The sequence below is a fragment of the Brachyistius frenatus genome, unplaced genomic scaffold, assembly GCF_029030835.1.
Source record: "Brachyistius frenatus isolate BFR_SWC_R1_liver_20210118 unplaced genomic scaffold, ASM2903083v1 Contig_16, whole genome shotgun sequence".
In the NCBI taxonomy this organism is placed as follows: Eukaryota; Metazoa; Chordata; class Actinopteri; family Embiotocidae; genus Brachyistius; species Brachyistius frenatus.
The window spans coordinates 2039541-2159694 of record NW_027210615.1 but is presented as its reverse complement, the minus strand read 5'-3'; the positions used below and the strand labels follow the sequence as shown (position 1 = coordinate 2159694).

The window sequence follows — 120154 nt, the reverse complement described above, 5'->3', positions numbered from 1 at the left end:
CTCATCCCCACGTGCACACAGACACGTCTACAAAAAAACACAGGCAGTTACACAGTCCCTCAGCGAAAATGAAACCCACACGGATCAATACTGAAGACAGTTCAGTCAAGCAGCAATTCAACTGCTACAGCAAACAAATAGCCTGGCTGACCAACGCACCTCCGGCAATTGTGGGCTACATCACAGAGCAGCATTAGCCACCACTGCTAATGAGCTATTACAGCAGTGACCTTCGGGACAAACTCATTACCAGGTGACAATAGACGGCAAGCAGAAGCTTGGACCACCATCATAATTATCAGCACCGCCTTTTTTTGCAGCTCGCTGGGGTTGCTGGTCGAGATGCATGGTTGTGTGTGTGTGTGTGTGTGTGTGTGTGTGTGTGTGTGTGTGTGTGTGTGTGTGTGTGTGTGTGTGTGTGTGTGTGTGTGTGTGTGTGTGTGTGTGTGTGTGTGTGTGTGTGCGTGTGCGTGCACATGTGAGTGAAAGCACCAGACAGAGAGTGTTACAAGTAGTTAGCACCCATTACAATACTGTGAAAAATTATCTCCCTGCCTGTGCAATAGCTCGGAGCATTTTGACTTGAATTCTCTCTCTCTCTCTCTCCTCTCATATTTTACAGGCTGTAATGAGGAGGCCTGTACTTTAAATAACATTTGGACAAGTTCATTTAGCCCTTATACAATCCTGAATGAATCTTCTTTTTCATTTAACCATCTTTGGTAGAAGCTCTAAATCTGGTGAAAGGGCTCATTTAGAAATCCTGTCTTGGGTTGCTCGCACGACTTTGAGGATGGACGGCCACTTCAGGGCTTTGCAGCTGTGCTGTCTGTTCAGTCAAATCCATCAAATGCCGATCTATCAATCTGCTCCCTCACTGCTCCCTCTCTTGTCGAACTACCGCAGAAAGTTTACAAACCTCTATTTCTAAGGCTGCACAAAAAAGGAGAGGAGGGGTTGGGGCACATTGAGCGAGCCAAAAAAAGAAAAAAGAACATGACTTATCATTTTGTTGGCATTTAAAATGTTAATAAAATTGAATGGGGGTGATGGAGGAGCAAGAGAGCAATGAAGGTGGGTGAAAAGGAAGGGAAGGGCTGAGTGAGGACTAGATAAAAAAAAAAAAAGGGATTGATGCGAAACATTTCCGTCACATTTTTGCTTCTCTTCTCTCCTTTGGCAGCAGAAACAGATAATGACTGGTAACCCAACGAGAACTCAAGAGTCAGAAAGTTAATACAAATATCAAAACATCCAAATACTCAAAATTAGCCAATTAATTAGTTGTTAAGCATTTTGTATTCCATGCAATATAAAGGTTTTTCAGGATTCCACCTCCATACAAATAAATGGGTATAAATAAGGTGGAGTTCACAGCAACCTTTTTACACTTTCTCTTAAAAAAAACTGTCGCCCGTTGCCTTTTATTATTCACTATATGATTTGCATATTTGTATTGCTGCAGCTTTAACAAAAAGAGAAAGTCTTTAAGCAGCTGAGCAGCAGCAAATGGGAATTAATGAGCACTCAGCATGTATGTTGAATGTAAATATTTAAATTTAAATCTAGATTTTTTTTTTTTTAAGTTCTTTCTGCTTTCTGTAAAAAACGAAAGATCAATAAACCACACAAGTTGAGTTGGTGGATGAAGTTAATTCACTTTTCTCATCATCAGCTGTTATATGAAAAAAAAATCAGCAATAGTCTTGTGAGAAGAAATAATAGAAACACATTTCTGTGTTAAAAAGAAATAACTAAAACTCAGTGTGGCAAAAAGTTCATTTAAACCCATCAGAGGTGATTCGGAAGACAACAGAAGAGGAAGGGGGATGAAGAAAGGAGGAGGGGCGGAGAGAAGGCGATGGAGGGAAAACAGTGACAGGACAAGACAAGACGTTATAAAAAGGAGGAGGACAGGATGATAAAAAGGAAGAAGGGATGAGAAGAGGATCATCGGAGGAGGAAAAAGTGATCAAGATTAACGCGGGAACAGGTAATGAAGAGCAGATGGATGGGAGGGATGAAAATCAGTGAAGTCAAAAAGGAGGCAGGGAGGAAGGGATGAACGGAGGGAGGGACTTTTTTTTTTTAAAATGGGAGAATGAGTCTGAAGAGGAAGAAGAAAGTGAGAGGAAGAGGTTGAGGAGCGAGAAGAGAGGGATGGAGGAAGAGAAGGGATGGCTGAAAAGAGCGAGGGATGAGGAGAGGGAGGCCGTGACGGGGAGCCATTAATAATTTATGATAGCCTCAGCTTTTCAAAGCAGCCCAGCGGTCCCGCTCCCTGCTTTCCCCTGACGTTTAATTTGTCTGAAAATCAGCGAGCGTGGAGTCTGATTATCGTCTCCGTCTGCCAACGCCTCTGCCTCAATCTCTCTGACACTGAGGTGAGATCACAAGCTGTTTGGTACACACGTCAGACTGGAATCCTTTAGGTTGGAACAATCCTCGTCTGGAAGATCCAAACAGATGCAAAGAATCTCTGTGTAAAGCATCTTTAATCTCATCTGCATGAAATGAAATGCCCAACACAGGCAGAGATCTGCTGTGTTATTCCTTTCAGACGCCCGTCATATTGACAGGAAAAAGTGCAGGAAAGTGTCTTTGTCTGCGGTTTCTCACTTTTACATGCAATCTGATGTATTTTGACAGAGCAACACATTATTTTCCTCTTTCTACAATCACTAGTTTTTCTGTGTGAACCTAAACTATTAAAATAAATGTAAAAACGATCTTCACTCACATTTGAAACTTTCAATGGTAAATGTTTTTTTCCTATTCCCAACCCCTAACCCCCTGTCTATGTTTTTGGTGAATGACAGGAAACAATTATAGTTAAATAGTCATTATGAAGAGAAAGTATAGAAGATTGTATTCTATTAATCTATTAGAGTTTAATTATATTATTCTATTGGAGCTTAAAGAAGTCAAGCTATACAGTAGAGAGCACGGCAATATGAAAGGGACAAAAGTAAATAGGTTTTATAAGTTTTGTGGCTAACCTTTTGCACTCTGAGAGTAAAAGGAAAAAAGACACAAAAGATCTGAAGATATCAATTACAACTGATGAAAAGGACCACAGAAGAAACAAAAGAAATAATAAAACAGAATTGACTTCTTTTTCTTTGGTTACATGTAGCAGTGTGTGGAAGAAGTAAAATCAGACACAGGTGGAAACTCCAATACTGCCACCTTGTGGTGGTAATGTGTTACAGGAATGCAGGTCATTCCAGCCTAAGGTGTAAAGGGGAAATTATGATTTATAAATTAATTCAACTCAAATGACATGGCTTGAGTCATGTAAAAAGTCTGTGTTTTTATTGGGTCTGAAAGGCCAGTCATCTACCAGGCAGGGTGTGTCAAAGGATTTTTATAATTATAATATATATTATAATTATTATTATTTATTCTAAATTGCTATCAGTTGTGAAATAAAATGTTGTTCTTGATCTAGTGAAATATACTATTGAGTTGCATTATGGGAAAGGAAAGATTAATGTGATTTCGATATTAATCAGTAGAAACAAAAGAGGGACTTTTGATTTTCATCATTATTTTTTTCCTTTTTTTATGTTTGTCAACTTTCTGACATAACGTTATTCTGATTTGTGTTGTTTAGTTATAAGGAAAGATTAAAAGAGTCACCACACAAACCGGACAAACAGGAAGTCAAAGGCAACTAAATCTTCTGTGATATGGGACACTGTAGTGGAAGAATCTTCACCTGCAAAACTTTCATTATTTCAAGATTCATGATGATCAATTTTATCAATATGACATCACTTTTTAAAGAAACATCTACATATGTTGATACCTATACTATATTTCGGATTGAGGGTTTACATTTTTAGAATCATATGAATTGTAAAGTATATAGTTGGTGTTCTTGTCTGATGAATGGTGACTGTACCACCTGCAGATGTGGCTACAACCAGTCTGGTGAGATTAAGGGGCTTAGTTGTGTTCTTGATCTTGGAAGTAGTGGCTTGAAATATTTGTTAGTGCAACGTGCAACTTGCACAACAAATATCAATAATATTGTAATATATTTTTTGAGAGCTTTCAACCTCATCTCACATACTTCATCACTGGATATTAGTTCATATTTCCATATGCAGCATGTATTTTTTTTCCGACCTGGTTTCTTTTTTGTAAAGGTCTTCAGAGACTTTTATTCTATAAATCATAACATATATTTGAAAACGTAAAATGTCTTTGTAAATGCTGCTATGGAAATGGTTCCTGAACTTGCCCTGTGTGTGGTTGATGACACTGTGAACACACACCTGAGACCTCCTCTCCACCTGACGACGGCCCAGTTCAGACACATTTTACCTTATGAAACAAAAAATATACAGTAAAGTATGCAGTAAAAAAGTGTTGCATCATATTCATTACAAACATATTTTTGGGTATAATTTGTCTTGAATGATTACAACCCATTGACGCACATATTATACATTAATATACTGTATATGTTAGTCTATTACATGTATGCAGAAGCTGAGGTACACCTTTTATTAAGTCACTGAAAAGTAAAGTATTATCACGTACTGTATGGCTGAAGACTCTGTTCATATTTACAAAATAAAGGAAATGTTCTGCATCTATCAATGAATATAAACAGCTTCCGTGAACTTCAGTTTTTCTTTAGATATAAAAATGTAATAAAAGAAAAAAAAGAATCTTACTATTTTTAAATGTTAAGTTTTAAAAATAATCATGTGTGTTTATTTGCATTAAAGAGGTTAAAGATGTTGTTTTATGTTTAATCTTACAGGTTGATGGACTATTCGGTGTCATGCAGTCGTAACAGACACCGTGTGGTAGCTCCTTGAAACAATGTTGGGGCTGTTGCTGTATGAAAAAGTGGCCATCAGCAGTTTGGTGCCGGGTGAAGTGGCCATGATGGACACTGTCTTCTCTATTTTCTCGCCTGGCTGCAAAAGAACCATCCTGGGAGACAGAAAAGAGAAACTTCATCTTTGGACATTTCCGCCTTCACAAATATATGTTATGTCCAGAGCACAGAAACAGTCCACAGACCTTGTGTTTTTGAACAATAGGAGGAAATAATAGTGGACACTAAATATGGGGGAAATTGGTGGGGGATTAACTGTCTCACAGCACAAAATGTTCATAATATATCTGTGTGTGGGGAAGTAATGGATGTTGATTAATACCACCGATTATTCAAGGAGTCCTTTCCAGGTACAGTGACATTTTTAGGATCCCAGAAGTCTCTTTCTGCTCTTTCTCAGTGCCAAAGCAGTTTTGGTGACGATGATGTATCACCTCTTAACTAGATATTTCTGCTGACTCTCTTCTCTAGCATATCCTCTCCAGGGTGAAACTTTTACTTCATTGTCTGTGCAAATAAAAAGCCACCGTGGTTCCATGGCATCAGAATAACAAAAGGTGCCATACTTTAGTAGGTAAAGTAAGGTCCATAAAAGAGACAAGAGGAAATGGGAGAGGAGGTTTAAGTCTGTATGTCTTTCACAGTGAAGTATGTTTGTGTGATACAGACAAAAATTCTAGAAAAAAAAAAAAAATTGGGTTTAATAAAGAATGGTGTTTTTGGTCCATTAGAGCGAACTTTAATAGTGATTAGCACTGAACCAAGTTGCAACCCACTGTGACGTAACACAATGGTTTGTAAGCAAGCGCTTTGAAGCTTTGCATCTGGCATTTTGGCCCTCGCCATTGTGTTTTTTTGAGCTAGAAGTGACCATATTTGAACATGCTCAGGAGAAACAAGGGGTGGATCTCACTTAGACCTGAGGACACTATGCCCACCTACCCATACAGGAAACCTGACTGACACACACTCAAACATACCTTTTTTTGATGCCCAATATATAATTTGCTATGGATTTATTTTCAGAAGGACCACCGGAACACTGTTCAGAAGGAGTGAATTTAGTGACTGACACCATAATGACTTGTGGAAAAAAATATTGACTTCACTTCTTGGACCCAGAGACTACCTCCACTTGCACTGAACAAAACAGCAAGTGTAGCGTAGCATAAAGAAAATCGATAAACTGCTGAGGTTGACCATTGAGGCTGGTCAACACAGACAAGCTTGTCTAAATCAGTAATAAAAACTTTATCACCTTTCAGACCAAAACAAATTATAACATTTACAAGGGAAAAAAAAAACATAACATTGGTTAACTTTTGCGCAACTGAATTTGAAGAATGTTTTGCAGCGTCCATTTGTTCTCTACACTGTGTGATGCAAAGACATTCCTTCTTGAGGTCAAACAGATCCTGAAGGGATGCCCAGAGGTCTACTGTAGACTAAAGGAACTAATTATGGTTTAGTAATACATTTTAGAAAATGGAGACGGTATGCAGACGCTGTTTTGAAAAAATACAGTTCAAAGAGTATTTCACATTTTTCTCTTTTCTTATAACCTTTGAGCAACGTGCTTTACCAATAAAGACATGTTAAACCTGAATTTAGATTAATGAAAAGAAGGGGATCACGGCATAAATATAACAGTAAATGAATCTCCTTAGGCCGATACTGCTTTAACCAACCCACAAAGTTAGATAACAGCATTCGAATGTTGCAACCTTTTGTTCCTGCTGTTGCAAAAAAAATACCTTGACAGCATTCCCAGACCGCATTCCTCAGACACATAAATCACAAACTATATTTTCTTCTCAACTGAAACATGAAAGAAAAACATAGGAATGTGGACCTGGAATGTGAACACAGGCAAGCTTTTGTCTTCTATTTTTTTTTACAGCACCTCTGTTGTTCCATTGAGCCGATGCAGATAAAAAAAAAACTGAAATATCACTTGAGAATGAATATTTGATGTCTTTCCTTAAAGAGACTTACCTGGCCTCCTGTTTTCCCTGTAACAAGCCAGATCCCACCACAGTCAGCAGAGCTCCAGTCAGAGTTTTGCTTAACTGGTTGGTGAAGGACACCTGGACTGTGTACTCCTTCTTCATCTGGATGTTGTACCCTCCTTCAATCTGCAGAGCAGCAATCACACAATCAAACACTGGATCACAAAATCATGTGTTCACTTAATCAAGAGCTCTGCTGCTTTAAACTAACAACTTTGTCCACACTGGGCTGAATGGTTGTCAAACAGCATGGCATGAACAAATAGAAAACAACAAAAAAAGATCTGTATTTTAAGGTACCAAGTGGTAAACCTTGTTGCTTTTACTAAATAAATCAAAGTAGGAAAAATATATTGTTTTTAAGCAGCAAAGGAAACTTAGATAAGAATTGAAGGTTGAAGCTTATAATGTTTACAGCAGATTTTACTGGAACCAACCATTGGTATTCTTAAGAGGTTATATGTGATTTTTCACCTAAAGTTTTTTGAATAAAGTGTCATCTTTTATATTTACTTTTTGCTATTCTTGACTATATTCAAATAGTGCAGTGCTGAGTAACAGGAAATGTGGTAAGAGAGCAGAGGATTATGACAGAATTATGGGGCTGGGAGATGCATAAACAATTATCATAACATAAAACGCGGTATAAGATAGCAGAGGAATGACATGCAGAGAATTCAGATTGAACCACGACTCACTGTTAACATTTATGCTCATGTGGTACGAGTCCTAAGCACTCGGCTGTCAGATTTCCCCAGAGATGTTGTAATTTATGGCATAACAGAGGAAATATTGTTTAATGGCAGCTTTTTGTGACTACAAAACATTATATTGGGTGTTTTACATGGAAGTTACTTTTTATTTTTTTAAATGTTGGTGTAGCTATATGCAGATGACTCAACTCTGGTCTGTGCTTCAGCAACATTAGTAAAACTGATAGAATCTACATGTTGAGTTGCATACCGTTAAATAAGGGGTGAGAATGAACAAATCAATACTTGAACTAAATGTATTGCCTTTGGTAGTAGACTAAGAGATCCATCCATCCATCCAATCAAAAACAATCGTAAACCCCTGTGTTTCCGTGGTTGGGGCTGTCGCAAGCATTGGAAGCCTTCGTCCCCTTAAGCGCAGACCGATTCGGGATGCTTTGACAGGATTACGAGGCTATGAGATACATAAACAATTATCATAACGTTAAATGTGGAGGCTTAATTTGAATGTGTGGATCCGAGGGAGACCGGTGGTCACTTTGTGGAAGCTAATGGAGATATAAATTGAGAAGGAAGCATATGTTTTTGGTGAGCTCATGGCCTTGACCCTGTAAGACCTTCACCCTAACACCAGTACAACATCAATGCAATATAATGTAATGCTCAGTACACAATGATACAAGTGAAAACATACTGCTAATTTGGGAAACAAATAGATTATTGATAAAGGTCAATGACCTTTTGAATGTGATTGTTACATATTTGTTTGACATTTGAAATAAAAGAGTACTTATCATGCAACACACAGTGATTACTAATTAAAACCCATTATTTTGACATTTTCCCACACTGATTTCCATAAAAAAAAAAAAAAAAAAAACATTGGCGGAAAACCAAGATAGAAAAGGTTATTCTCAGATTATATACACATAATGCTTTGAAATGGACAAAAGACTTGATAAGCAACTCTAATTGTGTTTTCAGTCTACATCATATCTGTATTATGTTGCAGTAGATTCACTTTTCTTTTAAGCTGAATAACCTGGTGATGAAATGCTCAAGTGATGATAGTCGCTAATTACTTATTGTGTACTGACATCATTAAGGCTAAAGCAGATTTGGTATTCGCTGGACTGCAGAGATCAATGTATGGTACAGCCTCTAACCATTTTTTGCTTATCATCCATCTAAAGTCAGGACTCAACAAAGGGAGCAAAGTTTGTTTTTCTGCTCAAAAGAAAATGTGTTTGTGCTCACTACATTTTCAACTTCAATGCCAAAGTATTGACAGCTGACTTACATCACGATATAATTTAGTCTCTGTGTTAAATAACTCGATTTAGGTCACCAAACTATGATGCACACATGAAGGGAGAGGAGAGCTTGATGTGTTTGATGCTCCTCTGATGTGATGTCTGTCTGTGCTCTTCATCAAAATAGCTTGATCTTGTCATATTCAACTGACAACCATGAAACAGATCAAAGTGAGGAAGATGAAGAAGAAAAAGAAAGGAAGACAACGGTTCATAATTAATTCATATGACTGGGAGGCTGGGTGCTGCTGTACCTCTATGGTTATCGGTGGTGGGCTTATGCTGAACTCTTGTGCAGCCAGGACTCTTTCTTTGGTCCTCACATCCTTTATCACCACTGCCACATTTACAATATCATCACCTGCCAAGACGGACTCATACTCCGAGTGAGGGATGGTGTGGTGGAGCGTCAACACTGCAGAGCATGGAGAGGAAGTGGAAAAATCAACAGAGAAACAAAGCAAATCACACAGAAGGTGCATAAAACAATAATATGAATGTAAGATAGCCAACAGGTTAATTAGTACTAAAAATCAAGCTGCACCAAATTACATTAACTCTATATGTGAATGATGAATTCCCGTGTATTCAGTCACCTTCAAACGGTTGTATGTGCACTTCTTTGTGTATTTTCCAGAAGCTCTCCTGTGGGTTGCTGTCGTAATCTTTCAGCTGAGCGTTGATGTGCTCCATCAGGACCCGGGGGCTGCTGCACTGGTTTATAACCGTAACAAACATGCGGATGCTCTCACCCAGTGACAGCACCCCTTCTATATTCAGGGACATCTCCAAACCGGGCGACACTCCTCCTGGTGATGGAGTGTAGGCTGTTTCAGCTGAAAGATGTGTTACAGTTTAAGCTCTTTAACACATTGATGCTTAATCAAACACTATAAGGTCAAAAGTGTGTGGAAAGCCCCCTCCAATTAGTGGGTTCAGCTACCTTAAGACCCAATTTTACCAGCGTACACAAAAAGTATTATAATCAGATTTTCTTTGTAAACTAAAAAATTGGTTGTAAATTTCACAAGGTAATACGTTATCAATAATATAACCAATTAATTGCTTAATAAGTAGGGCTAGCTATTATATCTTTATTATGTCTTACTTTCAGTCATGTTGGATGCTCCGCTGAGGAATGGTCAGGGTTTACGTTTGTTTGTCTGGGTTACGGAAAAACTACCAGCCCGATTTTCATGAAATTTGGTGCAAGGGTGTAGTATGTGCCAAGCAGGAACCCGTCAATCACATTTAGGACGGATCCACGAATTATCTTCACTCTCATTAACATTACGTTATGTTAACATTATTAAGTGCCATAATCTTGATATCCAGTAGATGGCAGTAAAGTTAAATCATGACAAAACATAGGCCATGACTCCATGTCACTACACATCCACAGGTACCAGTGAACCTCTGAGATGCACATGTATCTGCTCAAACTCAATACAGCAAGCAGTTGTTACAGAGAACTCGTGGACTGTGGTTTCATAGAGGAGAACCAGAATCCGTACAACAGCTGAGATGTGAAGCTTCATTAAGGTACAAGTTTATTTGAAATCAATGTAATAGTTTTTGGAGATATAGCTGGACATATGTCGTGGTTGCAGTTGTAGAAAAGCAACAGGATTATATCAAAATGGCCAAATTCCAGTTCATCAGTTTTATAAGGAACAAAAATCTGGAATAAATATCCAAAACTTCAATTCACATGCTTACCAGAATGAAGTTTTGATAGTTGTTTTAGTAGGGAGTAGTGGATGAAGGGTTTTAGAAACAGCAATGAATATACGGTCTAAAAAAAACACTTTCATCAAATGTTTCTTACTATCGCTGAGCATATCACTAATTATTTTCCCCTTGTGGGATTAATAAAGTATCTATCTATCTATCTATCTATCTATCTATCTATCTATCTATCTATCTATCTATCTATCTATCTATCTATCTATCTATCTATCTATCTATCTATCTATCTATCTATCTATCTATCTGTCTATCTGTCTGTCTGTCTGTCTGTCTATCTATCTATCTATCTGTCTATTTATCTATCTATCTATCTATTAAGGTTTTTAGAAGATATGTTGCCAGTGGGAACTGAAACTTTAACCTGTACAGAATTAGTCACCTAATTATAAATAAATAAACACCTCAATGTAGCTAGTATGTGAACATGAAGCCAAAATAGTGTCTTAACACGGGTCTGATAGTATGTATGAAAGCTTACCTGCTCCACCATCTGGTGTACTGGACATTAAAGCAGAGGATGAGGTCAACATATCCGCTGTAAAAGTATATGATATTTTGCAAGATAAAGAAACACAATCAGATGAAAATAGCAAAAGATCAACAGATCATCATAAAGCAGCATTTTTTTTGGCAACATAATATAAAGATGGAATACGAGTTCACTCATAGAAATGGCAAGCAAATTTATTTTTTCCATTACATACACCACATGGACATGTTAACAGGGCTCCAAAGTTGATTTTCACTAGAGGGGGTCATTAACCAACCTACTGCCTCAACAGTTCTGTGATTCTCTTTTTGTAATCTGCACATAAAGTTGCAAAACAACTTTCCAATACTTGTGTTTGTATGAGAAAAAGGAGACGTTAAAGTGCTGGTGCTTTGTTAAGATGATTTGTTACCCAAACACTGTCCACTCCTTGCTTTGCTTCTTACAGTGCCCGCTTGTTTCCTCCCTGAAATAGGAAAGAACATCATCACGCATATGGAGAACAAAGACAGAATAGCATCCGTCTTTTACTGTCTCTAAAAACTGTATTTGAATAACACTCACTTTCTTATTAAATAAAGATACACTACACTGAACCTGAAGATCTCTCACTTTTCTTGCCCTTATAAGTCTGCGTCAGATTCTCTGGTCTGTCTGAGCCGACGCTCTTGGTGTAGATCAGTTGCCCCACACACTCATTGTCCACCGTCCTCCCCACCACCAGGCCATCGCGCACAATCAGCCGGATGACGTCAGCATCAACACAGGCGTAGACGAAGGAGGAGTCATACGGGGCGCCAAGGCAGCGTCGCTGGATGGCAGCTACCGGGCACGGGCCACAGCAGAATGTCCCTGACCAGAATATTGTGTTTATTGTCACATACTAATCATTGATCATTAACAAATCAGTCCCGTGATCCATTATTTCCCACAAAGGGACATTTACTCAAGCAGACAACTCTTATGTGACATCTGGTTTTAATCATGGTACATTTAGTAAAGTTGGTGTTTCTGTCTAAATCTTTAGGTGCTTTATTAAAAAAGTACAGAAAATTACTGAATCCAAGTGAGGAACAGCATCATATCGAGGCCCACCTTTGGGCGGGGACTCACCTGCACTCTTCTCCTGAGGTGTTGGGTCCACGACCTGCCAGCCGTCAAACCCTACACCGAGGTCTGGTCTCCTCATCCAGCACTCCACCCACACGTGGAAGTTCCTGCAAGAGTACACACGAGTACAAACACTTAGACACACTTTATGGATGCATTTGCATGGATAAATGAGCAAGCAAAGATTTATAATAACACATAAACACATGTTGACACTGACTAACAGCAATGTAAGCAATGTAAGCAATAAAATGGTCATTACGTGAATGCTAAATTATACTAAATCAACATCATGAATAAACTGTCAGATCAATATTTAAGCAATCAAAACACAAACTAGTATCTTTGTTGTTTGAGAGCAAGTGACACCAACCAAATGCTGTCTTTTGACAGGCCGATCTTCTCCCCTGTGCTCGTGTAATACTCTTCAATTTTCACGCTGCCATCGGTGTCGTGGGCTGCGTTAAAAACTGTCACCACCCTGGAGGGAATCCCCAGAACTCTCATCACTGAGGGAAAAAAAACACATCAGGCTTTAATATCACTTACAAAACATATTTTCTCTCTCTTACGGAATGTGGCCATGCAGGTGGCTTTGGTTTGTTACTATTTACCACAGAAGTCATGACATCAAGGTCGACCTGCAGAGAACTGTGAGAGTTGAGTGGGAAAATAAGTAGGAAAACATACTTGTTATTTAAGTGAATATTTAACTACTTAAATGAAAGAAAATATGTAATAATCCCATCCCAGTATGAACTAAACCATCTCTTTCAGTTACACATTTGCAGCTTCCAACCCCAAGCTGAAATAACCCAGATCAGGGTTTTCCTCCTGGTGATGTAGGCTTTAAAAAGCTCCTCCAGTGCCTCAGAAGACATTATACATCACTCTGCAAAGACTGAGTTTATGACTTGTAACTAGCGTTCATCATCCCTTAACTTCCATATTGTAATTACTAAGTAATAACTACCTGGGAATTATTCTGAAATATTTGGAGTTTGTATTCAGTGACACAAAACTGCTTTGAAGCCCACAAAATATGGATCTTCACTGTAAACTGTAGACCACTGTAAGGTATTATAAAAACCCAAATTTAACAGACACAATGTTATATTGCAAATCCACCGTATTTTAATCCTCACATGACCAACTTTGAAGTCTAACAGCTTTAATGATGATATGATGATGTGTCTCTACCATCAGTCCCATATAATCCCATTCAAGAGCTCCCATTAAAGCACCCGTGTGTAGGATTTAGTCAAGCAGTGAGGGTGCAGATTTTAATCAACTGAACACCCCTCACATCACTCAGTTCCCAGCACGTAAGAGAATCAGTGGCCGCGCCACAAACAAAAAACACAACAACCTTCTAGGCTACTGTAGAGACATGGTGGTGCAACATGGCGACATCGCTCCCTACGTAGATACGAAGAGCTCATTCTAAGTTAACGAAAACACAATGATTCTTCGTTTCATGTTATTATACACTAATGAAAACATAATTATGAATATTATATTCCATCTCAGCCAGTATATCACACAAAATCCAACGCAGTGGTCCTTTAAATGTTAATGTCCCTAATGTCTTAAGCTTAACTTAACACACAGCATGGAAATTACAGTGGTTTATATTACTGCATGTATTCGTGTTTGATCCCAGTTGAAAGTAAACTGCAGTTTCGAGGACAGCTTTGTTGCTGCTTGTTATAGATTCTCAAAGTGTCCGGAGCTCTGCTGAATGCCGGAAGAATGAAAATCATTCTCACAAAGTCACTGAAAAATCCCTCATAAGTGCTAAAATAGGTAGAGCTCAGGTGACTGTGAAGACCATAGCTCAACTAGTTCATACCCGTGTCATTCTCATGCCCTGTCTGGACTCTTCTCCACTTCTTTGGGTCCTAAATACGTTTTTTTGTAAGCAAACTAATAATGAATGTTGCTGTCTTTAATAATGAGCTACGAAATGAAAGCAATAAATGATGAAATTCAATGCAAGTTTCACTACTGTCGTGTAAAACAAGTAAAAATGTATTTAGCTTAACCTCTCCGGAACCTCAAACTCAAACCTTTGATGACTTTCTGACTACAAATACTACTGGACTGTATACACCTATTAAAACTCAATGAGATCCACAGGGCAACTCTTTTGCCCTGGAGATAACTCCATAAATGTTGCAGCTGATTTGATCATAAACACACTCTTGCATCCCAGTGATTCAAAGTACCTGTGCAGAGGACGGACGCAAAGACCCAGCACTGTCCGTAGCGCACGGGGCTGCAGTTGGACGACACCCAGCGGTGAAGGATGTCAGCGCTGCCGCTCCAGTCGGTCGGCCTGACACCAGCTTTGTAGCCGCCCTGCCACTTTCCCTCTATGACACCCAGGTCGTCATTACAGTTCACCTTGGACAGGAGGAGACACATTACTGACCTCACTCTCTTTCATCAATGTTGTAACTGCAGAGAAAATTGCTTGTTGATAAATTCCAGTCATTTTATTTATAATATTAGTAACCGATTTTGGCGTAACAGGGCACGCATGTGCCCATCCAGCATGCATACAGAGTTTATTCGTGTTGTCTCTCACCATAGCACAGACCACCCTGCTGAGGTAGACGGGGTCTGCTCTTAAAACGTAGTCTCTGTGTGTGTCGTCGAGGTGCTGAGGGCTGACCTGCAGCAGCTTCAGACAAGCTTCGAGGACTCCAGGTTCATACTGCGCACACAGAAACCCAAATGTAGCTGTACTGCTTTGTTACCTGCATGAAATGCTGTGACGATCCATTCACAGTAGCTGTATGTTGTTGACCGTCACATACCTGACCAAAAGACCAGGGCCGCTTACTAACGTTCAGTTGCGTGCCCATGTAAACCAGCCCATAATCACTCTTGAGGTACTCCTTTATGTGGACATCCAGCGGCATGTAGACTGGATCATCTGGAGAGCGACGACAGAACTGTGAAATGCCATCTCGGACTAGACAGAAGCAAAGACTGTGGACGATAACAGTTACAAGGACCCGCCTTTCAGCCAAGGGTTGCAGAGCAGCACGAATGCTCCCACTGTGTAGCTCATCCTGTGCCCTCCGGTGTTTATGTGGACCAGGAGCTGATACAGAGCCACGGAGGAGTGAACAGGGGAGCAGATGTGGATGGTGACTGACTGAGGACGCATGTCCCCGGGGTAGATCGTGGCAGACCAGCCGTGGGGGTGGGACCAGTTCTCAGAGAACTGGACAGGGATCCTCTCTGACAGGCTGCCTTTACAGGGAAATAAATAGCCGCCAGTTTACTTGAGGTGAGACTATGAGACAATCTGAATTCATGAGGAATAGAAAGTGAGAGTATGTGATTGAATAAGGGTACGTTGTACTGCTTCTGAATGTAACTTTTATCATTTAAAAGCATACGACTGCGTTATTTTTTTTTCCTTTAATACCTAAACAAACCTCCAGCACCAGACTCTCAGTGCGAGGACTCCACGGCCGGCTGTGGAAAAGCAGAGTGAGTTTGAACGGTTTCCCTCGTCGGACCACCAGGTGGTTTTGGCTGAGCCCCTGGGTCTCATGGGAAATGCGGTTTTCATAAGCCTCAAAGTTGATGAACTTTAGTCGGCAGTGGCCGTTGACAGTGCCTGGAACGAAAACACATTATTAATAACATATGAATGTGGAGACAATAGGAAATAGTCTGCATGACAATGATCTATCAAAACAAAGGAAAAAGAAGAAGGGAGCTTTGGGAGATAAAGATCAAAGAGACATTTGATGTCATTGTGACAACACACTGTTGATAGTATCATGAGATTTCTGGCTACTGCTGAGAAACAAAAAAATACAAAACTATACAATATTTAAAGAAGACAAAATCTATTCTGAACTGAAAGATACCGAGTTCTTTTCACATTACGTGTTGAGAAACCACACTGACTCCGTCACATTCCTTTACTTGACCATCCTCACATTCTGTCAGGCAGATTCTTCAGTACGATATCCTGGTAATGTTTAGACGCTCTTTTGAATAGTATTTAAATGAAATGAAATAAATGAAAAAATACTTGATGTGATTCATCTGATGTGGCAGAGGCTAATAAAACATTGTGAGGTGTTTTGCCAAGTTTATGTAAAACCAAAAGAAATTACATCAGGACTACCAAACACAAATAAACTTTAACGTAACTCAAAAGCAAACGTGCACCTTCCTACGGAGATGCTTGAAGTTGAGTTTGATTTTCAGAGTGTACTTACCACCGATGTATGTTACCTCCTGCATGTGGCCCATTGTCTGACAGTAGACGCTGCAAGTGACTGAAAGAATGACAAGCATGCTCCACCTTCCTACTGATAAACATCTCACGTCCACCCTTTTCCAGTCATCATCCATCCACCATTGTGTGTGTGTGTGTGTTTTTAATCTTCTGCTCATACTTGTATATAGGAGTAAACCAAGTACGTGTGATCAATACTTTTTAACAATGATTAAACCAAAGGGCTGCAGCTTGGGGAGTAGCAGCAGGGTAGCGATGGACTTTAACCACACAGGGTATAATAAAACAAATTTGTTAAAAAATTTTTTTTTTTAAAAGCATTATTGCTATTAACCAATTGGCACAATGAGCCGGAGGCAAATATAAGTAATTGTCACAGGACATTAATAAAAAATAAAAAAAAAGACTCACTTTGACATGTCAGAGGCTTGAGCTCTGCAGCATTTTATGTTCTGTATTATTAACTGGGTTTCTCTGCTGTTTGTGCCGTTTTGAGTGTAGAGCTCCCTCTAGCAGCAAACTTTGGTGCTTTACTATTGATACACAATCCTCCTGCAAGATTAGTTCCCGATCAGACGACTGTTTTTTTTCTCATCATTTCTGTCGGCGGGCAATTCCACACTTTCCTAATGGAAACAATGATTTGACATTTTAAATCAAAATAGTGTGTATTTCCCCAACACAAATCCCAGAAGTGAGAAATAAACCCTGACGGACAAACTAATGTCAAACAGCAGTCAATCAGTCACATTTTCTCCAGTAAAATGCCTCCTTATTTTGAGATTGTATTGACAGATGAGTAACGGACACGTTTCCACACAAACGTGCGCATGTGACAGAAACACCACGTTCACTTATTTCTCTAATTCATTGTTGCAAGTGGATAAGGGAGTGACAATTGGTGACGACTTCCCTTTACTTGTGGCCACCAGCAGAACATTTTCAGGATGAAGGGCTCCCTCTAGCTGCACACTTGAGATTGCATTTGCTTGAATCGGTTGAGCACAGTTGGAATGAGAGCTCCAGATCTCTGACCACATTTTGAAGTCTGAGGCCTTCTTTTGTCTAAAAATGATCATTTCCTCAAAATACAAGTAGTTTTGGATTTGTGGTGTTTCAAGTACACCGTATAAGAATTTAACAGCACAGGTCTCTGGTGGCTCCCGTGCAAATGACACCGAATGTGATGACGAAGTGGAAGAATCACATTTTACATTTACACCGTGACCCTTCCTTGCAAGTGTGGCGCATCGCAATTCTGAATTCATGACAAATTCTTGGAAATAGCTCATTGGATTACTTTACTTTTAGTGTCGGGTTCACTTAAGTTGCACAAAGAGAAGATGTGGTGAAAATAAGTAAAATTAAAATAGTAAACTTTTATTATTTTCAAAGAAAATTGGATACAAAAAAGGACATATTGATACCCATTAGTAATTCACAAGTACAAGCCTGCATTTGTTTTTGTTTTTTTAAAAACAGAACAAAGCATTAAAAATAAAATTTTGGAGAAATAAATTTAATTTTTCTTTTATTGATTGTAAAAGTGAAAATGTTTACGATGTTGTAAAGCTCGGATCAAAAGTCATATTTAATGAATCCAGTACAGCCCTGACCTATTATCAGAGACATATCCCACCTGTCTCCGTACACCGGGCATGCTTTGATTCCTACAATCCCAGAAGATTCAAAACCTCACAAATCCCGCACAAAACGCCTGAAAAACATGCATCCTTTCACCGTGAACCAAACACTTCATATTTTACCTCAGCAAGGCACTACAGTTATCCTGCAGGAAAGCAAAACGTGGGCTTCTCGCACTCGACGGACGACATCTGTCGAGGCTGAGGGCCGAGAGGGAGACGGGTTAGGGGTCGCATGGGCATTTCAGTGGCCGAGTTCAAAACTTTTCAGATCCTCGTGACGTTTTTTTTTTTTTTTTGCTGCATTTTAAGGTTTCTGCAAAGCTGAAGGTGAAAGGAACCAAGAAAACAAAACGTGACAGTAGTTACAAGGTTTTTACACATTCAGATGAGTCGGAGGCACCCAGAGGCAACAAAATAACACACGTACGACCTCAGATTAGCAATGGTGAGTGCAACATGTAGATATCTTGAATCTAATCTTTAGTCTGTGACTAATTAAGGTACACAATTTAATTTACACGTCAGTCGAAGTCAGTTGAATTTTGTTTCTTTTCTGTTCCGGCACCATTAACCAATGCAAAGGTTGCACATGGAAAACAACAGGTTAAACATATATTTTCTATGAGAGGAAAAAAAAAAACCATGGCAAAATATAAATGTGCTACAAAAACAAGAAGCTCATTTACAAACAAAAACACGTTTGCATGATTTCCATGAATTTACAAATTAAAAGTCCCTTCCTGTCAGAAAATAACTGGAAATTTTTGTACATCTTTTTTTTTTTTTTTTTCATTTAAAACCCTTTTCTTTAAATAAATATGAAATTCAACAGAACAGTTTTTCAACACACACACACACACACACACACACACACACACACACACACACACACACACACACACACACACACACACACACACACACACACACACACACACACACTAAAACCCAATACTTAAGGAATGCAAAAACAAGTTAGCTTACATAAATTAGGACGATGAAAACAAAGTGTGACGTTTTTCAAACTACAACAACAGACGACATGTAGCAGGACAGTTTGTCATCTCATACTCAGAGTATGTGATGTAAAAATGTCTTTTATTGCTGCTTATTTTACACGAAAATCAAAAACAAAAGGCAGTTTATGAAGATGAAGCCTGGTGTGACCAACAGCAGAAAAACAATAATGAATGGATTAATCGGGGGCTGAGATACGATGCAGCACCCTTTACCTGATAAGTCATTGATTTAAGGCATGAACATTAATTTGGAGCTGATTTTGTGTGCGTATATTGAACAATAACAGGATGTCCCTGTTTCCAAGAGTTCATCACTTCCACTTCATCCTTCCTGAAGTCTCTTGTTTTACACTGATTAAATTAGTACAAGCAAAGAAGCAGCTGTGCTTTGAATCACCCATGAAGATCTGAAACCAACTGAATGCTTTTAGAAAACGGTGAAGAGTTCCCCCAACATGACATCAGCAGCTGGATGCTTTCAGGAGTTTCTGTCTGTCGGCATCTGGTGAACATTTCTCACTTGACCCATCTTCTAAAAAAAAAAAAAGTTGATTGGCATTTAAAACAAAAACACACAAATTTGTTACGAACCCACACGAAACTCCATCTAAAACCCTCTCACACATGTTTGCACCAGAAACATGGATTTAAGACTTTGCTCTGCTCCGAACACCTGAGACTATGGCTAAACGCCTAGCTAACTAATACAGAACAAACTCAGTATTAGTCTTGACCCGCTAGCAGGACTGCAGCAGTCTGTTGTCAGCAAGCCTGGTTTCCTACACACTGACAAAACACATCTTCAAGTGTCACACTGGAGTTTCTAGTTCTAAAATAATTTTTCAGCACTTGACATTTTAAAGGACTAGCGTGGATTTTCTTTTGTCTTTCTTCAATGTGAAAAGCATTCCTAATAAAAATTTGCCAATATAAAAGAGTCACGGTAAGCCTTTATAGTTCCATTTATTCAGATAAAGATAAAAGGTCCGGTTCCCCCAAAAGCATCTTAGCTCTTAGTTCATGTTCAAAAATATGAATTCAAATCCACTGACTTGTTTCAGTGGGTGATTAGAAATGACAACCCCGTGTCAGTCCTCCATGGGAGTCTGTGCAAATCGACTCGGAGCCGTGGACGTCGCCGTCTGTTCTAGAGACGTTACAGGATCCAGTTTTTCAGGATTACAGTGTTTTAAACACTAATCATTCTCTTCTCCTCTGAGGGAGAAGCCTGTTACTAGTTTAGTTTTTTGAGCTCACAACCATCTGTGTTGTTGTGGGGAAAAAAAAAAAAATGGAAAAAAAACAAACCCCGCTGAAACAATGTGAAACTGCACCGAAGATCCAAGATACTTTTGGAGAGCTCAGCCCTGAATGTGTATGCTAGAAAACATAAGTGAAATAGGCAGTCAATATTACGACTTTAAGGCTTCTTTAGGCGGTTATCGGACTTATTTTTCTTCGAAACAAATTTCTAAATATGTCGTTTGTTGAGTTTTTAAGGTTTTAATCAAAGCCGGGAGAGGAACTTTAAGAGTTGTAGCATCAGTGTTCAGGAAACCAGCCGGAAGAGTCCAAACGCCACACACACACAAAAACACCTGCACAATCCACTTGGATAAAACATCATCCATAACAATAACAACAACAACAACAACAACAACAAAATCCTCACTTGGTACAAAATATCAAAATAACATTCATATAAATAATTTAAATAGCTATGCTAAAGCTAAAGTCTGTGTCTAAAATTTTCAAATGGCCGAAGAGAAGTGCTGATGATGTGCTGAACAATTTTGGGGAAATTTGGAGATTTTGTATTTGGGGTGGAATTTTGCAACGATTACTACAGAAAACACTTCCTCAGAAACCCACCATTCAAACATTATGCGCGTGTTTCCGACAGGTTTGTCGATAGAAAGTTGGTTTCCAGCTCTCCTTCAGAAGCCCCAGGGGACGGAGGTCAAGTCTCCTCCGCTTGCCATCTAACTGTCCCCCCAAACCTGCGAGAGGTCACCAAAGTCACAGTCGAACAGTTCGCTGATGCCCTCGTGGTCCTCCAGACCAAAGTGGTAGTCGTGGCTGTGAGGGGGGGACAGGTTGATGAAACCGTCCAATGGGAGGGTGAGGCCCTCACCGTTCAGGAAGTCCAAGGAGGAGAGGGGTGAGAGGTCAAAGTCTGGGATTTCTCCGAGGCTGGAGAACGGGTCGCCTCCCAGGAGCGATTCTGTCACAGAGAGTAACGGGTGAGAAATGGTGCGGGACTGACGGGGGTCAGGGACATGTGATGGTACTGCTCACTGAACCAACAATTAATGACCCCATCGAATGAGGGCTGATCATCAAGTCTGTAAGCAACAGAGCAGCAATCGATCTATTTTTTTTTTTTTTAAGTTTTGGGGAAAAAAAGTATTGTTTGAAAAATGCCGGATGTCTTTATCAACCTCCATGTGACTAAGAGGGGAATAAGGCAGAGTTTTGCTTCTAAATGCCAAAAGACAGTGTTTCCCCACCGTTATAACAGGTGCAGCACCAAAGTGTATTTTCACACCACCTTAGTTGTTATAGCTTCTCTATTAGCTTGGTTTTACCAATGTTTGGTGATCATTATTATTATTATTGTTGTGATATTAATTGTCCAAAAATGCATAGTTTTGAGTCAAATAAGTGCCCACTATTAGCACGGCGCCTACGCCCTCCAGAAACGGAGGGAGAACCCCGAGACAGGGCCGACATCTGTTAAGACTACGGGCCCGATTTACTAAGATCTCAAATAACTGGTACTAAATTGCGTGTTCCTTCCAAAAGTGTGCGCATCATTTTGCACCCGCTTTGCGGGTAATTACAACAGTATTTGCGTCACCGATATCAGCTGCAAATCGCTGTATTTAAATGAGGTGTTTACGCGCGTTAAAGTGATTCCAGCAACGGAAAACAGAGCGACCGCAAAAGCAAAAAGGAAATCTGAACCCATCGAAATCGAGAAATATTAATATAACAAGAACAAAGCAACTGTGGAGGCTTATGCCTTTATTATTAAGCCTTGGTTATTACCTGCACCGGGTCTCCTTCTCACCACGGTAAGAGCAGCCGTCTCTCCTTATTTGCGCTCCTGATTAATACGTTCCTTTCGGTCGTACTAAAATACACAACAATCACTTTCTCCTGTTTCTACTTTCAGGTTTAGTAAATATCCTCGCGGGTGCTAAATTCTTCTATTTGAATGTTCCCTCCCAGTATTTTGCACCTTCAAGCACAACACCCCCCCCCCCCCCCCAATATTACATATGGATGCATGTTTTTGCGGGTGTGGTGGAGTTTGCATGGAATTTCACACACACACGCAAACCTTTAGTAAATCAGGCCCCGTGTCTCTTCTTCCCTCGTTGTGAAGTACGGCTCTGCGGCGCATCCGTTGTAAATGTGAACGCAGGTACGAGGGCACGGGTGTGTGTATGTGATTGTTGGAGCAGCTCCAGGCTCCCTGACAAGCTGATGACGTCTGACTGTATAAAAGGAGCAAATATGGCGCTCCGACACCAAAGTAATCCATTGTTCTTTAGTCTTAACAGAATATCTGGTAGTAGCTCAAGTTCGTCGGGGTGAGCCGACATTTCCTTTTGCAGTTTTCTCCTGGTATTATAAGACTTTGTGTTTCGTTTATTGATCTTGGTTTAGGTTATTCAAGTTATTTTTGTTTGTCGTTTTGGTCCGAGCTCACCCTGAAGACAATCTTAAATTACCTACACTTTTTTTTTGTAAATCGTTTGTAAACCAATAATGCTGTCGGCACCGTCATCACTCGTGCGTTCCTGTAGCTGCTTGGTGAAAACGGGTTATTTTGTTTATGTTGTTTCTCTGTAACGCCGGACACATTGTGGCCGTGGAGATGAAAGTTCAACAATCTGAGGAGAACAGATGTGCGAGTCGGCAGAAAAATAGCCGAGAATCAAACTCATGACAGGAAGTCTGGTGAGGCAAAAGACCACAATAAACTGTGGCATCACCCGCTTCACTCCTTATATGCAATGCTTCACATGGCCTTGGGAATAATATGTGGCGCATGCTGAGTAAGTCCAGACACATTTTCACATGTCACAGCAGGAAAATCTCAGGTGTGTTAATGATGGCTGAATTCCACTCAGCGGTCCTGCAGCTGTGCACGCTGGTTCAGCGTCAGGCTTCATGGGATACTTAAGAGAACCGAGTCATCATTAATGTTCCCGATCGCCCCTCTGTGACACGTCAAAACATGTCTGCAGTGAAAAAGGTCTCTTCTTTCAGGGACAGCATACAAACAATGCAAATGAGCGTGGAGACAGTCTCTCCTTTTCCTTTCTGTATTTTGTCCTGCGTCCGCACAGCTCGGCTGAGTTTTGATGCATCATCAAAATTATTCGGGAAAAAAAGCTGCATTCTGGTCAAACTATGAATGCGGTTTATACATCGGTGCCTTAAGAAAGCGAAGCACTTTTTTCCATTAAGAATCCATTTCAACTGACTGAATGAATGAATGCTGCAGTTCTCCACTTTTTCCAGCAACATGTACTCAAAATAAAGTGGCTGCATTAACTGTGAACACTCACCCGAGTCACCTCCCAACACCAGAGACGAGGGTTCCTGCTGCGAGGCTGCAGTCACTGTGGACGACGAGGACGTCGGCGATGACAGCCCCGCCTCCGTTTTGGGTTGCGATTGGTCGGTGGGTTCTGTGGTAGGCGGGGCTATGGGGGCCATGGAGGGATCAGCGTTGGATTTGGAGGGACTGCTTCCCGTCACGGGGCTGCAGACGCCCGAGCTGTCTTCTGGACAGAGGAAGACGTCGATCGGACCTCGCGTGCTCTTCAGCGACACCTGGTAACCCTGGGAGACGCAGAAAAATACAGACCTGGTCAATAAAAACACAACACTCAAAATAATAAGATGAAAAACAAAACAAAAAAAACCTTCTTTATATAAGGCCTTTACCTCGCTGGGCTCTGAAACGTGCATCTGGGTCTCGGGTGGAGCTCTGATCACCATGACCAGCTGGTCCGGGGAATCAAAAGACTGCCTCAAGTCCTGGCAGCGCACATAGCCCAGCGTGACGAACACAACCATTAAGGAGCACAATGCATCTTCTTTATTTTTATTTTAAATGTATTTACTCGGGGCATATTTGCCGAACATTACTGTACACAACCGTTGGGAGTTCATGTTCTTTGCTCAAGGGAACCTTGGCAATCACAGCTGTCCTCTCCACCTCTGTTATTCCACTTCATATTAGATTAGAAATACAATTTGGATTTACTGCGACATCTGTAGGTGACTGCAACGTGCGATTCGGCTCCACTCGTACTGCTAGAATCACTTTCCACTCGTCCAATCGTGGCTCATCATTGTGAGAACATACAGCCTAACATGTTTGGTGAGTCCGCACACGTCACCACTGGTTCGTAACCAGTTCAGGTCTACAGGCACCCGCTGGGACACCCGAGACGACTCGCAAGGATATTTCTTGTTCTGCGGTTCCTCTGTGAGCAGTCGGAGCTGCAGGTTGCATTTGGAGAGGAGCTCGTCCAGCTGCTCCTCAGCGTCTGTGAGGTCACACACCTCCCTCTGCAGCTCCTTATGGCGGGAAACCAGTGCTGCATCAACTCTATTTCCACTGCAGGGCAAGAAGTGGAGGTGTTGATGGAAACCAAACACACGTACCAAGCAATTTTACACTTTCACTGCTATAAGTCCCATCCAGAGTAAGAGCTGTAATTCATGTAATTTATCTTTCTATAAAACCAGACAAAACAAATCAGTGAGTAAAACTTGAAGAATGTTTAAAAGACATAAAGGCCTGAATGACCAAAAAACGTCCTGCTTCTAAATTCAGACAAAACAGAAGTTATTGTACTTGGTCCTAAACACCTCAGAAACTCTTTCTGTAATCACTTAGTTACTCTAGATGACGTTGTCTTGGCCTCCAGCACCACTAAGGAACCTTGGAGTCATCTTTGAAGAGGATTTGTCCTTTAGCCACCATATAAAGCAAATCTCCAGAACTGCCTTCTTTCATCTAAATAATATTAATAAAATCAGGAAAATCCTTCTCAGCAGAAAAGCTAATTCCGTATTTTAATACATTCATGCATCAACCCTGCAGTTGATCCAAAATGCCGCAGCAGTACTGACAGGATTTAGCAAGAGAGCTCGTATTCTTCCCGTTTTAGCTTCTCTTCGTTGGCTTCCTGTTAAATCAAGAATAGAATTTAAAATTCTCCTGTTGACTTACAAAGCTCTTCATGACCAGGCTCCATCGTATCTAAGAGATCTTATAGAACCACATCATCCTGACAGATCTTATACAACCAGACTTAGACTGAAAACTTTCCTTTTTGACAAAACGTGTAGCTAGAGCTGCTCAGGTGTCCCTGAACCATCCTGCAGCTATACTGTTCTAGTCCGAGGCTGCTGGGGGACCTTGTGATGCACCGAGCTTCTTTCCTCTCACTCTTTCACTCTCAAATATACTCTCCCAAAGCTTATTGTCTGTTGCTTCTCCATTCAGTTCCCTCGCTCGGGTAGTTTCTGTTCTTTCTTTTGCAGATGTCCCGTCACGGAGCTGCATGTCTCTACTCTGTGATTTTCGGCCCCACCAACAGTTCTTCTCTTGTACCTCTATGCTGTCCTTTTCTCTCTCTGCTCTCCTCTCACTCCAACCGGTCGAGGCAGATGTTCTCCACCTCTGAGCCTGGTTCTGTCGGAGGTTTCTTCCTGTTCAGAGGGAGTTTTTCTTCCCTCTGTTGGAGCTTTTTCTCCCTTAAAGAGGAGTTTTCCCTCCAAGCTTGTGGGAATTGTTGAATTTTTTTTTTTTTTTCTTCTGTATAATTCTGTAAAATTCTGCTGTTAGGACTTTAATGTGTTAAGTGCCAGGAAATAACCTGTGTTGTGATTTGGTGCTATATATTTTGAATTGAATTGAATAATAAGGCCCATCCAGAGTAAGAGCTGTAATTCATGTTTGCAGATTTTTCCTTTACTGCGTTATTTTGTTTGTTTTGTTTTTCTTACTCACAGCCATTGGATGTTGTTTTTGGACTTCTTGGAGATGAGCTGGATTCCCTCCAGGACGTTGGTTATGTCGTAGATGCGTCTCTTCTGGACATCCAGGACCTGCGAGGCCCAGTTCAGGTCCACCACGCCGTCGGCCGACTGGGACAGCAGGTTCAGAAAGCGCTTGGTGGTCAGGTTCAACGAAGTGTCGTACCGCGACTTCTCCGTCGTGGTTCGAGGAACTGGGCCGGAAGGCAAAAAGAATATCTATACGGTTAAAGATCCTCTTTATAGCCACTCTTGGTCCTTTTTCTTTCCTCATAAAACGACACCCTTCCCGGTCTACAGCCTGAGCTGAAGCAGGAGTTAAGAAGAGCGCTCCACCTTTCCTAAGTGAAGGATTACAGGTCCATCCTGTTTGTCCTGGAGGAAGTGGATAATTTAAACTCCAGAGTAAAACAGGAAAAGATCTATTCCTACATTTTTAATCAAATGAGACACTTGGTCATGGAAGAAACGGGTCGGCATTCAGACAAACTTGTGAATAAAACTTTACTCTTCAGCTAGCTAGGAAATGTGCCATGTTATTCTGTATATCAACTTGTAAACAAATGTCCGTCACAAATTGGATTATATTCTTTTAAATTCTGTTTTACATCGATCATTAGTAGTTCATATTCAAATTCTCCCAACCATCCTATAAAAACAGTTCACTACTCTCTATAACTAACAGATGAGAGCAGCACATGCCCTTGCGTCATGACTCCGCCCCTTTATGAGTGAAAGCAGCCTCCTAATTTGACGGGAAATTCAAATTTTCAAGTCTTTGCAAATTTTTTTATTTTTTTAAATAAGAGTACCTGGTTACTTTTTATCCATTAGGAGCCCAAAACTGTTGGCCGGTCAGGTAAACTAGTCTGTTATGTTGTTTCTATGGGGGAAAAAAATTGTGCCAGCTTAATGCTGGACGAACAACCACACGCATATGCCAGAGGTGTTATTTCCTGCAATATAGAACTGCCTTATTGAATTATCAGGTATTATGTTTCTGACATCTGTTAGACACTATAGACACTGTATTATGTCAATAAAATGTCAATCAAGGCAAACATGTCCTTTTCTTTTCAGTGTGATTTTCTTCCTGTCGTTTATAATGGTGGCAAATACTGAAACCTATTTAAAACACTCTTTCAGTACAAAACTTTGATTTTGCTTTGATAAGTTTATAAAAACCTGCGGATGATTCAGCAAAACAAAAAACATGAAATACAGATGTCAGAAACACGTTAAAACAGATTCACTGTCCATTAACGGCAAGAAATGTGTCTCGCCCGTCATCCCCTGCCGCGATCAATCGTCTTCAATCTAAGTAGGTCTTCCCGTTTTCTCTTTGGGTCACGTAGTGAAGTGTAACACCAGTATCATCCTTTCAGCGTCCTCGAGTACATGTGATGTTAACGTAGTCATCAGAGGATGTCTCCGTGTAGACATCCAAGTACCTTAAATTGGACGTCTCAGTGCAGCCTCAACACTACAAGGACACCAACTGTGCATGTGCTGGAAAACCAAAATGGATACTGAATTTGAGAAGAAGCTGTGTGGGGAGGGCCATCTCTACATTTCATCTTTAAAATTATATAAAGACAACGAGAGTTTGGGATTATGTCCTCCTGTAGACGTCAATCTACTGCGAGTGTGGAACATGTCCTCCAGAGAGTAATTTAAACATAACTACACGTCCATGATACCCGCAGCTGTCTGTGTGACCGTGTGTGTGTCTGTGTGTGTGTGTGTCCATCCGTATGTGTGTCCGTGTGTGTATGTCCATCTGTGTGTGTGTGTGTGTGTGTGTGTGTGTGTGTGTCCATCTGTATGTGTGTCCGTGTGTGTGTGTGTGTGTCCATCCGTGTGTGTGTGTGTGTGTGTGTGTGTGTGTGTGTGTGTGTGTGTGTGTGTGTCTGTCCGTGTGTGTGTGTGTGTCTGTCCGTGTGTGTGTGTGTCTGTCCGTGTGTGTCTGTGTGTGTCTGTGTCCGTGTGTGTGTCCGTCCGTGTGTGTGTGTGTGTGTGTGTGTGTGTGTGTGTGTGTGTGTGTGTGTGTGTGTGTGTGTGTGTGTGTGTGTGTGTGTGTGTGTGTGTGTGTGTGTGTGTCTGTGTCCGTGTGTGTGTGTGTGTGTCTGTGTCCATGTGTGTGTGTGTGTGTCTGTGTCCATGTGTGTGTGTGTGTGTGTGTGTGTGTGTGTGTGTGTGTGTGTGTGTGTGTGTGTGTGACGTCCGGCCCGGCTACCAAAGAGAACCATTCAAATTTCCAACATTCTATTTTGAACTTGTGAACCACAACAGCTGATCAATGTTAACGAGAGCGACAAAACGACATAAACACATTGACAACTAGTAGCAGCCATTGTTTACTCAGTGCTATGTTTTGTTATTTCAACAGACTATTATCTTGAATTACTCCTCAGTAACAGTGGAGATAATGACAGGACGGCAGGCTGTCATCTGCGCTGATAAAAGGACAGCTGACAACGACGGCGGGAGCAAAGGTCAAAGTGTGTGTGGATCGGATGGACGAGCAGATGTGGTGCTCACAGACGGCTGTGTTGCCTCTCTGGGCGGGGGGGGGGGGTGTACCTCTGGGAGGGGCAGGCGTGGATGGTGGTGCTTGGCCCGTAGACGGTCGCGTGGTGCTGACATACTGGTGGTCACTGTCCAGGTCCAACTTCCTCTTTACCTGAAGAAACACAGATCGAACATCATCACAGCAAACAGCTTATTCTATGTACTAACTCTTTATTAAGAGGAAGGGAGGAAAGTGATTTACCAAAAAAGAAAAAAAAAAAAAAAAAAAAAAGAAACCTGGGGCAAAATGTCTTAAAGCAACAGGTGGGCAGACTTGAAACAGCTCTGGTAATATCCTATTTTATGGTACAAGTCCTTATGTAACCACTTCCCTTATTGCTTCTTTCACTTTCTATCACCTTCGCCTCCCACACTTCCCCTCCTCTACTCACCGGAGGTCTTCCCAAAGCCGGTCGTCTCTTGTCCTGGATCCCCACGTCAGCGGGGCCCTGCGGCGTGGCAAACAGCAGGATTTCGCCCGTGCTGGTCGGGGCTGCAGCCGGGTGGAGTCCCTCATTGCCGGGGCTGGTGATGATCACGATCTGATGGTCCTGGCCCAAGTCGATACTCCCAGAGTTGAGCAAAGTCTCGAAGTCTGCCAAGAGATCCTCTGATGTCTGCCCCGTGATCAGAGTCTCTGACATGGCAGTGTGTCACCGGGGACCCCCTTCACTGGACTTTGGGGGGTAATGAAGGGAGAGGGGGGGGGGGGGGTCACAAACTAAGACTAGAGAACCAGTTCCTGCTCACAGTGAAATCTCCTCGAGGTGTCTTTACAGTTCATAGGCAGCCGGAACATTTCGTAAAAGCGAACCACCACTACCAATATCACTTCGGCATAAGTGAAAACTGTGGTCGGAGACGTGTCGGATCGACATCAGACCGAGGGTGAAACAGTCAGACAGGATGTTCTGCCAAACAGGAAATCTGGCAAAGGAGGCGACGTCGCTAAATGCATACTAACTGTGCGCCCTGAGAGGAGTTATCAAGCAACCCGAGTCGCGAACCGGCCGTGGGAGCAGCGAGCTAACACGGCTAATCTTTTGTTGTCATCTGTCCTGTCAATACAGTACAGCCGAGGCCCGGCCGCACACCCTGCCCTGAACACGGCCACACACACACACACACACACACACACACACACACACACACCCTGCTAACGAGCTAGCCACCCAGTCAGCAACAAACACTCCAACAAGTTCGCCAACAACAACAAACGAGAAGCCGCGAAATAATGTGACTTCTCCTTCCAGCTGACCCGGGGCTGAGTTAAGAGGCTGGTAAAACTTTAAATCAGATCACAGAAGTGAGCTTCCAAAAATAAAACACCCACAACACGAAAGGCGTCGTCATCCCTCAGAAACACTTTCCGGAGTGCATTTGCCAAAGCGGCTGTTCGTCCAGAGCAGCACGCGGAGTTATTGTTGCATGTGGAAATATAGGGCAAATTAGCATGCTAGCTGAGTTATTAGCCTCGTTTTGTTGGGGGCACGCAGGAAGCAGTCCCGACAAAAATTTGGAAACAGAAGAGGATAAATTAGGCGCATACTTTTAAACGAGCAGCCGCCGGTCCGTCAGCTGCTCACCCGGGGCGCGGTCCATCCAAAAAGGCGCCGTCCTGACCCAGTTATCGGCCTTTATTGTTGTTATTGTCCCAGCTGATGTACATCTAAAACAAGCCTCTGACGGTTTTCGCGCGAAATCTTTTTTGCCGCGAAACCGGCACGTGGTTCAATGCGACGGTTTCTATTGGTCGAGAATCTGCGCTGTCAGCAGGTGAGCAGCTGCCGGTCCCTGATTGGTGGGAGCGGTTGTCTGTATTGTTGCCGAGTGCTGATTCATCGATCTAAAGGTGCGTTCAAGTTCCTCAGAAGAAAACGAAACGTACAGGCGTCGCTGTCGTTATTTCCAATTTTACACAGAGCGTATGTATTATTGATTTATTTTATATCGCACAAGTATTTTTCAATTTAAAATACTGTCAGTGATAAAGTTTTTTTTCACAACTTTAGCGTGTCACACTCCGTCATTCCCTTTAATGTGGCGCGAGGTAAGAAGACCTCAGCCGCCACGTTTGGAGGCTTAAGACAAATACGTTATTTTTCCAAACGGTGTTTTTTTTTTTTCCTCAGTCAGCGTATTGTCAACATTATTTGAATATTTTACGAAAATCCTCTGGTTTAAAGTGGTCTCGCAGCCTTTTCCTGAAATGAAGAGAATTCACCTGAAGAGGCAGCCCCTGCTAATCGAGCACCAAATGCGCAGACGAAGAGCTACAAGATGGCGCAGGCAATATTTGAAGTGCTTGAAGGTAGGGGTAATTTTCTGTAATAGCATCGCAACTGCAACCCCGGTGAAACGCTAATGAATACGTCCAGTAATCCCTTTTTGCAGGCCTGCTCGGACATGCAGAAGAGCCGCCGCAAGTCAATGTAAAGGCGTCTATTTGTGTTACAACAATCCAAACATCCCACAGTGGTGGGTGTATGAATGTAAACAAACAATGGGATTGATTACTGTTCAGAGCTTCTGAGCAGCTCGTAGTGTAAATGCTTTTCATCGTATTACAGTCAGGCAGTAAAATGATCTGCAATTCAGAGTGATTGTACTTTTTTTTGTTGCTGCAGGCACTTTGGAGGACAGCACACTGTAATCTTCCTGTACTACACATATTAAGACTTTGTCTATTTTAATTTATCACGGTATTAATCATTATTAATACATTCTTGAGCCTGCCTAATTCTGTGTTATGAGATTACTGTAAGTAGAGCTGGACCTAAACACAAACTATTGTTTCCTTCCATCTGGTGAAGTTTTCTTTAATTCTTCTTACAAGATACAGAGTCTCTACAATCTGCGTAAACAGACACCGCTCTTCCCAAACACCCATAAGAGACCGAACATGTACTTACTCATATTTTGAGATTTCAGTGGAACATACACTCTTTGAGCATCTAGAACAAAGGGTATCTTTCCAGAATGTGAATTAATATATTGATTCTTTAACCCCGCTGTCTTTCCGCCTCACCAGGCATGGACAACCAGACGGTGTTGGCGGTCCAGTCTTTGCTGGACGGCCAAGGGGGAGTCCCCGACCCAAACAACCCAAATGTCTCGGGGACGCCCACGATCCAGCCCATGGGTATGTAACCGCGTGTACACTATGTAACCGCAGCAAGACAGGCAGCATTATTCTCTCATCTAACTCCAGGACATCATGTATGACAAGATTTTAGTTTCATCAAATTGGACCGCATCCCCGAGAGTTTTATTTTTAACCGTATGCCAAACAGATCTCGACAAATCTTGTCTTAAGATCACTAAAGTCGGTAAATGTCAGCTCAAAGGCTGCCCTTTATTTTACTTACATTTAATCATTCGAATAGGTAGAAACAGTGTTTACACAAGATTAGGACAGCACTTTCAAAAATGTGCTACCTTATTGTTGTGGAAGGGTTTGTACCGAACGCGTCGTGTATTCCTTTGGGACTTAGAAGCAATAATCAAATTGTTACGAAGTGCTTATTTCTGGGTTATTACTGCATTGCATTTCTGATTGCTTTTCCTGCTCACGATAATTAACCGGCCTTTTTTTTAATACTCGAGTTCAAACGTAAAATGCATAATCACATCTTGCCTGCCAACGTCATTTTCTTTTAAAAGACCAAGCACATCCAAAGGATGGACTATAGATTGACAGCAACTCTTATTTGTTCATTTGTAATACATTGCAATATGTGAGCAGTCAGTAATGTCTTAAAAATGGACTTTTTCTTTGTATACAAATGCTGGTTGTTCTGACAGCAGTGTCCTCGTCTCCATTATTTTCTACGGTGATCGAACCTTCCTGTCTGTGTTTCCTGCAGACGACGAAGACGTCTTCCTGTGTGGGAAGTGTAAGAAGCAGTTTAATTCTCTGCCAGCCTTCATGACGCACAAGAGGGAACAGTGCCAGTCTAGCGCCCCCTCCCTGTCCACAGTGTCCCTGGCCTCCACCAACGCCTACACACCCGTCCCGTCAATCAGCTCCGTGCCACAGACTCCTGCCAACAGACAGGTGAGAGGGCACAAGGGCTGTTTTATCTGGCTGATAATGTGTTAGATTGAGATCAATTTAATAATGAATCAGTTTGTAGGTTAGGTCATATTTTGTTGCTTCGTGTGTGAGGCATAACATTATTACAAAAGTGACAACAGATGTGGCAAGGAGATTATTAATTACATGGCAAAAAGAAAGAAGTCACACATGATTAAAAAAAGAAAAGAAACGGATATTTTAGAAATATTTAGTTGTTCTAATTTTTAAAACGATCCACAATTCAAACTGGTATGTTTGTGTATTACTGCCCATTCGTACATCAGGTGTCTACCTACATCACCGTCCCTCCCTCCCCATTGACACACACTCTGGTCCAAGGCAACGTGCTGGTCAGCGACGACGTCCTCATGTCAGCAATCTCAGCCTTTACCTCCATCGACCAGCCCATGGCCGCCATGCAGACACCTATACAGGTAAGTCAGCAGGGGGCGACATTCTCACGCCACTTTTGTGTGTCTTAACCCTTTAAAGTTTCACATCCGAGCTGCACCGTTATCAAATCTGTTTCCTTTTTAATGCAGAGTAACCTGAGCATGCACACAGCCGGTGTGTCCTACCTTCAGCACCATCACCACCACCACCATCATCATCATCATCAACAGCAGCAACAGCAGCAGCAGCAGCAGCAGCAGCAGCAGCAGCAGCAACAGCCGTCCTCCCACCCCCTCCCCTCCAGCCAGACCCCGGCCCACTCGCTGCCAGCTGGACAGCCCGCACAGCAGCCGCTCTCCTCACAGGTCCCGGCGAGCCACAGCAACTCAGTGGTGCAGGTGTACAGCACGCTGCCTCACATGGCCGGGGGTGGTGGCGGTGCAGAGATCCACACCCTGGGTCTGCAGCCGTTCCATCCTGTACAAGTGAGTAAAGCTGGCCATCGGCATTGCCCACCCTTTTATTTCCGAGAAAAGCACCGAGCTCATGTTTGTGTCCCTCAGGTGCCCAGTCAGTGTGTGGAGAGCCAGTCATTCACCACGCCACCGGTCTACAGCCCTGGGAAGCAGGGCACCAAGACAAAAACCTGCAGCATCACCAACAACATGACGGAGCTGGGGGACTTTGAAAAGGTCATCATTCCCAAACGACCGAGGGGTGGCAAAAAAAGCTCAGATGGAACGACGGGTATGTGAGGAAAACCATTTCTAGTTTTTCAAAATATTACCTATGAATTTGACGAACTTAATTTGAATCAATAACAGCGTCACAAGGAAAGGCTCTCTGAAACAATACCAAGGACCAACCGCACGTATTTGCACACACTTCTGTAAAAACAACTCAAAGCAAACTGTATTGAAGTATTGATAATATTGATATGAACTGTGATGATAGTTGTGGTATAATTATGGATTTCTCTCCTCAGCCGAGCAACTGAAGGGAAAAGGTCCGAAGCTGAAGTGTAATTTCTGCGACAAAATCTTCTCGAAAAACTTTGATCTTCAGCAGCACATTAGAAGGTGAGTTATCACCAGCGTTTCGACTGAACCCATTAAAAATAGATATCTATCCAGAAGAAAATTACTAATAATTATTATTTTCTTTTGCAGCCACACAGGAGAGAAACCGTTTCAGTGCATCGTCTGTGGCCGAGCCTTCGCCCAGAAGTCCAATGTGAAGAAACACATGCAGACACACAAGGTTGTTAATAGTTTGTGATAATACTCTGATCTCACCTCAGATTGCTGAATATAGTTTATCCAACGCTACTCATTCTGAGTACTCAATATTCTTAATGGAATATACTGCCGTGATTTATGATACCAAATGTTAATAAATCACAGATTAGTCCCATGACGGATGCAGTGTTGTGCCAACAACACAGTAACCGCAGCTGTCTTTTGTCATAGGTGTGGCCTATGAGTGTGGCCAGCACAGTGTCCAGACTACCAATTACAGTAAAGATGGTGCCAGTGTCATCCAATGAGGAAGAAGGAGTCGGGGATGATGAGCAGCAGCAGCAGGAGCAAGGAGAACATGACGAGGAGGGTCCGCAGGAGCAGAGCAGTCAAACACAAGCAGAGGAAGAGTCGTCGCAAACAGGTAATGACTGTTATGTATTGGTATTGTTATATCGATGACACCGTTATTATTCACATCTGTCAACGATTTAATGTAGTTTAGAAGGGGAGAGTGTCACCCTAGTTATTTTTTGCAGCTACAATTTACAGATGTCTCCAAAAGGCCTCGTGTGGCCTGCAGACCTTCACGAGAGAAGCCTCGAGCCCTGCTCAGTTACTGCAGCACACACAATATTGTCAACTGTGTGGCCATTATTAGTTTAAAAGAGTGAAATAAGGAATTCTAATCTAAGATTAACTTAATGTGGATCCAAATGATTTCATCTCCCTATGTAGGCTTTGTAAGGGAAGAGCTGGGCTATAATTTTGTGCAACTATGTCGCTGTTTATGTTCTGATGGAGAATCAATCTTCCACATCTGCACCATGATGCATCTTGACATTGGACATTTCCACAGCTCTATAATAAGTTTCAAAGCTTAGAAGTTAATGTGACTGGCTGTCAATGCTCTGGACCTTTTCAGGACGATAATAAATTGGAACGGGATAACAAGACGCCTACTTTGAACATACAGTTTCACAACTGTTTTAAAAGAAACACTGTTTTTGTACTGATGTAAGCTACCTATAAGATTGTCTCTCAATTTCCCTTTCATCAGTAAAATCAAAAGTTATCTAATTAAAGAGGCATATAGTTCTTTGCAGCTTCCTCACGACAGCAACTCAATTTACATAACTCTTGAAAATAGTCTTGAAAAATTGTGAATGTGAACATTTTAAAATAGCAGGTTCTTTCTCCAGTTACCACTAATAAACCAGCTGCCGTTGTATTGCTGTCGCTTATAGGTTTCTGTTACATGTGGAACAGTCTACCAACAGAGTTGTAGGATATTAAAACAATGGAAAGAAAATCTGATCTCGGTGGTAAAAGTAACAAAGCCCACTGCATCAGATTTACAGCCCTCGCGGTATAAACTCACTTCCTGTCTTCAGAAGCACCAGGAGAGTTGGAGGAGAGTGTGACTGAGGCTCAGGCTGATCTGGAGGGCAGCCAGGGGGAGGACCTGCAGAACGGGCATCCCCAGGTCCCGATGCAGGCGCAGTCCAACCAGAACCAACCGTGTCAGGCTCACACCAAACAGATCGTGGTGATCGACAGCTCCTACCAGTGCCAGTTCTGCGCCAACAAGTTCAAGACCTACTTCCAGCTCAAGTCCCACCTGACGCAGCACAAAGGAGAACAGGTGCGTGTGCGAGAAGGTGGCAATCATGTGAACCGTGCAAGGTTTTTATTTGTTTTTTTTTTCAAAATCACATGGTGGGGTGTGAAATCAGTACGGTAGTTTATACATAAATGGCATTAAACATCCAAAAAAACAGGGAATATTTATATCTGCTTCCCTGCAGGTTTATAAGTGCGTGTTAAAGTCCTGCTCCCAGACCTTCCAGAAGTTGGATCAGTTTTTGGAGCACATCCGCACGCACCAGGAGCAGCTCACCTACCGCTGCCACCTCTGCAGCAAGGTGTTCCCCTCGCTGTTCGAGCTGGGAGTCCACCAGTACTCTCACTGCTTCTGCCCACAGCAGACCACACGCAAGGAAACCACCGTGTACAGGTCAGCGCAACCACTCTGGTGTAATGACGACATGCGAACTACAGGGAAGAACACCGGGCAGTTATATCTCATTCCTCCGTGCCTCAGAGCTCAGTTGTTGCCCAGAATACATTAAAAACACATCAGTGGTCCATGCGTTACATCTGGTCACACGTTCCATGTTTTGAGTCTCATTTACACTGTCCTGCTGCTGTAAATACAAATGTGTATTAATCCGCTACTGAAAATAGTCCCTGACAAATGTACTTTTAATGCCGCTGTTTTATAATGATAACAATAATGATAATAAACAATAAACTTGAATTAATAAAGTTAATCAACTTTACTTATGCAGCACTTATCAAAACAAAGTTACAGCGTGCTTTACATCATATTTCCAGGATTTAAATATTGAATGGCTGAAATAAGTAAAACCAGGCAGAAATCATGTAGAAAATATCCCCAACAAAAAATATTGATCTGAGAATCCGAGGCTGACCATCTGAAGATCAGACTGAGAGAAAAGATCTGATTTTAGGAAATTATTTTTAATTTTTTTTAACTTAAAGTGTATATTTATTAAGATAATAATCATGAAGATGTTCATCTTCAATAAGAATGAATGGGCTTGGGGCTGAGTGCCACAAGTTGGCTGTTTTTCTGGTATGAAAAAAAAGGAATCGGTGCCTTCGTGCTTTGGTTTAATGGGCGAAGTTGGTTGATCCTCCATCACATTTGTTTTTTTTGCGATTCCTTTTAGGTGTGTGAAATGTCAAAGCAGGTATTCCACCCAGGAAGCTCTGGAGCAACATCTGCTGACCGCCTCGCACAGCTTCCCCTGCCCACACTGTCAGAAGGTACCGCCCACAGCTGACGCCGTTCACGCTTTTGTTCTTCACGTCATATTTTAAGATCTCCGTGTCTGATCTGCGGACTCTTTGTGGCGACCAGGTTTTCCCGTGCGAAAGATATTTCAGACGGCACCTCCCCACTCACGGCGTTGGAGGGAGGTTCAAGTGTCAGATCTGCAAGAAGGCCTTCAAGACGGAGCACTACCTCAAACTGCACACACGTATTCACTCAGGTCTGGCAAACTTTCAAAGCCATTAGTCACATTTTGCGCTGGCATTATTTCTGCAGATAAGTCGGAGCTCGACGTGCCGATATCACCGATGAAACGGTTTCACCGGAGCAAACACACCGAGTGTTCTAAGTGTTTATACTATGTGTGGGTTTGATGTTGATTCTATTGCAGGTGAGAAGCCATACAAATGTTCCCTCTGTGAGGCGACGTTCAACAGGAAAGACAAAGTGAAGCGACACATGCTCATCCACGAACCCTTTAAGAAATACAAGTGTCCTTTCAGGTAAAGATCTTTGCTGACGTCATTGATTTTTTTTTTTTTTTTTTTTTTTACGACGAGTTAAATCTTTTCATGCTAACTTGTCTGTTTTCTCATCAGGACACATGTAGGCTGCACCAAAGAGTTCAACAGACCAGACAAACTCAAGGCCCACATCCTGTCACATTCTGGTGTGTGAATGAAATCAGTTCCTTTTTTTTTTTTTTTAATTCGTTTCGGATGTTCTGATAAGCGAAAGCATTTAAGAAACTTCTTTTCCCACGTCATTAAATTCTCTATCAGCCAGTTTGTTTGAAGAATATGTAAAAGCTGAACCGATTTTTATGAATATAAGTGAACAGATTGAGCAGATTAAATATTGATACTTTATTACATTGATTCCTATAAACTCGTCTCTCCTCCAGGTATTAAACCCTACAAGTGTCTCTTCTGTCAGAAGGCGTTCAGCCGCCGGGCTCACATGCTCGAGCATCAGCAGTCCCACACAGACAACTACCGCTTCAGATGCTCCACCTGCAACAAGGGGTTCACCAGGCAGAGCTACTACAGAGACCACAAGTGTCCGGCGGCGGCAAACGGGGCCGAAGACGAAGGAGGGACGGGAGAGGAAGAGGATGCTTCGGGAGCGCTGACGGCTGAGGAGAAGGACGGAGAAGAGGACGGGAGGAGGTGCAGGTTCACAACAAAAGCAAAAAGATCATGGGCTGAGGAGGAAGAGGAGGAAGAGAGCTCAAAGGGCAGCCAACAGGAAGTGGAAACACACGGGGAGGAGGACGACGAGGGGGAGGAGGACGACGAGGAGGAGGAGGAGGAGGACGACGATGACGAGGACGATGATGATGATGATGAAGGAGAGGGGAGGAGGAATGACGAGGGTTGTCAAGCTGCACTGTCAATCATCACCATTGAAGGGCAGGCGCAACGAGACGAGGAAGAAGAGGAGGAGGAAGATGACGATGATGATGACAGAGCGGATCACAGCGGTGAAGCACTGGACAACATTCAGAGTAACGATCAGAACTGTTTGCAGCCGCCATGTTTGTAGTCTTTATCGTCAACGTTTCCTGGATGCTACGGACCAACTAACAAACTCGGTTCTCCATCTTTAAATGAAAAACAATCCGTCCGGGGAAAGATTTCATTATTTGTTTTAAATTAAAACATAATTTAAATGATTCACCGTGCTTCTTTTTCTGTAAGCGAAAATACTTTGTTACCTGTTTTATTATACTGCCAGTGGACCATTTCTTTGTTCTTGTGTAAAAAATTTAACTGCAGTGGTTCATGTAAAAATGTCATGAATGTCATGAAGGCAAAAGCAGTGCCAATGTTTTCCTATAATTATTTATATATAATTATATATAGGCTATTATTATTTATTTATTTATCTTGTATGTCTAAAACGCAGTCACACACATGTCCTTGACACACACACAAATTCTTTGTCAGCCAAGACACAAACAAATTTTTGATTTAATTTATTAAGGTGGCAATTTCTATATTACACATCTTTCATGTACATCAGAAATTAAACAGGGAAAAGAAAATATAGAGAGTTACCATAAACCTCTTATTAAATCCTTTCTTTTACAAAAGAAAATTTGTTATTGACACCATTTACAACTTCTTCTCGTGTACAGGAGAGTGACAGTGGTTTAGTTGGATATGGAGGATTCTGGAAAAACAGCTTAAAAAAACGCACACAAAAAAAGTAGCGATGAATTATGACATTAACATATTTGCTTAACTACTGCATCCCCGGGATTTAAATATGTGATCGACCCAGAACAGCATCCTGCGTCGGGGGGTAACACTCTGAGGAAAATCTGGAAATAGGCAATTTTTACCAATAAACTTTTCATCGGGATACATTCATTATTTGACGCTAACTTTGTCTCAGTAGTTGTTACCCCCGTTAGCCGTTAGAAACGGGTCCCGTGTCTCCACCCAGCTCAAGTCTGACGGCTTTCCCACACTGGGAAGACTCCTCCTGGTTTGGTTACTCCTCCACAGCTGGGTCAGACCAGAGCAGGAGTTCAGGGGATTTATTTTTCAATTTTTCACCTATGCTGTTGCTAAATAGGATACCTGATGGCCGAGGGTGGACATAAGGCTACCTGAAGGCTAATGACGGACACTGAAGACACCCCCCCCCCCTCCTCAATCTCCACGCGTGTGGAAACAAAAGAGCCCAACGACTCGGACTGCGCGTCCCACATGCTGCAAGAAAAGAAAAAAAAGAAAAGTGCTGTGCTTTGTCAGACTAACGCCACCTGAAGCCGCTGCTGCTCAGTAACCACACCAGTCCTTTCAGGGTGTCATCTAAGCATTCAAAAGGACACTCCAAAATGACAAATCACACCACCGGCCGTTTGTTCAGATCCTCTTGAAGTTTGTTACAGCTGATCGGATGTGTAGCACACCTGCCAAGTTAGACCATCGCTGTACACATTCAGCACTGGACACCACGTTGGCAAAGCATCAGGAGGGGTTTCTTTGTACACACACATCTGGAATCAGTACAATAATCTGCCTGAAATCAGCTGTTTTGCGGATCTGTAAATCAATACCAGAGGTAAGAATCCTCACCTCAAGTCGGATCTTGAACACATCTTCAAAAATAAAAAAATAGTGTATTTTTTTCACTGGGTGTCTCAGAATATCAGTTTCAATCTGCCCATAAAACTAAGTAAAAATACTCAGAATGTAAAATGTTCCTTTTAGTGTAAAAGGGAAGACAAGCTTTTTAAATGCTGGCTGAATCTTTTTGAGAGACATTGTTAACTGGTTTATTGTGGAGCATTAAAACGTCAAAACAAGGCAAATGCTACACGTGTATGAAGATCTACATGCAGTTCCTGCATTTTGCAAATGATTCGTTAAAAACGTCTGTTAAGATTTAAAAATGGGTTTGGTTTGACTGGATTTTGGTGTTTTTAAAAGTTCTGACAGGTTAAATCATCATTCATTTCAAGGACTTTTTATGGATCTTGTTTTGTAATCACGACCACCCTGTGAATTAAAAGGTGTAAAATGTCTCTTAAAGCTGATATTAATATGAATAACTTAAAAGATTCTCCGAGAATACTCAAATCCACGACATCCCATTCCACAACCGCAGTGTGCAAAACTCCGGCCCTATAAAACTAGGGCCAGCTGGAAGTTTCGGCCCCACATTTCCCACCACTAGAAATTATGGAGGTTACAACACTTTTCACAATCATTACTCGATTCACAGGTCAAACACTGTATAACCAGGAACACCAAACAGGCATGTCTCCCGAATCTCTTTGAAGCACCAAGATTGTCTGTTAATAGAAGCGTTAATTTGGAGCACTAATAATTCCACCAAATCAAATCTGTCCGTTTCTACTGTCATGTGTTACTGTTTAGTTTAAAAAAAAAGGAAAAAAAAAAAAAAAGATCCAGTTTAGTCAGAAGTAGAGTTGCAGATCAAAGAGGGAATCTGGTGCAACAAATAATCTGAAGAGCAACAAAATGTGTTTACTGGTGAAACTTAAAACACCCTCTCGATCGCTGCTGGAACCCGTGGCCCCGTCCGATCAGGAGATGTTGACGGTTACCCCGAGACCACCCGGTTCCCTGCCATAACATGATCACATGTGTGGGGAGGAAAAGCTACTGATGTCACAGAGGGTGAGAGTTCAGGATCCCATGCATTATTTTGGCGCACTTTCTGAGAGACAGGAGCAGCTTCTGTGTTTTGGTTTAGAACGATACGACGTTTTCTGGTCGCGACGAGGCGCTGAGAGGCCTGCGGTGAGCTCAGAGCTGCAGCAGCAGAGGCCCGAAATCCCGACGGCCGCAGTCTTTTGCATACGCTCCCGTAGACGTACCGTACAGGTGCACGCATGCATGAGCACGAACTCCCAGAAACACCTGCCTATTCTGAAGAGGCTCCCTGATTTGAACACTGGTGGGTTGTTGTTTTTTTTTGGTTGTTTTTTCGTTTTTTTTTTAAATTCCTTCAGACTCCTGCACCAATTATTTCACCTCCTCCTGGTTGCTTTCACTCCTGACCGAAGCCTTCAGTCTCCTCAATGGCGAACATCAGCTTCTCTTTCAGCTGCTCGTAGCTCTTGTAGGGCGGCAGGTCCAGTCTGTTGAAGCTGGGAAAGGAACATGAAAAAATATATTACAGTTTGACATGTAAAGTCTTATTCTTGAAAAGACAAAACTTGGATTTGACCCGTGAGGAGCAACTTTCCCTGTGCAGCCATATTGGATCTTTTCTTGTAGCTGTCTGGGATTAGGGCAAGGCTACTCAAACCGTGGCCCTCGGGCCGGATATGTCCCGTCTGAATTTTTCAATGGCCCGCTAGAAGATGCCTGTCGTGTTAGTGATATGATAAAGAAAACTAATACAAAAAACTCTGAACCACAGACAAGGATGGAAACAAATATGTGGCATCTTGACTCATAGACGAGCTTTGTGTGTGAGGACTTTGGGGGGGGTGAGAGGGGAGGCCTGGAGTGTGCTGCAGTATGTGCTGGAATAGACCACAATGGGAATTCCTGCGACACACCCGCTAAAGAAAGACTTTGTAAATTAAACCAAAAGCAAAATGTCTTTCTCGAAACTAAAGACACATAAAAATCAATTATGAAAACTGAGAGTTCCAAACCAAAAGGGCCGACGGGTATTGATTTGCTCTGCCGGCTGCAACAAGTAATACACTGATGTGCTTGTTCCGCAAAATAACACATTGCTGTGATGAAAGAACACAACGTGAGGAAGAACCGAGTCAAATTATGCCTTGTTTTCTGCTAGTTTTTTCTGGGGACTCGGAGGAATGGAGACGGGCAGCGCAGGGACTGCTGACACCTTTTTATCCACTTACACATGTGAGTTGAGCTTTTCTCACATGAATGCAATAAAACAAGCGTACATCTTCCCATAACCAATTAAGTTGCATAAGTATCTCGAGATTGGTCTCATTACCGATGAGCCAAACTATGTTAAGTCGCAAAATCAAAGCAGAGTCGTCGTCGCCACTCAAACAGGCTTAAAATGACAGAAGTCTGATGTATGATAGTTGTTTTGTGGTAAATCACCCGGCTGAGGAATGTTGTTGTTGTGAAAATGCAAAGATTAAAGATCTGTTTATGTTGATTAAAACACACCTTCTAAATTTTTGCCTGTGTCACTTTTCCCCCCATTAACACATCTGGAGCTGCTAGAAGCACCTGATGTCTGCTTGGAATTGTTTTGATCGTATCCTAAACCGGCCAAAACTGTTTTACCATGTTTACTGTAAAGTTAACAGGCAATAATATTTTGTACTGGTTGTAATATAGGTAGATTTGGTTGGAAAACGGTTGAAGTAAAGTTACACATTATCAGGTGTTCTTAGGAAGTGGGAACTTTTATTGCGAGGACCCAGGAAGTGGTGCACGGTAGAACAACTTCAAACTGGTTTTTTTCTAATCGAGTAACAGTCGTCTTGTATTTTGCTGTTTGAAACTTATACCACAAAAGAGACGCACATGATTAGTTTATTCAATGTATTAATGACATTAAGAGTTATTTGGAGCCATTCTTTGACAAAATATTCTGTACGGCCCACGAGCCTTCAGTGATCTTTCTATTCGACCTTGTTGCTATGAGTATGAACGGTCCTGGATTCCGGCTTCACGTGTCACTTGAAAAGCAGAAAACACTAAAGTTTTCTAGAATAAACTGCAACACACGGTTAATCAGTCATTTGTCTGCTCCGATTGTAGTTTGCATAAACTCACCATGTGTGACTTCTGGGAAGCCAGTTTTCTTTCCCCACCTTCTCAATACAGAACTTTTGAGGACCGTTGCTTCCTATAAAGTGAAGCACAAGTCAGCAGGATCTCAAGTTATTGTGGCTGATTGAATGCATCATCATGAATGAGACAGTTATAGAAACCTGGAACTGATAAAACACAAACTGTTTCTGAGCAAACATACTAAAGACCACAACTGGTTTCACCAAAAACCTACAGATTAGAAGAAGTAGAAATGTGCTACTAAATAAACGGTAAATGAAGATCAGGGTACAATGCTTAAACCCTTTATGCGACTGAATGAGGCTCAGAGCGTTATCCTCACACTCGTCTAGAGTCATATTTCACCGGCATGTGAAATGAAATGCCAACTCAAATGGTAATTGCTATAATCATTACCCATAAGGTCGGCGTAGCCTCCAACAGGCAGGCGGCAGGTGCCAGTGACAAACTGCAGCAGCCTCATCCTCTTCTCATTGTCCATCTCCTTTATGAACTGCAGGCAAAAGTGGCATTTAAATGTCACCAGAGAGATTATACAACTCATTAAATCAATTTGGGAGAAAGACAAACAGCATAGTAAACTGCTATAAGAGGCCCAAGATGCACTGAGCGAATTATTTCTTTTAAATATAATTATGAGAAAAAAAAAAAACATATTCAGCTGATATATAAAATGGTGCTGCATCCAACATTTAAGTATTAGTTCAAATGTTTCCTTAGTCAGTTTTTGGGCATAACAGTATATCAGTATATCTACCACCTACTCGTCTAATGCTTTACCGTTTAATCAAAATAATGTCAAAACACAATACTACTCAAAAAAGAGAAAGAATTCTTCATAAATATATAAACTGAGCGTCCAGAATATCCAACATCAACATTACAGTGAAAAAAGCTTAAATGAAAGTGCTCACTTCAGGAGCTTGACACTGACCTGCCAGAACCAGATGATCTGTTTACTGCTGCGAGCATAGTGTCTGTAGATGGTGTTTCTTTGCCAGTCTGCGAGGTCGATCTCCTGCATACCACAGAGCATCACCTGCAACAGGACATAAGTAAGTCAGACGAAGGGAGACACACTTTGGTATAACATCATGCATCATGTGCCAAGAGGTTCTGCTTCCACCGTACCTCCAGCTCTTTAGCATCAAAGTACTGCAGGTACTGCTGAGGGAGGACCTCGTTGAAGCCTTCGAAGAACGCCTGCGTCTGCTCTTCCACTCCTCTGGACAGCCGCCACTCTGCTACCAGCCTGCAGGGGGAGACAAACACACACCTCATAAACGTCCATAAACACTAAAACAACAGTTCAGTAAGTACGGTTTAACCATTGAGACATGTTGAAGCAACTTCACATCGAATCTACAACCTGAAATATGATTCACTGACTTAAAATTCACTGACTGAAAACTCAAAAAACCCACCTGATGTACTCCTCCTTGTTCTCCTCTGTGACTTGAATGTCTCCTCCTCCTGTTTTCAGCTCATGTGTGGAGATTTCTCCCAGGATCTCCTTGTCAACAGAGAAGAACATCTCCAGCTCGCACTCCTCGATGTCGTTATCCCTGAATAGCAGCAGACACCATCACAGCACAACTGTTAGAACAGACGTGTGATGGATAACGCAATCCATCACATGTTTAGCCTTTCACAATTAACTGCTAAACATTGAAAACCCCCTCCACATACAGCATCTCTGTACTCACTTGATCCAAATGAGGGAGTTGTAGAACTCCGGATCTATTGACTCCAGGTCTTTGAGGGCCAACGGTTTGTTGAGGATGCGTTTGTAAAATGGCAGAGAGAAACCCGTGTCGATGAACTTGCCGTGGAAAAGAGCCTGAAGGACAAAACAAGCTTCTTTATTGTTTTATTTATTTATTCACAAGCTAAGTAAATCTTTTCTCTGTACATAACATAGCATAACCTTAAAATAACTCTTCCTTGTCACACTGATTTAAGCAATGCATGTTTAAATGACTAACCATGGCAATGAAGCGTCCTATGAACTTGAAGTACTTGAGGTGGTCGGGGTTGATGTAGGAGGCAGGGTTGATCTGAAGACAGTAGTTATCTTTACCGGCATATTCAAACAGGCAATACATGGGGTTCAAAACCTCGTGGGACAACAGGAAGAACCACTCCCTGTGAGAGAGACACGACACAAATGAGGACAGGGTGAGAGATGATGCAAATACGGAACAAAAATGGCCGACAAGACAAGTCTCAAGGAAATTCAGCAAAAGTTGTAGATAAACTCAAACAGTATTAAAATATGACCTGCAGGGAAGAACTTTTGTCTCTCCCTTCTGCCAGTAAGAGTACTTACAAAAACCTTGTCAACGTGCTTACGTCATAGCCTCTGCTGTAATCTACTCTGTCGCCACTGTTACGGCTCTGAAACTGTGGATAAATTGTTTTGACCATCAGAGTCTCCAAAAAAAATGACTCGTTTCACTGAGAAAATGTTATTGCTGTAGGTCTGATAACATTCCGAAAGTCTAGAAGAGTTTCATGATTGAGTTATTTGATACCCATTCAGGTTTATATAGGGCTAAGCTGAAAGTCAGCCAGCTCAGCTGGTGTAAGTGTTTGGTGTGGATGCTCTATCCATACAGAGTATGTATTCTTCCAGCCAAAGTGGGAATGTCTCACCAGACACTGGATTTAAAAACGAAGTGATTAATCTGTTGGTAATATGCTTAATCAGGATTGTGTGAACTCATTTGACAAAAGCTTGAATGTAACAGAACATCATTTTTATGTTAAAGTCCTGAACTAGCGCTTGAAGCAGCAAAATATCCAATAATTATTCTTGAGGAGAGGTTAAGTGACCGAAGCAAATACAATCAACACAGAATTTATGTTCTGTAACATTCAAATAAAAAAAAATTCTTCACAAGGCATCTGAACCTCCAGAGAACAGAAAACAAAAAAAATGAACAACTCGCCTGGCGACACCTCCATAGTCGAGGCCTTCTTCTCCAGGGAAGATGATCCATAACCTCCTTCGTAGATCCTGAGCATTGAAGCTCATTATCTAAAACAGATGATATAATGATAGACTGGTGGTGTACTCACTTGCACATAAGAAATGATCAAATACTGTAATTTTACCCTGCACTTATTCTGTCTTATTGTGCATCAACAACTGTAGCTTTAAACAAAAGCTTTAAAACTATTCAGGGAATTTTACATTTCAATTCTAATTTTACATTTCATTTCTAAGAAATGTGCAATGAAGAAGAACACATCGTGTTAGGTTGGTGGAGCTGGTAAAGTTGGTAAAAGTAATAGTCTGAAGAAAAGGTTTCCTAGAGCCGAGTGAAATGTGCAACAGCAGGGCTGGCCTGGGTCACTGTACCTGCTGGAAGGAGTCCTCAAACAGGGTTTTTCTGGACACTGTGATCTTGATGTGTTGAGGCAGCGACAGTTGCTGGAGAAAAGGGAACATGTCACCAGTAGTTAGAGGTCAAATGTGCTTTAAGTTATGACGACACCAACTGCCTGATAATAATTTATTTTCCTCTGAAGACTCACTGTTGCAAGACCGCAAGCACACAATGTGACTGCACGAGTATAAATGAGTGAAGGATGGAGTACATTACTTAAGAATAATTACCAAGTAATGCTGTCAAACTGTTCACGGTTTTGACTCTTACCTGACACCAGAATCTGAAGTACTGTACTTTGGCTTTGAAGTCTCGAACGTAGGTGATCTGGGGTCCATTTTCACTGAGAAAAAATAGGGGAGAGAAACTTGTGTTTGAATACCTCAAAGGATATTAAATGTTACTTTAAGATATGTTTATCCCACGCTATTACCAATATAAAGTGGATTTATCTTGAGACAATATTTGTGGCAATTAAATGTGACTTAAGTTGAAAACCGATGTAATTACAAAAAGTATTATAGTACAAAAGACTTTGCGGGTGTGTAAATATGTTGCGGTTTCTTGGTCAGGATGTTACTGCTCCTGTCAGATCATGTGGTCACACTCTTATCGTCATTCACCAAACTGGTTTATCCACCTTTGGAAGCACACCAGAGTAATTACTGAAGTCAGGCTGACAGGTTACCATCATGAGCGTGAATGACAGAAGCATGAGAAACTAGGTGACCCATTAGCCATATCAGGAAAATGCATCACAACTTCTAAATATGGACAGTGACTCATGTAGCTAAAGATCTGCTGAAACGGAATTACCTGGATCAACAGAGCTCCCTCCTGAGGTGCTAAACTAAACGTCCAGTTCAAGATAAATTAATATATACTTTTCAAAATCTTAGAAGCAGCTTATCGAGTTAATTTGAATGATTGAATTTATGACACTACTCCACCAACAGTCTGTGGTGTTATCTGGCTGGTGACACATCCATCAGTAATTTCTGGTATGAAAAGGGCATCGTGTTCACTCAATCAATCCAGTTATTTATAAGTTTCAAAGTATTATTATTGCAGTTAAGAGCATGCTGTTAAACTGCTTCTTCATTAGCTGTTGAGCATCTGCTCTAGTTAGCTTGCTTGTGTCGTATGTGACTCTCAGAAGATTTTGAGAAAGCAGAAAACGGCACATTGGAAGACGTACAGTGATGATTTTCCAGTGCGAGGGTCGATGTAGGTGGTGGTTCTCCTGTTGTGGTCTACAAAGTAAGGAATGCCATCCACAGTGAACCTCATCTCCCAGCCCTCTGGAAGAGGCTTCTCATTCAACAATCTGGAAAATGAGATCACACCAACATTTGGTGATGGATGTTTTCAGAAGTAAATGCTATACAGTACACAAACTAACGTCATACTCAAGTATAGTGTATTTACAGGTTCATTTGATAGTGAGAGCAGTATACAAACACAAACTAACCCCTGCGTTCGTGGGTCCTCCCATTGTGTTGCCCGTGTAGGATGATGTACAAAATACACTCTTCCATTGGTGTCCGTTCTCTTCTCTGAAAAGACACAGTAAGGCCAGACAGTCATCTCGTCACTCTCCCGGTCCATTGTTACATTTGTATGTGTTCATCCACTAAAGTGACAATTCAGGGTGGTGACTTGACAAATTTGAAACTTTTCAGTGCTTTAATTCACAACTATTGAGATATTTGAGTTTAAGAGGAAGTCTATTATTTCCACCAGGCCAAATGCAGTTCACAGAAACTCAAAGAACTACATAAATCTGTCCATCATAGGGCTCATAAAGAAACCGTCAGTATAACAGGATGATATTTAATAGTACAATGAGTCCCACTACAGATGTAAATTATTAAATGTAAAAATGCTGTAAAAAGCTCAGTAGCAATCAGGCTGCAGCTAGCAAAGAGTCTCTTGAATTAGACTCAGCTCAAGCATCAGGCAAGACAAGAAAGGCAACATCTCTTTTGTGAATCTTTATTTTGGAGTACCCACAACTCTACCACTGTGAATTACCCGTGTGCTGGGACTCGTTGTTGAAAGATAACAAACCGCAAACTTCTTGTTTGGTTAAATGATGTGTCAGAAGTCTGTGTAAATAAATTGAAAAGCCTCAGTGACCTTACCCCATCCGTGTGGCAGAGGCCCAAGAGGATCAAACTCCTTATTCTGTGTGGCTGAGACCTGATCTTGTACCTACGGAGGAGATAATCATAGTTAATACGAATCACAAAGCACCTGTGGTTGTATTTGTGATACGATGTACAAACATTTAAAAGCCGGTTTGTCATTAACAGCAAACAGTTCATGGCGAACCACAGTATGTAAACACAGTAAACTACCAGCTTGATCTGGTACTCCAACAACTAAAAGAAGTTGTTTTATGTTACATGCATATATGAACAAAGGTCAGCAACAGTTAAAGACGTGGCCTCCATATTTTGGTTATTAACACCCACATCTCCACAAAGTATTACATGATAAGGAGGACTTCTCACCCCGAATATGAACCTCTGGTTGAACTGCTGCATGGCGCCCTGCAGCTGGCTGCGCTGGTGCTGCCATTGCTCATAGTTGCGCACTGTCTCCATTGTTGGGCGCTGCCATGTGGTGGTTCGTGTGATGTGATCGACGAAGTAGACCCGGCCCATCTGGTCGACACGACGCTCCCAGCTGAAGACAAAGGGGAGGACGAGAGAATGGGAGAAAGAAGAAGAGTGTTTGCGGTCAGACTGGATAAAAAACTAAAGCACCTCAAAGCCATGCACAATTCAAACCAGTTAAATATCACACTGATTATTTTATGTAAATTGCTACACATATGGAGCCAGGTGAAGTAGGGTCAGGAAGGTTTTTGGTACTGTCCCTGATATATATGATCTACAGCTGTATGCAGCTTCATCAGTGATGGCTTCTTCTATTATTTTGGTCGCGCTGTCGCAGAGCAGTGAAGCGTGAGATACTCGAGAGCACGGAGCTCCGTGAGATGAAAACATAGAGAGCGTCAACTCCCGGGAATTAGAGGCTGCTGAGGACCGAGCACGAGCGGTTGGCATCCAAATTGCGCTGAAGGGAAAGACTCAAATGACAGGTCAGCGTAAGCAGCGGGAGAAGTTGCTGATAAATCCCGAATCACCTCGTAATTGGGTTTGTTAACCGTTTTGAGACATTGTGTTAATTTGTATGCGTCTGCCTCGTTTAGAGAGGAGACGAAAGCTGTTCCAGATGTGCGGGTCCGAGCACACAGGCTGCGCACTGAAATACGACTGACTTCTTTATTTTCTTTGAAAATGTTGGTGTTCCTGTAGAAGTTAATGCCACCTACACATCTCAGATTCTCCGTTTCTGCTTGACAGGAGGAAGCCACTGCTGTTGTGTTCTATGTAGCTTTTAAATATAGTGTTTCCTTGAAGTTTTCTTGTTTCCAGTTGTCATTCCTGGTATATTGTAGTCATAATTAAGTGGAAAGCAATTGTTTCATTTTGCTGTCACAGACATTGTTCTGTACTTTCAAAATTTGCCAAATTAATGCTGTGCTGCAAGAGCGCAGTCGGGGGAAATAAAGGAGCCACATAAAATGTACATTTATTTTGGTGTCCGGTGTCCTTCTTTTAACCAGGCCACACTAATTTCGTACCAAACTTGGTACAACTGTATTTAATAACCAGCCATGTCAACAAAGTCTTGAAAATAGGTAGAAATAAAACTGTCGCATTAGAGAGAAAGCAGAAAGGGTTATGTTATGGTAGAAATGGCCCATTGGATTTACATTACCGGGTTAAATGGAGGAGTGGGGAAAAAAAAAAAATGCTAGGTACGTGCATCACAGCTCAAGAATAAAGACTTTAAAACAACTGTACCAGTGCATGGGCAATCCTACCTTTCACCAACATCTGTAACCAATTCATTCTGATGATCATGTACCACTGTATTTAATACACTTTGCAAGTACGGATAGGTCATGATTTTCACATTTTTGAGAAGTTATTTAATTATAAAAAGAAATTCAATAGTTTATGCGACTATCGTCTTGTCTTAAAAAATACATCTTTCCTTATTTTTATAGATGCCTGGTGGTAACAGAAAACTAGTGCCACAAAGTGGCAGTAATGTACCTAAACGCTTTTTGCAAGCCACCATTAACCATCAAAAGGAGGAGAAGAAGAAAATGTTGGTACAACGCTCTGGTAAAACACGTGGCACTATGAGGTAAGATGCTCCAATAGAAACAGAGGAAACATGAAAAGATGACTACAGTGAAAGAGCTTCAAAAAAATAAAATAAAAAGGAGGTGCAAAGTCAACTCTGACAGGAAAAGCTAGCATATAATAAGTCTCCCACAGCTATTTCAAACATTTCAGAGCAAAACACCGAGCAGACTGTTGAGACAAAGATCAACAATCAATGGCCAGACGAAGTGAGTTTGATGTTGGAAGCTCAGCGCAAACAACAGCCCTCATTCAAAAGGTAAGAGTAAAGACATGCCTCCCTTCAGCTCTGCCCAAGACAAGGGTTTTTACAAGATGAATGGCATTTGTTGAGCCGGAGTCAGAAATGGGAACAGCAGTGGACAGCAGCTACTGTCATTAACAATGCATGTAAACAGCATGCTGCGAAATCAGGACGTGAACCAGTATCAGGTATTTTAAAAGGAAAATACTCAATAATACTGTAATAATAATACTGTGTCTAAGAACTATCAGAAAGAAAGGAGTTTTTACCCAGGGGGCAGTGGTTCAGGCCGTTCCCACGTTGTTCTCTTTTCCACGTGATCAACAAAATACAACCTGCCGTTCTGATCCACCCGCTGCTCCCATCTAGATAAAAGGAGAACAATAAATTTGAGGACATTTGGCAATGACTTCAGCTATTTAGCTTGCGCATAGATTTTTAACAGCAATTTCAACAAGAGTCATACGACCACAGACGCAGCGAATAACCAGTGAAGGTTGCAGTGACGACAATAAAACAGCTCAAAAGGAGAGGAATTACAGCCTGAATAAAACAAAAGAGTAACAATAAGGAAAAGGCAGTGATGACCGTGAAGCGGGTTCATCACAATCACAGAATGGAAAAGAAGTGACAAACCTTTTGACGGAATCACTGTTCAGATACATTTCTGCTGTCTTCTACAAACAAGTAACATGTCAGCTTTTTTCTATTGATAATAATACCCTTTAAGTCTAAAACATCTGTCTATCCCCACTTTTATCATGATTTCCATTGTTTTCATACAACCCTGTGCTTTTAATATGCACACTTATATGTATCCTTCGATGGCTTCAGGAATCAATAGATGCTCGCTAAGCTTTGGCTCATTAGTGTGTTTTTGTTGAGCTGCAATACATGAAATCCAGAGTTTGATAACACAACCACATTCACTGCTCAAACTATTTCTATTTACCACTCTTACTTTCCAAACGATTAATCAATTTCAATTAATGTAGCTCAACTGTTTTTCTTTTGTTTCTTGGGCTCTGTTCTTCATGCAAAGCAGCAACTCTTATAAAATAGCGGGCTTGGGTACTATTGTAAAATGATTGCTCAGCTGGCATTGAGAAATTAGATAATACTTGCCAGTCTTTTATGTTCCTTACATAATAAACTGGCATTAGCGTTTATGATTGTTTAACAAAATCTCCCTTAGGTCTGCGAACACTACAACATGAGAGCTAACCCAGGAGGCATCGGTCCGGAGTTGACTGCAGGGACTCTGGGAGAGACAGCAGGGGTGATGCTGCTGCTGGTCGGCTGTCTGGTTGCGGCAGCTCCGGAGCTGGAAGCCGACGTGGAGTTCCTGTCCGAGCCTGCCGACGGACTTGAGTCCGGGGCCAATGAGGGCGCTGTTGAGGGGGCCGTTGACAGGGTCGTTGAGGGGGTCGTGGAGGGTGCCGTGGAGGGTGCCGTGGAGGGTGCCGTGGAGGGCGCCGTGGAGGGTGCTGATGTTCGCACCGGTGTATCGCAACCTGACTGACTGTCACTGCCGTCCGCTGGAGCAGAACCGTTACTGGAAGAAGCTAAAGAAAGATTCAAGCATCACAGAGCTCATCACAGACCGTCAGACCAGGGCAGCAGCAAGTACAGATACAGATATGTGACAAAGATGCACAAACGTAACTGTCTGGTTTGAGTTGGCTATGACATAACAGCTGACTTAAAAGAACAACTTTTCCCTTCAGCCTAACTATCCGTGCATTCCTCAGTGTAGCCTTGTCTGAAAACAGCTCTTATTGAAGTAAACTGGTTGTACAAAAAAATGTCATTGAGAGCGAGTCGAGTGTAAGCTCAACCCCCTACTTACCCTCAGGGTAAATGTTTGACATTGATATAATTGTACACAGTTAGTGGAGGAGAAAAGTGCTTGATCTTTGTCTCCCCCCTGTTCTTAGTTTCTAAGTGTCTTGAAGTGATCAAAGTACATGTCCTTCTGTAAATGTCTGACCTGGTGAGGAGGTGGGTCTGCGGGGTGTTGGAGGAGGAGGTCTGGAGGGCCTGGGTGGTCGCAGAGGCCTCAAGCCCCCTGATGACACTGAGGGAGACCCCGTGCTGTTCGCTGCCCTGCGGCCACCGGGGGAAGACCTGTGCTCTACGCCATCCACGGCCGGAGAGCTGTCTCTACTGCGCCTGTGAGGAAGGATGGTGGACGGAGATAAACAACAAAGGAAAAAAAGAAGAAACTACAAATTTGACAGGAGTGAAATTTGACTGAAGGTGGGATATTGTACCTGATGGCATGATCCCCATTAGGCTGTGATTCTCCATTTGATGTACCTGAAGGAAAAGCACACGACAAAACTGAATTAGAAATGTGAGTTCCCATAAGAAAGCCTGTCAAACAAACAAACGAACAAACAAACAATAGAATGTGCTATCTAATGTGTTCGTACTGTTGATACAAGTATAGGTGTTTTGCTCATTTATCCAACATCCTTCAACTTCAAACAAGTAAGACACGATACTGTCAGAATTAAAGTATATTCACTAAACAGTTTGAATATTTTGCGTATTTGTCATTCAAACATGCTTTTGATGGAAACTCTCTGCGTTGACTCACTGTGATGGTCGGCTTCGGCCGTAGCGAACATCTCGGGGTCGACAGTCATGCCGTCGAGGCAGACAGACAGGTCTCCCACCACATCTGACTGGTCTCTGTCTGCACACAGCTGTAAGGTCTGCACCACCTCAGAGACTACAGGGAAATGACAGTATGGTCAGAGTGAGACGATGGCATCTGAAATATACCGCCTGCTATTAATGAAGTCGGGACACTTTGGGCCAATCAGTGACTTGATGCACTGTCCCTTCAAATATCAAAGTCAAAGCAGCATTTAAAAGTAGATTTACATTAAGATATAACTTCAGAAGTTAGTTTTGCCACCAGTTGATTTTAAATCACATCCTGACAAAAGCACAACACCAACAGTAGTCTTTTCTTGGCTTAGGTTAAAGAGAAATTACGCTTTAAATTCCAACTAATTTTCTAAATACATAGGAGGAACATTTTCCTGCTCTGACATGGAACATCAATCAGCTCTCAACATCTGATATATTTTTTTTTACCCGAGTTCTCCGTCACTAGCGCTGCGGGACAGCGTCCCTGCATACAAAATAATCTAGTTGAAGTCTTTATGAGAAATAAACCAAAAATAAACAGCCCAAAAATCTACCAATGCAAAAGCAGATGATAAAAACAGCAGCCTCTTGTGGAAATGTTAAGTGGAGGGGCACTGATTTATTTCCTACAGAGGAAAAGTGACTAGCCACAGCTGTAAGTGTTTTGAAATACTTTATGTATTTTAAGGGCTGGCTGATGGTTTTATAGAGGCTTTGACAACCGCAAACAGTTCAATTAAAATAACTTTGATGTGTGCTTTAAAACTGCTATAAACCTGTACCACCACAGAGACACCAGACAAGTCTTAGCCAAAAGCTCTTGTGGGCAGGAAGTGATACAGTTTACATTGTTGGCAGCTCCAACAGCGGTTTAAAATAAATGAGAGAAGAACAGACAAAAGATCAACCTTCAGAAACTCAAACTTCATCAACAGGAAAATCATGGAAATAACCCCCAAGCTGTATTTCTACAACAATATGTACTGTTTAACATGGAAGATGTCATTAAAAAGACAGATTACCATTTCTCATAGTCCATACACAAAAACGTTTATATTGGACAACACAGATGTTTGGATCAGAAGAATTCAGTTTCACACAGCACTCCAGTATATTTACAATCTTTTTACCGTCTGACACACCACTATGGTTTTGGAAGCCCTGCAGGCCTTTGAGATTAACAGTCAAGCGATGTACTCGCTACCATTCATCCATCTTAAGTAGACAATCGAGTCTGAATGAGTTTTATTCGTTAAAAGAACAACGCTTCTTCCAGCAACAATTGTTAGTTGAAACTGGCACATAATCATGCATCAGGATTTAAAGGATCGTATAAATATAGATTTTCATTTCTTTTTTAATCATAAAGCAGGCCCAGGAGCTACTATAGAAATACTGTGACAGTATCAAAGGCCCAGTTAAACGGGAAATGCCAGCAGCCCAAAATCGGCAATTGTGCCGTTTATACGAGCCGTTTTAACTTCCTTGAATTTGTGACGTGACAAACTCACACTCATTTCACATGTCCGTCCTCAGCCCACTGTCCAACCTTTCTGTGGAAGAAACCACTGAGGTGTCATTCCGTCACAGAGCGAGCAAACTACAAAACCGAAAGAAACCGGTAGCGGATCTAGGCCTGTGTCACTCAGAAAAGAGTCAGCCAATCAGAATAGAGGGTCCATGATATCAATCTCGCCTTAAAGACGCAGACACAAAACAGCCTGTTGTTGGTTGAGCTCCAGAGAGAAGGTTAAGATATGGAGATGGTTTTTGGTTCTTATAACCACAAAAACATCTTATGGATTTCAACACTGCAAATAAAAAAACAAAACAGAAAAGTGTAAAATAATAGACCTTTAAAATCAAGCTGCTAAAGGCTATAAACGGAAATTCTGAACAATAGAAATACAATATGTACCCACAATGAAGACTGCAGGTATAGTTTTTGAATGAATGTCATCTGGGACCAACGTATCAAAGTAAAAATCCACCCATTCACTCACTTTTCATGTCGTTAGTCTTGAGTGTGTCACTGACGTCCAGGGTGGCGATGCCTAGCAACACATCTGACTTCAGGGTCTGGTGGCTCCACACACGGAACACCAGTTTGCTGAATGGAGTCACGATCCTGTTGAAACAAACAGCTCAGCCGATACCCGCAATGCATGTGGATGAAAGAAATGATTGCCTTGCTATTGTCTGATGATCTGATATCGAAAAGCCCTCCGGGGTGGTACTATGAGGTACTATTACAACATTTTCCACTCAGCTGCCTTTCAGGGAGCACGAGTTCCTCTTTCTCAGTTTATCTGCATTTAAAAAATAAACAAACAGAAAAACTACTTATACAACTCCCACCCAACATTTGTGTCCAATTTTACACACACAGTTGCCATTAATGAAAGCAATGAGAGTGAGTGATTACACTTGAAGGACAAACTCCTGAAAGATGCCTCCATTACCATCAATTAATGCACATAATGAACACCATTACAAGCTGTTTGATGACAACTGAAAAATCTATTTAGCTGGCGAAAACCGTTGACAATGAAGTTCAGAAGCTATTCAGGGACAGCGAGGGTCTATAACCATCACTATGACAGTTGTTTAGCGAGCACCATCAGTGGCCCCAGGAAAAGACACTGTGGATTCATGGGCTCCGGTCCGGTTACATCCCATAGTAAACACTTGTTACATAATAACTCTGCCCCGCCGGGTCGAAAAGAAACTGGAGGAGAACTCTATATTAAGAAGGTCAGTGGGCACAGAAGAAGATCCTGCACAGGCTAAAATTAAGAGGATATCTGATGTGCGAATATGTTAGACTGCAAGTGTGTGCACTAAATGTGAAGTCTGTTTCGAAACAGGATTCCTGGAAATGCACCGGACACACTCTCTCAACACTGAGTGGGATTCTACCTGCGTGTAGAAGCCAATTCCAGCAACACGGAAATCTCTGTGTTTCCTTTAAACTGCGCACACGCACACACACACACACACACACACACACACACACACACACACACACACACACACACACACACACACACACACCATTATCGAGAACTCAGAGCTGCACTACAGAAGAGAAAATCCCTCCTGAAAGCCAAGACCTGATGACTCATTCAGATAAAAGGTTGCTGCAGGAAAAACATCTGGAAACCGATCAAATGTTACACCAGCAATATCATAACAATTTTAAAAGGTCTTCTCTTTATGTATGTATGTATATATGAGGAACACCCCGATTTCTGAGCAGTTTGCCTTGGAAATAATGTTGTGCAATGCCAAATACTAGAGTCAGCAGTAATGTTTCACATAACAGGTCTTCCTCTCAGCCAAAACCCAAATTACCACACCGTTTTCATTAATCACTTAGTTTGGACTCTGGAGAATAAAACCATCAAATGAGCTGTGAAAGTGTTTAGACAATACAGTGGTGCTCACTTCAATCAGCAGCACAGCCACTGATGACTATGAGCTGAGTGCTATAAGCTATGAATATGAAGTACTTCTAAAGTCATTTCAAACTGCTAACAATGCTAAAATGCTGCTACTTTTCCTCAGCAACCTTCAATATTTTGTATACTGCATCAATAACGCCTTGTAACTAAAGAGCAATAGTTTAGATGTTTCGAGTCTGTAATTCAACAAGTGCTAAAATGTCATTAAAAACTCTTAGAGGTAAAACAGTTCTAAAGTCTACACTCATAAAATGTGTGCTGAGGTCAAAGCTGTAAATAGAAAGTTATTAGAGCTTTTGTAAATAACAGAGTTGTTTTGAGTTCCCCGAGACACCAGACAGGTGACATTTAACACACTAGGATGAGTAATAATTAAGGTGCAGTGTCTGGCAAAGCTGAGTAAATTGACTCTTAGATGTTTTCTGTGACCATTTAAACATTAGAATCCACCGTGTGTTCAGTCGCAAGACCAAACATTTGCCATTCAAGTACTGGTACGATTTTACACAAGTCTCTTTTATGAGCACCAACAGCAAAGGTCTGATTACAATAACTGTGATCAAATGTCAAGTGCGTCTGGAGATCAAGGCAAGAGTTTCACTCACACAGTGAGCGGCTGCTTCCATTTGGGACTGTGGGTGTTGTTGCATTTCTCTGTTTTCTTAGACTGCCCGTCGACTGTCACTTCCACATAGGGACTGGGACCAAACCAGTTTTTCTTGTTTTCTTTCAGTTTTGCTGACAGCACTGAAACAGGAAGAAGAGACCACATAACGGACAGTCAGATGTAGGAGATAGAAAGCAGAACTATGACAACAGTAATTTAGGGACAATGAGAGATTGTGAATAAGCAGGCCTTTTTAAATGAAAAGCTCAAGTTAAAGAGGGGAACATGACTGCAATAAAAAGAGGATTTTAAAACTTTAGTAGTGCAAAATGTGTCCGGCAAGTGAAGCATACAAGAACTACCCTCAAAGTCCATCATGTAAACTACTTCCATGATAGATAAAGACAAGATTATCACACATGGCGATGAAGACGAGGCAGCAGGCATTTAATGCAGAGCCCAAGTTTTACTAAAAACAATAACCCTGAAACGAAAGCAGCTAAACGGAATTCAATCAGCTTTTCTTTCATTATTTCCACCTGCTCTTTTCCTGTTGTGACACATGTTGTGTGGGGGGAAAAAAACAAAGAAATAGAAAAAAAGAAAGAAAAAAAAAGTGAACCTGTTTTTTGTTTTTTCAATTTAACCTCTGTCCACTTTGATAAAGACTGAAGACTTACCAATGATTTGTAGCTGTGCCTTCATAGGGTAACCATTGGAAGTCACCGACTTAGTGGCTCCACTGGCCATGACATAGGGCTGGGATGAAGGCCTGCAGCACAGACAACACATCGTTAGGGTGGTGATGAATCACTTTCCCACTGCTGCAAATGTACACCACACTGATGAGATCATTCAGTGTATTTAGCCCAGAACATGAAAGACTTGCAAAAATACACTTCTAACAATTAACAAGTAAAACAACAAAGTACACCCCTATGTCAATAATAAAAAGAACTCTGGGGTTTTAAAGCGTCCTGAAACAGACAAACAATACAATTGAAGTGACAACCTTAATTATTTTAAAAAGCATCAGCTTTCCATTAAATATTAGAATTATGCATAGGATCCCGAGAAGAGATTTGTTATGATTTGGCAACACATAAGACCAAACTGAGATGAATGGACTCAAGTACAGTTCATTCAGAAGCGTGATGTTGACTGCACAACAGTCTCTGTGAGAGGCTTGCAAGAAGCATAAAGCAAATCACGATCAACACATTATCTAATGCTGACAACATGAATGTCATATCATTATTTATATCTCAATTACCTCTAATGCACTTCCCACATGTGCACTTGTTTTGCCTGTATTTATGTCATTTTACTGCTTTCATCAGGTTGTGCCTGAAGCATGCGGTATTTTCCTGGCTATATTTACAGTGCAAGAAAAGTAAGAAAAGACAAAGACATCACGTCTCAACTAGATCAAAGTCACCTCACTGAGCCTCAGTAACAGCTCATGTCACTTACAGGAAATATCACCACTATAACCGTTCCTTCTATGAACATAGTGTAGATCGTTTTGGAGAAAAGTATCTGCCAAAATAATGTAGTTTAACTTGAGCGTCAACTTTCATAGATAAAGACCTTTCATTTATTCACTGCACTTCCTTCCCAGAATCTCTTTCACACTAAACCCAGTTCTCACCTGTTAACATCTGCATTAAAAATAGGAATAAGGGAACAGACTGACTCAAAACAAACAGTGTAAAGAGAAGCATCACATCAAGCAAAGAGAGGCACTGTGTGAGAGTTATCCGTCAGGTCGTCGTGTGAATGGGACACAAATTCCACCATTAAGGTGTAAAAAAGACAAAAGCCAGGCCTGCAGTCTGGCGGGTGCTAATTGTGTACACCACCCCGCACCGTCACTGTAGCATCTTCAACTTTAAACTGATTTCTAAATAACAACATGTGCCTGCGTTCCAAAGCTGCGTCTGAGGCCCAAATACTCCTGACTGCAAAGAGCCACATACAAAACCGAAAACATGAAATACTTCGATGAATAAATATTTCCACAGAACATGTTGGTCTATCCTGCAGCCTGAACCATCATCTCAAAAACCAAGTCATCTACTACTAATTCAGTTTGTGATTTCCTACATTATAACAACTCCCCATAAAAGGATCATGAATTAATTATGAATGGGTGCCAACCAACAATTCTGTAAAAACTGAGATTTGGAGGAATGATGGAGAGGTGTGTATGTTTTTCCTCTTCTTTGCAGGATTGGCCTTGGTCAGATTTGAAAAAAACATTGATTATTGTATTGGCAGCTTTAGATCGAAGCCTTGTGGGTCTCACCAACACGTGATGTTTAAGATTTCAGTTCCAGATTACTTAAATAATACTCACATAATCAAATCCAGTGTAGCTGTGATGTTAATTCCATTCAAAGAAGCACTGAGAATAGCAACACATGATGTGGGGCATAATGATCCCTTTGAAAAAGGAAACGCTGGTTATGTAATGTTTATTTGACTGTATGATATGATCTCTGGAACTCCAATGCCAGCTAAGCTGCACTACTAAAGAATATGTCAAAGGTAAAGAGACAGGAAAGGGCAAACACTGGCACAGGAATCAGATCCTGTGATCTTGACTTGAATCTGGTTCGTTGCGTCACTGAATAATGCATGATCCTCAGACCTCAGTCTATGTCTTCCAGTAAGCACATAGCAGAGCAGGAGAAAGTGAGGAGCTCCTGGGTAAATTTTCACTTTGGCTACTGCCAGGGTCTCGGTCAATAATTCATAGCAATTGCTGACTTTGCAGCCTCGCAAGCAGGGCAACTGTGTTTTTTAGATGAGGGTATTTGCTGAATATTAAACTCTACAAAGGTCTGCTTTGGCTTGGATTTTTTTTTTTTTTAATTTTAAACCAGCTCAATAACATCACAGGCCAGGAAATTGCTTCTTGGGGGATCTTAAATTAAATTTGAGCTCAAATGGCTCCATCTCCTATTGCTATAGAGCTCTGGTGTGCAGATGAACTATGAGCAATATCGCACAAATCTCTCTTATGACCTTAAACCTCTCAGCATCTTTTCTCAACAGCAATAAGATACACCTGTATCGCCGAGACTACCTTGAGTTAACTCGTACACCGTTTACGCCATGACTAAGAGGGCAAAACAATGCTGCATATCATCAAAACATACTTTCCTCATGACAAGCTTAGTATCACTACAAGATAAAAGGGACAAACTGGTTCTTCTATTTCTCCAAGAAAATAACACCCAAGAATCTTCCGAGGAGCAACAGAGAGTCATCCTATCTCCAATCAGAAATCTAAAATCATTAAAGTATAGGGCGAGTTGTTACAAGCGTGCACGTAATGAATTACTGACGTCTGAGGTGTTGACAAACTAGTCCTCTGATGAAAATGAAACACAAGTGACGTCATTCAGAGGCAGAGGTCACGTCAGAGATATTGTAATGGGTGATAAACCAGTGAAAATATGTTCCATAACAGCCAAGAAAACAGACAGGAAAACTATTATCTGAGGAGACGAAACTATGCACCGGGAGCAGCTGCTGGTAGGAGACACTGAAGAGGAGGAAACCTGCATCATCTCAATAATGCCGTTTGACAGGTGCTGTGTTTTCAACCAGTGTGCTTATAAAATACATCTGCAAAATCCTTCTTAAAGCGGGTTCACTGACACCAGTAATGATGAATCATAATTAAAACGTAGTGCTGCCCTCCCGGCGGTTTAACACACGACCGTCGTGTTGAGGAGCGGCTCGTTTATAAAAGTCTGTTAAAGTGTGTTGTGCTCCGTAAAGCCAAGTAAACCGAGCGTGACGCACTTTTCCCCTCAGTACGTATCTGAAGAGATACAGCCCGTCGTCCGTGCATTTATTGCACGCTAAGCTAACAAACGTTGTTCAGATTACATAATTTAATCCAACTGGGAATAGACAGGGGGGCTACCGCTAACTCAGCTAGCCGTGCAGCGTGGAGCAGCATGTCCCGGTCAGCTGGCGAGCTGCCCCGGACTCTTAAAACATCGCGCAGCTATATTTGCCGTAGCTGTGCGGTTGTTGGGAGTTGCCGAGTACGTGTTGAATGTCAGCTGGCCACCAGCTCTGACAGCCAGTCCCGGAGAGTAGCCGGCCAGCTAGCTTTGTGTCATCATCATCATGGCTGGCTGGAACTCACAAAGTCCAACGGCTACGAGAAAAACAACAACCAAAACAAATATCACCGACAACAGACGCAGTGATCGTCTTCTAACACCTACCCGGATCCGTTGGGACGCTGGGAACCTAAAGCGGGGACGCCGCGGTGTCCCTCCCAGCCTCGGCTCTGCGGGATGTTTGGGTTTCAGTCGGTGTTTCACTTCAAGGAAGAAGAAACTTCCACCATCTTCGCAAAGCTCGCGTCACGTGACCGAAACAAGGTGGGGCGCACGCTACTCCCCCTTTGCGCTGTGATTGGTCACGAGTTGGAGCAGCATGGACCAATGAGCGGTCAGGAAACACGCCGATGCGTTTAATGTCCTTTCAACCTTTTTGCGATCAATTCATAAAAGCCGTGTTTTCTTTCATGAAATCACCACAAAAACAGGATATAGCTTGCTGCACAGTTATTTTTGTTGTTGTTGTTGTATTGTGGGTATTTTGAGCTGGTTGAGACATCGACTCATGCACTCTTCTGTATGCCTCTGGCCGATAAATGCATAAAAGTGTTCTGGATAATGAAACTCAACTTTGTGATTACGGCTGGAATTAAATGACGATTCGTAGCGCTCACTGCACACAGCTGACAACTTCCAAGCGCAATAATTTATTGCTTCACGTTCCTCGAAACAATATAATTATCTGCCGTGTCCAGTAAATCCTATTGAAGTAACAAAACCGTGCATAAAAAAAAAAACAACCATCCGTGTTTTTATCCTGTATATGACTGTAAATATGGTCCTACCTGTGTAATATTATTTAGGAAAACAACGTATACGATAGTTTATATGTTCCATACTTGCGGTTGATAATACAAACAGCAGATGGCATTATTGTACTTTACAGGTGCTGTTGCAGACCACAATGTAAATCAATTGTCTTTTCGGGGAGGGTATCGACTACTTTGGTATTGACAGCAAACTAAATGATCTAATAGACCTATATTAATAAATTATTCACTTTATGTGTTGTAATTAATAAATGTTATAATAGAGGTAGGCTACGTTTTTATGAGTTTTTAAATACTAACCTAAAAACTGTAACAAAGAAAAAACATGTCGAAAATTCCGATTGAAATAATTACCTCAGACCCTTTGAAATTGCCCATAATTAGTTTTTTTTTTTTTTAATCGTTGAAACATGAAAATATCAGCGCAGTTTCTTTGTTCATGCTTTATTTTGAAAGTGCTAACAGGAAAGTAGTATTTGCTGTGGTGCCCGGCTTGACTGCTGTAGCTGAGTGGTCGGGTTTGGCCAGTGTTGACAGAAAGACAGCATGAGACACTTCTCTGCTCGGATCATGCAAGCATGGGGATATTTGGAGGAAATCACAGTTTGACAGCTCACTCTGATAAAAGGTAAGAAGCAAGTCTCAGCTCCACTTCTGTGGAACAGTACACACATGACTTATTGCAATGGTTTTATGAGGCTTCACTTGAGTTTAGTCATATGAAAAATGTGTCCATACAACTCAGGATGTAATGCTGCTTAGACAAAAAACTATAGCAATGCAATACACAAGAAAAGTGAAGTGACTTTGGACATTTTTAATGCAAGCCTGTATGTACAATACAACATAAAGAACTTTAGGATGTCTATAAATTCACTGGTGACCACCAATAGAAATATGATAAGACTGTGTTTATTGTAATAAAGCATAAAGTCACTAAAGAGAAACCATTGATGGCCTCAGACACTCTAAAAGTTAAATATTAAAGTATTATTTCTTAGTTGTTTTTTTACGATATGGGGTTTTGTATATATATCATCAAGGATTAATACAGGTTGGGCGAAGGTCACACCCTGAGCTGGCTTGTTGCCTGCTTCTACTGTTGCAATTCTAAGTAGCATATGAATAGAATAGAGTAGAATAGAATTGTGATTATCTCCACTAATGTGAAACACAGCAGATGGTCGATGAGTCCTTGGTCAACACCAGGGAGCCCACAGCGTGTTAACACATGAAAGTAAAGATATGAAAGTAAAAATGGGCAATACTGCAGTGATTTAGTTGACAGGGTTTCCTGTCACTTGTTGCACTTTCAGAGTCTGTCAAGCAATAATCAGCATCTAGTGTAGCAGATTTTTAAAGCAGGGCTCATGTTAAGAGGATTTCTCCTGACTCACAGACTTTGATAAACTATCAAAATAGTGGAAATTAAGGGGAGAGCTCCCAAGTGTCTTTTCAATTTGATATTCAGTCTGCTTTAACAGCACAAACACAGAGTGGAACAATATATAGGGTGCATGCAGGTTTACAAACACACATCTTGAATATGTTCCAAGCTGGCTGGATGTGCTGTCAAGTGATTTTGTATTTTCTCTTAGAATTTGCATTTCTCCTGGGTGATTTTCATTTTCATTCACTTCTACATGCACATTGGCAATCAGCAGAAAAACCCTGCCACAGACTGATAGGGTTTGCTCTTTCTTTGCAGGAGTAATTTCACATTGATGGCTGTGTCTGCATCAAGATAAAAATGAGATCCTTTATTTGTACTCTGTTTTCAGAGTGACTCTAATATTATTCTAAGCAGCTTTCATTTAACCAGCAGGGTCTTTTTCCCATTTATGTTGTGTTTCTATCTATAATTGCCATTTGAGTGGAGAGTCTTCAGGAATACCCATCACCTTCTCTCTGCCTACTGTTGCCAAGTTGTAATCCTCACACCCAAGACATCAACCTCTGACCAGCTCCTTTGCCTGACTTTCCAATACCTCGGTATGTTTCCTGGATTCTCCAGTCTGACCGTGCATCTGCCCGTGGGAAACTTTCACCCACCCACCCCACTCCACCCCCACCTTACAATTGTCCCAGTGTGTCTTTGCCTGGAACAGTCTGCTCTTGCTAGGCAGCTATCAGTATATTAATAGGTGTTTTGGCTGCTACTTTTGTCCCAGCCCCTGACTGGCTTTCCAGCCCTCCCTCTTTTTATACAAGCCAACAAGCTTCCCCCATCCCCCCCAACCCTCCCTCCTATCCAGTACATGAAAAAGCATGTGCTTATTTTAGACTCTGTGGTAGATTACTGACCTGTTGGGTTACATGCTGTATGTAAATAATAGGCGCAGGGGTGCAGGGTTTTGTCTTAGAGTGGCAAAGGTTTCCTGTCATGTTGCATGGTGGGAAATCATAGGAATCTATTGAGTTAATTGTTTAAATTTAAATCTTTTTTTTTTTTTTTTTTTGCTATAAAGCTATAGAAAAATAACATCTTGTCGGTCCTTTCAATACTTTTTTAAGAGTGGGAACCATCCTTATATTGTGAGGAAATGTGTGCTTTTTTGTGGGAAGTTGAGAAAGACAGATAAAGACAGAGCAAGACAGACTTTGTTTATTCTTAGGGGGAAACTAAGGAAGTAACTCAGTGATATGAGTGAGAAACGGGATGTGAAATACAATCAAAGCAGATGCTTTGGTGGCGAACACAGTGTCAGGCTGACCATATCTGACAACTGTGTCAGAGTGTACTGGCCCGGCCGCTGACTAATAGGTGGGAGAAACTGCTTGTTACCTTTGTATTGGTGCTCATCTTCTTTTCTGTCACTATCATACGGTCATGGGAGAAAAAAAAAATGTAAATAAGAGATAATAAAGCATCGCCTGGAATAGGTCCACGCTGGAGGAGCTATTTTGGGGTCCAGCTATGGAAATATAACCAAGTCCATAATCACTCATACATGGACAGCTCGGTTGCTGTAAATCCTGGTGCTGCCAGTGTGCTGGCTCTCGTCAGTGATTTACAGGATGAGACCGTGTTAAGAGACATGTTTTCCACAGAACTTAATAAGCCCAGAAATGTTGAACTTTAACACGGGGGACAGAAGATGTGACATCATTCACAGTGAATAACAGACACACAGCCTCAGATTCAATTGCAGCATGAACTTAAACAAACTACATTTTGTCTCAATCAATGTACAATGAAATTTAACCAGGAGACCACATGCAAAGCATCTGCACTCTGGAAGCGCTGTGTATCCCTTCAGTCACCCCCTGCCTGTAGGTTCAAGTACCCCGTATGACCTGTAATTGAACCTCCTTGTGGTCATTGCATAACAGGATCTTGTGTGTTGATTAGCTGTTGCCTCTCACTGTTCTACAAACTTGGTTAGCAAGCGGGGGTTTTTTAAATGCCTGCAACCTTTTAACACAGCTGCCCTCAAAGAAGCAATTTGTTTTGCTCTTTATAATATAAAATGGGTCAAGAATATTGGCAAACAAATTAAAATTACTGTATCTCCCTTCCAAGCCTCTGGTTTAGCCTCTGGTTTTGGTTTAATCTGATTTTTTTCTATGGTTGAGTCCCGTGGCTCTCATTAGATACGTTTCTGGCAGCTGCAGCAGGTAGCTGTTTTCACCAAAATCAGTCTGACCAGACTACCTACTGTACCTGTTCAGCATCAAACCACAGATTAAGTAAGCAACTAGCTGGTGAAGAAAGTTAAAAAAAAAAAAAAAAAAAAAAAAAAAACGAGCTTAGCAAGCTAAAGATCCAAATACTTTTTTCTCAGTTGGAGACCAGAGCAGATGTAAAACCAGCGGTATAGTCGTGTCTTACTGTAGCTTCATCCTATAGCTACCCTAACCTCCTCTGGGTATCCTTAACAAGGCTATGAGGCTTTAGTGTTTACTTTGAAAGTAATTAAGTTTATGTACTTAATAGTCTTAATGTGTATGCCATAACGTAACACTTGCACTTGGCTAACTTCACTATACAATTCAGACAGAAATATTTAACTGTTTTTCTAGCACTTTCTTTTTGACGTAAAACAAAAAAAATGTATCCGCGAGGTAATGTCTTCCCTACCGACAGTGACAGCCACTCACCTTCAAGCATACTCTCGCCAGACACCTGTAAACTTCCTCATTCTAGCAGGAAAAAAAATGATCTCCGCACCCCTGTTCATGAAAAGGTTTTTGTTTCTGCATATGGTTTCTGTTCTGTCTATTATCTTCACATCTAATCATGTGAAATCACAACAGTGCTTACTATTCTAATGATGGAAGCGATGAGAGACTATATTTGACCTTGCTTGGTGTTCAAGCGTATGGGTTAGCGATATCAAGGTTAATGCAGATTGATGTGAAAGATATGTTTTGTTTGTTGCTCCTTTTGTCTCCGTTGGCTGATCGTGATGTGTGACTAATAACTAACTGTTTGCATGTACTGACCGTTAATTAGGTCAACCCCAGTTCCAAGCTGACATCACTGATGAAGATCCAGAGCCATTTCAGCTGCTAGCAAAACCGAATGAAAATTTTGAAAACCTCATTGAACCAACCCAGTGTTACACCAATGCCTGGACTACATCCATCAGCCTACTATGGGATACTGCGTCAGCATCATATTTCCCCTTGTCTAGGTGTAAAGAGCGTTCAGCCACCAAAAATTTTACATGGTTAGATTTAGGAGAAACTACTTGATTAGGGTTAATAATCCATGTCGTTTTGTCACGGCCTGGCACCCTGGTCTTGTGGGTAAAAGTCCTGGGCTTGATCCATCCAACCCTACCTCTTCTAGTCTGTCTGTATTCATCAGGTTTCTTTATGTGTACATGCTGTCCATCTAAGTGCTTTGATATTTGCTGCTTTGCTGCAGATAATCAGCTGCACCATCTTCATTTTTTTGCACTCAATTCTGCAGAATAAACTTCCTTTCATTTCAATACTAACAGAGTGTTTTCTAATGAAAAGGCTTTGAGAATGTTAGCTCACTTTGAATGTCCATGTCCCTTTGTGCACATGTAACAATGGCTTATTTTTAACCTGTTGGGCTTAGAAGTGTAGAGAGGAGAGAGGAGGAAGTGGTCGCAGGATGACAGAGTCCTCCTCAACCTTCATCCTTCCTCCGCCTTCCCTCACACACAGACATGGTTTGTGTTGCTTGTCTGCTTTTTCCCAGCTGCAATACAAATAAATTATGTGTGAGCAGATATTCACTGGCACCCAAACACACACGCTTGCTGGTTCTAGGAGAGCTGCATGCTCTGTCAGTTTGACCTATAAGACAGTCAGCCAGACCAGTCAGCTCACTGCAGGGAACTTAAGAAAACAGTTGCAAATTTACTGTCAGTGCTGAATCTTAAAGTAACTCTGAACCAACACTGAGAAGATGAGAAACAAAAGAAAAGAAAGATGCAGTTCAGTTAGCCAAAATCACTTGTTGGCAGCTCTCTGAAATGTAATATGAAATTCAATAGAAATGAACTGCGAGTAAGTTTTACCCACCTTTCAGAGCATATGTAGTGTATATGTATATGAGTATTTAAATTTGATCCTGCTTTACACATCTACGCCACCAGATTTCAAAGGTAGCACTGAACTTTCTACTCCACAGCACTTTATTTGGCAGAAATAGTTACTTTTCAGAGTAACATTTTACATAAAAACTTACATAAACACTAAAAAATACAATACATTTCAAGGATGAAAATCGTGGATTTCAAATCCTTATCAACAGTGTCTCTCATTTAGATGTCTCTGAGTTGTTAGCAGTTCTACAATGTTTGTCCCTTCTCACATCTGTGTAACTGTCAGTCCCAAGCGATACCTTAACCAGCTGCAACATGTTATTTACATTTTGCTGCATCAGTATTAACAACCGATGATGTCCTATATATGAATACATATTTCAATCCAGGTTTCTGTAGAGTGACTTGTACTCTTGATACCATATATTTTGCAGATAGGTACTCATTCAATATAATTGAATACAAGACATTTAATTCAGTATTTTTTACATCGTTTTAGTCTTACTTTCAGTTAAGTAAAGCATCTTGGGTACGTACTCAACCAACGATTCATATACATTTTGTGTTTTTTAGGGCTAAATACATAGATTAATCAGCATACATAAAATTAACAGTTGTAATGTAGCATGTAAATGAAGATAAAGCCCACTGTTTGTCATTCTTGGCCAGCTGCAGAATAATTGGCTGTGTCTTTTTGCTCCCTCTGGTTCTCCATGGTGTTTCTGGTATTTTATCTTATCTATGTCAAACATTCCCATCTGCATCGCAGAACTCTCTGATTGTTCCTTTGAGTTGTGTTTGTTTTGGTTATCTTAAAAAGAGCATAATTCAATTACACAGTCACATTTTCTCTTTTGTTGTTCAAGGGTTCAAGGTAGTAGAAGAATTCCAGCCACGTTTTTTTTTTTTTTTTTTTTTTAATTTAAGAGTTTAGTCTGGGTTTTTGTTCTGTTATTATATCCGCGTGTCTGGATTTTCTCAAATTAAGTGCAATGTTTCCCAAAAACAGTAGCTTCCAGTCACTGCATGGTAAAACTGTACATTCCCCTGCATCTTATATCAGAGTACTTCGACCCTGCAAAAATGCAAATCTGAAAATGGCAACACTTATATTAATAGTTAAATTTGAATGGTAAAATCCATGTTAAATTACCCATAACTCAGGCAATAATGACCTCTAGGATCAGCACAAATCCCTGTATTATGTCACAGCTACATCTGTGAGGGCCAATAAACATAATTCTGGCAGAGTAAAACAATAATATTTGGATTTCCCATCATCCCAACTGATGACTCATGACCTCATGAGAGCAGTGAAATATCGTACATCCCATGGAAATTGTTGACTCCTTTGACACATCCGGACAAGTAAACATTTGATCCTCTTTGATGCAGTACAGTTAAAGATGATGCAAATGCACAACACCACAAGGAAATTAGCTGTCATGTATTCAACAACAACAAAAAAAATCTACAGATGTAACACTGCTCTGTGGACAACATAAGTATGCGCCTCCCATGTCAGTCATATGTGAGCAGTCACTTTCTGGTTAGTCCAGGTCAAACTGGCAGTCATTTGAAATCTACTAGCCTGGTGTTATCAGACTCAAACTCCTTTTGTGAATTTACCTTAATGCAAACAGGGTTTCCAGACTATAATCACAGCAACAAAAACTGAAGATGATTATCCTCTCACTGAAATGTGTATTCCATTTTCCATGAATGGTGAGGTTTATAGATGGACTGAAGAAGATTAAAGAATCACATACAGTAAATACATACTGAGGTTCCTTAAATAGAATATTCAATCTAAAACTCCCCTAAGATTTTTCATTTTAAAAGTTTTTTCTATCCTAATGGATACTGACCAAACAGATGACAGGAGATCATTTTAGGAGATACTATGGAGTTTGGAAAGCAGTGTCTCAGTAATCTAAAACAGGGCTTCACTGCAGCATATGCAGAGATATCAGTTTGTCTAAAACAGTTATCTCAAATCACCGGAATGCAGTGCACATGCTTTGTTGTGTCTCCGACTTTGCCACCTACTTAAGTCTTATTGAAGGTTCTGCTGATAAAAAACACAACTGCCTCTCCCACCCATACATACTGTGCAGCTGACTTCTAAATGGAAATAGCTGTCCCCTGGAAATTGTCCAAAAGGCATGCTGGGAAATGTAGGGGGTCATAATTGATTTAAAGGCAGATGCAGTTTGAAGAAAAGTAGGCGTTCGAGTAGTTCATCAGTAAATAACTTGATTCAAATTCAAACCACTTTGTTTCTCCCTTATGAAATTATTTAGAGAAGAGACTGACAGTTCACACAACCAAACAAACAAAGTAAATGTGTGAATCCAGTTTAAGAACTGTATTTAAATAGCCCTCATAATTATGCAGTTAATTTATACCTCTAGTTTAAAGTACTACTTTGTGAGACACTGTGACTATCCCTCTAGATCCAGTTCAGGAGTTCAGAACGAGGATGGAAGCTGTGGCCCAGCTGAATTTGAACACCATGTGCAGCCTGTGGGTAGGAGGCTCTATTGATCATGGAGACAGTGTGTTGTGTGCTGGGCCATCGGAGTTCTTTGCCATTTCAGTGGTTTTACTGCTGATCCAAACAATATTTTTGGAAACAAGTTGTCAACAAAGCTCTTATAAAAACTTTCAGAATAGATTGATGTGCAAAAATGATTCAGGAAATATGGGTGCTGTTGAATTGTGTCAAAAATGACTCCTTATTTGTGAGACTGGTTGGAAACCAAGGGTAGGCCCAGAACACGCTGGATTATATATCTCATCTGGTCTTGGAACCTTTTGGGATTCGCTAAAGGAGTAGTTGGCAAATGTTGCTGTTTAGCGGGACATCTGGGCTGATTTTCTTAACCTGCTGCCACCAATTACCAGACCCTGGATTAGGGGTAGAAAATGGATGGATGAATGTTTCAAAGACAGTTTGCCATTAAAGGTGGTGCAAGGGTACTGATGTTGCTCCACCCTCTCAGTTTTCTGTCTGTCAACTTCCAGTCCTGGAAGAGTGGGCTTATTCCAGCAGAAATCATTATCCTACTGCTTTTGGAAGCCCTGAGGTCAATGTAGTCCCTCCTCCCTCTAGTACTGAGCTTTCAGGATGGTCCATGTGCAAGGTGAAAAGTACAGGAGATATATCGGATTCCTTCAGAGCTCCTATGTACTAAGAAAGGGAGGAAATCTTAAGACAAATCTTAAGAAATGTTGTTGTTTCACAGCTTAATGACTAAGCCTTTCCTCAGTATGTCTGATCATGACTTTTCCTATGATCTGAAGTCATTGTCTGAATTTTTTGCTCAGAAAATGTGTGTTTAATTTCCTCATTTGGGATTTGGAATGTTTCTAAATATAAAAAGACCCCGAAGCTCAAACACAGGCCTTTAAATTATTGTTTTCAGCTGTGTTTGTTCCCCGACTTGATCCAATCAGACCACTTAGAATACACTGATATAGTATGCAAAAACATTAAGCCTCAATCGTCTTTTCATTAAATAGACAAACATTTAATCTCTTAATAATTTTGTCAGAATTTCCACTTACTTCCCATAATCCCTTGTGAAGTATTAGTTTGGCCCAATCACAGGAAGCTGTTATGTGTATATTTCGAGGTCTTTGATTCCTACACGCAAAAGACACATTACCGATCTTTAGGTCTTTGGTTGCCAAGAAACAATTACTGGCACTGCAGAATCTGACGTGTGTCTCCAAAGGCTGATTCTCACGTTGATATTTTGAATGATTAAAGCCGCCAGTAGCTGTTGACTTCCTGATGTTATTGTGCTGTTTTATCCTGAGTGTGATTCTCCAACTCGTGGCTTCATTTTGTTTCTACAGCTGTTACCACACAAGCAAACCATGCATTCCAGTTTGACAATGACTGCTCTCAGACCATTTAAACATCCCACTTGAGAAAGAAATCAGGGCTCCTTTAAAGAATACACTGAACTATTGGCAGAATTATCATTAACGTCAACAATAACAGATGCCAGTTTGTACATCGTTGGCTTTGGTGCTACTTAAGATGACACTATGTTAACTTACAGTAAGAAAGTAAGAGACCTTAATAAGTAGGGCTGCGGTGGAGATATGAAAAATAATAAAACATAAAATATATCAAAAAAACTACCGAAGGTCGGTGCAGTGTTTATCATACCAAAACTCCCAGTGGCACCACCTTAGCAACCTTGCTAATGGTGCTACCAGTAAATTTCACAGATTAAAACTGGGTTTTTGTAAAGAACCTGGCACATGTGACCACATCTCCTTGCTACTATTTTGTTAAATGAAAATATTTTTGGTCTGGTATTGATATGAGTGTAATATTTTATTGTACAGAATAATTTTTTTCCATGCGTCTTTCAGTGCAACTGGTGAACAGCAGCCTGCTCTCACAAAGATCAGCGCAGGTTAGGACACTTCAATGGGTTCATCATATACCTAGACATATACTAAAACCTGAAAAAGAATGACAGATAAAGTGTGTGTATGTGTGTGTGTGTCTCAGATACACACAAGTCAGCAATGCAAATATCATTTTCAGTGTTACGTATTTTTTATTTAGTGACATTTGAAGCTAAAATATAAGACATGTATTTCTGGTATTTTTCTGTGTCTCTGCATCTTCCTCATTTTATATAGTCAGTGTTCCTGCTGTGGATCAGCTCGATTAAAAATGAAAGGTGATGACCCTGGAGAAAATGACGGGGACAAGGGAAATGACAAATGCAACAGCCTCTCAGTTTGTTGCCATAAAACAAAGACAACCCAAACTACTTGGCTACAATTCAGAGTTAAATTGTGTGCAGTGTTTACTGGTGACAATGGCACACAGCTAGGACTGCCAAGGTATTATAATATGTGAGTGTGTGTGTCCTTCGGTTTACAATGTCCTCATCGGGAACAATACTTTGCTGGAGGCAACTGTGTACATAATAGATAGAAAGGCATTCATTGTTTGCTTCTTCAATCTTGACTGGAATTGTAATTCTAAATGTTTGTGGGGTGTTTTTGTGTCATGATTGTCATTGACCAAAACTCAAACTGCAGTCCAAGGGAGAAGATGTTAGAGTACGGTTTGAAATACAATGCAACAAAAGAAAGGGCAGATTTTACAAAACAATAATGTAGACAAAAGGCTGCCAAGGGATTCTGGTTTTGTTCTCATTCACTTGTAGGGAGCAATTTAAAGATCAGATGAGTGGCTTCATTTCAGAGGACTAGAGAATGAGATTGATTTACATGCTATTGTGTGGCATCTTGTTGCATTAAGTTCAGACGTCAGACAATACAGACCAAAGGGTGGAGTGTGTGTGTGTGTGTGTGTGTGTGTGTGTGTGTGTGTGTGTGTGTGTGTGTGTGTGTGTGTGTGTGTGTGTGTGTGTGTGTGTGTGTGTGTGTGTGTGTGTGTGTGTGTGTGCAAATGTGCATGTCAAAGAGAAGAGACAGAAAGGTAGGATCTATAATGTATGTTGACACTTGTATTCAAAGTTGTGGATCAGTGACCACTAAGAGGAACAAAACTGGTAATTTAATTACTTCTAATTAGTTTTAAAAAAAAAATCAATTTGTGCATTAAAGCCGAATTCCCTTCCAGATGGTTAGTTAAAAATACTATACAGTTAGATTTGATGGAAAAGGCTGCGCTCTAAAGGTGTTCAATGAATTCAGAGATAGCTATTACTACATGAACATAAACAGAAACCTTAGCACTAGCTAGCACTGTTAGTTTTAGTTTTCTGTGCCTTTCCAGCATCACAACTGGAGTCATGGCAGACATTTACTGAAAGGTTAGTTATACATAAATATGACATTCTCGAATACTCGGAAGTTATATACAGCATATGTTTTAATGATTACCTTTGGGTTTTGGGGGCACTCAAAAGAGCCCACTTCTGTACAACGTTTGCACATCGCTCGCTTTGGGTATGAGCCATTGCACAAAATCACGGAACATTATTAAATTATGCTGAAAATGCTTACAGAAACATGATTTATTAAAATGCTCTGTTTCTGATAAATCTGGGCCATGTCCATTTTTGCCTCTGGCTCAACTATCCTGACAATCGCTTGCTCTGCGTCTGCTCCATGTGAGCAAGTAGGACAGATAATAAAAGAAAGTCCAAACAAAGCATGAAGATTGATTTGTATTTTTTTTGTATTTTTTTTTTTTTTTTGTACTATTCAAAGCATTGGTTCCCAAAACCCTCACACTTGCACAATATTTCCCACATTTCTTTAACTTTCATTTCCTCATCTCTCTTTCTCAGCTGTCAAAATGTTTTCATTATTCTGGCCCCAAAGAAGAGTTTCTTGGCTTGAATTTCAACTCTGACAGCTTTTATACCGTTTCCAGTGTTCCATAAATTTATATTACTTTGGTAAATGGTCTGCACTTATACAGGCCTTTTTAGCGTCCCCGAAGCGTTTAAAATATGCCACCTATTCACCCACACATTCAAATTCCGTGACAAAGCTGCCACATATGGTGCTTCCCTGCCATCAGGAGCAACTTGGAGTTCAGCCTCTTGCCCAGGGACACGTAGGCCTGGGACACACTGCCTGTGCAGCATGTGCATTACCTGTCACGCACTGCACAGCAGCAGCTGGGTCGCGTGTGTGTGTCCACACCGGCTGCGTGTCTGTAGCGGTGCCGTGCCTGCAGGTCCTACCATTGATTCAATGAGCTACACACCACGCAGGCAGTGTGTCCCAGGCCTTAGGCATGTGGAAGGAAGGAGGGAGGAGGGGGCGAGATTGATCCACCAACCTTATGATTAGTACGATATGAAACATTGTTTTTCCTGTAGTTTGACTTTCAAATCACTTGAGTATTGAAAGTTATAATGTCATTTTATCATGTGTCTTTAACATTAACATAAACATGGAATCCTGTAAAATAATGTTTGGAGATAACTGGGTCACAACAGATATTGGGTGGCTCCTTTTCTGTCATAGCCTGCATAGACAGATCCTCTCTTTGTCATGTTCAAACAAAATGCACTGCAGCACAAGTAGTACAAATCTGCATTTCATTAATGCCTGCAATTGACATATGACATTGTGAATACCTGCAAAATAATCATCTAAAATGACATTGTGTTGACAACAAAACTTAACAGCACAGTCAAAGTTGTCCGTTTTACACCAAAAATAACAATAAACACACATCTGTTTCTGTGACCCTGAGTGGGTGAGGGAGAAGAATAACTGCTGGAGCATGAACTTCCTGTCTTGATAGATGAGAAAATACACATACTGTGAACAAACATACATGTGTGTGCTTATAAAAACATGCATTCACACAGGACCAATTGTGTTGAGTTTACAACAGTAACACTCTTGGAATGATATATTTAATGTAAACCCGTGACTTGGCATGCCATGTTTAACAACTGCACTGTCTTTATTCTTCTTTCCCTTTTAGAGACATGTGGAGAACCCTAACACTGTCACTGGTTGTTGCACTGACACTGGGCACAGAGGTAAGTACAGCTGTCACCCATTAAATGTTGGAACTATCTCATGTACTGTAACAAATTATGTCAAGAGGAGAGACTTTGTAGATTTGTAAGATCTCTAACATACTGAATGAATGAATGAATGAATGAATGAATGAATGAATGACTTCACCTCCCAGGTGTCCCAGTCTCAGGATGAGCAGCAGAAGCAGCAGAAGCATTTCAGTGACTTATCCACCGTACTGGGAAAGTCTAGACGCCAAATTCTGGCTGCACAGTTTGAGTGCTACCTGAAGATAATCCGTGATCCAACACAACCAGAAGAAGGTGATAAGATTGTTCCTATTTTTCAGTTTATGCACAATTCAGCTGATAAAACTCCTTCCGCAAATGTAGTCACTGATTCTACAAGAAAACATTAAATCTGTTCTCATTGTGTTTAGATAGCATTTGCTATTAGTTCAACGGACTCAAATTTTAAAACAACTGTCGTGTTTGGATTCACGATGATGATCTAAATTAAAAGGAAACTGACACTGTGTAGTATGGTGATAAGTTCATCTCATTAAAGTCATTGTGTGTAGGATTCTTAGCCACACTAGCAAGTCCTTTGAAAAGCTCAATGAAGCTGCTTTGCACTGCTGCTTAATGAAGGTGGGACCAAAGTCACAGTGGGTTGCCACTTGTTGGTTAGTGAACTGCCATTTCAAAGCCCGGCATCTTGGCCCTTACCGTCTTGTTTTTTGGGGACACTAGTGACCCCAAACATACACACTTTGGGGCCTAATTTCTAATTAATGATGAAATCATTTCCAGATGGACTACAATAACACTGATGGAGTGAATTGAGTGAATGACACCATAATGACTTGTGGAAAAAAATTCTTGGACTTTGTATTGCATGAGAGTAGTTGGCGCTTCTTCAACAGGAGCCACAGGTTTTTTTTTAAGCGAGCCCCTAGTGGCCCTTAATGGTATTGCTGTTTAAGACACTTCCGTGTTGGCTTCTCTCAGACCCATTTTATGGTGTGTGAAAGGGCTTGTGGTCTTCCGGTAAGGCTATTGAGGATAAAAGCAACCACTACAATTGCTGTTCTCACTAACCTCTCCAGTGGGTGTTTTCCACCTTTCCAGCTTCAGGGGACAGTAATGAGCCCATTGCAGTTTTGTGCACCACTATAACGTAACGGAGATACAATACCAGCCATTTTACAAAAGACAAAATACTACCTAATATCTACAGGTCAGAACATAAATGTCTACATTTTTCATTTGAAAAAAGATAAACCAAACTCCCTATTAAATAACATAGACAGTGACAACATTTTATTTATTTATGGTGATTTAGATATACAGTGCATCTGGAAAGTATTCACAGCGCTTCCCTTTTTCCACATTGTTATGTTACAGCCTTATTCCAAAATTGATTTTTTTTTTTTACCCTCAAAATTCTACACACAATACCCCATAATGATAACGTGAAAAAAGTTTTTTTTATTATTTTTTTGCAAATCTATTAACAATAAAAAAAAATTAAAAAAATCACATGCACATAAGTATTCACAGCCTCCATTATCCGTAAATGGAAGAAGTTTGGAACCACCAGGACTCTTCCTAGAGTTGGCCGCCCGGCCAAACTGAGCGATCGGGGGAGACATCCTTGATGAAAACCTTCTCCAGAGCGCTCTGGACCTCAGATTGGGGCGAAGGTTCATCTTCCAACAGGACAACGACCCGAAGCACATAGCCAAGATAACAAAGGAGTGGCTTCGGGACAACTCTGTGAATGTCCTTAGTGGCCCAGCCAGAGCCCAGACTTGAACCCGATTGAACATCTCTGGAGAGATCTGAAAATGGCTGTGCACCGATGCTCCCCATCCAACCTGATGGAGTTTGAGAGGTCCTGCAAAGAAGAACGGGAGAAACTGCCCAAAAATAGGTGTGCCAAGCTTATAGCATCATACTCAAAAAGACTTGAGGCTGTAATTTCTGCCAAAGGTGCTTCAACAAAGTATTGAGCAAAGGCTGTGAATACTTATGTACATATTATATTTTTGTTCTTTATTTTTAATGGATTTGCAAACATTTTAAACACATTTTTTTCACTTTGTCATTATGGGGTATTGTGTGTAGAATTTAGAAGAAAAAAAAAATCAATTGAATCCATTTTGGAATAAGCCTGTAACATAACAAAATGTGGAAAAAGTGAAGTGCTGTGAATACTTTCCAAATGCACTGTATACATTACTTTCTGTCCTATAATTTTTAACAGTTCCCAGTGTGTGCACATTCTAAGAAAGAGAGAGAGAGGAAGTGAGTCTGAAAGAAAGGAAGCTTGCCCTTTGTCTCTGTCCCAGTGCCTGTTACTCCCCTTCAGTGCTTCACTGCCTTTGAAATGTTATTCTGTGCTCCGTTTCCCAACATGCCACTGTGCTACCTGGTACCGCCAGGTTTCCGTCTATTGTTGATGAGCTTGGGGTGGGCCAGCTGCGTATAGACACACAGTTTATATAAAAGTATGACACACCATTTACGTTCAATAGATAATTTATACACTTCATCCTGTCAGCGGGTTGATTAAAAATTTAAAAAGTTCCCCCGCCGTTATGCTTCTATGTTGACGTGTGACGGACTCATTACACAGATGTTATACTTTATGTGTCAAGTGATACATACTACATACTGCACATAAGTGATAGAGGTATCTTGCAATATAGAGCACCAGCTTTTACTTGTGCTGCTTTAAAAGTGCAGGAAGGATTCATTTTATGATTTGATTGCTGTATTTGTTTGAATAGAAGACGAGTGGTTTGTATGAGGAAGTATCCTGTGGCCATAATGGATCGAGAGACAAACAGCACTACCCACAAAAACTCAATCTTCTACCATGAATTAAACCCTGTACTAAACATACTATTTATGGAGTCACTTAGCACCAGGGATGGAGAGCTTGTGCAATAAACAAAATATTTACTGCAAACAAGAACTGTGTTCCAATTGTCCACTCACTCACTATTCAGTGTTTGCTACATAGAACACTCACAAGGGGAAAACGACAGACAGCTGTTGATGCATTTTGGACATTATTTTGTATGTTCCCTTGCAACATAAATTTACTCTGTATAATTATCATATATGTCACATTAACGCACGCCAGAACATCAGACCACATTAGAATATGGGCACCAACATGAAGTACAAAGACATCTGACAGCTTTTCTTCTTCAGAAACAACACTTGAAAAACAGGCTGCAATGCATGATGGTCTAGGTCGATCGAAGTAGGCCACACCTTCTGTACACTACATTTGACTGTGCCTTGTGACAATTTTGTTGAGCACTTATAGTGATTGACACTTACATTTGAGATTTCAAACAGCGCTAAAAAATGTCTGATGCACTGCAGTTTATCGTGGACGATATCATGATTCAGTGGACAATTTGAACCCAGCCAAGGTGTTATGAAGCATTTTAGGATTATGTTCCACTGTTTTCTTTATTTCTAGCTCTCCACCTGTTTAAAATTGCTGGTAGCTGATCAACATCACATTGTAAGGCTGAACTTGTCGCAAGCAGGATTTAAAAGCCAAGATATTTGTTTTTTGAGCTGGAAGGCCACATAATTAAAACTCTTGTTTGTGTTCTTATTGTTTCCCTCAGGCACAAATGCATACACATCTCTAATGATTAGTGTTAAATGTCATGTCCCTGCTGCCCTCTGCAGGCTCCTACTGTAACCGTACGTGGGACGGCTGGCTGTGCTGGGGAGATTCAGTTCCAGGGACCGTCATGCAGATGTGTCCTGGATACTTCCTCGACTTTGACCCTGCTGGTGAGGCCTCAGCAGACACATACACACAAATATGCAAACCGTGTTTATGTTGTGTGTCTTATATTTTCATTTTGTTTGTGTTGATATATATTAAGCTTTTTGTGTACTCTGAGCTTTTCAACTACGTCAAACCCTTGAACAAGTTTGTGTGAATTTTGTCTTCAACAGAGAAGGTGACCAAAGTGTGTAACCCTGATGGCCAGTGGTTCCACCACCCAGAGAGCAACAGAGTGTGGTCTAACTACACCCAGTGTCAGGCCTACACTAAGGACAAACTCAAGGTAAAACAGCATGCAGTGAGACTTCTGTGTAACTCTGTGTAACCATGTATGGATCCATTTTTTTCAATCTTTGTTAGTTTGGCTCCTTTGACAAAATTATGAGAAGATTATTATTATTACAAGAATAAGATAATCAAAGAACAAGGCTCTTAGTCCTCCTTAAAGTGGACTGATTCACAGTGACCATAATACCTTATATAATGCCTGAAGGTGCAGTTGAGTGCAGCACCATTTGCTTAATGTTCTTGGGTTAGTTTTTTTTTTTAAACTGCTTCATTTAAACTCTACAGTTTGAACTGTGAAAACACAGAATGCAAATTGCATCTTTTTTCCCCATAATTTGCTAAAGTAATCTGAACCAGGAACAGGAAACAACATGAGAAGTGTTTCTGAACAATGATGATGTCTAATAGTCTAAAGTTCCTTGTTCTTGGACAGCTGAGCATAACAACATGAACCGAGAGCAAACTGTAGTCTTGACTCTCCGACTTATGTCTGCCATAACTGCCACAAACACTAGAGACTGAAAATTACAGCTAACCAGCTGAGTCCATCTTTCTTCGCTCAAGATAGTATTAAGCAAATGGAATCAGATTTCTGAAACTTCTCAAACCGTCAAAATTTCAATGGTGGTAAAGGTTACCATGCAACTTGAATTTGCCCTGATTCACTTGTAGCTGAGTGGTGTCAGTTTATGTCCGTGAATGAGGTGTAATAAATACCATAGTCACTGTTAGGCTAATTAAAGAACAATGTTCAAAATACTCCTGCTATTTTGGTTAGTCCCATTTCATATGCATAGTTTTTATATCCTGAACTTAACTGTTTACACTGCTGGGAAAAGTCCTTAAATTGTTTTTAACTCAACAGCTAAGACACAGAACTGTGTCTCACTGGAGTATTGCTTTAAATGTCAACGTACCCTTCTACTCCTTGTGCAGAAAAACATCCCTGTAAGGAATTACATTGTCTGAGCTGTGGAATGTGGTTTCATCAATGTCAGATTTTTTTGCATTAACATTTTGTAAACAATTATTTTCTTCAATGCATCTAAATTCATGGCCATTCAGGAAATACTTCTCTTCTCTTTGTAGAAGTTTTCTTTGATTCCCTCTGTGCTTGTTACACTGTACAGAGACTGTGCAAACACTACCTGCTTTCCTCGGCTGGTTTGCATATAGATTTTAGAATAAAATGATCCTTCACAAGTGGTGCATCTATTCATAACTGGCATATTCAACATTCTTTTCCTGCAGTTTGCCATCAGTCTGTACTACCTGGCTTTGGTTGGTCATGGGCTTTCCATTGTTTCCTTAATCATCTGTCTGATCATCTTCTCCTATTTCAAGTGAGTCAAGTTCAAGTTTTCTTCTGTCTGGTTTGACCAATTGCTATAAATCGACTCTTTTGTTCCTTTCCCGTTTGCTTCCTGTGGATATATTTAGTGAAAGAGAAATGTTGTAAAAACTGGCATAACCTGCTTTTATGAAAACCAATAAAAAGCAATCATACTAATCCAACAATAATATGATCATATTTAACTTGATATTTAATAATACAAATCTGGAGTAATCTTAACTTAAACTGCCCCTTTGCTCTCTCCATCTCACTCTTTCAGGAGTCTTAGCTGCCAGAGAATCTCCCTCCACAAGAACATGTTTCTCTCCTTCATCTTGAACTCCATCGTTACCATAATGTGGCTCTCGCTCACTGCGGCCAATAACCAGGCCATAAGTGCCAGCAACCCTGTGAGCCACTGAATAGTTCTTCATCTTATTACACTGATGAATTGAATTTCCCTTTACCTCACTTCCCCATGTTAAAAATATCCTAAACTTAATGATGTGCTAATACGTTGTAATCCAGGGTGGTTTTCTGTTTTTAAGTTTTATTTTATGGGATAAAATCTGCTTCTAATAATTGAATTCTGACTGAAGTTTTATGACTTCCTGTCCATCAGGTGAGTTGTAAGATCCTGGCCGTGCTCACTCTGTACACGTCTACTTCCAATTACTTCTGGATGCTGTGTGAAGGCATCTACCTGCACACACTCATCATAGTCGCTGTGTTTGTCGGGGAGCAGCAGCTCTTCTGGTACTACATCCTGGGATGGGGTGAGTCAGGAGGATCCGATGTTTCACTTCCAACTCATTTCTTGGTTTTTATGCAAGCATTTTCTGTTGATGTCCACTTCAAAACCACTTTTGGTCATACAGCTGGACCCAAAGATCCAAACAATGTCACACTATGTATGTCTCAGTGTATATTTGTACGAGGCTTTGCTACAAATGGATAAAACAGACAATTAACCGTTCTTACAGAAAAATTAACAGATGAATATGAGTTGCATTATACCTCCAATTTGTGATTGCTGCTCTGATAGTGTAGCCTCTGTCATTTGCTCACCATAATACACTTGAAATACCTCATAATGAGCACCACTATAAGTGAAAAGTTGCTGCAATATCCTCAGCAGACCCTGTTTTTAAGGTTATAGACATACATTTTCTTCCAAATGCACCTAATTATATGAGGGCATCTACCATTTTTGACTATGTTTTAACCTTGACTGCATTTGCTGCACATTATCAAACATAATTCAGCACAAAGATGTACCTGTGCTTCGATAAGTGGGCTTCTCTTGTGGAACTCTCGTCTAGGCTTTCTGCGAAGCCGCTTTCAACCAGCTCTCATGTATTAGTAATGGATTATTTTATGTCTCTCCGAGGCTCAGCATCTTTTTATAGCTGTGCAATATAGCTTTCCTGTAATGAGCGTGGCACATATGTCCGACGTGTCAACTTTACATGGATTTCACTTGATGTTGCTGCTGGTGCAGTAAGTGGAAAATGTGACTTTAGCTTTCTTGGATTTTAAAATGTATGCAGCCACTTGTTAGATAAGTTACTTAGAGGAGCAAACTGCCCAACAAAACTGCACCCAATTTGCCATTTTATTGAAATTGCAGCTGATACCTAGTTAGCATAGCTTACTATATTAGTTGTCATTTTGTTAAAACAACAATAAATAGCCACTGTAAAAATGCTGAATTATGTTTTTACACTTTTGTGTAAGATGATTGTGTTAATTTGTGAGCTTTGGAGGTGTCATAAAGACTTGTGTTTTAAAACCATCAGACAGAGCAGTTTCCAGCTTTTGCGTGGCTTAATTTAACAAGAGTTTGTTAATCTTATTATTTAACTCTCGCTAACAAAACACATAAGCTTAATAAAAAATAACTATAAAGTCAGTTTGAATAACTGAAGCATACTGATGACCTAACTATTGCCAACACATTAAGATATTATGATTTTGGGTTTTGGCTTGACATTTCTGTAATGTTTCTCACTCTCTTCTAAGGTTTTCCAATCATTCCTGCCATCACGTACGCTGTGGCTCGCGCGCTCTTCTTTAACGACAAGTAAGTTAGAGCATGTTTACTATTCTTCAATTGTCATGAAGCTAAAACTCATCTGAAGATGAGGAATGCTACAGTATACAGTCTACTACTCTAACATAGCAGGCCGGGGTTTCTAGCTTTCTCTCCTTCCTGTGACCTCCTTCTACTCTGTTCGATCACTTTCAGGCTGGGAAGAATTAAGAGACATTGATTGGCCTCATCTAGTGGTGTTGGTGTGAGCCCTTTGTTCACTGCGTAGTGCTAGCGATTAATGATTCAGGCGTTCGTTGAGTCCACTGGGTTTTGTTTGTCACAGGAACGGTGTTAGGAATGTTTCTATGTGTTTCAGGTGTTGGATCAGCTCACACACTCACCTGCTCTACATCATTCATGGACCCATTCAAGCTGCACTGCTCGTGAGTTATTAATTCAAGTGTGTTTTGTACAGTCAGGTATGCCTAAACTTAATATAGGATTACTATTAAATTATCAGCTGCAGATTTTATTTGCTTCATTCAAAATGGATCTTCAAAAAAGGGTTTTTGATATTTATTAACAACTCATTGTGCAGCAATATGATAAAGTATACAGTCCATTTATATACATTTACTTACTGCTTGTTATGTTTGCCTTTAAGTAGTGAAACTCATAAGTATTGCCAGGGAAATGACAACAAAAACAAACAAGTGCTTTTTCTAATTGACCGCCATGAATAACAGGAAAAGAGGTTCGAGGATGACCTTCACAACCTCCCGATGTAAAAGTGTGGCCACAGTGTCACCATCAGGCCACTTCACTCATTGTAATGCTTTAGAAGTTCAATACATTTTTCATTCATCCTTCTTTTCCGCTTAAATTTTTACCACCCATCTCTGTCCATCTATCCAGGTGAACTTCTTCTTTCTCCTGAACATCGTCCGGGTTCTGATCACCAAGCTGAAGGAGACGCACTGCGCCGAGTCCACTGCCTACATGAAGGCAGTGAGAGCCACCCTCATCCTCATCCCTCTGCTGGGAGTCCAGTTCATCCTTTTCCCCTGGAGGCCGGAGGGACGCATCAGTCGGGCTATATATGATTTCTTCATAAACATCTTCTCCCACTTCCAGGTACACTCAATTGGAAATGGCATGTTTGAGTTTGAACACAGTGCTTTGGCTAAACTGCCACTCAAATTCATTTAAACCATGGATGTATTACAGGGAAGATGATTGTAACCACATTAACAACTTTTTTCTCATGAATAGATTTTTACATTCTGTTCTGAAAACGGGTGGTGTTTCACAAAAAAGATGTGGAATTAAGTCACATTAAACCCCAACATCAAACCACAGTGCCCTTTCAACAATTTTCACTTAACCCTTAAAAGCATGAATGAGCCACTTTCTGCTTTTAAAACTGAGTAAACAACCTCTAAGTGCTCGATGTATCCCAACATATAGGCAGTTTAAAATTCACTGGAACAAGAGAGAAAGAAACCATTCCCAATCTGGTGCATGTTTTACAATAAAAGAGGAGGATTTTATTGATTCATTTGCATGTATTATTTACTGGATTTTCTCAATGACATCTGTTTCTGTATAAATGTTTAATCGATGGCCTGTTACTTTGCAGGGACTCCTGGTGGCAATTATTTTCTGTTTCTGCAATGCTGAGGTACGTTCAAGTTAAAAATCATTTTAAATTCAGTCTGGATTTACAAAAATTTGATTGCGAATTGAGTAAAGAAAATTAACAGTAGCCTATGTCATTTACTCCGAATATAAATAAGATGTATGCAAATATGTAAAATTACATTAAAATTCTTGCTTCGCTATCATTGTTTATATCATTTCTGCAGGCTCAAACAGCACTGCGGAGGAAGTGGGCTCAGTGGAAGTCTGCCTGGGGTAAAACCGGCTGGGGAGAAACACAGATCACCAACAACCACTTTAAATACCACAACAACTCCTCCATCACTGAAAACTCCTCCATCACCGAAACCAGCCGCGCCACCATCAACTTTAAGCCGCCTGCTGCCGCGCACTTCGAACACAATGAAAACAACGACGCCCTGTCTGTGATGCAGCAGAAAGCCAACAGACAGGAGAAGAGGAGCAACGCGTGCACCAACGGGGAGGTGGACATGCTCAACATGCTGGAGACCAGTGACATCTGACCAGATGAAGCACTGAGGTCATGGCTGGGATGCCACACGCACACAATTACACTCACAAGTAGACATAGGAAGACGGAAAACGAAGGGCTCATTCATGCTTTCTGTGTCATTTGCCCAAGTCCATGAGTGTCCGCTCCGACTCCTCCGCAGACATCTGTAGGCAGCAACAAACCCCACGTCCACCATGGTGAAGCGATAATAAGCATCACATGCAGCTATAAAACAATGGAGTAGGTCTGTTTATTTGCACATGCTTGCCATCGATGGCACCCAAACACAACGGGAAATACCAAATTCTCCAGAAACCATAAGTCTGCCCACTCTACTAGGAAATAGGAAAGCAACAAACTCCAGCTCACGACTACGGAGCACACTGACGCTGGTGTGAAAAGAAAGCATTCAAAGTCGGTCAGCGTGCAGAGACACAGAAACCATGAACTGGCCTAGAGAGGTTGCAGGTGAATTTTCAAAATAAAATTTAACACGCTTTGTATGTATGTACATAATATCTAAAGAGCACTTAAAAAACACGTCATGTTTCACACACACATTTTTATAGAAACAGCTACCGATTTTGAACTGATGAAAAAAAAAGCATTTATCTCATCCTGTAATCGTAGTGTAAAAAAATGTTTTCTGTTGTTGTTCTTAAGTCAGCTTCTGTATTTCAGTTGTTTTTTTTATTATTATTTTTTTTTTTATTATATATGTCCTATGACAATGGTGCAAATCCCAAAACTGCCATATCGCAGATACAGACACGCATGTTTGTGTAATCTGTTGCCTCTGAATGCTTCACCCATGCACCACTGTGACCAATGAATGTCATGGCCCACTGAAGTTCTTTTATTTAGGGACGAAAAGGTCATCATCACTGTAAAAAGCCAGCATTTAAACTGTGTCTTACAGAATACATTTCATAACACACTGAGATACTCATTCAGATTCATTCAGATCTAGTTTCAGATTTCCTGAGGACATGTAACAAAATTAGGATTTACGCTCCGGGCTGGTGTACAGTGGACAGAGGGTCTTAAACATACACTGTTTGTTTTCTTAGAGCATTATCAACTAATTTAGCCTACAAAGGCAAACAACATATTTTAGTCAAAATTAAGTTACGCCATAAAAATGTGAAATATAATATAGAAATGTTTAATTTCTGTTCAAACAGGATGCCTCATCACAGACAGGCAGCTAACTAGACAGCTAAAGCTAAGCTAGTTAAAGCTTATGTTTCCCGGTTCTTTTCTGTTATTGAAAAATATCAGTTTTGATTAAATGACATTTGGCAATGTAGTTTATTATTCCTCATAAGTGAATGAGACAGCAGCAAAATCCTTTGTAGCCTTTGACTGGGATTTTAAATGATGAGGTTGGACTGTAAAAAAAAAAAAATCTAAATAAAGTAAATTTTCTTTCTGAAGCAAACCACTTAAAATGGACAGGAGAGTGAACACGAAGGAACACGTTTTATTTCACTGCATTTCCTGCTGCAGTCTGTGAAGATTATCCAAATGTTATTTTCGTATTAGGTCGGTGTTGAGGGCTAAAAATGTAAAAACCTTGAACTTTTTCTAGTGTACTTCTTAGTAGCGCACAAACGCTGAAAATATTTCAATTTGGTTTGGTAAAACTAGTATATGCAGGTATGTCAAGTGAACTAAAACCGTACACATTCTCACTGAAATAAGTTAGTTTATAGTCACTAGATTTACTCACACACATCTTCAGTTTGCTAAAGTAATTTTTTTTTTTTTACATTTTTTATGGCAAATAAGACCATTGACAATCTATAACAATGATATTTCTCTGTAATTTCGCATCCTGACTATAGGAAAGCTAAACATATACAGTATGTGAAGTAGTGTGTTGTAAACTTTGGGCCTGATCTGATTCAAACTGATTTGCTGAATGGCCACAAATGTTCTAACTGCTAGCTGAGCTTTAATACGGTAATATCTGATTCTCTGAACTCACTCCATTAACAAAACAGAGATTACAGCAAAAACAAACAACAAACACAATGTCTTTTTTCACAGTTAGTCCTCACTTCTTTGTTGTGAACGGTGGGGAAAATATACTTATATAATTTTCCACCATCTTTACTTTGTATAATGACGTTTCATGGTTTTTCAGAACTAATATCTATAAAGCAATCCCAGAATTATAAATTAAAACGCAGTTAGCTGCATTTTCAAAAGTCTGGGTTTTTGGGGGTTACAAAACGGTAAAGGACACAACGCGAGGCATAAACAAAGCAAAATATAATTACATTTTCAAACAAAGACTTGTTTGTGTGGATGTACCCTTATTCTGATGACAAGCTTTAATACTCTGAAGCCTAAAATGAAAATAAGGATGAGTTAGAGCTACCCAATTCCATTTCAAAATGGTTCAATGTCACGATACAGCTTTTGTAGACAGAACAAGACTGTGCGAAGTTAGTGTATACATTGCTAGAAATAAATGTTTTTTTCTATCGGTCACTAACTCTGACATAAATCAGCGTGAGAAGGAGACAAAGGTTTGTTGTCTTTATTATTACAGTGTTCCTATTGCTTTTTATGTTCTGTGTTATTGTTGTGGCTATTCTAGTATTTCTAAAGGTTTTTATTACTCTTACAATATGCTTCTTTTTTTTTTCAAATGCAGAAACAGATTTAATTAAATAGTTCTTCCAGTGCACCTGTACCAATCTGTATGAACACTGGCAGACTACCAGCACCTTTTCGGTTTCCACTGGAATAAGTCTTATTTTTGAAAGTGAGGTAGAAGAAGATTGGTGTTTTGGTGTTCGTCCAGGACGCATCCACTCACAGTATACTTGGAATACAAATGTTCCAGTGTGGATACAGCACCGCAAATAAAACGCAGTTGTGGTATAAAACAGCTGAGTATGAGACGGCTCTGTGAAAGAACAGTATCTGTCAATTCATTCTGCACAGGGATCCCATCCTGTTACAGTTTGGCCAGCGCTGCCCAGGAGAGAAACAGCTGTTGCGGTCACACATTTGTAAAGAAATTTGAGAAACATTCCAGCAAACAATCCAAAGAAATGTTCAATTCAAGCATATTGTTGTACTTATATTTTTGACACTGCCATGTACGTGTGGAAATAAAGTTGTTTGAACATAATCCTGTGGTACTCTGTATGAAATGATTTAATCTGTGTCGCAGTGTAACTTGTCACGGTTCTGTACTGTACCTAGGTATTGTCGGAGGATGCTCAATTCAAGCACACTCGAGTAGCCCACTTAACTACAGTTTTGAGATCCTACTTCTTTACTATTTTTGCTTTATGCTACTTTCTTTGCTTCACTACGTTTTGAAGGGAAATATTTTACTTTTTGTATTACATTTATCTGACAGCTGTAGTTACTTTTTAGATGACAATTTGACACAATAGATAAAATAATAAGCGTTTAAAATACAACACATTGTTAAAGATTAATCCATGGTTTCCAACCTCTTTGTCTTTAGACGTTTTAAAGAAAGCAGTGTGTAGTCAGTGTCACATATCAGAGGTCTGAGTTGTTAACAGCTTCACCAAATAGTGATTATTCCCTCTTAACTTCTCACATGGTTTAATTTCAATAAATGCTCAAATGATCCAATATCTCAACAAAAATCAAAGATTAGAGAAAAAGTCCAAAAAACTGAAAACAGATTTGCTGCTAATACTTATGTACTTTAACTTTGTAGTTTTTTTTTTTATGTGGAACTTAATTCATTTTATTTGCTGAATTCAAAGGTCTACTTATTGCAGATATGACGTTTTCTTCCCCCACTGCTCTTTCTATTCTGTGCTGTTACGTATTCGAATAGTTCTTTACACACCTGCTGTTCGTTTGACTTGATCATTTTTTAACGTGAATCTGTGCATATTTCTGATGAAGAAAAAGAGCGAGGTCCCACCGAGATTTGAACTCGGATCGCTGGATTCAAAGTCCAGAGTGCTAACCATTACACCATGGGACCGGATGGTACCGCCACGACTGCTAATTATGTTCTGAAGTCTAATAAGAGCGTTTTCTGTCCTCATCGACGGTTGTACGTTGTATGACTTCTACCATCAAATGCTGCAAGCCTATTTACGCTCCTTAATTGAGCCACAACGACACGACTGCAAACTCGACAACAAAATGTGCTCGATGACGTCAGCTAATCTAAGTTAGTTTTGCTAAAATGTGCAGCCGATGACGTGCCGTGGGTTTTCTGCCGAGTAAAGCGAAACCCCTTTCATCTACCTCCAACACAAAGATGCAGATGATGTGAGGAGCTAAATGTTGCGGTGACGCACGTTAGAGTATTAAATACTTTTTGGTCAGGAAGCGCGTAAATATCGCCTAACTATCGAGTACGAAGAGCACGACGACAGACTTCACGGACGGTTTTTGGTAATAAACGTAAATGTTTGACTGGACCGCTTCTTCGAGCTTCAGTCCTCCTGTAACTGTTCTTTAGGTTGCATGTCAGTAATTACCAAAAGGAAAAAAAAAAAAGAGAGAATAGGGTGGAGGTAAAGTAAACTATACCGATAATTGATAGATACATATAGAGATACATAAATACAATTTCTTCTCAAATTATTTAGGTTACCCAGTCTGAGGTCATTTTGCAGTCAAGATAGATTATTTATACGGAATTCTTATTATATTATATATATATACAGTAAACAGCCTATTGTCCTATTGTTGTGGTTCGTTGTGTTGTTATTGCCGAGTTGTAGTAACACAAATCGCTACCTGAGGGCAGCAGAGGACGCATACATCCATGTCGGTCAAACTCAAATTTCTCATGTTTAAACGTCACATACAGTCTACGTTTTCAAATTTGAGTTATAAAATATAGTTGTTTTTTTTTAAAAAATAAATAAAGAGGTAAAGGTGCTGTGTGTGGTCATCATATGCACAATTTTAGTAAACTGCATTGCTGGCAGTATTAACTGGTGTGTGTGATGTGTACGTGTGTGGTCCTCTCTGTGCTGGCCCTCAGGCTGCAGTAACATCTTCCTAAAGGCAACAGAGGGAAGAGTGTAGTTGGGGTGGTGGGGCTCTTTGACGATCTCTCTGTCTCTTTTCCTGCACCTCAGGAATAAATGTCCAGGTGGTGATGCTCCCCATCAAGATGCTCTTAATCGTCCACGTGTAAAAGTTCTTGAGCACCATGAGGTAGCGCCTGAAGTCTTTCAAGTGTCTGAGTAAGTACTTAAACGCCAGGACGCATTGTCCTGCTGAAAGAGGCCATCAGGGAATACGGTTGCCATGAAGGGGTGTACGTGGTCTCTGAAGATGTTTAGGTAGGTGGTATGTGTCAGAGTAACATCCACATGAATGCCAAGTCACAAAGTTTCCCAGCAGGACTTCACTCTGCCTGTGTTGGCTTGCTTTCTTCACATATTGCATCCTGTTGTCATCTTCTTCCCCAACAAAATTCAATTCAATTCGATTCAATTCAATTTTATTTATATAGCGCCAAATCACAACATGACACTTAACACATTAAAGTCCTTTTTACAATATTATACAGAGAAACCCAACAATTCAACAATTCCCACATAAGCTAGAAGGGAAAAAACTCCTCTTTAAGAGGGAAAAACCTCCTACCGAACCAGGCTCAGAGGTGGGCGGCCATCTGCCTCGACCGGTTGGGGTGAGAGGAGAGCAGAGAGAGAAAAGGACAGCATAGAGATACAAGAGAAGAACTGTTGGTGGAGACGACAAGTGCAGAGCAGAGACATGCAGCTCCATGATGGGACATCTACAAAAGAAAGAACAGAAACTACGTGAGCGAGGGAACTGAATGGAGACAACAGACAATAAGAAGAAACTATGGGAGAGAAAAAGATGGTGAGGTATGAGTCAGTTAAAGAGTAGGAGGAAAGAAAAGAAACTCAGTGTGTAACGAGGTCCCCCAGCAGCCTCGGCCTATAACAGCATCACTAAGGGTTGGTTCAGGTCTGCCTGAGCCAGTCCTAACTATAGGCTTTATCAAAAAGGAACGTTTTGAGGAACAGAGGTTCTGATCCACGGCCGTCCTCCAATAACTCACTCACCGATGACAGAGGGAGACCTGCCACCCCCAGACGTAGTCAAAGGAAACGTAAGTCCCCTCTCTCTTCCTCCGCTCGCTCCAGACCCAGCGCTCGGGAACGAGTCTCCGACGACTCCGGCTCCCCAGCGCGCCGCGCTCAAAGCCGCCGCCACCGCTCCCGCGCTCCAGCCAGGTCCCCCGTCGAAGACGCACCGGCCAAGATCTCCGACCGGACTGTAGTCCGTCTGCTAAAAGCGTTAAAAGAGAAGGGGATACCTCAGCACAGCTCCGACAACAAAGCAAAACTGTTCCAACTCCTCACAACTTTCCAAAAGTCACATCAGGCTAAAAACACAGACGTACCTCCATCCAAAACACACCGGCGTAACGTCAACGACAGTAACGTCACCACACACCTCCAAGCCCCGCCCACCCTCCCACCCGGGTTGCCAGGTTTGCAGCGCGCCACCTCTCATCCCCCTCCACTTCCTCAGGCAAACTCCTCTTTGCACAGCGGTACCGGGATGCCGATTCTCTTCAATTTCCACAGCATTCCATCCCACCTTCTGGCTTGGATCCATCAGTCTGTACTACTGCTGTTCTTCCACACCCCTTTTTCTGCCCTCTACTCTAGCACCGGGTCGCCAGGTCTTCTTTCCTCTTTACCCCTCTCCCATCCATTCACAGTGCCCATCATCACCACTGGGCTGCCAACTTACAACCCTTTTGCCCCATTTCCTCTGGCGCCTCCAGCGACCTTCCCCAGCACAACGAGGGCCGCAGTTTACCCTTCTACTATGCAGATTCCTGGCACCGGGATGCCAGTCCCTCCTTCTTCTTTCCCTACTCTCCAACCATCCCATGCTCTCTTTTCCGGCTTTGCCGCATTTTTGCCACCCGTCCAGCTCTCCCCTGCAAATTATGTGGAGCTCCTTCCCATCCCGCCTCCGCGTGCACCATCCCCATCCAACCACATCCCCAAAGCCAACCTTCAGCCACCACTCACCCGCCAACTACTGCTCCTTCCAAATACCTAACTCCCAAATTTGCAGCGCCCAGCATTAGCATGCCCCTGCCCCAGGGATTAGATGGGAAAGGCTGTCTAACAATGCTCCAAGGGGGTAAAACCATATGCAATAATTTTAACGAGGCCAGATGAAACATGTCCCAGTGCAGGTACCTCCATACCTGCTCCTTCCGCAGTGGCGGCCATTCCCGCCCAGCATGCCCCCATAATCCAACAAAACCATGACTACCCATATCCGCATCAACCCCCATAAATGTCCAAGCATTAAAGCAAGCCCTGAAAAACCATCCAGATCCACGCTTTGTCAGTTTCCTAATTTCGGGTCTCCTCGACAGCTTCCATCCGGGGACCATCTCCATTCCCTCAGTCCCCTTCCAGTGCAAAAACCTCCAGTCTGCCCAGAGGGACCCCAACACAGTTGACTCCTTGCTAGCCACAGAGGTAAAACAGGGTTTCATGATCGGCCTATTCACACAACCACCATTCCCAAATTTCAGAATCAGCCCGGTAGGCATAGCAACCAGGAAATACCCAGGTAAAAAATGCTTAATCATCGACCTCTCGGCCCCTCATGGCAGCCAAATTCCAAGCATAAATAGCTTAATCCCAAGCGAAAATTTCTCCCTGAAATATGCCACCATAAACCACGCCATTTCCCTCACCAAACTTGCCGGCAGAGGTGTCTGGCTTTTTAAAACCGACATAACAAATGCCTTCAAAATCCTCCCCATCCACCTGGACTTCTAGTGCCTCTTCAGCATCCACTGGAAGGACGCCTACTACTTTGCCGTGAGACTCACTTTCGGCTGCAAGAGCAGCCCTAAATTATTTGACACACTATCAGAGGCCTTGTGTTGGATTCTCTCCAACAACCACAAAATTCCTCACCTGGTCCACCTCCTCGACGACTTCCTAGTTATAACTCCTCCTTTATCACCTCCAGCCCACGGTCTGTTGACCATGAAATCAGTCTTCGCTCAGCTTGGCATCCCTCTCTGAAGAGAAAACAGAAGGTCCTTCACACATCTTGGAGTTTCTCGGGATTACTCTCGACACTGCCCGGTTCCAAGCTTCTTTGCCCGCGGAGAAACTCCACTGCATCATTCTCCTCCTACAAAACTTTCTTCTTACTCCCTCTTGCACTAAACGACAACTACGCTCCCTCTCGGGACATCTGAACTTTGCCTTGCACATCATCCCCAGGGCCACTTCTTTATTTCGCACTTGCTCTCCCTCGCCTCATCCACACCCTCACTTATCGATCCAGTCTCCATGGATACCACCTCCAGAACAGACATGCAGATGTGGCTGCACCTCCTCTCCAACTGGAACGGCGTCACCTTCTTTTACGATGACCAACTTTCCAACCCAGAAAACATTCAGCTCTATACTGACGCTGCTCCTTCCGCCGGTTTTGGGGGCCACTACGGCAGACGATGGTTTTCAGCTGAATGGCCCTTCGAATTCCGCAACTTCCTCCAAGGCTCCCTCCAATCATCTTCAGCAGTCCACGAGATATATCCGGTCGTTATCACCGCTCTCCTCTGGGGGGCACGAGTGGCCAAAAAGGTCTATACTCATCCATTCTGATAATATCGCTGAAGTCGACATCTTTAACAAAGGCAGAACAAACTCTCCCATTATCATGCCCTTCATACGCCATCTCACGTGGCTGTCGGTCACTCATCCATTTATTCTCCAAGCTAAACATGTTCCTGGCCACCATAACTCCATCGCTGACTCTTTGTCTCGCTTCTCCTTCCAGATCTTCAGAACCTTAGCTCCAGATGCGGAGGAGAATCCAACCCCTGTCCCACCATTTTCAGACACGACATTCCTCATCTGAAACAAACCATCGCAGAACTCATCTCTTTTTCCCAACAAGCCATCGTCAGCAGCTTGGCCCCCAGCACTCTTTCTACTTACTGGACGGCCTGGAACTCTTTCCGCTCCTTCCACACCGCGTTTAACCTTCTGTTCCCTTCCTTCGACGTGGCCTCCGTATGCAGCTTCATCTCCCATGTCCACTCAATTCTCCACATCGGGATACCCACCATTAAGCTTTACCTTAGCGGTATCAACTTCTTTGCAAAATTACCCACTGGCTCCCCTGCAACGCTCTCCCAGTCGTCTTTACTTATTAAAGTAGTAAGCTTCAGCGCCAAACACCTACACCGACTCCTCGCCGTCTCCCGCTAACCACCAATCTTTTTTCTCGCTGCATTGCCACCCTTCGCTCTAACCACTTTTCTGCCCACCTGGCATGCACTCTGAAATCCATGTTTCTACTTGCTTTCTTCAGTTTCTTGCGATGCTCAGAATTCGCTTCTTCTTCAGCCAAGTTTAACCCTGGTCTCCACCCTTGCGTATCCGACCTTTATCCCATCTCCGAAGATTGCTTAGGCTATTCGCTCAAACGGAGCAAAACAAACCAGGTAAGCAACCCAGTTCCCATATTTTACTTTGAACTAAATTCACATCTGAGCCCCTACGAACCCCTCATACACTATCTGCAGTTCAGGAAAACGCAGCAAACTTCCTCCCATGAACCGCTGTTCATCACCGAAACAGGCCACGTCGCCAATCGATCCTGGTTCCTTTTACACTTTAGAGCAGTTCTAATCACCTCTGGGATTAATCCTGACTCCTTCTCTGGCCACCCCTTCCACATAGGGGCAGCCACCACCGCGTCAAGCAGAGGAGTCCCAGACCACCTCATCAAGGTCATGGGCCGCTGGTCTTCCCAAGCCTACCAACTTTACACCCGCCACAGCTTCGACGACCTGCGCAAAGGGCAGGCAGCCTTGCTTTCTTAGGATGGCTTCTTTTGGGGATCTGCAAGGCCCGGGAGCCACAGTGGATCCTCAACTAAGCCTTCCCCAAACCGCGAAACTCTCACCCTGGCTTAATCTCCCTCAATCAATGAAGGTTTGCCCTTGGCAGAGGCGGGGTCCTAGTGAATTGGAGATAAAGTTTTGGCTGAATTTCAGGAGCAGGACCACGCCTCAACCACTCCCCCACTTCCGGCCACACTCCTATAAATATCCACCCACTCTAAACCTCGGCCTGTTCGCGTTTTCCGCATCCCACCCTCCCTCCCTCTTGTTAAACCATTTCACTTATGGTTATCATGTTTCATAGCCTTTATCCTTCCGTCCCACATGGGGATCTCAGGGATCTGCAAGGCCCGGGAGCTACAGTGGATCCTGAACGAAGCCTTCCCCAAACCGCAAAACTCTCACCCTGGCTCAATCTCCCTCAATCAATGAAGGTTCGCCCTCGGCCGAGGTAGGGTCCTGGCTGATGAAATGTTGGTTAAACTCTGCTTGACACCTTCCAGCCTGCTCTGCTCCTATCTGCACCCCATCTTCTCTTTATGAGCACGATTACATTTTAATATAATCTAATGTCTGATAAACTCCCATCTCCACGCTCACTGAACGTAGGCTAGATGCAGTACGGCCGAGGAAGCATGACTGCTTCGGCCCACATTGTGCCGACCTGGATAATTACTTGGCACAAATGGATCAGACCCCACCCCCATCTGTGTGCGTCTGTATGGCTGTGAGCATGTCCCATACAGCTCCATCCAGCCATAGTTTAACAGGATGGTGTTGTGAGGATACGTCAACCTGATGTCCTGCAGCTTAGTCTATACTAACAGCTTAATGCACACACACTCAGCCCTATCATCGCAATCCCTAACACGTGAGCAGACCCCTCCCACTTGACTGTTTTGCCAGTTAAGAAGGATTCATGTTAAATCAATGTGGTGCTGGACTTTGGCTGAAATCAATCCAGTGGAATCTAAGGTGGTCTGCGTGAACAGCATGTCGGTGCTGGTTCAGCCTGTGCCCCTATATGTTGGAAGTAGGTCAAGCACACAGGGAGAAATTAATATTGTATGACTTATTTGTTTTCAATCTCCCTGGCGGCGAACGGCTATGAGGTCTATAATTTCACACAAAGATGCAAGACAACCAATCCACTATAAGTATGGGATAACTGCAAATCATTGAGGGAATAATTTACATCATTGTTGATACTTTGAAAGTATCATGTGGTACAGAAATTATGTGTGTGTGTGTGTGTGTGTGTGTGTGTGTGTGTGTGTGTGTGTGTGTGTGTGTGTGTGTGTGTGTGTGTGTGTGTGTGTGTGTGTGCGTGAATATAGCCTATATTTACATCATGCAGGTCACACCTAGGCACACACAGGAATAGATGGGCTTTTTCTCTGTAATCCCTGTCAAAATCCTAAATCCTATTTCAGTTTAATTCTTGCCTGTTTGGAGTTAGTCAACAACCGGACCTGAGCAGGATAAGATGAACTGTGTGCTATACTGCCCTAGATGCCATGCAGCAGGTTAAATAAGGATACTAAAGAAAGTTTACAGTTAACCCTCAAGTCCATCTGGTTTCTGTCTTGTGTAAATATTTTTTTTTCCATTTTCACCCCTTTCTAATGTGTGTAAATTTTAAGATTTAATATGTACACTGCTGTGACAATAACCCATGTGGGATTAAGAAAGTTTGTATCATCTCTTGTTAAATCTGGTCGCATTTCTCTATTGGCTCAGAGTCGCTGCTACGAAGCGTTTCCAGAATCTGACCTAGGAACAGTACCAACAAACCACTGGTTACTGGGTCACGAGGAGTCAGTGGATTTACCTTTGGCCCAGTTTTAGACACTGTTTACTTCAAACATGTCAGTCAGTTAACAGGTCAATTGGAAGATTTTTTTTTTAAAAAGATGAAAAAATACAGCTCCTCTCACCACAAGGACACCCACAGAAATTATAGATGAATCATGTATTGTCTTCAACTTTATAAAAATAACTTTATTGACATTAATTGACATTAATACACCTTAACCACCAGAATAATGTAGATTTGATTGGATGACACACCTTATAAGTATCAGTATTTTTCCAATTTTTGTGGAAGACTTTGGCGCATGTATCTGGTAGTGTCTGAGGTCATCCCCCAGGAAAACTTTGCATTTTATAATACAAAATATATAATTTCACACAAATTTCTGATCAATATTATTACTATATCTGTGTCAAATTTAATATAGCCTAAATGTAATATATTTTACAGAAAATTAACAGTCTGAATCTAAAATAAAATCTCAATCATTAAAAAGTCTACTCTTTAATCTGTGTGATAGTAATTTTATTGTTTTGCAGAAGTGATTGTTGAAAACAGTCATCCTGTGGATTTCTTTTCTAAAATTATTTTTTCTCTCATCTTGACTGGCAGCTTAAAGTGAATGAGTAATGTGGCCCGTGGGCCCTAAATTGGGTGGCTCTGAACTAGAGCATGTAACAAATAAACAACACCCAAAAAGCTTAAAGACAAAACTTCAGTGAAAACTTGTTTTTCATTTCTATTCATTCAGCTCGGGTGCGGTCAAAATCCTAAATCCTATTTCAGTTTAATTCTTGCCTGTTTGGAGGTATATAAGCTTTAAAAAGACTTTATTTTTATTCATCAAAAGGATTATTAAGATAATAGCTCCAGTCCAACCGCTGCTGCTCTCCACACCTACAGTGAAAGAAGAGGTGGTAATAGACGTTAACCTTACAATAGGTAAAACCCTGAATATAGAGAAGGTCAACTGAAAATTAAATATATATAGTCAGCAGTTACGCATTTGAACTAATATTGTATAAATTCTATCTAAATATACTACATTTGAATCCAAAGGTACATGTAATGCATTGGAACTTTCAACCTTTATTTCTTTGGTTTAAGAAATTAAAAGCAGTGTCTTGTATAATTTCAAGAATATGAGTGACAGCTTGCTTAGAAATTCAGTACAAGGGGGTCAACAGGTATATAAGCTTTAAAAAGACTTTCTTTTTATTCATCAAAAGGATTAAGATAATAGCTCCAGTCCAACCACTGCTGCTCTCCACACCTACAGCGAAGGAAGAGGTGGTAATAGACATTAAATGAATTGGGTGAATCATTCAAGGACTTTATTTTCTTTAACACATTTGTTTGGGTGGCGTCTTAAGATTTTTCAACTCCCCAGGTGTCTGAATTGTGGCTGATTTATATCCGCTACAAAAACTTCATGCTGAAAGTTTTGTTTCCCTGCCGGTGGGAATAAAAACACACCCAGCTAATAATAAATCAAAATCAAACATGAGCTGATGCTTTAATTATGTCAGTCTCTTGTAAATGTATGTGGTTTATGCACCTTCTTGCTGTTAATGTGATTTAATATAACCTATGTAAGTCCTCTCTTCACTTTATATTTAGGCTTTGATGTCAGTGCATCATCCCATATAGGAGAATTATTTTAAGTGTGATCCCACAACTGTGCGAATGCTGCAACTTTCTCCCAGTTAACAAGAGAACAGTATACCTTTACCTTCCATGAAACTTTACAGAATATCACGGACACAAGCTGTCCCGCTGTGGTTTTAGCGGGATGAGATTTACAGGAGGTGCATCCCGAGTTCACCCTGAGAATGCATGTAATTGGTTGAAAGATTTATTTTGAAAGCGGACCCAGAGTGTATCGGAAAGTTCGGCTTGTTGTTGTTACCCCTCCACTCTTTTCTCAGATTACAGGCTTCCCAAAGGCGTGCTTCAAGTTGAACCGGAGAATGGAGCTTTCAGAGAATGTGTGTGTGTTTACTGGCAGATATAAGACTATCTATCAAAAGGCCAGAGGTCAAAAAAAGGGGGTTGCTGCTGCACACAAGGTTAGGTTAACATTACGGTTTTGATTTTGTGCTAATATCACAATGTGATTGCACTTCAGTTGACCTTTAGGAGCATGTGGGCCTCTCAAGTGTCAATGAAAGGTTTCAAAAAATTCCCAGAGCTGAACAAAATAACATCCACCATATGCAGCAAATATGGAACGAACTGACGCACAAAACTTTCAAAAATGCAGCCCTCTCGTCTGAACTTGAAATAGCCTAGAAAGCACTAAGTCATCCCCTTATCTGTCCAGGTGGGCTTCACAGAGTCTGTTGTGAGTTTTTTGTTCCAGCTACGTTATAACCATGCAGCTTCTCTGCTGGCATGATCCCACTCATTCTGCCTTTGGCGTTGGAAATGAAGCGAGTCCAAATATCAGCCTTCTGTCATACATTTAATCTTCTATACCCTCTGATGTTAGCCGAGCTCTTAAAATGTAATGTGTAGATCCTGCACCGCTGGTGCCATATGTGCTGCAGGAAAGAGGAGGCAGCCAGTGTCTGAGTCTCACATGAGCACCATCGATTCAATTAAATGTTTTATTTGTTAATCGGCTTTTGTCCTGTCTTTGTTATCAGTGAGAAGCAGACTAAATAAAGATGAACGTTGTATCCTGGTCTGAAAAGTGAAGCCAATTTCGGAAGTGCCTTAAAATGTAATACCACTGAGGGCCACTAGGGGCTCCAATAGACTCCCATCCAAAAAGTGTGATATGAAGTACAAAGTCAATATGGTATCATTATCAAAACTCCCTCCTTCTGATCAGTGCTCGGGTGGCTCTTCTGAAAATACTTCCACAATTAGTTAGATATTAGGCCTCAAAGAGAGGTATATTTGGGGGCGTGTCTGGTTTGATTGACATGCCTAAGGTCCAGTATAGGTGAGCCCGCGTAGTGGCCTCAAATTCCCCCTCTCACTCTTTGCCAGCTCGTCCAAATATGGTCACTTCTGGTTTTAAAAAAAAACCAAGATGGCGACGGCTAAAATGCCAGACTCGAGGCCGTTTACAAACGTGATTACCAGACGGTTTATTTGTATGTACATTCAATGCCAGGTATGTTGAGGTGTCCTTGCAATTTTCAGCAAGGTTATTTTCAAATACAAGCAATCTGTCAACCCAGTTGGACAACTAATCCTGTTGATTAGACTCGCTTCTTAAATGTCTCGTTAGAGTCCACCAACAACCACGTTAGCACTCCACCACGAGAAGGGTTCTTCTGCCAACCAAACGGGAAAGAACACTTTAGTAAACCCTTGTAATTTAAGATCACCCCGGTGCACGGCATACATTACTGGTGTGTTGTCCCGCTGTGTCTCTTCTTGGCTGTACATAGTGGCCTGGCAGGGACCCTGCGACCTGACTTCAACCTTGCAGCAAGGCAGGGAGGGACATCGTTTATGTAACGTGCACAGCCTCAGATTAGTACCTTTATCTGCCCCCTTCTCACTTTGCTTTTATAATCTCTCTTGATCTCATGTTGACACCTCTCTCTCTCTCTCTGATTGTGATTTCATGGGCAGGATGTGGTCTCATGGTGATCTGCATCTAAGGATTTATTTTTTTACACTGACATACAGCTTGCTGTCCTTTCCAATTTTCCTCCTTGCTTTCTAAGTGATAGAAAAAGCCTGTATATGTGTCTTAAATGAGCAGATTACAACCCCCCTCCTTTGTTTTTCAGTCGCCCCAGGCTGTGACAGGCCTTTTCCTTCACTGTGTCCAGATCTCCTCCTCCTCCTCGTTCTTTGTTCCCTCTCATCATCTCACCCTCCCGCCTTCCTCTCCCTCCGCTGCTGGTTGACATGTAAGGCTCCTTCACTGCAGTTCTGTCACATGTGATGTAGCCACTCAAGTGTCCCCGCTTCACGGCTGCATGGACCCGATGAGAATCACCCTGTCTGACTTCCACACAGGAGAGAGCTGCAATGGGGAGCAGCAAAAGCAGCCGACTGACAGCTCTGGAAGACTGATGTGATGAACACACCGCTGACCATTCTAATGAAAATCAACCCATTAACCGAAGGTCAAACCATTTCCCTGCGATAGCGCTTCAGATTTGTGGGGGTTGTTATTTTTTAGCCCGTTTTACAGAAATAATTTCATTGCATTGGTGATCATTTCACTTTTTGGATTGTTGAATTGTTGCTGGAGAGTTCATATATGTTTTGTCACAGAACTGATTGAACTTTTGGCACAATAAGGCACAAGCAGTGTGCGCTCTGCTACTGACAGATATTCAAAAATGACACTGAAAATTTAGAACCAGAATAGAAGTTCAAAGGCATGTTTACCAGTGAAATCATACATTTGAGATAATGACATATTCATCAGCCACAGACAACAGTGAGTGCTCTATCGAGATAAGGATATCGTAGCATTTTTTAATCCAAGATAGTGAGCAAAAATTCGATGAAATTGTAATTTGCTATAATCAGAGAAATGAAAGCCTGACTGAATGCTTGCTTCTTTTAACTTCTGTGATACTTCCAGGTTCTGTTTCATGTGTTATTACATTGCTGTTCATTTCCCCCTCTGTTCTCTACAACACTGCAGTGTTGCAGAATGGACAAGATTTCCCACTAAATAATCTTTTCATCACTGGGATGAGTTCTTAGTGACGGCCTGACTACTCGCTGTCACACTGCTTTCTTGCATCTGTTTTTTTGTTTTGTTACAAGTTTCTCATCTATTTACTTTGTGCTGTAATTGATGTAGAGAGTAAAAGGTCAAAGCAGTCATTATTAACCTGACCCATAGGAGGTGCCAAAGAGCGGGTTGGGGGTGCCGAAGCTGTGCCCAAATAGCCATAATCATAGTTCATATTTTATTTTACATTTTAATAAGTGAAAAATATTTCATAAAATGAACACAAAAATTGATTTGTAAAACAAATGTTTGGACTAAAGAGCATAAAGCCAACACGTGACCTGATTTAGCCAATGGGCGCAGCCGCACTGAACCTTTGACCTGACTTCCACTTCCTGTTAGCGCACTGTTTGGGTAACTTAGCATTTAGCAAGTGGGTGAATCTGTTTTTCTCTCAACAAACATCCACAAGGGCAGACTCAATAACAATCATGGAAGTGAGACTGACTGTGCACCTAACAAGGCTCATACAGGTGACATTAATAGGTCTGGTGAAGACCACTAGCCTCGTGTATATAACACAAGCCTAGTAGTCACTTACCAGGACCAAGAAAAGCCAAAGAGGACCGAAGAGGAGCTGCCCGCCTGTGGCTGCTGCTGCTGCCAGTTTGCTTTCCTTGCTCTAAGTTAATTAGTAGTCATTGCGATGGCCAACCATGCAGACGAGAACACAGTCTGTCCAAAGACGAGGCGTTTGGAAAGACCAGCCTACGTGAGAAGCAGGGGGGACTGTGGGACCGGTGACTTGCTCTGTTGGCTGTAGGCATCAGAGGAAAGAGCCCCGGGCACTGGCACAACCACCGCTGCCTTCGTACACAACCACAACACAAGACACATTATTTTTGGTCATGAAGATGTCTAATGGTGAGTGCATGACTTTTCCCTCCGTTGCTTGATTTAAATTGAATGTATTTAGTGGTTGAAAATCCTGACTTCATTACAGTTGTTGCCAAGTCATTTAATGTTTGTCTGTTGATTGATTGGTCCAGGTGTTGGTAATTGGCACGATGAGTTTGTGATGTCACAATCTGAGGCCGAGATGTGCACACACACACACACACCTGCGTCTGTTGTTTGCTGCTTGTGTGAAATTTTATATTCAGAGGTGTATTTACACAGGCAGGCTTGTGGAACCTACATCTATATATCTTGAACTGAATATGTGGCCTTGTGTTTAACACTGAATGACACTAGTAGTTTGAGTCTCTTTGATTTATTTAATAGAAAAATTGTGCAGTACACAATACACGCACTGTGAAAAACAAGGAAAAAAGATGCACAAAAATGCAAGGAAGTATCCCAATTAGATAAAAAGAGACTTATCTTGAACTACGGGCAGAAATGCTTTTCTGACGTGTTTGAATTGGCATTGCTCATCCAGGTTTAAGATTCTAAGTTGAACTGCGTGAAATATGAAATAAAAAGGCAGACTCATCTAATCCCAAACCTGAATGAGAGCCAACTTCTGATGTAACATTCCTTATTATGGTTGATAAGTAATTAACACATACAAACCTTTGGGTAAAGTAGCAATATTCATAGAAATACTGAAAGGCTGCAAACATCAATTATTGTCACTATTAGTTTGTTTGATATGTACTTTCTCTCATAACTGATGGATTTTTTTTTTGTGTGTGTATAAAATATCAGAAAATATTGGAATATTGGATATATTTTTCATCATGAAATGTTTTTTTTTTTTTACACAGAGGTCAAAATTACTGTGAATGTAACTTTATTTGCTTTTCATACTTGTGTAGCAGAAATTGTGCGTGAGGACCTTACTCTCTTCCAGTGCATCCTGTCCTAATCATAAGATCTAATGTAACTGGAACCCAATAATAAGATGGCGCCACAATGCTTCTAAATTGCTCACTGAGTGCATCGGTCGAAGTTTTAAAGGTCTTTTTGGGCCTAATGGCTCAAATTGTACGCATTTATTGTTTAACAATCATTTATATTGTAATAATCAGTGGGAAAATACTTCTCTGGCCCTTTGGCATGCACTGACCTGAAATTGAAACTGGGATCACTGAAGTAAAAATGGCTAAAAGCCCTCTGATGTTCCTGTATGAGGGTTTGACCTAAAGGAACAAACTCTAAACATGTCTTCTACTACAGTACTGTGTATTTCAGTAGTATTGTGTATTTCAGTTCCATAACAATGGCACGGGTGCAGCTAATGAAAAAGTAAATAGTTACACAGCAACATATTCACCAATATTCAGACCCAAACAACGTTGATTAAAAACCCCTATAAATGTGTTACTTCTTATAAATTCAATATTTAGTGCATTAAAAAAAATAATTAGTTTCGTTATTCAAAGGTTAGGTTACTTCTGCCTTCTTGCATGATGAATATGCTTGTAGTAATTTACATTAAGCTACTTCCACCTTATTCCACTACTGACAATTACCAGAAAACTGTTAACTAACCAAAATCAAATTAAGAGCAATTACTGTCATGGACTTGCTCTACATTTGTATGGTTTAATAAATTGAATATGGTATGTATATATTCGTGTTGTATTTTAATACATTTGTTGCAGTTGCAACTCATAATTGGGTTTATTTCAAAAATATATTGGTAAGTAGCTATTTAGATTTGAATGTCAGAACACGACATAAACATAGTGAATATGACATTTCTGTTAGTGTCATCAAGCTGTTTTGATACAGATGAATGGAAAATATGTTAACGATTATGCAAAAGGATTTCAGTCAGCTAAAATATTTGCAATCAGGCGATTATGTAATAATTGTGACAGGGATAGATGCATTAGCGTCAAATGGGCCAGCCATCTGGTAGACTGGATGATGGTGGAGAGCATGATTGTAATTGATGTTGTCATACATTATACCTCTTATTACCCACAGATTGACTATAAAAATATTGTGGGAAATTCACCTTATCATGTTTATTTGATACCAGAAACCACAGAAGTTACAAGAAATGAGGTATGTGTGTGGGGGATGACAACAACAACAACAACAACAACAACATACAACAAGAGGCCCTGACTGGGATGCTGTGATTACATAGTTGAACTCATAGGTCAGTAGGAAGCTCCTCATTTAAAGCATCCTGATGTCATCTGAGTGACATTATTTACACTGACTTAATCTGATGGTAGGGAGGTGTTGATTTATGTTAATGGTAATTTTGGAGACTGCAGTCTGTGGTACTGCTGAACTGTGTCCTGCTTATACTCAGTGGTGTTGCTAATATTTTGTCAGTTTAATGTAATTTAAATGTTTGGTTCAAAATATGTGGACGATCAGAGTGTTTTATATTGTTGAATAGGAAGATTTTGATGTTCAAATAAAATGTGAAAAATGTGTATAATAATAAATGTGGAACAAAATATATCTACCTGCAATACATTAGAGAGTGAGGTGTCTCACCAGTGTGTATGTAATAATTTAAAACAACAGTAAACTAGTCCTTTAAAAAAAACTCTCGTTATGACCTTTCAGGGGAAAGGCAAAACTTAGAGGGATAACCCAAAATCAGTCTTCAAAGAATCAGCTCATTGAATAGTATTACACATGCTACATAGAAATATATTAAATTCTGAACATATGTAAAAAATAATAAATAACCCACGTCATCTGAGGTTTTTATGAGCTACCTGCTTTAAATTTGGCTTTAGTCTTGTGCAGCCTGACTCAATTTAATCGGAGTCACATACCTAGAAACAGACTCGTTTCCTATTCTGGGTCCATAACTGTATTTTAAGAAGACACACAGTCCTCAGCACAGACAGCTGCTGAACACATGGCTGCTTCATCTATCCAGAGAATACATCCATACGTTGTATAATGTATGTGCCTGCAGCTCCAATTTAGTGTTTTCATTTTTATTTTCTTAAACTGGCACATTTTTGTGGCCATCATTTCTCAACGAGGCGCTAAAAATCCAGGAAACAAACGTTATGAAAGGGAAGAGTTCACATGGGAAGAATAATGACCCACAGGCCAAGGACATACTTGAATCCAACTGTTTAATTTTTTTTTTCATATGCCTCAATGGGGCTTTTCTCATTTCTCTCACTCCATTAAAATCTAGTGTTCTGCAAAGAACATATTACATGTTATTTGTGATAAGGTTAAGGGGCATTCTTTGACATGGATTGCAGACTGTTTAGCACCAACATTGAAAAGATTATGCAGCAATACGTACACAATTTTTATTAAATTCTATTTTTGTCAGTTCTGCGTGTCCATTTTAAAGATGCAAGACTTTTATCCACCAGCATCTTTATGCATCCTCACACTCCACTTACCAATGGGAGGCTCTCTCCAGAAAAGAGCACTATTCAAACACCACGCAACACAAACATTGCTCATTCATTCCTGCGGACCAGAAAGAGCACTAAATCTGTCTGAAGCCGTGTTTTTGCTCCCAGACTCCCTCCAGGTGGGACGCCTCTGATAAAACCCACAGACTGCACACTGTACAGAGGAGAACTCCCACAGACAGGCTCATACTGTAAGCAAAGACTCTGTGTGTGTGAGAGAAATGGCGAGACTGTCGAACAAATAAAGCTGAGACATAAGGAAAAGCATCTAAGGCAAGAAAATATGCAAATATGTACTTAATTTTTGGCGATCTTTTAGAGTAGAGCTGCATTCTGCAACACAATCAGTGTTGCGAAGGTGTGCTGCAGAGGGACTGCACGGTGCAGCTCAGATTACACACTTGTATCACAGAAGTGAGCTTGTGAACAAATGATGATAACTCAGGAAGCATCCATGACCTTTTGCTTTCCGAGAAAGGGAAGCCAATCAATGTTGGCCCGCCCTACCTTTTAGCCACAGCGTCATAGTGTATAATACAGCCTGCTGCTACCTGTGAGCGCTGTGCTGAGTTCAGTTATATAGACGTTTTTCACTGCCGATATTTTGACTTAGAAGGGACGGCACAGGTGAAACAAATTGTGTTAATGATGGCCCATGTTTCATCAAGTATCTCAGTAACGTTGTGTTCCATTTGACGTGTGAAGTGCCAATTTGCCCTCCTCCCAGAAATGTTTTCTAGCTTGCACTGGGGAATCCCAAGGCTTTTCTTGGCCAGATGAGATATATATATATATATATATATATATATAGTCTCCAGCGTGTTCTGGGTCTACCTTGGGGGTTCCTACCAGTTGGACAATGGACCTACGGTGGAAGGCACCCAGTCGGCATCTGAACCAGATGCCAGGAACACAAGCTCCTTTCCGATGTCTGAGCTCCTTATCTCTAAGGCTGAGCGCAGCCTCCCTGCAGAGGAAGCTCATATCAGCCACTTATATCCACAAACTCATTCTTTCAGTCACTACCCAAAGCTCATGATCATAGGTGAGGGTTGGATCAACAGAAAAATTGAAAACATTGTCTTCCGGCTCAGCCCCCTCGTCTCCACAACGGTCTGTCACAATACCTGCTTTACTACTTACGAAGCATTTAAGAGTTCAACAGGAAGGCCACCTGAAGTCAGAGTTGGAAGAATCTTACCAACCTTAACATTCAAATCCAAATGGCTGCTCAAAAGTAATGAAAGCTGTACGAATACTGTTTATTAGCACTTCTGTCTCATTTGTGTAAATCAGTTGTACACACAGTTCTGTCCAGCGTTTAAGTGTGGATATGTTGCAGGGTGATTGTATGTGCAAAATATTGCATAATGCGTGGTTATCTATTCGCACGACTGCCTTGTTTTACTTGAACGCGGTCAGCTCAGGTGTAACGTCATTCCCAACTCTGGAATGCAGCATCGCTAGCCTAAATGAACAACACTCGTTTTTTATGGTGTCAGTAACTCTTGTGCTTTTCCTGCGATGACAAGCCAAACTGTCTGCTGTGAAAAAAGGTCCGTTAGACTTTTTCTGTTGAAATAATTAATTGAACTTGGCTGCAGACCACTGTGGACAAAGGGTGCCAGTTTTTTGCGTTAACCCAAATCTTGTATAAGTGCAGTGTGGAGGAATGGCGTGACTGGTCACATATAAAGTCACATTTAGATTTAAATAGGCACAGAGAGGTATCAAGATATAAGTGTAAGTGTAAACATTCATAGTATTTTCTAGGTAGTTATATATCTGGCTGTGGGCTAGGTGATGGCACTTTGGACTTATAACAGGAGAATAGCAGGTGAAACACATTTTGTTAACAAAAGGTCAGTTGTATTATGTGTTTTTGCCAGTGAGTCGGCGTGTACAATAGATTCGTAAGAGGCTGAACCTTCTCACCTAAATGAAACGCAGTCGTTTTTAATGTTATCAGTTTCACCTGTGCTTCTTCTGCTTTAAGGTCTGCTGTTAAAAAAGCTCCAGTGCTGCTACAGCATTCACTAAAGCTTGAAACAACTGGGCACAAAGATAACACTTAATATAGTTCAGCCTTGTGGGATTTATACTCATTAACGTTCTTGTGAAGTTAGATGAAGATCGATGCCAGTCTCTTCATCTGTATGCTGAATATAGAGCCAGCCAAGTTGTTGTTGTTGTTGCGCAAACATCATCAAGCATGTTCATTAATGAGCTTTGTAGATGCTTCTTTTACCTTTGGACACAGCCAGGTTGGAAGTTTTTTTGATGCTTAAAGAAATACGAACTTTCTTAGCTGACTTAAACACCTGCTGCTGACTTTAGTTTCATGTGTAGCATAGAGAGATTAGAGTGGTTTTGATTTTGACACCCAAAACAACAAATATTGTTGCCCAAAGTCAAAGTATTCCTGTATTTTGTGGGCTTCATGAGTTGGTATCTTTAATTTCACACATGCAGGACTGCTGATTGTTCATCAGTAAATAATTACTTTTTGGCGAACAGAAAGTTTTATTCTGCTGTTTGCTTCACTCCTCAGTTATTCTGATCCACTGGATTACTTCACTGGAAGAAACTTCTTTCTCAAAGCATGAATGTTAATTGACCTTGGAAATGTTTGAATGCTATAAAATAATCTAAATCATAACTCTGAGATATGAATATGTTGTCACACTCTTTCCCAAACCGGAAAATGCTGAAGTTATATTTAATTAGTTCCAGTAGTGGTAATTTAAGTCATGGTGTCTCAGAACTATTTCACAGTGCTTCTACCCTTCATGAAGTGCTGACATAACCCTTCCTCTCTTCTGATTGGCTTTGCAGGTCTTTGGCTGTAATCCACAGGTTAGGGTAGGTTAAGTGGTTTGCTAACAGACGAACAGTGTTAATGGTCTCATTTTAGCACTTTAAAGACGTGTGGCGCCCTGTGATGGACTGGCGACCTGTCCAAGGTACCCTGCCTTCGCCCAAAGTGAGCTGGGATAGGTTGCAGCCCCCCCCCCCCCCACCCACCCCGTGACCCTGTTCAGGATAAAGCGGGTATGGATAATGGATGGATGGAAGACGTGTGGCCACACACTGGACTTTAGGCTCTTGATTTGTAAGAGGTACATGTAAAAGTCTGCGGTGACTAAAAGCAGAAATCCAACCAAGATGAAAGATTTTCTATATTTCACGCTCATAAATTACAAGAAGTCAGTGTTTCTTGCTGAGGTGGAAAAGCCTCTGGATTGCAGTTAGACCCTCATGAGACGTTCCACTGAAACCCAGACGAATGGGGGGGTCTCTGAGGCTTCAGGAAGAGAAACTCTGGGAATTTAGACTAATTAGCAACTCAACTCTGTGTCTTGTTTATCAATTTTTGATAATGATGGCTGCCTCCTGAAACGCACTTGGAACCTTTGTTGCTTGTGACCCTAAAACTTGCTGTTGAACCATGCGTTTGTGTTGACAGCCGTTTGGGTCATGAACACATTTGTTCACATACTTGACTGTGTACTACACGTTTTACCGGAGGACTTCACCAGAGGGTACATCAGAGAAACAATGCCAGAACATCCTGATTTGCTTGATGTAAACAATAAACATGATGACAATCAATGGGGGGCACTTACTTTGCTGAGTCTGAGATCACAGGACAAAACATGCCGTTGGCACCGTACCTACTCCGTTTTTCCAGCATTTTCCGCCGTGCACGGACGTAACTTGATGTCTTCGACTTGTTCACATTTAGTTTTGCAGGTCCTTGACCCCGTTACATTTCCGTACTGCCCCTACACCGCCCTTACCAGTCATGCGTACATTGCATCTTGCGTACACGTTGCTTTAATTTCTGAAGACAGACGCAGAATACATGAGGCAGCCATCATGTCCATGCAAGTATATTTTCAGCATAAGTAGTCCAACCAAAAACTGCAGCTTCCTCGGCTGCAGCAGTCTGACAATATATTGGTGTTCCTTCCCTTTCTGTTGCATCACCATGTTGGTGTCCTGTGTTTCATCAACAATTTTTATGACCAGTTTAAGTACACCATGTAAATACTCATACTGCACTTATGAACTTAAAATAGCAAGTGTAAAATACAACAGTGCCCTATTTGGGACATAGCCATGAACTCAAACCCTGGTCTTCTGGGAGAAAGTTCTGGGTTTGATCCATCCAACCACCTCCGACTTTATCGGCCTTTGCACTGCTTTACATGGCTTTGTGTGTCGCTGAGAGTATTTGCAATTACATTAAGGACTTAACAGTTGAGTTCAGTAAGTAAATACACAATCGATAAACTATAAAAAGCACGTAATTAATGAGTCATTTAAAGACAGTGCAAGTATGTAGATAAGTGAATATAGACCTTTAAATACACAGTCTCTGTGGTTAAGTACAGCAATACATAAAGAGCACATGTAAATATATACATAAAAGAGGAACTGTGTAGTGAGGTAGTGTGTATACAGGAGTGCTGTGAGAAACCGCATACACAGATGTGATTATAGCCCAGGAAACGGGAGTGTATGCACAGAGCTACAGATGACATAAAGATATATGAAAATGTGAAAAGTTCAGTTCAGGTTAATCGTGTGCGTGCTTCTTCCTGACTCAGATTTCTTGGTGACAACAGTGTCTCCTCCCTTTGTCAGGCCTCCTCTGCACACTGGCGTGCAACAAATACAACGAGCAGGGACACTCTTAGTCAAACATTTACCCAAGACAGGTCAGGAAGCTAATAGCGCTTTCTAAGGGGCTCTCAGCAGCCCTGTTCTTGTTCCCTCTCAAGTCGTATTGTTTGCCCGCACATTCAAAATGTACGCTGAATTGGTCCGTATCAACCATTTACACGCCAGAGCTTATAGCTCTAAATCTTCTTTTTTTTTTTTTTTCTAAACTTGACAAGTCAAAGACGGCCTTAAACATTAATTCCCAGATTGGCCGAACCTGTTTTTATTCTGGCCTCCCTGTCAGTCACACACGCATGCACACAAACAACTCTCTTTTCCCCTCTCTCATGAAAGATTTAACCTGAGCATGTCAAGGAGCTTATTGCTTTGCCTGGAGAGCTTCAACAATACTGCGTCTCCTACTTCTGCCTCACAGCTTTTAAAAACTTGAGGTTTAAAAAATTAAAAATGTGTCGCCTTGAATTGCATAACAGTTGGGTGGTTACCTAGCAGCGGCAGAACTTCATCAGCGGTGTAAATATGAAGCAGGATGTAAAGGGCAAAGTGCTGCTTGTGCTGAATGTTTTTGAAAAAAAACCCAAAAAAGTCAAGAAAGCGTCATATACCGTTTGTGTCGTTTTATGTAATGGATTTTATGTAATGCGTGCATCTGTTGTGGAGTATTTCTATGCTTGCATGTGCAGGCTTAAGTCAGACGCCGTTGGCACACAAGTGTGTAATTTTCTATGTATAACCTTGGCTCTGAGGCATTACGGTCAGGGTTGCCGGTTTATGATTTTCATCTGTTTTTTTTGTTTTCTTACTTAATGAGATAAACACACACCACATACAAAGCAGAAATGCACAGATTTATGCCTACTCTAAACATGTGCATACAAACACGTGTGTTTCAGGAAACACATACGTATGTGTAGCTTTCCACTTGACTCTACATCTGCAGAAAACTAACACTTCACCAAGCCTTCCCTACCTCCTCCTCGCTTCCTTTTTCCCTCTGGGGAAATTATGAAGGATAATGGAGAAAGCAGTTGAGTTTATCTAGATTTGCACCTGTTGTCTTGGAAGGAGAACAAAACATCTAAGACAGGTTGTAATTTACTGCGGTTTGAGCAGCCACACAGACACGCAGACATCCTCATATAGATCCCCAAACATGTGCAAACAGACACCTGTCTAAGTGTTCTTCTACTCTTATGCAGTAGCTGTCCACCTGCACACATATAGAGGTCCTAAAGTAAAGCAGAGTTAGTAGGTGTAACTTATTCATATCATGTATTTTTGATTGTGGAAATAAATTAAAATTCAGAATATACTTGTGTCTGTGGAGGGTGGGGCAACAATGATGCTAATAAGAATGACGATGATAATAACTTTATTTATATAGGACTTTCAAAAACAAAGTAACAAAGTTCTTTATGAAAACAAACAATGCATTAAAAAAGATCCAAATCATAAAACGAGTTGGAGTAATATAAATGGATACAAGAATAATAGTACCTGAACTTTCCAGGCAGGGAGTTCCACTGCTAATGGGCCCCGAACACCAAAGTCCCGAGTCACCTAAAATGCATGTTGTGTTTTTCAACCAACAATATATTTGTGACAGTTTATATTTATATTGATCTATATTTTAGTTTGAGGAAAACACCCAGCTGTAATAAGAAAACCAATTGATACTATTAACCCTGTAGTACAGAGGTTGCACTTCAGTTCAAATAAGTGCCTTTGTTTCTGCACCACTGTGTTACTGCTTCATGATGCAGTATTGTGTACGGCTCATAACTCCGTTCACTGAAGTCCAATTCAGTTCAGGTTATTTCAAATGAATTTACTTTCGTTAATTCACATCCGTCTAAATCTATTCAACCTTAATGATATACAGCCAATAATACTGCTATTATTAACAGATGACAGTAAGCAATAAAAAGCAGTAATGTAGCACAAATACACATTCAATAATCCATATCCTCACCTTTTGCTGTTTTATCTTCATATATTGTCCTTAAGTCACATGCTCTGTGCTCTCTTTAACCCCCAGAGCTTAGCACGTGCTTTAGGATGTTATGATCTGTGTCACATGGATCTGCTCATGAATGGTGTAATGTTCATGCTAGACAACAGAGTTATGCATGACGACGGGGGAAAATCGTGCACTCAGACACCCTGCATGTTTCCAGAAATGATCACGGTCACAGAATCTTTGCATATAGGGACAACATCTTGGCGAATGGGCATCTGTGGTATAACGTGCGTGTTTTGTGGTCTCCTGACAGATGCAACAATCTTTGCAATATCGCAAAATGTGCAAAACAATTGAATGGAAATTTAATATAAAAAAATTAATTAAAAAAAAAATGCCTACCGTTGCATGACACTTGTTTCACTTGTAAAATAGTGACAGAGACTATTGACATTTTGCAGAGAATTGCAGAAAATAGAAGACAACTAGAAGCACAGAAAACGAAGATGAATGAAGAAATTGTTGACAGGGAATAACCAGCCAACACAAGCCACTATGTCAACAAAATAGAAAACATCCACCAATAGTAGGTTGAAGATGAACTGTCTGAAGGGAAAATGGCCCCATCCTCTTCTTTGAAACCTGCTGCCAGTTTCCAGCCGTGGCAAACAAATGTGGGATGTGTGGTATATGCTACATAAAAACAGGAATCTAAGCGGTAGGAAATTACCAGTATGCAGCGAAAGTATATGATTTCATAGTTCACTGAAAGTGACTCAAAAAGGGGACAAAAAAATGCCACGAGAAATCTGAAACAGAGGGCAAGAAATGCACTCTGAAAAAAAAAAAAAAAAAAAAAAAAGGTCTTACCCTGCTCTGCTCGCCCTGAGTTATAAAAAGGCAATCCTCATCTTTTATACATGACGTTTATATTATAGCAGCAGTTGTTGAGCTTGTTCTGGCTGGGGATCCTCATGAGAAAGTGTGCCGTCTGTGGACGCGGGCTCCTAACTAACACTGGCACTCCCGTCATGTGATGATCCATTTTGGGTTCTGACGCAGTGCTGGAGGAGCATTGCATTACACGGTTACATGAAACACGGGCTAAGTGATGTGGGGCATTTTCTGAGGACACATAGTAAACGAAGAGGAAAACGGAGTGCAGAAGAGCGCTACAATTACGCCGGAATTTCATCTGTGCTTTCAGAAGTCACATAACTGCAGTCTGTTTGTTGTGGGAGGGGATCGTCAATGTTTTCAAACACAGACGGATTCATTTGAAGCTGTGATTTGGGCTTCCTCTCCACCACTTCCCACTAGGGCAGAGGTCATGAGGGACCAGAGGGAGAGGGAGGGGTGGCAGGAGTGAAAACGGCAAGAACAGAGACCACGCATTGTCGTTTGTATTTTTCCAAGTCTTTACCATAATGAGAATATAAGTAAAATCATGTTTCAGGATCAGACACAAGGGGACACGCTGCAAACAATTCAACCATTTCAAATATTGAGCAAATGATCCATTTAGGGTACGGTTCCATCATTTCCTTTATGTTGTAGTAGTTTTACATGTTTCTTAATTTGGCTGCTGAGAGACTTACTCCCTGTCAGTGTTTTTGCTGTGTGGACTGAGCAGACGCAAAACAAGCAAAAAGCCTGCAGGGTAACAAGAAATGAAGGAAGAAACGAGGACAAAGGAGAGGGGGTCTGGTGTTGTGCAACAGCTTGACATTGATCAGAGCTGTCGAACGATGACGCGGCAGTCCATTGTCTCATCCGTCTGCAGTGTGCGCAGCCTCTCCCTCGCATTTTGTGTCGTCTCTCTCTTTCTGTCAACTCTCCCAGCCCAGAAACTTTTCTTCTCCGTTTGTCCTCGTATTTCACATTGACACATAAAACCTTAACAATACTGCCCATAAAAGAAACATAGTAAGTGATCTGTGCTATTTTTGCGACGGCTCTAAAATTAATGGAATTCTACAACCGTGTCATAAAAAAACATGTGGCTGATCAATACTGTGCAGACAACACTGATGCTGATACAGATTCATTTCTGTATTAAAACAGCTGAAATTGAATTAAAAAATTTGAAATGAAAAGAATTTTAATTTGTTGCAGATATTCAACTTGTTGATTTGAACAAACTGGATAGAATTTTTTTTTTTTTTTTTAAACCTCACATTAATGAATAATCAGATTAAATCTATGTCTAATTGGTGCTGGAATGCAACTGAATAGAATATTCAGGTACTGTAGTTTAATGTTTTCATTTTATGCTACTTTATACTTCAACTTCACAACACTTCTGACAGGAAGATTGTACTTTTTCTCCACTGCAGTTATGGAAACCAAGAGCAGCCATGCATGCAATTACTTTGATCTAAAGATCACAATTTTACTCATTCTTTATTTCAACAAAATGACATAATAATCACAAAAATATTTGACAAAAATGTTGTTTTTTCTTTGTACTTACTGTATCGTGCTAATCAGAGACCAGGAGTGCATGCCAGCATGATAGATGGTGTTATGACAGCTGTAGCAACTGATTTAAGATGAAAACGCAATATCAAGGAGTACACATTATTGATGATAGCACCAGACTGTTCTTCAATCAAAGTATAACATAGTCATAAATTTAACTGTTTTTCTGTGAGAGATAACATTCCCATCAGTCCTCGTCATGTAAGGAAAATAAGTTTATGGCTGCAACCTGAACACCATGTTTTGGTGCCGTAACTCACACCATCAATCTTTGGCATCGTTCAGCTGTTGGGAAGTAAATGTTTCATCATAGGGTGTGTGAGTGTCCATTTTCATTTGAGTACACATGACATCCTGCTAAATTAGCTGCGCAATAAATTTGTTGGTAAAAGTTTGGGGTCACATTGAGCGACGCCTGTAGGTTATGTGAAGATGCCGTAGGGGTCACTGTGTGCAGTGGGACCGGATTGCAAATCTAATTATGTTTTCTTGAGATAACGAGATAATGTAATCCTTTATCACAAAAAAATTTTTGTTTTTTCTCCCTAAATAAGGAAATACAATTAACTTGTGATATTTAGATAACAGTTTTAAAATAATAAAAGATATCAAAAGAATATGGCTTTCGTGTCTTATTTTTATATTATTTGATCTCCTTTTTTTTTCAATCGGAGATTTTACATGCAAAATAGTAATGCAATAATGCAAAACATTTGTTGTTTGCAGTTACACCAAAGAATAATTTCCTCTATAGACCTCTCAAAGGGTTTCATTTAAATAACTGTCTGAGGCCAAAAATCACCAAAAAGCAAACAATAAGATGAAGAAACTATGTGTGCACATTTGTTTTACAGAACGTTTTCCTCTGTTCTGTTTTTTCTTCTCCCTCTTAGATTAATCTACCTCAACCAGTAAAATGTGCTTATGCATTGATGCAATCCAAACAATATAACTAAATTTTACTCAAATGAAATGTCTCAGTACTTTCTCTTTTTCTGGAATTAAGTAACATAAAATGACTTGTGCAACACGTTTGTGTGTATATGGACCAATCATATATTTTACAATGAAGGAACACAATTATTTCTTCTCTTGACTGTCTTCTCAGTTCTGGCGACACTGATGGAAACTATTTTTACTGACACTTATGATGGAGGTGATTTATGAGTGTGTAGCTGTGTACCATGCACTTCATTCAGTCTGGCTGGAAGTGTCTGTGCTGGGTGTGTATCCTCTTTCCAACTCATGCACTTTACGTTGAACATTTCCTGAGCAGCTGAAACAAGTGGAAATAATCCATCAAATATATTTCCCCCTAGAACACAACGCGTATCGGTATTTACTCCAGATTCAATTCGGGATCGCTTGTAAAGGAAAAGAGGAATTCACATAAGTGCAAAAGCAAATACGTTTGGTTGCTCGGATGGGGAAGAAATAAAACGAGCTTTTGAGGCAAGTAAAAAGAAACAAGGATTAATGTGTTGTCTGCACAGGCGACACATTTTCAGCACGTCACTTCCTTAGGAAATATCAAACGTGTATTTGTTCCGACAAAAGGAAAAGGCATACAAATTACAGAAGCAGCGCAATGACTTTGACATTTAATTAACAGAAAAAAAAATTAAGAAATGGGATCCGAGTGCAAAAAAGAATGACAAGATACAACAGGTCAAGTTTCATGTTTTCTCTACCTCGACTTTTAGGTGTTTGTGTTTCATAAAGTGGACTGCAGAGAGCAGAAGTTGGTTTGCTGCTGAACAGGTGATGCCTGTTGTGCATGAGTTTAAAATACAGCTATAAGTTTATAATGTGTTAAGATACAAAGATGGACTGTGCTGCTGCATGCCAGTGTGAGGCAGATGCACCGACAGGTTGTAGAAGGTTGTCTGTTTCTATGAGGCGCAATGTTGACAGCTGTCAGAGTAGCAATCATAAAACTTTCTAAAACGTAATTAATTAAAAAAGTATTTATGAGAAATATTGGATGTTATAATGTGCGCGTGAGCAATATGTTGTACTCAAATCTATGAACCAGAATGAATATATGAATGTTTGAATCCTCTTCCATTAGTGCCACCATGAGGTTGACATTTCTGGTTTTGAGTGAAATGTTTTTGATGGATTCCCATGAAATCTGGTCCCCACATTCATGCTGTGATCCCTTTGTTTCTAACTGTGTTTCCTGGTTGAATGAAGTTAAAAAACAAAAGGTATAAAAGTGTGTAATCGATTCAGTTTCACAGGACTGGAATCTATTACAAAGGGACATGGAATCCACACTGGAACACTTCTCATAATATGTCAGCTCTTGTGGATTTTAATGAAAGGGGACTATGTTCACAAGACCCGGACTGTGGCAGGTACAACGAGAAGTGTTTTCTGACTGACTGACCCAATGTTCCTGTTTTGCTCCGATATCAAATTTCCCCATGTCTGATTGGAAAGAATGCACCAAATTTGTTGTGAAAATGGTTCTAGTTTATTGATATTAGAAGCTGATGATGACATTGTGGAGGAGTTGCAGGATGAAGCAGAGCCAAGGACTATAAAGCCTTCAAAATGGGGACAGAGGAAAGATCTGGTTGTGACTGAAAAAGCTCTTTTCTGTGTGGGTGTGATCCTGCGTGAGGCCACAGCCGCCGACATATCTCTGAGAAACCTGCGGCACACGCGAGCGACACGGCTACCAATCTTCTGGCCGCACACTGTGAAGTTGATCAAAGAGTGTGTTTGCCGAGTGCAGCAGCATTCCTTTAGGTTTGTGCAATTGCACTGCTCCTTGTGCTTTTTGACTGCAGCTAAAAAATCTGTGTGAGGACTGCATTCATCCAAGTAGAGGTCCAGTCATGTATGAGAGCCAGTGGGCCAGGGCTCGGCCTGCCTGCGACTGTTTGCTTTTCCAGCTGTTTCCTAGACTCACCCTGTGAGTGGGAGAGAAAGTGGTGTATGTGCGCGTGCGTGCGTGCGTGCGTGCGTGTGTGTGTGTGTGTGTGTGTGTGTGTGTGTGTGTGTGTGTGTGTGTGTGTGTGTGTGTGTGGGTTCTGAGGTGGGGGCGTTAAAATGAGATGGAGAGATTCCGAGGAAGGAAGATAGTGAGGAGGAAGAGGGAGCTACAGAGAGAGTGTGTGTGCGTACAATTTAAGTCTGAGTGTCTCCTGTTCCTATTACGCTGTAGTGTGTTTGCACAGTGGAAACACCTCAAGACAACCCAGGCACAGTACATGCTCTCTCTCTCTCTCTCCCTCATACACACACACACACACACACACACACACACACACACACACACACACACACACACACACACACACACACACACACACACACACACACACACACACACACACACACACACACACACACACACACACACACACACAGAGGAAGATGAAGTCCCTGTGTGCGCATGCCCCCAACATAAACACGCCCATATGCCTGGCTGCCCCTCGTATAGACTGATCCGCCTCTCAGACACAAAGCCACAAGGGATGGCCTAGATTCCAGCACATGCACACACAGGCAGGCTGTAAGGAAAAATATCACACACAAATACACGTGAATTCCCGGTACGTCTTTATGTACACACACGGGGGAACAGATTGTTTTTGTATATTTTGCTGATAATAACTGGCAGAGTAAAAACTGATTTAGTCTAACATTTTGAATGCTCGATGTTCATTACTCGTGAAAATGTTAGTGAATCAGGTAAAAGGTACAAGAGAGCTCTGAGGCCACGCTGGTTTAAAATGGATTTATGTGTTTTTGTGGTTACAGATTTTTTTTTGTGCTTAAAGACATATTTAATACTGTTTGACTCTAACATATTTACCTGTAAACTTGAATGTGTGACATTCATATTTAAGCAGTTAGTGGACAGTCTTACAAAACGGGCACAAAGTTAACATTAGAAGCAGAGAGCCCGGATGACATTCATGCACTGAAAGAACTGGAAGCTGGAAAAAAAACAAAGAGGAAAGGTTGTTTCACCCAGATCTTTCTCACACATACTTGTAATTTGCCATGACTGGATCTAGCCACACAGATCATTTTAGTTGTTTTTCCCCAGGGATACCAGCCTTTTTTTTTTTTTTTTTTTTTTTTAATGATTTCTGTCACAACAATACAACAGGAAACAACTTTGTTTGCATGAGAAACCGTTTGGTTTTGGTTCGTATGGACTGACTCTTGGAGTCGTTGGATTACAAGATAACAGCTGTTAGCCGGAGTTGCATGCAATAAGCTGTGATAATCAAGTTGATGTAGCTGTAACGGCATCAAACTCCATCTATGATACATCACCTCTGCCTCACAGCAGCTCCACCACTCAGAGAAAGCAACTCAAAGGCATTCTTAGGTACAGTTGTAAATTCATTCACAATGCCTTTAGAAAGGCTTCTTCTGGACTTACTTAATGACATGCTAGTTTTTAATATGT

At 41.1% G+C, this 120154-nt stretch overlaps 5 protein-coding genes, 1 non-coding gene and 2 pseudogenes across 7 annotated transcripts; 4 read left to right on the top strand and 4 right to left on the bottom strand.

Moving 5' to 3' along the window:
- Window positions 1-4468: 4468 nt before the first annotated feature.
- Window positions 4469-16526, bottom strand: LOC138618404 (protein-glutamine gamma-glutamyltransferase 5-like). The gene is made up of 15 exons (XM_069694141.1): window positions 16493-16526; window positions 15685-15879; window positions 15270-15506; window positions 15065-15183; window positions 14833-14961; window positions 14471-14648; window positions 12616-12751; window positions 12246-12349; window positions 11745-11984; window positions 11545-11598; window positions 11121-11177; window positions 9490-9729; window positions 9148-9308; window positions 6854-6993; window positions 4469-4953 (listed from the first exon to the last, which is right to left on the bottom strand). Exons 1-15 carry the CDS (start codon window positions 16524-16526, stop codon window positions 4797-4799), a joined length of 2181 nt encoding a protein of 726 aa, XP_069550242.1. The 3' UTR covers window positions 4469-4796.
- A 1345-nt stretch (window positions 16527-17871) lies between these two features.
- e2f1 (E2F transcription factor 1) lies at window positions 17872-30481 on the bottom strand. The gene is made up of 8 exons (XM_069693936.1): window positions 30369-30481; window positions 29212-29496; window positions 28832-28931; window positions 26223-26442; window positions 24669-24821; window positions 24143-24257; window positions 23761-24037; window positions 17872-21401 (listed from the first exon to the last, which is right to left on the bottom strand). The coding sequence occupies exons 2-8, from the start codon at window positions 29461-29463 to the stop codon at window positions 21160-21162; spliced, it is 1359 nt and encodes a 452-aa protein (XP_069550037.1). The 5' UTR covers window positions 29464-29496; window positions 30369-30481; the 3' UTR covers window positions 17872-21159.
- Window positions 30482-31089: 608 nt separating this feature from the next.
- znf341 (zinc finger protein 341) lies at window positions 31090-39361 on the top strand. 2 transcript variants are annotated; one of them, XM_069693916.1, is made up of 16 exons: window positions 31090-31130; window positions 31851-31961; window positions 32686-32876; window positions 33182-33331; window positions 33440-33775; window positions 33854-34037; window positions 34276-34369; window positions 34460-34550; window positions 34760-34952; window positions 35926-36173; window positions 36337-36545; window positions 37285-37381; window positions 37476-37608; window positions 37780-37891; window positions 37988-38058; window positions 38293-39361. In XM_069693916.1, the coding sequence occupies exons 1-16, from the start codon at window positions 31100-31102 to the stop codon at window positions 38931-38933; spliced, it is 2892 nt and encodes a 963-aa protein (XP_069550017.1). In that variant the 5' UTR covers window positions 31090-31099; the 3' UTR covers window positions 38934-39361. The 2 variants fall into 2 exon arrangements, with proteins under 2 accessions (XP_069550017.1, XP_069550016.1); XM_069693915.1 differs by having other exon boundaries at window positions 35923-36173.
- Window positions 39344-62659, bottom strand: LOC138618282 (E3 ubiquitin-protein ligase Itchy-like). Its single transcript, XM_069693917.1, has 24 exons — window positions 62511-62659; window positions 58941-59032; window positions 58259-58400; window positions 56193-56317; window positions 54131-54265; window positions 53802-53847; window positions 53519-53700; window positions 52754-53093; window positions 51798-51893; window positions 49575-49749; window positions 49203-49272; window positions 48530-48614; window positions 48257-48385; window positions 47329-47401; window positions 47031-47102; window positions 46614-46706; window positions 45652-45807; window positions 45373-45506; window positions 45091-45231; window positions 44798-44918; window positions 44601-44705; window positions 44063-44159; window positions 43649-43721; window positions 39344-42018 (listed from the first exon to the last, which is right to left on the bottom strand). The coding sequence occupies exons 2-24, from the start codon at window positions 59008-59010 to the stop codon at window positions 41919-41921; spliced, it is 2760 nt and encodes a 919-aa protein (XP_069550018.1). The 5' UTR covers window positions 59011-59032; window positions 62511-62659; the 3' UTR covers window positions 39344-41918.
- A 1039-nt stretch (window positions 62660-63698) lies between these two features.
- calcrl2 (calcitonin receptor-like 2) lies at window positions 63699-88996 on the top strand. Its single transcript, XM_069693891.1, has 13 exons — window positions 63699-63806; window positions 76157-76214; window positions 76370-76517; window positions 79914-80021; window positions 80190-80302; window positions 81559-81650; window positions 81921-82050; window positions 82263-82416; window positions 83663-83723; window positions 84052-84118; window positions 84591-84809; window positions 85315-85356; window positions 85541-88996. Exons 1-13 carry the CDS (start codon window positions 63757-63759, stop codon window positions 85856-85858), a joined length of 1560 nt encoding a protein of 519 aa, XP_069549992.1. The 5' UTR covers window positions 63699-63756; the 3' UTR covers window positions 85859-88996.
- Window positions 88997-89767: 771 nt separating this feature from the next.
- Window positions 89768-89839, bottom strand: trnaq-uug (transfer RNA glutamine (anticodon UUG)). The gene has a single exon. It is a non-coding gene; the product is annotated as a tRNA-Gln (tRNA).
- A 3217-nt stretch (window positions 89840-93056) lies between these two features.
- Window positions 93057-94789, top strand: LOC138618403 (uncharacterized; annotated as a pseudogene).
- On the top strand, window positions 94770-95737 carry LOC138618402 (uncharacterized; annotated as a pseudogene).
- The last annotated feature ends 24417 nt before the right edge of the window (window positions 95738-120154 follow it).

What these genes read in the sequence shown, in the direction of transcription:
- LOC138618404 (XM_069694141.1), bottom strand. Translation starts at nt 16,526, where the DNA reads ATGGGCCACATGCAGGAGGTAACATACATCGGTG. An exon ending in GGTGCTGGAGGTTTGTTTAG is followed by an intron (nt 15,507 to 15,684) that starts GTATTAAAGGAA and finishes TTCCCTGTAAAG; the next exon opens with GCAGCCTGTCAGAGAGGATC. An exon ending in CTGCAACCCTTGGCTGAAAG is followed by an intron (nt 15,184 to 15,269) that starts GCGGGTCCTTGT and finishes GTCGCTCTCCAG; the next exon opens with ATGATCCAGTCTACATGCCG.
- e2f1 (XM_069693936.1), bottom strand. Translation starts at nt 29,463, where the DNA reads ATGTCAGAGACTCTGATCACGGGGCAGACATCAGAGGATCTCTTGGCA. An exon ending in CACGCCTGCCCCTCCCAGAG is followed by an intron (nt 26,443 to 28,831) that starts GTACACCCCCCC and finishes CTTCCGGCCCAG; the next exon opens with TTCCTCGAACCACGACGGAG. An exon ending in GGTGTTGGGAGGTGACTCGG is followed by an intron (nt 21,402 to 23,760) that starts GTGAGTGTTCAC and finishes TCTCTGTGACAG; the next exon opens with AATCGCTCCTGGGAGGCGAC.
- znf341 (XM_069693915.1), top strand. Translation starts at nt 31,100, where the DNA reads ATGGCGCAGGCAATATTTGAAGTGCTTGAAG. An exon ending in AATATTTGAAGTGCTTGAAG is followed by an intron (nt 31,131 to 31,850) that starts GTAGGGGTAATT and finishes CCGCCTCACCAG; the next exon opens with GCATGGACAACCAGACGGTG. An exon ending in AAGGAAACCACCGTGTACAG is followed by an intron (nt 36,546 to 37,284) that starts GTCAGCGCAACC and finishes GATTCCTTTTAG; the next exon opens with GTGTGTGAAATGTCAAAGCA.
- LOC138618282 (XM_069693917.1), bottom strand. Translation starts at nt 59,010, where the DNA reads ATGGCCAGTGGAGCCACTAAGTCGGTGACTTCCAATGGTTACCCTATG. An exon ending in AATGGGGATCATGCCATCAG is followed by an intron (nt 53,701 to 53,801) that starts GTACAATATCCC and finishes CCTTCCTCACAG; the next exon opens with GCGCAGTAGAGACAGCTCTC. An exon ending in CAGACCCACCTCCTCACCAG is followed by an intron (nt 53,094 to 53,518) that starts GTCAGACATTTA and finishes ATCTTTCTTTAG; the next exon opens with CTTCTTCCAGTAACGGTTCT.
- calcrl2 (XM_069693891.1), top strand. Translation starts at nt 63,757, where the DNA reads ATGGGGATATTTGGAGGAAATCACAGTTTGACAGCTCACTCTGATAAA. An exon ending in CCATTCAAGCTGCACTGCTC is followed by an intron (nt 84,119 to 84,590) that starts GTGAGTTATTAA and finishes CCATCTATCCAG; the next exon opens with GTGAACTTCTTCTTTCTCCT. An exon ending in ACATCTTCTCCCACTTCCAG is followed by an intron (nt 84,810 to 85,314) that starts GTACACTCAATT and finishes GTTACTTTGCAG; the next exon opens with GGACTCCTGGTGGCAATTAT.